Genomic DNA, 138,666 nt, shown 5'->3' with positions numbered 1-138,666 from the left:
AAGAATATTTCTTCTCTGTTCTGCAGCAATTCCTAGTTTGTTACCACCTCTAGCTGAGGGGCTGGAGGGGAAACAGAATAGCCAAATTCAAGAAAGATAAACCTCTTGTCTTAAGCAGCATTTAAAACAGAGTGCCTATCCCCTGTACTGCTGGCTGTGATGCCTTTGAATGGACCTAACTAATTGTACATCAGTGGTCTCCTTGACTCCAAGTCTGTCCTTGTTTATAGTTAACCGCAACCGAGAAGGACACAGAACCGGACTCTCAGCAGATGTCAGGTTAGTAGGAACCTGTAGGAACCTGATTTGAGTTTGTTTGAACTTTCTCATATCTGATTTTCACAGGAGCTATGATCTTTTTACTTTGTTTTGTTTCCTTTTCCATTTTGAAATTGCCAGGACCTGTCAGCTCTTTCATTCCTCCAGTAACACTGCCTAAGGTAGAAGTTTGTGTCTTACAGCTTTCAGCAGGGGGTCTAGGACCTTTATTTGCTTGGGTATATATTGATAATGTCTCATTGCCTAAAGGTAGTCCCTCCAGCCTAAGAAAGAAAGCCTGTTTTGTTGATTTTTTTTTTAATTTTATTTATTTGTTTTTCCCCCAAAGCCCCAGTAGATAGTTGTATGTCATAGCTGCACATCCTTCTAGTTGCTGTATGTGGGACGCCGCCTCAGCATGGCTGGAGAAGCGGTGTGTCAGTGCGCGCCTGAGATCCGAACCCGGGCCGCCAGCAGCGGAGCGCGCGGAGCCCGCAGAGCGTGCGCACTTAACCGCTAAGCCATGGGCCGGCCCTGTTTTGTTGATTCTTGAATGCTCCCCCTATATGCCTTTGGTTTTGCTATCAGCAAAACCAAATGCCACTATAAATGCAAAAGTACTTGGTAAACTGTAAAGTCACCGATGTATCTCAACCCTCCACAGATTTCTGAAGTCAAAATCTTGCTTGGATTAAAACAAGATGTTCAACTATTTTACGTTTGTTTGTTTGCTTTTTAATTTTTTGCTTATTGCCGTAACATTGGTTTATAACATTGTATAAATTTCAGGTGTACATCATTATACTTCTATTTCTGCATAGATTACATCATGTTCACCACCCAAATACTAATTACAAAACCCATCACCACACACATGTGCCAAATTATCCCTTTCGCCCTCCTCCCTCCCCCCTTCCCCTCTGGTAACCACCAATCCAATCTCTGTCTCTGTGTGTTTGTTTGTTGTTGTTATTATCTACTACTTAATGAGTGAGATCATACGGTATTTGACCTTCTCCCTCTGACTTATTTCACTTTGCATAATACCCTCAGCGTCCATCCATGTTGTCACAAATGGCTGGATTTCATCGTTTCTTATGGCTGAGTAGTATTCCATTGTGTATATATACCACATCTTCTTTATCCATTTGTCCCTTGAGGGGCACTTAGGTTGCTTCCACGTCTTGGCTATTGTGAATAACGCTGCAATGAACACAGGGTTGCATGTATCTTTACACATTGGTGTTTTCAAGTTCTTTGGATAAATACCCAGCAGTGGAATAGCTGGATCATATGGTAGTTCTATCCTTAATTTTTTGAGGAATCTCCATACTGTTTTCCATAGTGGCTGCACCAGTTTGCACTCCCACCAGCAGTGTATGAGAGTTCCCTTCTCTCCACATCCTCTCCAACACTAGTTGTTTCCTGTCTTGTTAATTATAGCCATTCTGACGGGCGTGAGGTGATATCTCATTGTAGTTTTGATTTGCATTTCCCTGATAGTTAATGATGTTGAACATCTTTTCATGTGCCTGTTGGCCATCTGTATATCTTCTTTAGAGAAATGTATGTTCAGGTCTTTTGCCCATTTTTTAATTGGGTTGTTAGTTTTGTTGTTGTTGGGATGCATGAGTTCTTTATTTTTTTGGAGATTAAGCCCTTATCAGATGTATGGTTTGCAAATATCTTCTCCCAATTGTTAGGTTGTCTTTTCGTTTTGTTGATGGTTTCCTTTGCTGTGCAGAAGCTTTTTAGTTTGATGTAGTCCCATTTGTTTATTTTGTCTATTATTTCTCTTGCCCGGTCAGACATGGTGCTTGAAAATATGTTGCTAAGACCGATGTCGAAGAGCGTACTGCCTATGTTTTCTTCTAGAAGTTTCATAGTTTCAGGTCTTACATTCAAGTCGTTAATCCATTTTGAGTTAATTTTTGTGTATGGTGTAAGGTAATGGTCTACTTTCATTTTTTTTGCATGTGGCTATCCAGTTTTCCCAACACCATTTGTTGAAGAGACTTTCTTTTCTCCATTGTATGTTCTCGGCTCCTTTGTTGAAGTTTAGCTGTCCATAGATGTGTGGGTTTATTTCTGGGCTTTCGATTCTATTCCATTGATCTGTGTGTCTGTTTTTGTACCAGTACCATGCTGTTTTGGTTACTATAGCTTTGTAGTATATTTTGAAATCAGGGAGGGTGATACCTCCAGCTTTGTTCTTTTTTCTCAGGATTCCTTTAACTATTCAGGGTCTTTTGTTGTTCCATATAAATTTTAGGATTCTTTGTTCTATTTCTGTAAAAAATGTTGTTGGAACTTTGCTAGGGATTGCAGTGAATCTATAGATGGCTTTAGGAAGTATGGACATCTTAACTATGTTAATTCTTCCCATCTAAGAGCGTGGAATATCTTTCCATTTCTTTGTGTCTTCTTCAATTTCTTTCAGCAATGTTTTATAGTTTTCGGTGTACAGATTTTCACCTCTTTGGTTAAGTTTATTCCTAGGTATTTTTTTGCAATTATCAATGGGATTGTATTCTTAATTTCTCTTTCTGCTACTTCGTTGTTAGTGTATAGAAATGCAACTGATTTTTGTATGTTGATTTTGTATCCTGCTACTTTACCATACTCGTTTATTACTTCTAAAAGTTTTTTGGTGGATTCTTTAGGGTTTTCTATATATAAAATCATGTCATCTGCAAATAGTGACAGTGACAGTTTCACTTCTTCCTTTCCAATTTGGATCCCTTTTATTTCTTTTTCTTGCCTGATTGCTCTGGCTAGGACTTCCAGTACTATGTTAAATAGGAGTTGTGACAGTGGGCATCCTTGTCTGGTTCCTGTTCTTAGAGGGATAGCTTTCAGTTTTTCACCATTGAGGGTCATATTAGCTGTGGGTTTGTCATATATGGCCTTTATTATGTTGAGGTACTTTCCTTCTATACCCATTTTATTCAGAGTTTTTATCATAAATGGATGCTGTATCTTGTCAAATGCTTTCTCTGCATCTATTGAGATGATCATGTGATTTTTATTCTTCATTTTATTAATGTGGTGTATTACGTTGACTGATTTGTGAATGTGGAACCATCCCTGCATAACTGGAATAAATCCCACTTGATCGTGGTGTATAATCTTTTTAATGTATTGTTGTATGCGATTTGCTAGTATTTTGTTGAGGATTTTTGCATCGATGTTCGTCAGTGATATTGGCCTGTAATTTTCTTTTTTTGTGTTGTCTTTGTCTGGTTTTGGTATCAGGGTAATGTTGGCTTCATAGAATGAGTTAGGGAGCTTCTCCCCCTCCTCAATTTTTTGGAAGAGTTTGAGAAGGATAGGTATTAAGTCTTCTTTGAACGTTTGGTAGAATTCACCAGGGAAGCCGTCTGGTCCTGGACTTTTATTTTTGGAGAGGTTTTTGATTACTATTTCGATCTCCTTACTGGTGATTGGTCTATTCAAATTTTCTATTTCCTCTTGATCCAGTTTTGGAAGGTTGTATGATTCTAAGAATTTATCCATTTCTCCCAGATTGTCCAATTTGGTGGTGTATAGCTTTTCATAGTATTCTCTTATAATCTTTTGTATTTCTGAGGTGTCTGTTGTAATTTCTCCTCTTTCATTTCTGATTTTACTTATTTGAGCCTTCTCTCTTTTTTTCTTGGTGAGTCTAGCTAAAGGTTTGTCAATTTTGTTTATCTTTTCAAAGAACCAGCTCTTGGTTTTATTAATTTTTTTCTATTATTTTTTTAGTCTCTATTTCATTTATTTCTGCTCTGATTTTTATTATTTCCCTTTTTCTATTGATTTGGGGCTTTGTTTGTTCTTCTTTTTCCAGTTCCTTTAGGTGCATTGTTAGATTGTTTATTTGAGATTTTTCTTGTTTGTTGAGATAGGCCTGTATCGCTGTAAACTTCCCTCTTAGAACCGCTTTTGCTGTATCCCATAAATTCTGGCATGTCGTATTTTCATTTTCATTTGTCTCCCGGTATTTTTTTATTTCTCCTTTGATTTCTTCATTGATCCAATTGTTGTTCAGTAGCATTTTGTTTAATCTCCATGTATTTGTGGCTTTTCTGATTTTCTTCCTATGGTTGATTTCTAGTTTCATATCGTTGTGGTCAGAAAAGATGCTTGGTATTATTTCAATCTTCTTAAATTTATGGAGACTTGTTTTGTGGCCTAATATGTGATCAATCCTGGAGAATGTTCCATGTGCATTTGAAGAGAACGTGTATTCTTCAGTTTTTGGATGGAATGCTCTGTATATATCTACTAGGTCCATCTGTTCTAGTGTGTCATTTTAAGGCCAATGTTTCCTTATTGATCTTCTGTTTGGATGATCTATCTGTTGGTGTAAGTGGAGTGTTAAAGTCCCCTACTATTATTGTGTTACTGTCTATTTCTCTTTTTATGTCTGTTAATAATTGCTTTATATGTTTAGGTGCTCCTACATTGGGTACGTAGATATTTACAAGTGTTATATCCTCTTGTTGGATTGTTCCCTTGATCATTACGTAATGCCCTTCTTTGTCTCTTTTTACAGTTTTTGTTTTAAAGTCTATTTTGTCTGATATGAGTATTGCTACCCCAGCATTCTTTTCATTGCCATTTGCGTGGAGTATCTTTTTCCATCCCTTCACTTTCATTTTGTGAGTGTCTTTAGGTCTGAAGTGTGTCTCTTGTATGCAGCATATATATGGGTCTTGTTGTTTTAGCCAGTCAGCCACCCTATCCCTTTTAATTTGAGCATTTAGTCCATTGACGTTTAAAGTAGCTATTGATAAGTACGTTTGTTTTGTAATTTGTTGTCAACCAAAATGGTTTTCTATGCTGAAGAACTAGAGACAAACTTGAAGCATGCATAAAGCCCAAGTAGTCCAACAGGCAAAGGCTTTGACCCCATAATGCAGAAAGCCTTGTGTCAGGAAAATTCTCAGACTGACATCATGGGCCAACCCAGAATATGTTCTATTTTATTTAATAATTCAAACAAATGCAGTAACAGTTTCCTCCAATAAATCCTCAACTCCCTGAGAGCAGTAAAGAACATATATATTTTTGTTCATCATTGTATTCCCATGCCTGGCTTAGGGTAGATGTTCAATAAATACTTGTTGAACTAATGAAGGAATCAATATCACATACTTCAGACATCAAATCTTGAGTCCAAGAGATTATCAACAACATGAACTTGTTGACAAGTTCCTCCTCCTTTTAAACAAAGCATTTTACTTCCCTATTCAAAGATAATTTGAGACCCTACTATGTGTCAGGCACTCTGCCAGGCTCTGAAGGCACAGAAATTAATTAGACATGGTCCATGCTCCCTAGAAACAGATTTTCAAATCATTACAATTCACATAAATAGGTACTAAAATTAAGGAAGTCTGTGAAGAAGGGTGATCAACTCTGCCTTGGAAAGTCAGAAAAGAATTCAGAGAGGCAGAAAGTCTTAGAGGACTAGTAGGAATTTTCCAGACAGACAAGAGTAGAACATTCCAGACAATACCCAGAGGAACAAGTCATGAAGGAATGTAATAGAATGGCATGTTCCAGGAAATACCAATGTCATTGTGGCGAGAGAGAGAGAGAGGGAAATGGTGAGAGATGAGGATGGAGAGATAAACCAGGGGCAAGATCATAGTCTTATATGCTATCTCAGACATTACTATTTTATCCTGTAGGAAATAGGGAGGCATTGAAGGTACTTAAGTAAAAAAGTAACTTGTATGCTATCTCAGACATTAGCATTTAATCCTGTAGGAAATGAGGAGGCATTGAATATACTTAAATCAAATTTGTGTTTTAGATAGATCACTCTGGTCACCATAGAAATAGATTGAGAAGTGTTTAAAAGGTAGACTCTCCAAGACTTAGGAAACAACTGCGTGGGAGAGAGGGATGGAAAGATTTGCAAGTTGATAAGGATGTAGAATCAGAAAGACTTGGTGCTAACAATGCTGGAGCTGCACATTCATTTTGCTTTATCTCTTTTATTGGATTCCAGCACACCTGCATCAATAGCCATGGACACCAAATACAATGCCTCCACAAGTATATGGATTCTGGATCAAATGTTTCCTCCAGATTTCCTTTCTTCCACTTGCTTCTACCTTTCCCATACATTGCTTCCCCTCATTCTCTAGTCTGTCTATCTTCATAACTTGGTCACCTCTGCTCATCTAGCCCTATTTGGATTTTGTAGCCTAACTTCAGCCTATTTAACTTTAACTTGGCCACTGCAGGATGCAATTTCCAGAAGTTCCTGGAATATGTGAACCCTCAAAGATGCCCCATCCCTAGGTCTGGCTCAACCCCTGAGAACCACAGGTTAGGAGATATATTGGAAAAAAATTCCATAAGGTTCTCAGTTTTCTTGGCCTTCCATTGCCCATATGAGTGAAGGGGTTTGGGTGGAAGGTACAGACAAGGTTTGAAAGTTCCAACTCTCACAGATGACACTCCCCATGCAGCTGGCAAGGATGGGAGTAGAGTACCAAGCCCCTGTTCATTACTATCCTACATACCCCAGCATATTGCTAGCATCATACCCAGAGAAATGCACTAGCAACTTCTGGAGGCTACTTTACTTCTAAGCTCCAGATCTGAGAGAAACTATATCACATACCTACTCTCATGGCTTGCATGGACTGCAGAGAGGTGAGCAGTGACCACTGACCCAGAACTGTGTAGGTCTTCTGATAGTGCTAGGCAATGTGCTTCATGGCCCTACCCATCAAGGGAACAATAATGCTCTTTGTTGATTCTGCTAGGGGAAGAGGTCAGTTGCATCTAGGCCACGGAATTTCAGTTCTTGCCCATGAACTCTAATGTAAGAAAAAAAAAAAAGAGTGCCACTCTATCAAAACTACTGGGGCCTCAATGCAGTCACCAAATGAGACCATGTCCCACTTCTGCTGACCAGATCTGTTGGTGGAAGTGTTACCGCACAAAGGGCACAACCTGCTTGCCACAAGACAAAAGCCAATCGTCAAGAGGCAAGATGGCAGAAAAGAAAGGGCAGTTTATTACAGCTTGCTAACAAGGGGGAAGATGGCTGACTAATGTCTCAAAGAACCATCGTAACGGGGCACAAAATCTTAAAGCAGTTATATAGGCCATCGGGTTACAGGAGAGTGGGTTAGAAATGTTGACCATCGGGTGTTACAGACTGGGAATCGCCACACCAGATCTTTCAGTTTTCATTGATGATGGCTATCAGCATAGACTCTCTGTTCAGGGGTCATCATATTCCTAAGGAACTCAAAAGAACAAAGTCATCATCTTATCACAGCTGAGAGGTACGTGCACAAGTAGGGGTCGTAAAATCTACAGAGCAGTTAGATTTCCTGGAGGGTGTATATCCAGCTGAGTTAGTTTGTCAGAGGTCATTCAAAGTTACAATAGGGTTTATTTTCTACAGTGGCTTCCCTCATGTCAACCTTGTCTTGAGCCAGTATCAGGTGAATCAATGATGCCACAATTTCCAGTGTCTAGAGCCTCATTCACATAAGGCAAATGACAAGTGGAAGAATGCCTTCCAGATGATGCACCTTGGCCAGCTAGTCTGAACACATTATCATGGCACTTGGCCACCCAAGCAGGTCCCTAAGACAGTCAAAAATGTCTGGAAATACCTGTGAGTTCACCAAGTAATTTGCAAGTTCATTCCATGTTTATCTATACTACCACCCAAATAACTGACAGCCTCAAGAAGAGAAGTAGGTTCTTCTGGAAGTTGAGGATTTTGGTCACCTCTACCCCAATGCTGGCTACCTGGCCTCAGATCCATGACAACAAAACTGATGCATCCAACATAGTGCCACCTCTCCATGGAGACTCTCCTCTTCTCTCTCTCCCACTCCCAGGAACTTGCAGCTAATTGGAGAAGAAGAATTGTACCTAACTTAAAGGAACAATTCATAGACTTGGCTGAGCCAAACTTTCTTTCTGGAACATTAGAACTAAGATAAAAAGACTCAATCAGATGGTAACTGGTCTGTGCAGTCATATAGACGTAGGGGGTTTTTGTTTTTGGAACATATCCAAGCACAGAAGGTGACCTACTGAAAGGAGACCAGAGCAGATGTGCAGAGAGTTGCCATGTGACCACTTAGACTCACTCCCTAGCCAGGACTGAGGGCAGGATGCAATTCCAAAGAAGTGAATGTGGGCTGGGCTGTGATTCCAAAACTTCACCGCCACAGAAATCCTCAAGTCTCATGCCAGAAAAGAGAGGAGTCACCTGAGTTTTTAAGGTGACAGAAATCACTTATTCCCACTAGGAAGGTTATGGGTCGGGGGGCAGTCTTGGGAAACATTGGGCAAGCTAGGGAAATACTGGCACCCTGACCAGGGAAGAGGAGGAAACTCTGCTCCTAACATATTGTTGTTTTTTTAACTATGAAAGAGTTTACTTGTTTACTCTACAAATATTGAGCACCTACTGTGTTCCAGGCACATTTTAGGTGCTAAGGATTCAGCAGTGAGCAAAACAGACAAAAAATCCTTGCCTACATGTAGCTTATATTCATATAGAGGAAAACATTATACGATAACATAACAAACACCCACGCATGCACTGCACACCTCAAAACCCAGCATAGCTATATACCAGAGGCTGTGAACACTTTACAAAAAGTCCTGATGAAACTGAGTCCTTCCTAACTAGCTTGGCTTCACATCATGCTTAGTCCTCCTTTTTATTTTGTCACATTTTAACTTGGTAGTATGGCTTCAGCTATCCTAATATTGACTTAGAAACCTGCATTGTAACCCAGGACACCCACATTTCTGACCAACTGGCTACAAACTTTTGGGGGTTCTCACTACTCCTTCAGATTCCATAATTCACTGGAAAAAAAACTCACAGAACTCAGGAAAGCACTGTACTTACGATTACAGTTTTACTGTAAAGGATACAAATCAGAACTGGCCAAATGAAGAGACACCTCGAATGAGATCTGGGGGGAAACCTGAGGCTTCCATGTCCTCAGGACACATCACCCTCCCAGCACACTGATGTCTGATTACTAACCCAGGAAGCTCACTCAAGATTCAAGTGTGCGGAGTTTTTTATTGTGGTTTCATTACATAGGTATGATTGATTGAATCATTGGCCCCATGATAGAACTCAATCTCCAGCCCCCCTTCCCTCTCCAGAGCTTGGAAAGTTAGGCTGATCATGTGGCTCAAATCTCCAAACCACAATCACATGGTTGGGTCTTTCCAGCACAGCCAGCCCTCACCCTGAAAATATTCAGGAACCCACCAAAAATAACAAAGACCCTCCTACCACTCAGGAAATTCAAGGACTTAGAGGCTTCCTCCAAAGAACCAGGGACAAAGATCAGCCAAATTCTTTATTATACAACAAAACCAGACAATAGGAAGCTTCCCTACAGAATGGTCCCTCAAGCTCCACAAACACAAGCAAAGGGCACTGTGCCTCCACGCCAGCCTGTAAACACTGCTTACAGACAGTTTGGTGGTCAATGTTCCTTACCACCACAAAAATCTCATGTCATAATTCACTGCATTGTTCCACCACCCAACATACACCATTCCATAGCTCTTTTAGCTTTCAGATCATTATTTACCCCAAATTCCCGAATTAGCTGATTATTAGTTAACACCCTAGTGGTTGACAAGTAGAAAAGCCACAGACCACCAATGGAGAGGTATGAAATACCTTCAGATGCACCAGTGACCATTGGGTTAAGGCAGCAGTGGGGGTGAAACATCTGTTCCACTCAACCCTGTACAAAACTGGAAGATATTTTCCTTAGCATAGTCAAAATCTTTGTCTACCCTATAGAAGCTCATATTTAATTATTCTCACGCCTGCATATTCATCCTGACTTCCATTGATCCTTGCTAAGCCTAGTCCATCTAGATCTTTACCCACCTCCAAATATTATCTCCCAGCCCCAAAAACCTGGGCTTGGAAGCCAGAGCAAAGTATTAGAGGCCTCCTGGTTGGTATCTTGGTTCCTTCTATACTTAATATAGATTACGGAGGCAGAATCTATACTTAATATAGATTAATGGTGGTGAGAATCAGCCTCCCACTGCAAGCATATCCTAGACCCTGTCTGGGGCCTTTAATGGAGCTCTCCCGATGGGGTTGAGTGGGGAGGTGAACCGTTGCATCAGCCATCCTGGACACGCTCTCATTTATTCCTGGCCTAGTCACTCTCAACTCTCCGTCTTCCTCTGAACTCCACCCTGCCTCTCTCTCACTCCAAACCTTTGGCTCTCTACACTTCAAACTTTGAGCTTACCTCTGGCCCTGTGGATTTGGTATTCAAACCAAGTGTTCCCATCAAAGGGCTCTTGTCTTTTCCTATTAGACTCTTTTTTATTTAGTTTTCCCTTTGATCTCTGACTCTGTTTGCTGTCTATGAAAGCCCGATAAGCCCATGTGTACCCTATAGGAAAGGAGATGGCAACTCACACATTTGGAGTCACCAAAGATTGGCTGGTTTGCAATATGTATAGTTGCTAAGAAGGCAAACATTTATAATAATAAAAGCTAATATTTTTATGCCACTTACTATGGAGCAGAAACTATTCTAATACATTTTGTGCCTTAATTCATTTAATCCTCACTCTAGCTCTTCCATGGAGGTTCTTTATTATTCCAATTTTACAGATTAGGAAACCAAGGCTCAAAGAGGTGAAGTAACTTTCTCAAAAATACATAGCTAGTAAGTGGCAGAGCCATCTGCAAGCCAGGAAGTGATGTTTTAACCAGAAACCAACCCTACCAGCACCTTGATCTTGGACTTCCAGCCTCCAGAACTGTGAGAAAATAAATGTCTGCTGTTTGAGCTGCCTAGTCGGTGGTATCTTTTTATGATAGCTATACCAGACTAATACAATCTCCTTCAAATTTTTATTCAAAAGTCACCCCTTTTGGCCACCCTATGTACAATTTTAACCACCCAATCACTGTTTCTGGCTTTAGCACTATATATCATATATTGTATTTTTGCTATTAATTTTGGTGTTTTTTCTGCCTCTTCCACTAGACTGTAAACTCCATAAGGGCAGAGATTTTTGTCAGTTTTGTTCACTATTATATCCCCAGCATCTAATGCAGTGTCTGGCACATAGCGGATGCTCAATAAATAAATGACAGAAGGGAAGAAAGTCCAGGAGCTGACTGGGTTCTCCTCATATCTCATCACACTCCATAGGACAGGAGGGAGTCAGGGCTGTGCCAATGAGTGAAACCTGGTCTGTACTTAGAATGGGGTCAGCATCATGACAAATATCAACTTCAACAAAAGATCAGAGTAGTCAAAGTCAGAAGGGCTCACTAGTTCCAAACCAAGGAGGCATCTGAAGTCACAAAAATTAAGGGCATGTAGGCAGCCAATGACTAACTCTGCCTGATTGTTGAGCCTTGTGGCTCTTACTTCTGCTTGCTTCACCTGCTCAGATGTCTGCCTCCAGAATGCTTTAAGTGCTTCTCACTCCTATTTTGACACTCATGTCCTTAGCCCAGGCAAGGCTGGTGGTGATCTGAGGAATGATATGCAAGTCTAATCAGTGCCCTCAAAAGTGTCCTTCCCTCCTACAGTGTGAGAATCCTAGAAAAGGAAATGCTTATAGCGCTCCCTCAGGTAGCAGCTGGAGTCTCTCCAGGCTCCACTGGAATTCCTTGCTTTGGCCCAGCTTCCCCCACTGCCTATTTCATTGCCTGCCACTTGGATTTCACTTCTCTCCCTGGTCCCTTTTGGTGGCATCTTAGTCATGGTTTCATTCCTGGATGCTGTCTTTGAATTACCTTAAGCCCTTTACTCAGAAGTCTCTGAGCAGCTGAACCCAGCACTTGTGGCTCCTGCAGGAGTGGATTTAGAGCAAAGGAATAGAGAGAGGCTCTGTAACACACCCCTTCTCCCGGGCACCTCCCCCACTCACAGCTTCTCCTAGACACTAAGAGGGTGCTACTCACACTGTCATTGTACCCTATTTTGTGCCACGCAAACCCCATTGTCATGCTCTTCACCCCTAAACCTCCATCAGCCACATCTCTTGATGAAATGTTTACCATTAAGGCCTAAATCTATGATTCCCCCTCGAGTAAGGATAAACCTCACACCAGTTCCTGAAGGAGACAAAGATTGACCATTAACTAGGGTTTTCACCTTAACCTCTAGAACCTACTGCAGTACTAAGAAGGGGGTCAGAGGGAAATTTTTCTTGTTAACTCCATAGAGTATCTGACAAAGTTTGTGTATTCACCTCAGGACCAGGCAAGTGGAGGGAACTCCTTGTTCTGATCCAAAATGAGGAGAGAGAAATTCTTCTCTGAAGGAAGGGGTTGTTTGTGGCTGTGGAGGGCAAAGGAAGAAGATCGATTATTGGGGACAGTGAATGAAAAGAAAGGAAGTATGTCAGGAGCTGCTCTGAAGCTGAGCGAGGACGAATTCTCAACTTCTCACAGCACATCATCCCCCAGTCCCTCAACTCTGAAAGCCTCCAGCTCCACATCTCATTATCCTCCTCCCCAAACATCTAGTAGGGAGATTTCCTGCCCTAGGCAACAGAGGCTTAGAAGTGGGAGCTAGAGGAGGAAGGAAGAGTCCCTCATTCCTAGCATCATTAGTTGGACCCCTGGACACATCTTCCTGTAAAAATACTGTTCACCCAGTGGCCAAGTCCTATAGTTCTGTTGGAACTCTACTTCAGAGCATTACGGGTTAAACATAGCTAACCACCATGCACAATATGGTTTCTATGGAGAATGCACTCTGAGTTCCACACAACTCACTTCCACAAATGAACCACTGGAATTCTGCCATTCCAACATGGGGACTGCCTGTGCAACTCTCAAATGAGAGAGGAAGATACAGTGATGTCTTCAGGGACTGTTAGGTTCATAGGACTATGCAAGATTGTGTGTCCTTTTTGCTTGAGACCTTTCTTACATTGCCTTTTGATCATTCTAGAGATCAAGAAATATGTTCCCTTCCTTCTGGCTTGGTCTTTAAGGATTCTGAGACCACTGACCAATAAATCTGTTGATTCCTGTAAAGTCAAAGCAAATGTGTTGTGTCTCACCTGCTTTGAAATGGAAGAGAACTAGTAAATGTCGGAACAAAGTTTAATTTTAGCTTTTTTGGGCATTTTGATCATGAAAACTACTAAAGCATGTCTAATAAAAGTGCACTTCTTTACCAAAGCTCAGAGAAATAAGTTTATCTAAATTCATATTATTAAACTAGATTTTATCAGCTTCAGTATAATTGTTGTGTGTGTGTGTGTGTGTGTGTGTGTGTGTGTGTGTGTGAGGGTGAGGTGGGGGGAGAAAATGATTCGTGCAATCTTCTCAGTGAAGCTGAAAGTCTAGTCAACTCTGAAAACATGCCATTACTAAGTAAGCTATAACTCATTGTTTATATGCAAGCTAGCAACCAAATCATGTTTATCCTTTTGGGGGTCCCTTAGCAAAACAATGCAATCAACTTCTAGTACACGGAAATATTTCTACACTGCAAGATTTTTCTGGGGAAAAAAAAAACATGATTTGAAAATAGCAAGAGATGAAACAGGCTTTTTCATATGATACTTTGGTAATTAACATTTTTACATATAAGAAATGTCCTGCGAATATTTAAAGAGCATTCATAAGCGTGAGGACAGTGAGAGAGCTCAGTAAACCTTGATATCATGCATTTGAGCACTTGCTATGTGCTGAGGACTTTACATCTATTATCTTTTTTAATCCTCACTAAAGCCCTTTAAGGAAGAAATTAACACTTCCATTTCACAAATGAGGAAATTAAGGCAGAGAGATTAAGGAATCTGCCCAAGTCTTCAAAGCTTGCAAACGGCAGAGTGGACATTTGAATCCAGGTGCATCTGACTCGGAGCCAGGCTCTCAGCTACTCTGCTGCCTCTCAAATGGCAGAAGTCCTGCTGCCACTATTAAACATTAGCCACTATTATCAAGGATTGCCCAGGGGCAGCTTTAGAGGGCAAGCATCATTTGCAAAACACTCTCAAAGGTTTTCTCTGAAGAAAATAGGGCACTTGCCAGAGGAAGGTCTTCTTGAATGTTATTGCCAGTAACAAATCCTTAAAATTAATCTATACTTTTTGTGCAATAGACAGTCTTTAAGCAAGTATTTTTTAGAAGTAGAATATACAAGTAGAATATGAATAATGCAATCTGTATAGAAACAGGCATAATGTCTTGTAAGGATATAGGTGCCCTGCTTGGGGAAGCTGGAAAACAGAGGGGGCAGGCATGCACCTGTGCACACATCTGCACACACACATGTTCGTGCCTTAGGGAGTGACCCTGCTACCACCCGAGAGAGGGGGAGGCATAGTGTGTGCGAGTCCCATCTCTAGCCTTGTACAGAGGCTTCTTAATATTGGGAAGCTCAAGTCTGGTGACCTGTGCTAGCTCATTTTGCACAATCATCTCTTGAACCTGTGGCTGAACTATAGTGGAAGTTTGCATCACTTCCCCTCATTTCCCCCAGGAGAGCCCATAAAGCTCTAGAGGTGTCAATCCTTCCTCCAGGCAGATGAGCAATGCCTACCAGTTTTAGCAAGTGGACCTTCATTGTTCCCCCTCTGGAATGGCTGTTGGGTTTCAGGAACTTTCACCTTCCACATCTCCTAAAATGTGGTATGTTAGAAATGCAATCAGTTTGCACCAACCAGCACACCCTCTCCTCCAATTCTCAACCAAAGCTCTGAATATTCATGAATAATTATGACTGCTTAATTTCAGAGAGTTCTGCTGAATTGCTTCTGAATTTCTCTGGATGGGTGAATAGGGATGAGCTTAGCTGCCCGCAGCAGCTACTAGCCCCAGTGTCTGCGAAAGCAGGGTCTGTATCTGCATCCCAACCTCCGCTGACTAGGTGGACCCAACAGGAACCTGTCCTTGGGGCTCTGAATTTTCCTTCTTTAGTGTCATATACCCCAGGCCCAGGGACTAAAGAAAAGCAAAGCCATTGCCTTGTTGCCAGGGAAACCAAGCAACAAGCAAACCAAGTGGTGCTCTGGATCTAGTAGTTCATTTAAAAATGCTCAATTTCTCCTTGCTGGGAGGCAGAGGTTGTTCTAGCTAAGGTAGAAGTTAGATTCTAAGTGGTCAGAACTGGAACAATGTTTGCCATGTGGCATCAGGAGGTCAGACAGGCCAGCTAAGTCAGAATCCATTAGGGAAAGCTTACGTTGGAAAGCTGGCAAGACAAAGAGCTAATACATAACCCCAAAACTGGATGTCGGGATTACAGAATCAGGATCTGAGAATCAGGCAAACTAGGGTTCAGTTTACAAGAATGTAGGGAGCAAAGTAAGGTGTCCAAGGGCACTGCTGTAAAGAATCTCAGAGTGTTCGTAAGCAAAACCAAGACACCATGAAACATAAAGGATACATGGGCAGACTTGTCAGCTTCATAGCAAGGGGTGCAGCCTTCTATCTCCTGCCCAGCTCTTGAGTGAGTTAGAACAAGTCCTGTTTCCAATTCCAGGCACAAGAATGTGCATCAGTGAATCATATTATAAAAAAGCTCACATCAGGACGTCAATCAAATTTGGATTCTGGTGCAGAGATTAGAATATTTAGAACTTGCAATCTTAAAAGAATTGTTCATGGATACTGGTTTGCTGACACAAACTAAATGATAAATGTAAGTAAAAATGATCAGATGCTATATGGCTATTCAGAAAGTCTATAGCTCTAAGAAATACTAATTTTATTAATGAATAGTAAGTTAATTTGTAGTCTAAGATAGCTGGCCAGTTATTACAGAGGTAAACAGAACTTATATTTCTGTTGTGCAAATACATTTAAATGCAATCTGTGGTTAACTTTTAAAAGCAATCTATTTGATTTTTGCTTTATCTTCTCCACTAATTTCCATAGAAATAATGGAGAGCAGTTGTCTTTCAAAACTTCCATCTGCTTACCTACATATCTGTTTCCTTTTCTAAGTTCAACCACCTGATGTTGGATAAGAAGAGTATAGAGGGCCATTTTCTTAGCTCAGATTTCTTAGAAAACAACATAAAACATAACTTTATGCTAATTCTTCTTCGGAGATTCAGTCCCAGGGAGGGAAGAGTGAGGCAAATAGGCAAGTGAGGCAAGGGAGAAAAAAAGGTAATACAATCTTTTGCATGTTTACTGAGCTGACCACACCTTTAAAAGAGACTTAACAAGTTGTTTGGTAATGTGGGATATCTCCAGAAAGGCATTTTGGAATTACTGCATCTTGGAATCTTTGAAGGAAAACAATGTTTTTCCATCTCCTCTTTCCTGTTGGTAAAAGTTTGCCCCCTAGGGCATTAACTCCGTGCTGTTCCTGCCATGTAAAGGCAAACAGATTTTGATACTACCCACAGGTGAGGATGGAAAGAAAAGCATTCATGGGGGAGTGACATCAGCATCATGGCGGAGTGAGCTTTCCCCATGGACTCTCCCCCACAAGATACAACAGAAGGACATTCATAAACCAACAGAGGACACTCACACAACACAAAAGACGTCTGAGAGACCCACACAGCCATATATCTGAAGGTGAAGGTGCTGGAGCCCCCAGAGGAAGTGGAAGGAGGTAAGGAGAACTCCTTTCCTTCCCAAACAACAGCGACCCTGGGACAGGGTCCACGAAGATCTCGGGGGGGGGGGGGGCAGCCCTCTGCAGGAAAACTGTCACTTCCCAAGTTCTCTCACAGCCTGTGGGAAATTGCCAAATGGAGGGGACTGAATTGTTGTGGGGGTGCCCTCATCCAGCTAGCACCCCCGGAGAGCAGATAGCAAGGAAAGCACAAGAAGCCCCTGGGATTGGGCAGGCAAAAGAAAGCGCACCTGGAGTCTGGTGTCCCAGCACAACCAGTCAGCCAGAGCGCCCGCAGAGCACAGCGGGCTCAGAATATACAGCTCTTGACCTCCACCTGGTGGTGGCAGGTGGAAACTGTGACCAGATATTTTCAGAATGAGGAAAAATAAGCCCATGCCCCTCAAGCAATATACAATAATATATTAAATCTCCAGACCAGAAGGAAAATGACAAGCACCCAGAAATCAATCCTGAAGGCACAGAAATATATAATCTAAATGACAGAGAATTCAAAACAACTATCATGAAAAGCTCAACAAATTACAAGAAAACACAGATAGACAATTCAATGAAATTAGGAACTTCTTCACAAAAGAGATTGAAACTACAAAGAAAACAAATCAGAAATGTTGGAGATGAAAAACACAATGGAGGAGATAAAGAAAAATCTGAAATATTTAAAGAACAGTGCTGACAGTATGGAGAAAAGAATTAGCATTATTGAGGATAAGAAAAGCATTCATCAAACCAATACCAGCATGGCAAACACCAGAGGATAAGTTGACATGTTTCTGTAAAGATAACCATATCCTACCCACCAGCCATAACTGGGACTGTCACTGGACTGGATATATGGTAGCCCACCATGATCCACCTTCATCCATCTGGTTTTGAGAGAAAAGAGAGGTGAGTTGAGAGGGAATATGGTAGGGACGACCACTCCTACATCCTTCAAGTTTGATAGTGACACTAATTGCTGCAGACCCTTCTTGGTGAGGCATTGTTTCTAATTTATATTCTTGACTTGGGGGGGGTCAGTTTTTCGCATTTCCACTGGCCTTTCTGAAAATAATGGCCCTTAATCCACATAGTGCAGGAAAACCATGTAAAAGTTCTGATATCTACTCTAGCTGATACTTATTCCACTTATATATTTAAGGACTAGGGAAATAACTACAGGGCACGTCTGCTGACTTGTTGGTCCTACTGTGAATTGGACTTGGGCTAATAACCAATTTATCATCTGGATACCATAACTCCCACTCTAAATGGAAGACCAGGATGGCATTTTGAGTCTCCTAATATCAGTGCCAGTGTTACCTCAGACTTCATATCTAACAGATTTGAAAAGTCTAGGTATTGCCCCTTCCCCTGACACAGTTACCCTGGTAAATGACCAAAGGTCTCCTTAGGGAAGGATCAGAAAAATATTTATCATATATATTATGGTGGCATTGCCAGGTTCTTCCTCAAGGGCACCTGGTCTCTCCTTCAGTCAATGGACTCTGTCTATATAACAGTTTAGTTCTAGAAACTGGCTTATTTTTTCATTGTAGCACTGATGTCAGCTTTCTAGCTCTCAATTTTCTCTTACACAAATCAAGCAATGCCCTGGTCAATTCTCCATCTGTCTTGCCCCTAAGATCACCATAGATCCATGTAGGCCAAGGCACTCTAATTGCTATTCTGATTTTGATGCCCATTGCAGTAATTATGTCCATCTTGCATCTGAAAATTAAGTTCTGCCACTGGTCTCTGTCATTCTGGAATCCCATCATCTTCATTGATGTTAGGCAGCCTAATTTCCATGCCACATCTGCAGGCATAGCCTGCAGAGAACAGGCTTCCTGAAGAAGCGGGTATACCCAGCACTAGTGTATTTCCTATTGCCTTAGAGGTGGGAGTGAGCTCTGTGTCCTTCCAGGGAACATAATCAGTGACAGGTTCTCAGGTTGTACATAGTAAATCCACTCTAACATTTCTGCTTCCCTGATCCATATGTCCTCTTTGCTCAGTATAATGCCAAGATTACTGGCAATTTCACCTTACATACTCTAGGCCATTGTCGTGACCAAGTTTCAAGGGACCAACCTGACAGTGTGTTTAGACCAGCTCTAGGTCCAGGAACATTGAATCCTGAGCCATTGGAGTATACCCCCATACCAGTGAATTCTCCCCTATCCAGCATTATATTCCCTCCATCTGATATCCTCAAAATCCCACTCCTACACATGTTCCCTTGTTTCCTGCTGGTATATAATGGCCAGATCCTGTCATTTGTTTGGTAGGTAGTCTATTTCTTCCCTAAGCAGGGACTGTATCTTCCCTCTCAGGTTGTGCTGAAATATGATCCTGGTTACTGTCTTGAAGGCAATGAGGTGTGGTGGAGGCAGGTTTTGAGGAGAATAAGTATCATCTTGTTAGGCACCTGCTTTAGGTGAGGCCATTGCACAGTCTCTAGGAAAGGGGAGGCTGTTTTCCTTTGGCAAAGGAAGCAGGTGGATTCCACTGGCCCGGGAACATTCCAGGGAATTTTTCAGTTCAGGGTTCTTAGATTTATCCACTCAAATATCCTCACTGCAGGTCTTCGTGCCCTCCTCCCCATCTGGGTCCTGGTTTTAATATAGTATATTCATGGAAGCAACAAATTTAATTTCCTCTATGTCTCTACTGTTCTTAGAGTCTGGATCTGATTTTCAACCTGTTCTGTCCTGAGGCCAGACTGCCATTGACACCTCTGGTTTTCAGAGGATTCCTTAAGTTAGCAATTAGTTGCCCAGAGTCTATCATTTTCTTTTTATAAGATTTCCACTGTCACCAAAAGCAGCCACCTCATGTAACAAGTCTTATAATTATCATTTTCCACATAATGATCTCACAATGTCTTGCCTTCTGTCTTGTATCTCCTCCCAACTAGCCACAGGCAAAACTTCATTAATTGTGATCCCACTGCCAGGGGTTATTACCGCCCCACTTACCACCAGCGATGGGGTTCCTATTGCCTTTAGTCAAGTAGGCAATCCAACTCCAGAATTCCAACCTGAGAGTTTGCTTTTTATGGCTAATCCTGGAATCCATTTTCTTAGCCTCAGTTCCCTAAAAAACAGAGCCTGAGGCAAAGCTTTGTGCTAATGTTTTATTGGGAAGTGCAATCCCAAGGAAGCAAGGGTGAGGAAAAAAGAGAAGTCAGTCAGGGAAGGAGAGAAGGCAAACACAGAATAGAGCATTACTAAGATGACCATAGCTTCCTAAGGCACGTGATGGATTGCTCAGTGTCACAGGACCTCTCTAGACAGGCCATATGGAGCCACTGTGTCTTGAAATCATCTGTTAGGGAGAAGACAGTGGGCAATTTATCTGCTGATTCCTTCCTGTTTCCTATCTCTCTTTAGTCAAACTTGCCCCATATAGCTGTTAATGCTCCTGCACTTCCATATTCCCTCTGGACATTCATTGCTTTCAGATAGATCAGACAAGTTCCTAGAGTTACTGTGATAAGCAGCCAAGAACCACGGAATCTGTGGGGTTGAATGGATTTGAGAAGGCACATAAGCTAGGTATGGTATAGCCATAGCACAAATGGGGGGAAATATCATCTCACAGCTAGAGCCATTCAAACTTATTATGAAAACTGTCAAAGAGAAAGCTGGACACTAGTTAAAGGTAGTAAAGACAGATTTACTCAGTAAATACTGCAGTAGGGAAGAGAGTCCAGCATAAACCGAGCTCAATTTTGATTCATATAGAGGTGACTGGATGTTTTAAAGGGAAAATGAGGGAGTAAGGAGGGAGAATAAGCAGGAGCTCAAAAGAGTCGGGGAAGTAGAAAATTACAAAAAGTGGGTGGGGAGGTTGGTCAATGTGATTAGGCCATCTCAGTGTGCTAGCTGCTACTTATCAAAGTTAGGCTCCTACCCTCCCGCAGAGACTGGGAGACAGGGATCCTATCTTCAGGTGTTGACTGAAACAAGCAGTAAATTCTTTTGCTAGACTTGAGCTTTCCCAGGCAGGAACTTAACAGGGGCTTGATCCCAGGTATATAGCCTTGAGCTGTTAGAAACCACACTAGAGTTTGTTCAAGTCTCTTAGTGTGGGGAGAGGTGAATGGAATTGTTTGTGCTGAAAGTCTGCAGTCTTTATAGACCAAGCTTGATGCCTAATTGAAAAGAGGGCTCAGAGGAGTCTGAGTTTGGTCAAGGAAAGGGTCTTTGTCAGTACATCCATGCACTGGATGGATAAGGACTATGGTGTCTGATACATATCATTATCTAACATCAGCCAATTCTCTAGCCTAGAACATCCCACACTACAGATGCAAAAGCAAGCCTTATAAAGTTGGTGCCTTTCACTGCAACCCTTTTGTCTTTTATCTCAACTATTTTTTAACTTCTTGAGGGATGATGATAATGTTAAATGAGAAGATGTATATAAGAAAGCATTCAATAAATGTTAGTTCCTTTATCTGTTAAACTTCACTAAGAGACCCTCTGATACCAACTCTTTGTTCCCAATGGTGATTTCCTCACCAAATGTCCTCTTCAGTGGAGCCCCGGACTTTCAGACTGATGCTCATGTGTATTTAGTCCCACACTTGTCTGAGAAGGCTAGGGCCTTTAACAGTTACTGCCTGACTCACAAATGAAAGCCTCGAGCACCTTAAAATAAGACCCCTGCCCCAGCCTCCTAAAGCCACAGATAGTCTCTTCTGATTTCACCTCTGCCCTGACCTCTGGGCATTCTCTTCCTAACATCCCTTGACTCTAGAAGACTAGCCCTGGCTCTTCAGGCAAACTCAGTGTCCTAGGGCCCTGGGTTGGCAAAGAAAGTTCAGAAACATTCACCCCAGTAAGAAAATCATCTTCCTTTGCAGGTGAATACCATCCCCTCAACCCTGACAAAACAGCAAGAAAACTCGATAAATATTCCCTCACCCCCCACTCTTCTCTGCAAGACACTGGGTAGCTACACTGCAATTTAGTCAAGATTAATTAAGCCCCTAAACCTCTAAGTGTTAGTAAATTTACTCTGGTTCTACATTGTCCGAAGAAAAATGCGTATGTTGTTGTTGTTGTTATTGTTTTAGGGGATAATGGGCATTACCCCCTACTCACTATAAACTCAGGTTTTAGTATCATTGACTTATTAAAGACATGGTTTTTAGAGAACAAATTCCTTCATTTACCTGGCTGTAATTTTATTTAAATTGGGTTTAATGGCAAAGTGACTTGCATAAAAACTAAGGAGTGGTTGCCCATCTAAAATTGTTTAATATACATTCAAGAATCTGAGTTACCTCCCCTCTTTGCTCTATGATCCAATCCTGACCTTAGTTAACAACTATTTTAAATATATGTATATATTTATAGCTGTTAGCTATATATATATGTATATATACAGCTAAACATCTACAACAGCTAAATATATATATTTGTATATATAACATATATAAATATACATACATATATAAATATATAACATATATAAACAGCTAAATATATATATAAATATGTATTTATAACACAAAGTGTCATACTTTCCAGTGAAGCTACTGAACACATCATTACAGAAAAGAACTCTCTCAACTAGGGAATCTCTTTGGCCAATACTCTCTATCCCCTTATCTCTCTTTCTTCCTTCTTTCTTTCCTTCCTTCCTTCCTTCCTCTTTCTTTCTTTCTTTCTTTCCTTCCTTCCTTCCTTCCTCTTTCTTTCTTTCTTTCCTTCCTTCCTCTTTCTTTCTTTCTTTCTTTCTCTCTCTCTCTCTCTTTCTTTAATGTTAAAAATCCTAGGTCTTGGCCAGTCCAAAATTGCAATAAGACAATTTGTCAAGGCTGAGAAGATATTGACAATCTGCCAGACACAGCCACCACGACTTCCGTCCTCATGCTTAACAACAAGGGCTCCTTCACAGTGTGCCAGGAGTTCATCATATGCCAGTTGAAATCTAGTAGATGAGATCACAGTAGACTGACTGTATTGTACATTTGAAAGTTGCTAAGAGAGTAGATCTTAAAAGTTCTCATCACAAGAAAAAAATTTTTCTAACTATGTGTGATGATGGATGTTAACTAAACTTATTGTGGTGATCATTTAACAATATAAACAAATATCAAATTATTATGTTGTACACCTAATATATAATGAATATGACTGAAACTAATATGATTTTTTATGTCAATTATATCGCAATAAAAAAAAAAACAACAACAGTAGACTGAATTCTTTGCTAAAGTAACCATCTGCCATACAGATGCCTTTGTGTTTAGTGGAGGTTAGGTGATGATGTTCATGATTCAGCACAACTCCATCACCAGTTCAGAGCCACTTCACTGATGCTAGGTAATTTAGGAATTTATCTTTGCAGTTTAAAGTTTGGAAATCCATGCATGTTTAACATTTAGCATTAGTCTCTTTTCTTTGTCCATATTAAGCTTCAATAGGTATTGACTCACTTTGGCCAAACTTGCTAATTTTCTAAAGAATTCTAAAGAATTAAGATACATCTTAATACATGGTTCTGAACATAGTTGAACCCAAACAGTATCCAAGGAAAATTTTCATGTGGGCGTATTTTTTGCTATAGTTGACCCTACAGACAAAAGACCCACACGGGACGAAAAGGACATATGCCTCACAACATTTATGTGGGTAAAAACTATTCCTTTAAGGACACTGATGTTCTGAAGTACATTACTTTCTCCATAGGTGAGTCACTTTAAGCCACTAGCTAAGAAATATTAAATAAAATAAGGCCCTTAAAGATAAGCATTTTGAAAAAAAGTTTTAAGTAGACATTGGACTTTCCATATGAAGTTGAGTATCAAACCATGCCCCAAACTTCCTCTAAGTGATGCTTCATAAGCCCTTTCATACAGACAATAGGCCTTCTAAGGCAGACTGTAGCAGATTGTATCTTCTACAGATGGCCACCACAATATTTCTTATCCCACAAGCTCTTCTTATAGTGTACCATTGACATTTCTCCCATGAAGTGGTAGGATCTTTCTCCTCCCCCCTTAAGCCCAGGCAGACCTCTGTGACTGCCTGGACAAAGAGAGTATAGTAGAAGGAACGCTATATGACTGCCAAGGCTAGATCATTAAAACATCATGCATTTCTGCCTCGCTCTCTTGGCATACTTGCACTTGGAGCCCAGCCACTATACTGTGAGGAAGCTAAGCAGCCACATGGAGAGGCCAAGTGTGGATGTTCCAGTCTACAGCTCCAGCTGAGGTCCTAGCCAGAAGCCAGCATCAACTGCCAGATGTGTTAGTGAGTGAGCCTTCAGAGGATGCCAGTTCTCAGACATCCAGTCACCACCAGCCTTCAAACCACCCCTATGTAGATTACAGAAATCCTCACAAATCCCAGCCCAAATCACAGATTTGTGAGAAAAGGAGATGATTCAAACCATTAGATTTGAATGGCTTGTTAGGCAGCAATAGATAACCCTAACATCCCTCTCTTTTACAGATTAAGAAAGAAAAACAAAAAACTGAGGCACAGAGATGTTGAGTGATTTGCCTAAGATCATACTGACAGTAAGGGGTTAAACCGGGATTTGAAGCCAGAGTGCGAGCTCTGAACCACTACCCAGTACTGCCTCTCATGCTGCCAGCACTGTCACTGGAAAAACAATCTAAAGCTTACGCTTGACTGTTTGAGGTTGGGAAGTAGATTTGGTTTGCTGATCAAATCTCCTCTCCTTAAACTGACTGTTTAGCATTAAGCCCTGTTCTCTTTTTTCTAATACCAATTTTCAAGGAAGTTCACTTTCTGCCCAAACTTACTCTACTAATAGTGGTACCCAGCTGGAAACAAACTAGTGGCCACTTAAGCTTTCAAATAGGCATTTATTATGTAATTTCCACATAATTAAATGAAATCTGGTGTAATTCACAAGAAAAACAGGAGGCTGAATAAGTCATTCTATTTGTGTATATTACAAATATTACATATTTGTTTTTTATATACTACAAAGCAATTTAACTACTTAAAAACTGCGCCCTTTAAAGAAAACAATTTGATTTTTTTAAATTCCCGTGCTCTCATTGATGTCTAAGGAGCATTGTTTACACTTTAGGGAGATACAGTCACAGAAGCACCTGTGAAGGAAGGAAAGCGGAGAGAGAGAAAGGGAGGGTGGAAGGAAGGGAAAATCCCCAATCGTTTCATTCTCACATCTGGCATTTCTGCAGCCCTTCTGTTCTCTCTTGAGGTGCAGTGTCCGTAAAAACACATGGTACGTGGCCTTTGTGGTTAATACATTGGTTTCCAGAATTCATCCAAAAGGCCTTCTTGACTGAAGCAGACTGAGGGATGGCCTCACCAGGAAAGAATCCACAGTCTGGGTGTTAATTGACAGCCCTGAGCCCATCATCCCAGAAGCAGACTCTGAACTTTTTCCCAGTGGAATCCCTTTAGTATCATACCTACAACCTCAACCCTAATCCAAGCCACCACCGCTCACACTCAAATTACTGCAGTAAGTTTCAATCTATCAACAAGCATGCAGTGAACATCAACTTGTGAAAGGCCCACTTCTAGTCCCTGAAAAGAATAGATGGGGAAGGAGGAGGATAGAAAAGTCACTCTCCTAGGGGCTCTAACAATAATGCCATGGATATGGAACAGCTAAATAAAACAACAAATGACATCAGGGGACAAGCCCTGCACTGCTAAGAAGATAGGCTCATAACAATAAGTGTTCTTGGGATGAGACCTAGAGATGGATCAAGTTATAACAGGACCTTGAGGGGTTAAAAAAAAAAAATCTGAATGGATGCAGAAGAGAGGAAAAAGGATTTCATGTGAGAGGTGAAAGGTAAAAGAGAGGCAGAAAAGCGAGAGGAATGTTTGGAGCAGAACTCATCCCATATGCATACTTTGAACACTATAACCACGTACCAGGTACCGGACAGAATGGTTGGACTGACAACCTGTAGGGCATTGTCAAGCTGGATAAATCTCTCTCTCCACCTTCCATCTCTGTTCCCATCACACAGAATAACCCTTTTAATCTACTGATTTCATCATGTCACTCCCATGAGTCTATTCTATTCACAGAGCTTGAGTAATCTGGAATGCTATGACCATGAGGCTTGTGAGAAGATATAGGGTCCTGAGTATAGGCTAGATTTAGAATGGCCAAAATCTATAAGACCAAGTTAGGGCTGATGACCAATTAGAATGGAGGAGGGCAACCAGAAGTCAGAGCCAAAGAAACAGCACTGTACATCATATTATTGATGAAAGGTTGTAGACAAGAAAACAAGTTTCAGGGACAGCAGCCAAAAAGTCTCAGTTTCAGTTTCAGTTTCACCTCAGTCACAGAGATGACTGGGGCAAATGATTTAGGATGGAGGGGATGGGCAATGGGGGTCATTTTTATATGGCACCAGCTTTATGGCACTAGGGCAGGAATGATAGGTCGAAAAGGTCACACGGACAGACCTGGATATCCTCTGTTCAAAATCTATGCTGCTTTGCTGTGAAAGCAGACACAGAGATGGATAGTCACTGCTGACAGTGCGATGGTGAGAGAAGAGAAGGGGCTGGGGCACACAGAGGAGCATCTATCCCTTCTGGGTGGACAGTGTTCTCATTGGAAAGGTGACGATTATAAAACCTGACTCAAAGGTCACTGTGAGGCCATACACAAAAACCAGAGGGCACAGTCCTAAAGTATATTATGCTGCAAAAACATTAGGCTGGTGGTAAGATATCTGGTGACTTTAATTTTCTTGTGTGTTTTCTAAATATTTGATAATGTCTGTAAATCTTTAGGAAATAAAATTTCGGTATTAAAAATGAGAAGAAAATACATTTTAAAAAATGACAGAATGACTGGAAGACAATTCGATAGCTCCTTTGAACTGGGGTCCTCACTGAGGGTCTAGTCTTGACTACCAGACCCTACACTGCCAACCCAACCAAACCACTGAACAAGCTCTCTACCCTGTTCTAGCTTCATTCATCTTCAGCTCATAAAATGATGCCATTCCTGAGTGGTTGGGGAGTTCTTTGTCTTGTTCTATCTTTAGTGAAAACAGTTCAGGTTTCTGGATTAATGCTTGTTTAATAAGCCGGAGACTCATGGCTTTAGTCTCACCCAGAAGAGTCCCAAACACTGCCCAGCCCATATACATTACTAGGAGAGACTGTCCATGGCTAAGGCTCACACAGGAACCCTGCTCTCTCCTTAGGTATGTTGGGTTCTTTGCCTCTTAGACCATATCAGTCACCAAGATCAGCATCCTGACCAGTGACACCCACTCCCCACGTAACTTCCAGCAGAGAAGCAAGACGATCAGGCTTTGCTGAGAGTAACTTTCAGTCCCTTCTCCTTGCTCCATAAAGAAACCACGACTTTAGAGGAATCCTCCAGATTCCTTTCCAATAAGTCTAAAAGGCAATTTTAAAAATCCTTTTCCTTCATTCTCATTCATAGAGTAAGGCCTAATTTTTCAAAAGGGAGCTTACAGTTATTTTCCAAGGCTCCATGACTATGAGGAGGATATTATATTTCCTAGAGAGAAATTCTTCAACAGATGCTTTATTTTCTCCAACTCAAGGGAAGAAATCCAAGACTGCTTTTTTTTTTTTTAATTTCCTTCCACTATTCTAAATTGTTTTTGTTGTCTTATTTTTACAATGTGAGAAAGCGGAGAAAAGAAGAGGAACTGGCAATAGCTGGTGAAAACAATTCATCATAATGTCTCTAAATCAGGCAAGTCTGAGATTTACAAGTTTGAAAACAACTTTTTAGATAATTAGATAATGAGCAGATTCCAAAATCTTATGAGAAAGCCCCTACTATGACAATTTAAATTTTCATTTTTGATTAGGAAAACTTTTAAGAAAAGAGAATGATTAAGATAAACAGTGTTATACTAGATATCCCCGAAAAAGGGAATGTCTGGTTACATAAAGGTCACTAGACTCTTGACTGACAGTTACTGGCTGAGTAAGGAACTAGTTTCCCAGAACAAGTCTATATCACATTAAAGTTTATCAGAAAATCAATTAAACATCCCACCTGTACTGTTCATTTCTTTCCAGAAGGAGGCTGTGAATTATATCACGCAAACAGTTCTGTCCCAGGTTTGGGATAATTTTAATTTTTTTTAATTAATAGATTTTATTTTCTATAACAGTTTTAGATTTACAAAAAAAAATTGAGAGGATAGTACAGAGAATTTATATCCCAGACCCAGTTTCTCCATCGTTAACATCTTACATTAGTTTGGTACAACTGTTATAATTAACGAATCAATATTGACCAATTATTAGTTACTATTAGTCATTATTTTAGTAAACTGAAGTCCATAGTTTATTTAGATTTCCTTAGTTTCTACCTAATGTCCTTTTTCTGTTCCAGGATCCCATGCAGGATACTACATTACATTTAGTTGTCACATCTCCTCAGGCTCCTCTTGGCTGTGATAGTTTCTCAGACTTTCCTTGTTTTTGGTGACCTTGACAGTTTTGAGGAGTACTAGTCACGTATATTGTAGGATGTCCCCCTACTGGAATTTGTCTGATGTTTTTCTCATGAGTAAGCGAGGGTTATGGATTTCTGAGAAAAAGATCACAGAGGTAAAGTATCATTTTCTTCACTTCATATCATACTATTGACATGATTTATGATCTTGATCACCTGGCTGAAATAGTACGTGTTAGGTTTCTCTGCTGTGAAGTTACTTTTTATTTTCCCCCCTTTGCATTCTGCACTCTTTGGAAGGAAGTCATTGTGTGCAAGCCACACTTAAGGAGTGGAGAGAGAGGCTCCACTTCCTTTAGGGTGGAATATGTACATAAGTATTTGGAATTCTTCTACATGAGAAAATTTGTCCATTCTCCCCTGTTTATTAATTTACTCATTTATTTATATCAGTATAGACTCATGGATATTTACTTACGCTTTGGGTTACAACCCAATACTACTTTATTTTGTTGCTCACATTGTTCCAGTTTTGGCCATTGGGAGCTCTTTCACTAGGCTCTTGTGTCCCTGTGACATACCCTCATCATTGTGGGTTTCTGGCATGGGGGAGTGTTTTTTCCTCTCATTTTCTTACATCCTGGTATGGCAAAATGTTCCAGGCTCATCATGTATGTTTCTGTCCCAGTCATAGAATCAGACATTTCTCCAAGCAGCCCTGTTTGCTTTTATTGGAGAGTGGTATTAGAAACCAAGATCTGGGTGTTCTTGTTGCTACTAGGATGTCATTTCTTTTCACCATGTTAATTTTTCAGATAGATCTGAATAGACATTTTTCCCAATAAGACATACAAATAGCCAGCAAGTACATAAAAAGGTGCTTGATATCATTTATTATCAGGGAAATGCAAATCAAAACCACAATGAGATATCATCTCACACCTATTAGAATGGTCGTTCTCAAAAAAAGAAGAGATAACAAATGTTGGAAAGGATGTAGAGAAAAGGGAACTCTGGTGTACTGTTGGTGAGAATGTAAACTCGTGCAGCCATTATAGAAAACAGTATGGAAGTTCCTCAAAAAATTAAAAATAGAACTAACATATGATCCAATAATCCTACTTCTGAGTATATATCCAAAGAAGATGAAATCACCATCTCGAAGAGCTATCTGCACTCCCATGTTCATTGCAGCACTATTCACAAGAGCCAAAACATGGAAACAACCTAAGTGTCAATCAATGGATAAATGGCTAAAGAAAACGTGGTATATATATATGCGTGCACACACACACACATATATATACGATAGAATATTATTTAGCCATAAAAAAGAAGGAAATTCTGCCATTTGTGACAACATGGATGGCCCTTAAGGGAATTATACTAAGTGAGATAAGTCATACAGAGAAAGACAAATACTCTATGATCTCGGTTATATGTGGAAGCTAAAAACATTGAACTCATAGAAACAGAGAGTGGAATGGTGGTTGCCAGGTACAGAGAGGTGGGGAAATGGGAAGATGTAGGTCAAAGCATTTAAACTTTCAGTTATAAGATGAATAAATTCCGGAGAGCTAATGTACACATGGTGACTGTAGTTAACAATACTGTGTTGTATACTTGAAAGTTGCTGTGAGAGTAGAGCTTTAAAGTTCTCCCCATAACAACAACAACAAAATGGAAATTATGTGAGGTGAAGGAGCTTAAGCATCCATGCAAATGGGAGGCACTCATTTTGAAAGAGGACATAGGAGGAAAAGTATCTGCAGAGAAAAATGGCTAGTTCAGTCTGGGAGTGTTGAGTTTTGGGTAACTTTGTAAAATCCAAGACAATGTATTACAATTGAATATACACAGGAGGAAAACCACAAACTATTAAGTTACGAAAATTTAGTAAAGAGAATGTTTCCAAGAGTAAGTTATCATCATCTATAGCTGCTGTGAGGCCAAGACAAAGAAAGAAAGGTGTCCCTTAGGTTGAGCTATAAGGAAGTCATTGGTGACCTTGGCAAGTGATGTTTCAGTGAAGAGAATATCATTCCATTTACTTGTGTCTTGTTCAATTTCTTTCATCACTGTTTTATAGTTTTCATTATAGATCTTTCACTTCCTTGGATAAATTTATTCCTAAGTATTTTATTGTTTTTGATGCTATTGTAAATGGGATTGTTTTCTTTATTTCTTTTTCAGATAGTTCATTATTACTATACAGAAATGCAACCCATTTTTGTACATTGATTTTGTATCCTGTAACTTCATTGAATTTGTTTACTAGTTCTAACAGTTTTTTGGTGGAGTTTTTAGGATTTTCTACATACAAGATTATGTTATCAGCAAACAGAGACAATTTTACTTCTTTCTTTCCAATTCAAATGACTTTTCTTTCTTTTTCTTGCCTATTTGCTCTGGTGAGGACTTCCAGTACAATGTTGAATAGGAGTGGTGATAGAGGGCACCCTAGTCTTGTTCCTGATCTTAGAGAAAAAACTTTCAACCTTTCACTATTGAGTATGACGTTAGCTGTGGGCTTGTCATATATGGTCTTCATTATGTTGAGGTTTGTTCCTTCTTTACCCAATTTGTCGAGAGTTTTTATCATGAAAGGATGTTGAATTTTGTCAAATGCATTTTCTGCATTTATTCAGATGATCGTATGATTTTTGTCTTTCATTCTATTAATGTGATGTATCACATTTATTGATTTGCATATGTTGAACCACCCTTACATTCCAGAAATAAATGCCACTTGATTATGATGTATGATCCTCTTAATGTGCTATTGAATTCAGTTTTCCAGTGTTTTGTTGAGAATTTTTACATCTATATTCATTAAGGATATTGGCCTGTAATTTTGTTTTCTTGCAGTGTCCTTATCTAGCTTTGGTATCAGAATAATGCTGGCATCGTAAAATGAGTTTAGGATTGTCCCTCCTCTTCAGTTTTCTGGAAGAGTTTGAGAAGAATTGGCACTAATACTTCTTTACATGTTTGGTTAATTCAACTGTGAAGTCATCTGGTCCTGGGCTTTTCTTTGTTGGAAGGTTGTTTTTTTTTGGGGGGGAGGAAGATCAGCCCTGAGCTAACATCCGTGCTAATCCTCCTCTTTTTGCTGAGGAAGACCGGCTCTGAGCTAACATCTATTGCCAATCCTCCTCCTTTTTTTTTTCCCCAAAGCCCCAGTAGATAGTTGTATGTCACAGTTGCACATCCTTCTAGTTGCTGTATGTGGGACGCGGCCTCAGCATGGCCGGAGAAGCGGTGCGTCAGTGCGTGCCCGGGATCCGAACCTGGGCCGCCAGTAGCGGAGCGCGCGCACTTAACTGCTAAGCCACGGGGCCGGCCCTGTTGGAAGGTTTTTGATTACTGATTCAATCTCCTTACTCATTACTGGTCTGCTCAGATTTTGTATTTCTTCATGACACAGATATAGTAGGTTGTATGTTTCCAGAAATTTACCCATTTCTTGTAGGTTGTTCAATTTGTTGACATATAATTGTTCCTAGTACTCTCTTATGATCCTTTGTATTTCTGTGGTATCAGTTGTGATGTTTCCTCTTTCATTTCTAATTTATTTACATGAGTCTTCTCTCTTTTTTCTAGAAAAAAGCTGGTTTTGTCAATTTTGTTTATCTTTTCAAGAAAACCAACTCTTAGTTTCATTGATGTTTTCTATTATTTTTCTATTCTCTATTTCATTTATTTCTGCTCTGATCTTTGTTATTTTCTCCCATCTGCTAACTTGGGTTTAGGTAGTCCTTATTTTTCTAGTTCCTTCAGGTGTAACGTTAAGTTGCTTATTTGAGATCTTTCTTTTTCTTAATGTAATCATTTGTCACTATAAACTTCCCTCTTAACACTGCTTTTGCTGCATCCCATAAGGTTTGGTATTTTTGTTTCCATTTTCATTTGTTTCAAGATTTTCTTTATTTTCCTTTGATTTCATCTTAGATCCATTGGTTGTTCAGGAGCGTGTTGTTTGATTTCCATGTATTTGTGAAATTTCCAGCTTTCCTCTTGTTATTGATATCTAGTTTCATACCATTGTTGTCAGAAAAGATACTTGTAATGATTTCAATGTTTATAAATTTGCTGAGATTTGTGAACTAAAATATGATCTCTTGTGGAGAATATTCCATGTGTGCTTGAGAAGAATGTGTGTTCTGTTGCTATTGGATGGAATGTTCTGTATGTCTGTTAAGTCCATTGGGTCTAAGGTATAGTTCAAGTCCAGTGTTTCCTTATTGATTTTCTGTCTGGATGATCTATCCATTATTGAAAGTGGAGTAATGAAGTCTCCTACTATTACTGCATTGTTGTCTACTACTCCCTTTGTATGTGTTAGTATTTGCTTAATATATTTAGGTGCTCCAATTATGTGTACATATATATTTCCAATTGTTATATCATCTTGATGAATTGACCCTTTTAAACTTATATAGTGATCTTCTTTATCTCTTGTAAGAGTTTTTGACTTAAAATCTATTTTGGCTGATATAAGTATGGCTACCTCTGCTCTCTTTTAGTTTGCACTTGTCATAGAATCTTTTCCCATGTCTTCACTTGAGCCCACGTGTATCCTTGAAGTTGCAGTGAGTCTCTGGTGGGCAGCATATAATTGGGTCTATTTTTTTTTTACCCTGTCAGCACTCTATGCATTTAGATTTGAGAAATTAATCCATTTACGTGTAAAGTAATTATTGATAGGTAAGGACTTACTCTTGCCATCTTGGTCATTGTTTTCTGGCTGTTTTGTAGTTCCTTTCTTCCCTTCTTCCTCTGTTGCTCTCTTTGTGAATTAATGATATTCTATTATGGTGTACTTGATTCCCTTCTCTGTATCTTGTGTTTGTCTACAAAATAGGTTATTGTTTTGTGGTTATTCTGTGGATTACTTGAAACATCTTACAGATATAACAGTCTGTTTTAAGTTGTTAACAACTTAACTTTAATTGTATACAAAAATTCTACTTTTTTACTCCCTTCCCCTCACATATTATGTTTTAATGTCATAATTTACATCTTTTTATATTGCATATCCATTAACAAATTGTTGTGGCTATAGCTATTTTCAATACTTTTGTTTTTTAACCTTTATACTAGTGTTAGCTGGTTAACACAACACCATATTACATTATTAGAGTATTCTGAATAAGACTATATATTTACATTCGCCAGTGAATTACATATTTTCATATGTTTTCATGTACTAGTTAAACTCCTTTTGTTTCAGTTTGAAGAACTCCTTTCAGCATTTCTTGTAAGGCAGATCTAGTGGTGGTGAATTCCCTCAGCTTTTGTTTATTAGGCAAAGTCTTTTTCTCTCCTTCACTTCTGAAGGACAGCTTTGCTGGGTAAAATATTCTTGGCTGGCATTTTTCTTTCTTTCAGCACTTGGAATATACCATTCCACTCTCTTCTGACCTGCAAGGTATCTGCTGAGAAATTTGCTGATAACCTAACAGAGGCTACATTGTATGATACAAATTTTTTTCTCTTGCTGCTTTTAGAATTCTCTCTTTGTCTGATTTAGACAGTTTTATTATAAAATGTCTTGGAGAAAATCATTTTGGATTGAAATTTTGAGGTTTCCTATTAGCTTCATGAACAGAGATGTCCAAACCTCTCCCTGAGGTTTGGGAAGTTCTCAGCCATTATTTCTTTCAAAAAGATTTCTACCCCTTCTCCCTCTCTTTTCTTTGGCTGTAAGATCTTGCTATGGCTGCATACAGGCAATGGATGTTGATGGTGGGCAAGTGCACAGATTGAGGGGCTAGCCCCAAATGCATGAGTGTTGGTGGGGGTCAGCCACAGGGGTCCAGACTAGCATTTTGCACTCATGCAGCTGTACAGGCCTGAACTGGCTACCAGCATGGGTCCCAGGCACCAGTGGGAATGGGAAGCAAGGGGGAGGGTCAGGCAGCTGGCATAAGCAAAAGTGAATATGTACCTGTGGGGTGAAAACCAGTCAAATCTGCAGGGAGTTTGCAGTGGCCACGCTGGCCATTGGTTTCTTCAGTGGTGAAAGCAGTCATCCCACTGCTTTCTACAGGCCATTTCCTCTGATGAGAAGCAAACATTATTTATATTGATGCTCTCCTGTACATATTAAGTTGTCTTTCTCTTCTTTTAAGATTTTCTTTTTGTGTGAGGCTTTTAACAGTTTGACTATGGTGTGCCTAGGTATAAATCTCTTTGTATTTATCCTACTTAGGATTCATTAAGCTTCTTGTATGTGTAAATTAATAATTTTTCATTAACTTTGGGAAGTTTGGGACCACTATTTCTTCAAAATATTATAACCATTGGATCCACAATATGAGAAGGTATGCTAGATGAAATTTGGGACATTTATTGGGAAAGTCTGGGAACTTGGAAATTGGAATGAGTGCATGTCTTTGGATTCTGATATAGCCTAAACTCATTGGGCATAACGAGTACCCTTTGATCTCATAAGCAGTTGTTTCTCCCTGTGTGAGGCTGTTCCTGCATTGCTGGTACTCAACGATAGGATGAATCTCAAAATCATTATCCAGAATGAAAAACAAAAAGCCACACAAAAGAGTATGCACTGTATTATTCCTTTTGCATGAAACTCTAGAAAAGATGAAACTAATCTATAGTGACAGAAATCGAGAGGGATAGTTCCCAGATGGAGGTGTCTGGACTGTTTAAAAGTGATCCAATATATTTGGGCTCTCAATAGAGGGAAAGTAACTCAAGTACTCATTAAGATAAGGTTTGAATACAAGAATATCTTCAAGAGGGACATTATGCTCCTGAATCTTTTATAAAATGATCACTACCCATATGAGGATGGATGCCAGGTAAGTACATCTTCTCCCCCAATCCCTACTAGGATGGACTCAGTGTGAGGTCAAGATCAGGGTGAAGAAATTGTATTCCTCCACTTAGGTGGATTTACCAAGCATCCAGGAAGCCAAAAGTTATTATCAGAGGAGAGGAATATGGTCAAATATCTACCACTTGTTCAGAACAGATATTCTCTGCTCTGTACACTTTGCTTGGCAAATTAGGCCTTTGAGACTTACCAGATAGTTCAAGTACCTTGTACCTGGAACACTCTCTGCAATTTTAAGGCCTTTAAAGTTTACTAAAAGTCACTGCTTGTGAGGAGCTGAGAAAAAGAAGTGAAGATTAACTGACTTCTGACAGTGGTTCTCTCACTTTTCTCTCTCTCCAAATCCTAAGGGGTGATCCTACTATAACTCACCCCTGAAAGGGGATGCACACTCTCCTCAGGGCCTGTCTGTACAACCTCCTTTACTGACTCCAGGCCCATAATGAGAATAAAAAAACCAGCTATGCTGGAGGAAAATTGCAAGGTCTAATCCAGAAAGAAAAAAAACAAAACACAGAGCATCATGGCGGAGTGAGCTTTCCCGTGAACTCTTCCCCCAACAAGATACAACAAAGGGAACAGTCACAGACCAACAACAGAATCCCAGACAGTGAAAAGCAAGATCAGAAAGATCCACACTGCTGCACATGTGAGAGTGGATCGTGCTGGGCCCCCGGAGGAAGTGGGGAGAGGTAAGAAGCACTCCTCTCCCTCCCCATCAGATCAGCGATCCCAGTCCCTGTGGCTCCCAGACAGGGGGGAGGGGCGGCCCTCTGCGGGGAAACTGTAGCTCTTCCCGCTCTCTCAGCCAGTGGGAAACTCCCACACAGAGGACTCAGAACTCCTACAGGGCACCATCAACATCTGAGCACCCCAGCGAGCGGATAACGAGGGGCGAACGAGAAGCCCCCCATGCCAGGGACCCAGAGGGCAAAAGAGAGAGCCCCCCCCTCCCCGCAAACCAGACCCTGCAGCTCAGCCCACCAGACCAGACCAAGCAATCCGACCTGTGGAGCACAGCGGAAAAACTGCGGCAGAGTGCGGGGGGCTCAGATTACACAGCCCTTTACCACCACACAGTGGCGGCGGGTGGAAATTGCAACCAGAGATTTCCAGGATGAGGAAAAACAAAGCCAACACAGAACCCACAATGCAAAGATACATGAAATCACCAGACCAGAAGGAAAATGACAAGCACCCAGAAACCAACCCTGAAGACACAGAAATCCATAACCTAAACGACAGAGATTTCAAAATAGCTATCATAAAAACACTCAATGAAATACGAGACAACACAGACAAACAATTCAGTGAGATTAGGAGCTTCTTCACAAAAGAGATTGAAATCATAAAGAAAAACCAATCAGTGCTGATGGAGATGAAGAGCACAATGGAGGAGATAAAGGAGAATCTGGAATCTTTAAAGAACAGAGCTGACAATATGGAGGAAAGAATTAGCATTTTAGAGGATAGGAATACAGATATGCTCCAGATGGAAGAGGAGAGAGAACTAAGACTAAAAAGAAATGAAGAAAGTCTCTGAGAAATATCTGACTCTATTAGGAAATGTAACATAAGAATTATAGGTATTCCTGAGGGAGAAGAGAGGGAAAGAGGATCAGAGAGCCTATTCAAGGAAATAATAGCTGAGAATTTCCCAAATCTGGGGAAGGAGCAAGAAATACCAGTAAGCAAAGCCAATATGTCACCTACTATGTCAACAGGCAAAGGCCCTCTCCACGACACCTAGTGGTAAGGCTAGCCAGAGTCAATGACTAAGAAACAATATTAAGGGCAGCTAGACAAAAACAAAAACTAACGTACAAAGGAACTCCCATCAGGCTTTCAGCAGATTTCTCAACAGAAACTTTACAGGCTAGGAGAGACTGGAATGATATATTCAAAATACTGAAAGACAAAAACTTTCAGCCAAGAATACTCTATCCAGCAAAAATATCCTTCAAATATGATGGATAAATAGTAACTCTCCCAGATAAACAAAAGCTAAGGGAGTTCATGGCCACGAGACCCCCACTACAAGAAATACTCAAGAAGGCCCTCAGGCCTGGAAAAAAAGAAGAGAAAGGGAATACAAAGCTTGGAGCAAGGAGAAAAATAGGTAGATAAACTCAGAAAAATAGTAGATCTTTACCGGAATAGGTTAGCAACCACTTAAATACTAAAATCAAAGATGAAAGGAAGGAATTCACCAAAAATAAATTTAACCTCATCACTGTAAACGCACAGCCACAATACAAGATAGAATAAGGTATAACAAGAACGACTTAGAAGGGGAAGAGGAAAGTGATTGAATTGACTTAGTATAAGGAAATAGGAGGCCATCAGATAATGGACTATCTCATACACAAGATTTTTTACACAAACCTCAAGGTAACCACTAAAAGCAAATAATCAAAACAAAATCACATATGATAAACAAAGAGAAAACTAGAAGAGTCATAAGACAGAACAACCAAACTGAATTGGCAGTCCAAAACAAATGGGACAAGAAACAAAGGAAACGCAAAAGAACCAGAAAATAAGTGACAAAACAGCAACATTAAGCCCTCATATATCAATAATTACCCTAAATGTAAATGGATTGAACTCTCCAATCAAAAGATACAGAGTGGCATGATGGATTAAAAAGCAAGACCCAACAATATGCTGCCTCCAGGAAACACGGAAACACATCTCAGCACTAACGACAAGCACAGGCTCAGAGTGAGAGGATGGAAGACAATACTCCAAGCTAATGGCAAACAAAAGAAAGCAGGTGTTGCCATACTCATATCAGACAAAGTAGACTTCAAGATAAAACAGGTTAAGAAGGACAAAGAAGGGAAATATATAATAATAAAAGGGACACTCCACCAAGAAGACATATCACTTATAAATATATATGCACCCAACATAGGAGCACCAATGTACATAAAGCAACTATTAACAAACCTAAAAGGAGACATTAACAACAACACAATAATAGTAGGGGATCTTAATACCCCACTTACATCAATGGATATATAATCCAGACAAAAAGTCAATAAAGAAATAGTAGACTTAAATGAAAAACTGGATGAGATGGACCTAGTAGACATATACAGAGCACTTCATCCAAAAACAGCTGACTACACATTCTTCTCAAGTGCTCATGGAACATTCTCAAGGATAGACCATATGTTGGGAAACAAAGCAAGCCTCAATAAATTTAAGAAGATTGAAATCATAACAAGCATCTTTTCAGACCCTAATGCTACGAAACTGGAAATGAACCATGAAAAAAAAAACCTGGGAAAGTGACAAAAATGTGGAGATTAAACAACATGCTACTGAACAACCAATGGATCATTGATGAAATTAAAGGAGAAATCAAAAACTATCTGGAAACAAACGAAAATGAAAATATGCCATACCAAACCATATGGGATGCAGCAAAAGCAGTCCTGAGAGGGAAACGCACAGCGATACAAGCCCACCTTAACAAACAAGAGAAAGCCCAAATAAGCAACCTTAAATTACACCTAACAGAACTAGAAAAAGAAGAACAAAGCCCAGAGTCAGCAGAAGGAGAGAAATAATAAAAATCAGAGCAGAAATAAATGAAATTGAGACCGAAAAAACAGTAGAAAGGATTAATGAAACAAAGAGTTGGTTCTTCGAGAAGATAAACAAAATCAACAAACCCTTAGCCAGGCTTACTAAGAAAAAAAGAGAAAAGGCTCAAGTAAATAAAATTAGAAATGAAAGAGGAGAAATTACAATGGATACCACGGAAATACAGAGGATTATAAGAGAATACTATGAGAAATTATATGCCAACAAATTGGACAATCTAGAAGAAATGGATAAATTCTTAGACTCATACAACCTCCCAAAACTGAACCAAGAAGAAATGTAGAATCTGAATAGACCAGTAAAGAGATTGAAATAGTAATCAAAAACCTCCCAAAAAATAAAAGTCCAGGACCAGATGGCTTCTCCGGTGAATTTTACCAAACATTCAAAGAAGATTTAATACCCATCCTTCTCAAACTATTCCAAAAAATAGAGGAAGATGGAACACTTCCTAAATCATTCTACGAGGCCAACATCACCCTGATACCAAAGCCAGACAAAAACAATACAAAGAAAGAAAATTACAGGCCGATATCGCTGAAGAACATAGATGCAAAAATCCTCAACAAAATATTGGCAAACCGAATACAACAATACATTAAAAAGATCATACACCATGATCAAGTGGGATTTATACCAGGGATGCAGGGATGGTTCAATATGCGCAAATCAATCAACGTGATACAGCACATCAACAAAACAAAGAATAAAAACCACATGATCATCTCAATAGACGCAGAGAAGGCATTTGACAAGATACAACATCCATTTATGATAAAAACTCTCAACAAAATGGGAATAGAAGGAAAGTACCTCAACATAATAAAAGCTATTTATGACAAACCCACAGCCAACATCATACTCAATGGGGAAAGACTGAAAGCCATTCCTCTGAGAACAGAAACGAGGCAGGGCTGCCCACTCTCACCACTCCTGTTCAACATAGTACTGGAGGTTTTGGCCAGAGCAATTAGGCAAGAAAAAGGACTAAAAGGAATCCAAATAGGTAACAAAGAAGTGAAATTCTCACTATTTGCAGATGACATGGTTTTATATATAGAAAACCCTAAAGAATCCGTTGGAAAACTATTAGAAATAATCAACAACTACAGCAAAGTTGCAGGGTACAAAATCAACTTACAAAAATCAGTTGCATTTCTATATTCTAATAATGAACTAACAGAAAAAGAACTCAAGAAGAAAATCCCATTTACAATTGCGATAAAAAGAATAAAATATCTAGGAATATATTTAACCAAGGAGGTGAAAGACCTATACAATGAAAATTGTTGAAAGAAAATGATGATGAGATAGAGAAATGGAGCGACATCCCATGTACACAGATCAGAAGAATAAACATAGTTAAAATGTCCATACTACCTAAAGCAATCTACAGATTCAATGCAATCCCAATCAGAATCCCAGTGACATTCTTCATGGAAATAGAATAAAGAATGCTAAAATTCATATGGGGCAACAAAAGACTCCAAATAGCTAAAACAATCCTGAGAAAAAAGAACAAAGCTGGAGGCATCACAATCCCTGACTTCAAAATATACTCTGAAGCTATAATAATTAAAACAGCATGGTACTGGTACAAAAACAGACACACAGACCAATGGAACATAATTCAAAGCCCAGAAATAAAACCACACATCTATGGACAGATAACCTTCGACAAAGGAGCTAAGAACATACAATGGAGAAAGGAAAGTCTCTCCAATAAATGGTGCTGGGAAAACTGGACAGCCACATGCAAAAGAATGAAAGTAGACCATCTTCTTTCACCATACAGAAAAATTAACTCAAAATGGATCAAAGATGTGAAGGTAAGACCTGAAACTACAAAACTCCTGGAAGAAAATATAGGCAGTACACTCTTTGACATTGGTCATAGAGGGATCTTTTTGAATTCCATGTCTATATGGACAAGGGAAACAAAAGAAAAAATAAATATCAGACTAAAGAGCTTCTGCAAGGCAAATGAAAACAGAATCAAAATGAAAAGACAACCCACCAGCTGGGAGAAAATATTTGTAAATAATAGATCTGACAAAGGGCTAATTTCTATAATATATAAAGAACTCACACAACTGAACAACAAAAAAACAAACCACCAGATCAAAAAATGGGCCGAGGATATGAACAGACATTTTTCCAAGGAAGATATACAGATGGCCCCATAGGCACTGAAAAGATGTTCAACATCACTAATCATCAGGGAAATGCAAATCAAAAGAACACTAAGATATCACCTTACACCCATTAGAATGGCTATAATCACTAAGATAACAAACGTTGAAGAGGTGGTAGAGAAACGGGAACCCTCATTCACTGCTGGTGGGAATGCAAACTGGTGCAGCCTCTATGGAAAACAGTATGGAGATTCCTCAAAAAATTAAAAATAGAAATACCTTATGATTCAGCTACCCCACTACTGGGTATCTACCCAAAGAACCTGAAATCAATAATCCAAAGAGGCTTATGCACCCCTATGTTCATCACAGCATTATTCACTCTAGCCAAGAAGTGGAAGCAACCTAAGTGTCCCTTGACTGATGATTGGATAAAGAAGATGTGGTATATATATATATATAAAATGGAATACTACTCATCCATAAAAAAAAATCATCCCATTTGTAACAACATGGATGGACCTGGAGGGTGTTACATTAAGTGAAATAAGCCAGACAGAGAAAGACAAACACCACATGATTTCACACATATGTGGAAGATAAACTAACACACAGACAGAGAGAACAGTTTGGTGGTTACCAGGGGGAAGGGGGTTGGGGGGTGGGCACAAGGGGTGAAGGGACACATTTATATGGTGACTGGCAAAAAATAATGTATAACTAAAAGTTTGCAATGTTATAAACTATTATGACATCAATAAAAAAATGAAGAAGAAAGGAAAACAAAATAAATCTTGAAAAAAATTGTTGAAACAATAAAAGAATTCAGCAAGGAACAATGTTAATGTATAAAAACCAATAGCTTTCCTATAAACATCTACACCTGGAGCACCTGTCTCCACCCCCAGTAGAACCTCCACACTGGGCCCTAGGGGTGTGTTGACACAAATAATCCATAACCAGTCTATAAATCAAAATTGGGGTGAGTTTATTATGAGCCAAATTTGAGGACCATATAGCCCAGGGCCTTCCTTCCCCAAGGAAGGAAGGTCATCAAAGAAGTGGCGTGTACAGAGTGGTTATATACCATCAAAGAGCATGTATCACATATGATTGGAATGTCCCTTTTACAATAGTCACGAGATTGCCTAGCCTGCTATTATTTTAAGTTATTATTTTTGTTAGCCAGTTTTGTAATAAAGATAACATCAGCTTATTTGACCAATAAATGTATAATAAAGGTGGCATGTCTGCATCATATCCAGTGCTGATAACTCTGAGGACATGCCTATTTTAGTCAAACCAACAAACTTAATTAAGCTTTTATTTACCAAAGATTATTTCATATCATGTTAACTTGAAAGACATTTGGATTAGTTGCATTTAGAAATCTTAGAAATTTTGTAAGCACTTACTTTAAGCCAATTAAACAGAGCTCTTAATTTTAGCCATACCATCTGGAGGAAAATATCACACACATAAAACATACACAGAGACACACACATAAACAACAGACAGATGCAATAAAGATTTTATAGCCTCTGTTTTAAAAATTTTAGCAGTTTGTGTCTGCAAAAGCTTCTTTTCCCATTTCTTTTCTTTCAGTCTTAGGAATCTGAGATGGGCTAGATATTTCCTTTTGTTAAGCACTTGCGCAAGTCTCCAGAGTTCAGAGGGGAAGCTGGCCATTTGGGAACTTATCCGGCTTGTAGAAGCTCAATTTCCCACTTTTCTTTTAGTTTCATTTTGTTATAAAGTCTGAACAATTTCTAGGGACAGTGCAGTGGGTCAGAAGTGTGCTGCTTATGAGTGTCACTCCCTAAAAAAAAGGTTGTAATCACTCTCTTATGTGCCATGGTTTTTCCCACCAGCCATCTGAGACCACCATGGGGCCTTGGAGCTTGTGGGTGACGAACCCTCGTAAGCACTTCCCCAGACAAGCCTTTAATTGATTAACGTGAACGTTAGTGGAGTTCCCTATGGGACCACTACACGTCATGAGGGTTGCCTCTGACACTCCCACCGAGATTCTCAGTCACCTGAGAAGGCCTTTTGGCCGGGAGGAACAATGTCCCTTTTCTTTGGAGCTGAACACATTCAGTCTCTCATTTCTCTATCAAGCAGTTTGTTCAGACTTTATAAACACAATTCTTTCCAATTTAAAGCCAAATTAAAAAGGTCAGCCTGCCCCATTCACTCTAAAAGGTCCCCCTAAGCTTCCCTGGCCTAGGAAATTCCCCCTAGGTTTCTCTTTCCTAGGAATTCCCCCCTAGGTTCCTCTTACCTAGGGTATGTACTGGTACCCCCTTAACACACCTAGTCTTAAGACTTGAAATAGCTCATATAAACTCTGGACCATCGACTTAAAATAAGGAGATCCAGGTTTCAGGAGAGCTCACCAGGGTTACCTAAAGAATACAGTGATCCGAGGGTGCTCAACAGGCCCCTATTGGCACTGAATGCGGTTCAGTATAGATTCCAGGTGGTCTCTGGTGGATTTCTCTGAAACCCTGCTGACTATGCCAAGAAATGTCAACACAAATAATCCATAGTCAACCTATAAATCAAAATTGGGGTGAGTTTATTATGAGCCAAATTTGAGGACCATATAGCCCAGGGCCTTCCTTCCCCAAGGAAGGAAGGTCATCAAAGAAGTGGCGTGTACAGAGTGGTTATATATCGTCAAAGAGCATGTATCTCATATGATTGGAATGTCCCTTGTATAACAGTCACAAGATTGCCTAGCCTGCCTAGCCAGCACAGCGATTCACACAGCAATTGATGAACACAGTAGAGAGCAGGTCTGTGGTCTCCAGCTAGGTGGTCACAGCAGGTCAGCAATCAATCCCTAGCCTAGAGAGAGAGATGCTTATCCTTAAGGAAATGCTGATGTGGGGGAAGTTACTTTATCTTAAGGACATTTGTTCTTGTCTTTTTGACATAGTAAATGCTTAAAGCAGATATGCTCAAAGGCCACAGGCCCTTTTGGAAAAAACAAGGTCAGGCCGAACTAGTTTTATACCAAATGGCTTCCTCATATACTCCAATATCTCCTATTGCTTGCCATTTATTTATCAGGTGCCAGGACAGGGCTCAAGGGTTGGTGGATCTGGAGGGTGTAAAAGGGTGGAGGTCCCAGGTTGAAAAATGATAAAATTATAATTTTACAACTATATAATGTCAATCCTTAAATACTTCAGTTGTCACGACTGTTTTTTTACAAAATCAATTTTCTTACTTAACTCCAAATTTTTTTAACACTTCACCTAAGCAACAGTCATCTTAATATTTTCAATATCCAATCCATATTCAAGTGTCTCCAATTGTCTCCAAATGACTTACAGAAAAAATGCTATTTCAATCAGGAGCCAATAGACGACCGACCATCCTTTTCATCTGGTGGTAGAGTTCAAGTTTAACCCTTAACCTCTTAGGGCTCAGAAAGAACCTGGGCAGATGACTTTTAAGAACATCATCCTCCAGCTTTCTAAAACACCAGAAGAATGACTTCCAAAGTGCACGCGGAGGTCTATGGGAAACGTGGTCTAAATCTGTGTTGTTCACCGCGCGGCACTCTGGGAAGGGGATCCTAGGCTCCTTCTGCGCATGTGCAACGGTAGCCGTGTCCTCGTTGTTCTCATGTGGACTCCTGGGAAGCGGATTGGGAACCTGTGGGTCTACTAGGAAAGTAAAGGGTGCGCACTTCAGGTGAGAGTGCGGGGGACCAGCTGGGAGGGGGGCGACTGTGCGTAGGGACCAGAGCAGGAAGTCTTTGGGACCCCCATCTCCCCACACTCCGCCCCTGGCGCTGCTGGTGTGTGCGCCCGGGCGAGCCCTGGGCAGGGGCAGGCCGGGGGGCGACCCCGGCCCTGGGGCTCCTGGGGCGCATGTGGGGCTGAGCTCAGTCAGGAGCAGGTGCCCGGGGCGGCCCTGGGTGTGTGGGGACTGTGTGCCGGGCCCCAGCTGCAGCCAGACCCCAGAAAAGCCCAAGTCGGTGGCGGGAGGTGGGGGTGAGGAGTGCGCTTATAACAATGACGGTGACCCCGGGTCTGCGGTGGAGCCCGAGCTCTGGAGCTTGAAAGGCCCCAGGTAAATTCCAGCTCTGTCACCTGCAGGCAGGGGCGACAGAAGGAACCTGGGTAAGAGTCAGGGTTCTCATCTGAAAATGATATTAATATTGACAGTTTTGCAGCGTTGTTTCGCAATTTAGATCTAAGTCATCCCTTGTAAAGTATTTAGACAAGTGTCAGGTACTAAGTGCTCAATGAGAGTTGCTCTTACAGTTAGAAGACACTGTTTTTCCCTTGGATGGCTTAAGGTAATATAAAACTGGCATTGCAGGCTTCAGAGCACTTAGGAAAGTGGCCTGTCCCCAAATCCCCAGGGATATAAGGGAAAGTGAATGTAGGTGGAACCCTACCATGTGTCACATGTATCCTGGGATTTCTAGTGTCTCTTCAGGTCCCTTGGATCAGGCAGAGATTGGTAGCCCTTTCTGCATTGACAGGCTATCTGTCTTTTGAGTCTGATATATTGAATTCCAAGAGTCAGGTTTTTGCCCCTAAAATGAATTTGTTTCTCAGACCCACATCTCAGTTGCCTTAAAACAAAGCAACCCTTATGAGGTAGGAAGTAGGGGCCCTCTGTGAACAGGAGTCTTACCTAGGAGAGAGCACCCCTTTGACCTTAGACCCTTGTCTAGAGCTTCGGAGCAGAGACAGAAGAGCCCAGAAAGGAGCAGATCCTAGATTTGCAAGGTCAGAAGCAATTCAGAATCTACCTTAGGGAGCCACCACACTGTGACAGTGGGGAGTTTGGGCCGTCCTTGAGAAGAGCAGGGAGAGCTGGGGTGGCCCAGGGGCAGGCTGCTCAGGGAAGGCTGCTTTGTTGAAGAGCTTGTGAGGGCAAGGTCCAGGGGTCAGGGATAACCAGGCAGAGGGAGGAAGTTCTGTCTCCAGTCCCCTTAAATGTCCCCCACTGTTTACAGATGCTGCGCTGCTGTCACAGGTGTCCATCACCACGTGTGACACTAGTGACGTTGTCCTGACCTCACAGGATCCCAGCCTGATGATACGTGAAGGGTTTTCCAAGGTCGTCTACTTCTTTTTTTGAAAACTTTAAAGACATTGGGCCTGAAAGTTTCAGTGACTTGTCCAGGGAAACCCAGTTTGTTTGTGACAGAGTCAGAAGGAACACAGTGCAGTTCACTTTCTCACAGGTAAGTCACCAAAAGCATCTTATCAAAAGGGCCTTTTGAGAAATACATCACAGCTGAAACAATTAAAAATTCCTGCCTTTAAGCATCCCTTCTCTTTTACTAGGCTTTCTGTGGATTGTCTATACCAGGGGGTAGATATTACTGAGAAAAACAGATAAATGATGCATACTGAGTATTTTTCTGCTAAGTTAATTTTAATGAAAGAATAGTAGCTTATCCCTTGATGTACTTTAGTTCAACTGATTTGTTGTTTTTTCTGTTTTTGTGTTAGTCAGAAGGACACATGCATTATTGTTAAATCAATCGAGAAAAATTTCTGTTCACTCAGTAAAAACCTGCCGATTTAAGCCCCGTGGTCATTTCAGAGTCATACAAAGATAGATGGTGCCACTTGTACATGACCTTCTCGCGCCTTTTCAAGGCCCAGAGGGCCCATGCCTATGGGGAGGATGATCCCCGACTGGGGTGCTGAGATTTGGGGAGTTAAATCTAGGAGCTGTAAGGCAGGCCAAATCTCAGGATCCCTGTCTTCTTTCTGTCCCCCAGCTGAACCACAGTTCTCTACACTCTTCCAGGAGCCATAGGAAATGAACATCCCTCAGGTGAGCTCTTTATTCATTCCCCACTTTATATTGTAATGGATTTACAAGGTTTAGAAGGATCCATGCATTAAATGGCGAAGGAGAAATAGAAATAGATCAAGTCAATCTTGAGGGAAAATAAACCCTGTTTTACTTTTAACTGTGATGTTTGCTGTCAGCTTTTGGTAGATAACCTTGTCAGGGTAAGTAGGTTCCCTCCAGGTACCAGTTTGCTAAGATTTCATGTTAGTCATGAATGTGCGTTGAATTATATTGATTACCTTTTGTGCGTCTATTAGAATAAAGCTATAGCTTATTTCCTTTAATCTATAAGTACTGTAAACAATATAATGGATTTTCTAATATGAACTTGAATTCCTGTATAGACCCTATTTGCTAAGTATAGTAAGTTGCTTCTTACATATTTTCCTAGGGCTTTTTGCTAATACTATATTTAAGATTTTTATTTCTGTATCCACAAGTTGGATTAGACTATACTTTCTGTTTCTCTGTCCAATTATGGTATCAAGGGCACAGTCTCATAAAAGGAAATGGGACACTTGCCTGCTCCTTTGCTTCTCTAATAATTTAGATGAGAAAATTGTGTTACATGTAGATTTTGTGAAACTCACCTATAAATTTGGGCCTTATAAAGACTTTTTGTGTGAAGATTTTGATTATTGAATTAATTTATTAGTCATAAGCCTATACTGGATGTGTATTTTCTTTAATATAACTTTTGTCGTTACATTTTCCTAGAAAATTAATCATTTTCATTTATGTTTTTCAATGTATTTTCATGAACTGATTGATACTATTTGGATTTCAGTCTTTTATCTGTTATATCAATAATTTCCTGTTTTGATCAGCTTTTAAATTTTATTTTAGTATAAAGCCTGCTAATCAGAAAAGGACAGAATATGTTCTGGTTGGCCCAATCTGAAACCAGCAGTTTAGGGTCAGAGGGTCTTCATATTTTGTGCTGGCAGCGGACTCTAGATATTGGGAGTAGAGGAACATGTCCTTGCCATGCTTGTGCTCTCCAGCTTTGCACAGCCACCTGTCAGCACCATTTGCTGACAGGACTGTCCTTTCTCCCTTGAATTATCTTGGCACCTCTGTGGGAAATCAACCAGCAGTGTATGTATGGGTCTGTTTTGGACTCTGTTTACTTCTGATGATCTGTGTTAGTCCTTTTGCTGATACCACGCTGTCCTGATGAGTGTCTCTTTACAGTAAGTTTTGAAATCAGGTAATGCAGGTTTTCCAACTTTGTTCTTTTGTAAAATTGTCTTGGATATTCTAAGTCTTTGTTTCTTTATAGAAAGTTTCAAAAGTCAGCTTGTGTATCTCAAAAAAGCCTGCTGAGATTTCGGTTTTGATTGCACAGAATCTATAGAATCTGTAGTATAGATCAATTTGGGGAGATCGTATGATTATAGGAGTCTTCCAATTCATGAACACAATATCTCTCTCCATTTAGTTAGGTGATATGGAGGGTTTTGAGGGTTTTGGTTTTTATCCTTCTGAGTCAAAAGGATAGTTTTGACTTACAGTTAATAAAATAACTCTTGTCTACTGTTTGAAGATAGACTCTGGGGGGCAGTGGTGGAAGCAGGAACAATATAAGAGTCCATTTCTGTAATCCTAGCAAGAAATGATCATCATAGAGTGTTAGTTACTTTGAAGCGGTCAGATTGTGGGTGTATTGAAGGTAGAGCCAACAGTCTGAGAGTGCGTTTCCTCCCCACAACCTTGCAGATAGAGCATGCGTCACACTTTGAACTTTTACCAATATGATTTTAAAATGATCTCTCAGTTTAGTTTTACAACCTTTTTTCTCTTCTCTTGAGTGAGGTGGAACATCGTTTTTTGTTTGTAATTCATCTATATTTCTTTTCTGTTAAACTCTTTATCCCTTACCCATTTTCCTGTTGCTGTGCTGATTTTAATGACTGTATCCAGTATACCTTTACAGCCGTTTTTCTGTGATGTAAATTGCAGAAAAATTGGTACAGGTTTTTGAATTTTTGCCTTGCTCATGATTTTTTTGTTGTTGTTAGAAAGGCATTTGATTTTTATGTTGTCAAATTTAGCAATTTTTTCTTTTCTGATTCCTGGATTTTCAGTCAGAGTTGGGTATTGCCCACTCTAACGTTGTAAAATCGTTGTTCTGTGTAGTCTTCTGGAATGTGATTTTATTTTTTACATAAATCTTGAAAGCATTTTAATTTTATCCTGCTCTGTGGTGTGAGAGAGAGAACTATCTTTTCCCAGGTGGCCTCTAGCGAGCTATCCCTGTGACATTAGTGTCCAGCTTTTCCTCAGTCATTTGAATGATGTCACCTGTATTCAAATAGGAAGTTGACTCTGTTCATCGTTCTTCCCACCACATACTTTGTTTCAGGTCTTGTTCAGTTGAAGCTTGGACGTCTTTCTGGGCTCTCATCAGCGCCCTGCTCCTTCCAGTCACTTCTCTGTTAGCATTAGATTGTGGGCTACAGTGTCCTGTCATTCTTATCTAATATTGTCTTACCTTCTGTCTCCCAAAATTTGTCCAAATTTTCGGGCCTTCTGCTGGGACTTTTCTCTGCAATCTTTTTTTGTCATACTTTTATAACAGGTTTTGTATTTCACCTGAGTGTGTTTTTGGAGGCAGGGACTCCTGCGTGTGCTCAGTGTGTTCTCTTGAACTAGAGGAGTCATTTATGCTTCTGATTCTCTCCTCTCTTAATTTCCAGTACTCGAATCTTTCTGCTGTCTCTTTCCACCATTTAGAAATTTTTCCTCAGACTTCATGGCCTCTTCTTTTTCTACCTACCTCTTCAATTTTGTTATTCCCTTCAATTCTGTGCTTGGTCCTTTTCTCTCCTCAGATTCTATGTCCTTTCTGAGCCAGCCCTTTTTCTCTGATGACTTCAGTTACCATCTTAATGACTAATGTCTCCTAAATCCTTAATTTTGTTTTAGACCTCCTTCTCTGTTCCAAAATCACGAAACCAATGGTGAAATAAATAATTCCATCTGTAGGTTCCACAGGCGTTTTGGATGCAAACGAAAAACATCTGCCTCACTGTGACCCAGCCTCTGACTCTCCTTTTTTTCTTCCAGTCTCTGTGTATGGCCTCGGCATCCACCCAGTTGCTTGTGCAGCATCTCTGTGTATAGCTGCACAAGAAAATAATGACCAGATTTTGTTTCCTATAAGGATTGGTTTCCCATTCTTTATCTTTGTTACTTTGCCTTAGTATAGGTCATCTCTTGAATTAGGTCTTCTGTTTTGCTGCTTAAGATATTGTCCACTATTCATATAGAGTAATGGTTCCTAACTAGGGTCGATTTTGCTCCCCAGGAGACATTTGGAGATATTTTTGATTGTCACAACTGGGGATACTACTGGCATCTAATCAATAGAGGACAAAGATACTGATAAACATCTTAAAATACATAGGACAGTCTTCCACAAAAATAGCATCATCTGGTCCACAGTGTCAGTAGTGCCATATTGAAGAAACCCTGTTCTAGAGCATTGCTCCTGAAATATAAATCTGGTGGTGTGTCATACCTCCCCAGGCTTACATGTATTTCTTATTGGTTCCCTGTTACCCCAGCAGAGATCTCCAGGCTGGGGTGTGTATACTCCACAGAGTGCTCAGCATAATCCATTGGTGTATGGGAAAGGTATACAGGAATCCCATTTATAATAACTTTACCTAAAGAAAATAAAGAATAAGGCATTGAGCTTTCTCATTATATTAAGTGACATTATATGTTTGTAAATTAAAAATAAATATATATAAATCAGAACTTGAGAATATATTTTTTTTTTTACTAATTATGTAAGAATCCCCAAAGCATAAGACAGAATTAGGGCCCTGTGATAGTCATCCTTTATAGCATTTTGTTTTGAATCCTGAACAGTAAACATAGTAAGACATAGTTTCCAAAGGTATTCTCCGTGTCACTGACTCTGGACCCTCAAGTTGATTAGAAATGTGCTGTTACGGGTGTCAGTGTCGTTCACGGACGTGACTGTGGAGTTCACCGGGAGGAGTGGTGGCAGGTGGACTCTGCACAGAGGACCCTGTACAGAGACGTGACGATGCTGGAGAGCTACAGCCACCTCGTCTCCGGGGTGAGCAGACCTTACCATGTGACTCCCTTTAGACTGCAAATTCTGTTTTTCTTTTTTAACTGTTAATCACTTTTGTTGAGGTGTATTTAACAGAAAATAAAACTCAGCACTTTTCAGTGTACATGTGAGTGAGTTTTGAAGAATTAACAGTAGATGACCATCATCAAAATCATGATTTGGAATATTTCCATCATCCCAGAAAGATCCTTCTATCCTTTGCAGTGAGTCTCCTCCCTCCATCCCTACCTCTCAGACCCCTCAGAGCAATCACTGGTCTGCTTTCCATTGCAGTAGTTTTCCCTTTTCTCAACTTTCATGTCAGTGGAATCATAATGTATATTCTCTCTCTTGTCTGGCTTCTTTCACTCAGCAGAATGCTTTTGAGACTCGTGCATGTGTGTATCACTAGCTTATTCTTTCTGTCCTGAGTCGTGTTCCTTTGCGTGCATAAACCACAGTTTGTTATCCTTTCGGTTAGTAGACACGTAGGTTTTTTTCGGTTTGGGGTGATTATGAATGAAGCTGCTGTGAACATTCACATACAAGTCTTTGTGTTGACACGTTTTCATTTCTCTTGTGTAAATACCTAGGAGTGGGCTTGCTGGGTCTTCGCGGAAGTGTATATATAACTGTAGAAGAAACTGCCAAATGTTTCCAAGTTGGCTCTACTATTTTTCCTGCCCATAAGCAATGTCTGAGAGTCCTCATTGCTCGTTGGTTACCAACATTTGGTTTGGTAAGTTTTATTATTTTTAACCATTCTAGTTGGTGTCTAGTTGTATTTTATTGAGTTTTAATTTGCTTTTCCCTGGTGACTAATGATGTTGAACCTCTTTTCATGTGCTTTTTAACCATTTGCATTCTCCTTTAATGAAGTGTCTGATCAAATCTTTAGCCCATTTAGTTCTTTGGGTTTTTGGTCTTACTGTAGAAGTTCAGACCTTTATTGACTATATGTTTTGCAAACTTTTTTTTCTCCATCTCTGGCTTGCCTTTTTAAAAAGAAAATGTTATGAGATTGTTTTTGGTTTTTACATGTACTTTTAAAAAAACTTTTTTTTATCACCACAAAGATTTCTCTCATGCTACCTTTTTATGATTATAACCATCCCCTCTCCCATACCATAGCTAATCTCTGCCAACTACTAATCTGCTCTTCATCTCTATAATTTTGCCATTTGAAGAACATTATATGAATGAAATCATACAGTATTTGATGTGTTGAGATTGAGGTCCATCCAAGATGTAGTGTGTATCAATTGTTTATTTCTTTTATTACTACATAGTGTTCCACTGTGTGAATGTATCGTAGTTTGTTTAGCCATTCATCTATTGAAGGACTTCTTGGTTGTTTCTGAGCTCGGACTATTATAAATAAAGCTGCTATGAATGTTCAGTTTCAGGTTTTTGTGTGAACATAAATTATTATTTCTCTGGGGTAAATGCCCAGGAGTGTGACTGGAGTTGTATGGTAAGTATATGTTTTGTTCTTTAAGAAACTGCCAAAATATTTTCCAGAGTGGCAGTACCATTTTGCATTTCCACCAGCAGTGTATGAGAAATCCACTTCTTCCTGTCCTTCCTAGTCCTTGGTATTGTCACTATTTTTTATATTAGTGATTGTAGTAGGTGTATGGTGATATCTCCTCATCTCCTCCATTTCCTTAATGGCTAGGGATATTATATATCTTTTCATGTGTTTGCCATCTAAATATCCTTAGACGGTAAAATGTCTGTTCGTGGCTTTTGTGCATTTTTTCCCATCTTTATTGATACATAATGACAAATAAAATTCTATCTTTTTAAGGTGTACAACTTGATGTTTTGATACACAGATACATTGTGAATTAATTGCCACAATCAAGCTAATTAACATATCCATCACCTGACATGGTTACCTTTGTGTTGTGTGTGGGTGGTGGGAACACTTAAGATATACTGTCTAGGCAGATTTCAAGAATATAATACAGTATTGTTAACTGTAGTCACGTTGCTGTACATTAGATCTCCGTAGCTTATTCATCTTGCATAACTGAACTTTGTACCCTTTGACTAACATCTCCCCGTTCCCCGTCTCCCCACCCCTGGAAACCGCCATTCTACTCTTTGTTTCTATGAGATTGACTATTTTAGATTCCACTGAGATCAAAGACAAGTATTTGTCTTTCTGTGTCTGGCTCATTTTACTTAGCAAAATGCCCTCAAGGTTTATCCACTTTTGGGGAAATGTCAGGATTTCCTTTTTCCGGCTGAATAATATTCCCTTGTATGTATATATACCACATCTTCTTTAATCATTCATCCATCAAGGGACATTTAGATTTTTTCTTTTCCTGGCTATTGTGAATAATACTGCAATGAACATGGGAGTGCACATATCTCTTTGAGACCCTGATTTCATTTCCTTTGGATATATACCCAGAAGTGGGATTGCTGGATCATGGAGTAGTTCTATTTTTAGTTTTCTGAGGAACCTCCGTACCATTTTCTGTAATGGCTTTACCAGTTTACATTCCCACCAGCAGTGTACAAGGTTACGTTTTCTCCACATGCTCACCAACACTTATCTTTTGTCTTTTGGATAATCATCATTCTCTAACAGGTGTGAGGTGTTACCTCATTGTGGTTTTGATTCGCATTTCCCTGAGGATTAGTGATGTTGAGCACATTTTCACACACTTGTTGGCCATTTGTATGGCTTCTCTTGAGACTCAGGTTCTTTGCCCATGTTTGTAATCTGGTTATTTGCTTTTTTGCTATTCAATGATATGACTTTTTTTTTTTTTATAATTTTATTTATTTATTTATTTTTTCCCCCAAAGCCCCAGTAGATAGTTGTATGTCATAGTTGCACATCCTTCTAGTTGCTGTATGTGGGACACGGCCTCAGCATGGCCGGAGAAGCGGTGCGTCGGTGCATGCCCGGGATCCGAACCCGGACCGCCAGCAGCGGAGCGTGCGCACTTAACCGCTAAGCCACGGGGCCGGCCCTCAATGATATGACTTTCTTATATATTTTGGATATTTACCCCTTATAATTGTTATTATAATTTGTAAATATTTTCTCCCATTCCATAAGTTGCCTTTTCACTCTGTTGATTGCTTCCTTTGCTGTCCAGAAGCGTTTTAGTTTGATGCAATCCCACTTGTCTATTTTTGCTATTGTTGCGTGTGCTTTTGGTGTCCTATCCAAAAAAACCATTGTGAAGACTGAGGTCAAGGAGCTTTTTCCCTGTTTTCTTCTAGGAGTTGCCAAGGCCACCAGTGACTTCCTTACGGCTAGGCCTAATGCGTACCTTTCCATCTTTGTCTCACTGGGCCCCACAGCGGCTGTGGATGATGATAACGTCCTCTTGGAAACGCTGTCTTTACTAAGTTTTCATAACTCAGTAGTTGCATGGTTTCCCTCCTGTGAATATTCAATTGTAATACATTGTCTTGGATTTTACAAAGGCACCCAAAACTCAGCATTCCCAGACAGAACTTGCAGTCTTTCTGTGCAGATACTTTTCCTCTTATGTCCTCCTTCAAAATTAGTGCCTCCCATTTGCGTGGATGCTAAAGCTTAAGACTCAAGCAACGTCTTTGAATCTTCCCTCTCCCTTGGTACCCAATCTCTCATCCCACCACCAACCAGTCAGTCAGTGCTGATTATTACAGTCCCTAAATAGCTCTCAAATACTTCTACTCTTCTGCATCCTTTCTGAAACCACCCTAGCCCAAGTAACCAACTAAATAACTGAGTTATCTTAATGACCTTATGCCTCTGAGCCTCAATTTCCTGGTTTGTAAAATGAGGCAGTGAGAATGAACACCAAGTTTCTTCCTTCTCTATATTCTGTGATTTTAATAATTTAAAACCGATGAGAGGCTGAGGGCACAATCAATTCCAGTGTTTTGGGAGACCATCTCACTTTCTCCATTTAAATTAACTATTGGGATGACCAAAGATTGTGCCTTATATCCTCCCATAGCACTGCTCTTAAGGACAATCTCAGGGTCTTCAAGACATCTTATACTAAGGCCCTTTCTCTTAAGAGGGGATCTGCTTTATGCTATGCTTTAAGCTGTAGAAAATATTTTAGAATGAGATTCTAATGTTGGTAACAAATTTATTTACCTTGTTTTGTTAATTCATCCAAAAGCTCCTATTTTTGAAAACGTCCCATGTAAAGATTTAGTCCATCTTTGTTGACTGCCTCTTGAGTGTATATTAAAAACCTGGATAACACGAAAATGTTAATGGAGATTGGGGGGAGGGGCAGTGATGAGGAGTTTGGTTAATTTTCAGCAGTGGAAGGTCAAAATAAAAGCATTATAAAAGGGGCCGGCCCGGTGGCGCAAGCGGTTAAGTGCGCGTGCTCCGCTGCGGCGGCCCGGGGTTCGCTGGTTCGGATCCCGGGCGCACACCGACGCACTGCTTGGCAAGCCATGCTGTGGCGGCGTCCCATGTAAAGTGGAGGAAGATGGGCACAGGTGTTAGCCCAGGGCCGTCTTCCTCAGCAAAAAAAAAAAAAAAAAGAGGAGGATTGGCGGATGTTAGCACAGGGCTGATCTCCTCATAAAAAAAAAAAAAAAGCATTATAAAAGAAGAGTAAAGGATTTAGGTCAGGGGTTTCTATGGAAAAAACTTAAAAACCATAAGCAGATGGAACAAGTGAAGTGACACAATATGGCAGAATCCGCTAATGAGTTTAATAGGCAACCATTTTAATGGGAGAGAGTATATTGCAAAGTGAGAAGAAGTTGGGAAACTTCAAGGGGCAAGAGCCAGAAAAGTAAGGGGTCCCTTCCTGCCCTGAGGATTCTTTTGGTTCTGAGGTATTTTAGCCTAGCTGAGTGAAGACCTGGGGAGGATGTCATAGATCCTCTAAAAGGGGCATCTGTCAGCTGGAGAAAGATGTGCCATCTCTCTCCAGGCTCATTAGCAGATTGAAAGGGGGACCCTCCATTACTCTGATGAGGATTAATTTTCTAATTCCAGGGATGGAACTCTGCTCTACATGAATCAGCCTTCGCACAAAAACACAAACTCACCTGGTGTGGATAAAACACAAATAACCTTTACTGCTGCCTCCCATCTTCCAAGGACCCAGTGGGAAGGAAAAGGTGGTTCTCTAGTAAAAAGGGGAGGTAAGGGTTGGAGTTTTCCAGCTCTCCAAGCCAGGTGCAGGTTCCACGAATGGGGGAGAAGTGCGATGCCATCTTTCTGGCAGACCGAGACCCTGGGAAAACGGGGTCCTTCTGATGTGGTTAGGGAAGACACGGTACTTCCAACAGCTGCTGTAGCAGGGCACCAGCAACATCACAGATGAGATGAGGAACCTGTTACCTTAGAGCCTCCCAGGGAGAGAGCATTTAGGCTCCTACCATTTATTGGGATAACTGGCTCCTGGCCCTTTGGAAAATGTCCAGTCATCCCAGGGCTAGGCTTCTCAGGAAAAGTAACTTGCCATTCCCTTTAAAATATGTAACTAGGAGGGGCAGCCTGGTGGCATAGTAGTTAAGTTTGTATGCTCTGCCTCGGCGGCCCGGGGTTTGCAGGTTCGGATCCTGGGTGCAGACCTACGCACTGCTTATCAAGCCATGCTGCGGCAGGCGTCCCACATATAAAGTAGAGGAAGATGGGCACGGATGTTAGCCCAGGGTCAATCTTCATCAGCAAAAAGAGGAGGATTGGCAACGGATGTTAGCTCAGGGCTAATCTTCCTCGCCAAAAAAAAAAAAAAAAAAAACACAATATATAACTAAAACCTATCTATACTTTTATATTTTAAATGTATTGTTGGGGCTTCATTTCAAATGCTATATTGTGTAACTGTTTCAGATAGCTTTAAGTCCAAGGCAGTTGCTTTCAAACTCTTTGACAGCAACTCACAAAAAATATGTATAAAAATAATTTTTTATCGTAAACAGGTGTACACACGTGCACAAAACTAGTACAAAAAGTTTTATGAAACTTTACTTACCTTTATTACATGTAATGCACTCTAATATTATCTCTTCCATTTCATTTCATTGGGGTTTTTTGCTGAGGAAGATTGGCCCTGAGCTAGCATCTGTGCCAGTCTTCCTCTATGTTGTCTGTGGGATGCTGCCGCAACATGGCTTGATGAGTCCAGTGTATGTCCATGCCCGGGATCTGAACCCGTGAACCCTGGGCTGCCGAAGCGGAGCGTGCAAACTTAACCACTATGCCACCTGGCTGGCCCGTCATTTCATTGTTTTTTAAGTGCTTGTCACAACACCCAGAATTATTTCATAATCCCACTGACGGGTGAGGACCTGCAGTTTGAAAGACACTCTTCTAAAATTTTGGGTTCCAGATACTCTAGCTGATGGTCTGGTGTCCAGATTTTTAAAAGCCTCATTAAAATGCATCATCAAAAAGCAGTATTTGCTAAAGGAACCTCAGTCTCCATGAAGAGCACTGTCTTGGGGATTCCAACCATAGGTTACCAAATGAATAACCAGCCTTCCCTTTGAAGAACTGAGATGTGAGCTCAACACCGAGTAAACGTAACATAAAATCAGAACAGAGTTGCAAAAGGAGGACCATCTCCAAATGCAGTGTGTGTCCCTCTAGAAAACATAACGCATTCTACAGTAAGGTGAGGGGAACAAAACAGAAAAACAATGTTAATGGAGAAAAGGTCAAGCTTGCAACATCTATCTCCAAGCTTCACAAGGTGCAGTTGTACTTTCCAACCCTGTGAGACAAGAGTGATGTTCAGGATGACTCCACTAATCATGTGGCCTTGAATATCTCAGCAGACATCAGTTATTTAAAAGGATAACTGCAGATTAAATTAGTTCACCCTAATTATGCAAAAATGGTAAATTCAAATAAGTAAGGTAATTCGCTTCTGAATTAAAAATTTTTTCAATCACTTGGCAGCTCAAATCAAAGCAAATGGATAATGTTATCTGTTGTATCAATTTAACTCTTAAGTTTAAATACATAAACATATTATAAACTGAATTAAAAATTCATATTTAATATGTATTTATTAACATATAACAATGTAGGGAACCACATTCAAGATGTGAAATAGAGTCATGTCCTTGAAAACCAAAGAAGGTTGTCACAAAAGTGCCTTTGTGAGAATCGAGCAACAGAATGAGTCCCCAAAATCTATTAAACAAGCTATCCCACAGGGAAAGTGAGGTAGATCACACTAGTAAAGCCAACACTATGGAAACTTAGGAAATATTTATCAAAGGAAATAAAAATATTCAGTTTTAGGAAGCAGTATGATAAGCTTCAACGTGCTTATACTTATGAACACAGGACTTTCATAGGACGGAAAGAAATGGAAATTGATTGAATATCTGCATTTTGCCAGGCCTCACTAATATTTTCAAATACATTATAGCATTGGAAACTAGGAATCAGAGATCTTGAATAATTTGCCCTAGGTCACACAGTGATAAATGACAGAACTAGGATTTAAACTCCATCTTCTGATTACACATCAATTGTTCCTTTCACATCAATATCACTTTATCCTGAACCAGTACTCAAAATATGATAGTGCTTAAAATATTCGCTTAAACATTTCCTAAGATTTCTGATCAACGTCTATTCAGATTCCAATTTCAAGGCTAATGAGTAATAAAGTGATCTTTAAAAGAAAAATATACATGCGTTCTGGATGGCATATGAATCTTTCAGACATTTGATTTAGTATTCTTTATGTCTCATGTAAGGGTGAAGGAAGTTACCTATTGTTATGTAACAAACCACACAAAAGTGTAGTACCGTCAGACAGTAATTTATTCTTGTCTCTTACTGTTCTGTGGATTGGCTGTGGTTGGCTGGGCAGTTCTTCCTTGGGGTCTCCTAGGAAGTGCAGTCAGATGTCAGCTGGGACTGCAGTCATCTATAGGCCCCATTGGGCTGGACGTCAAGATGGTTCACTCCTAGGAGGGCAGAGGATGCTGGTTATTATCTTACTTGGGGCTGCCAACTGGAGGGCCTACATGTGGCCCTTCCATGTGACTTGGGCTTCTCTCAAAGTGGTGGCTGGGTTCCAAAAGAAAGCATCCCAAGGGGTGGGCGAAAGGGGTAAAGGGACACATATGTATGGTAACAGATAAAAACTAGACTATTGGTGGTGAGCATGATGCAGTCTCTACAGAAACTGATATATAATAATGTATACCTGAAATTACACAATGTTATAAATGAATGTTTATAACAATAAAATAAAATAATTAAAAATAATAATTAAAAAAAAAAAAAAAAGAAAGCATCCCAAGAGTAAATGTTCCAGGAGACCCAGGCTTTTTACAACCTAGCCTCAGAAGTCCCAGAAAGTCACTTGCAGGGCATCCTATTGGTTGAGCCAGTCGCTGAGGCCTAGGTGCCTAGGGTGATGTAGCCTCCACCTTTTGATATGAGAAACAACATGACAATAAGGGAGAGAAGGAGACTGCCCATCTCACCTTAGTCTTTAGCCTCCCATCCTGGCATCTCTGCTTTACCCAACTGAGTTAGAAGGGGAAAAATACAATACAATTACAATAACACAAATTATTTTGTTGTATTTTCTCCATCTCTTTGGCTCTGTCACTTTCTCTGGAAACACAGCACTTGAATGAATGGATGATTGAAAGTCTCTGTCTCTCCCTTTCCCATTCTACTCTTTTTTTTTCCTCATCACATTTCTTGTCTATTCTTTCCTTCTTTCTAACTGAAGATAAAGAGTAAAAAAAAAAATTAAAGCAGCAACATGTTCTAATTAGTGAGTAAATCTTATGGTTGATTTCTACCCGGATCTCCCATTTGACATCTGCCCAACTGATTCAGTCATCATCCTGTATAGGAAGGTAATAGGGTAATTTTTTTAATTCCAGGCAAAAGAAAGAAGAGAGAAAAAAGTGAGAAAGAAAAAGTCGATTATCAAGGGAAGAAGGAAAATATAAATGGGAAGGGAAATGAATCAGGAAGACTAAACAGTATTAAGCTCAAGTGGCTGAGAAAACAAAGAGAAAGAAGCCAAATTCTCCCCTTATAATGCTGCATCCATCCTTCCTTTCCAATCCATTGCCACCATAACCAGCCTAACTTGATTTCTTAATGCCTGAATTATTGCTGTATCATCTTACCTAATCTCCCTGCTTAGGGTCTTTATCCTCTTAGAAATCATCAAAAACACTGTTTTCCTCATGGTGCTCCCAATTAAAAAAAAAAAAAAAGAAAACACTGAATGACTTCTGAAGGATAAAGTCCAATATAAGCATTTTAAGGATTTTCCTAATCTGACCTAACTTTCCTTGCCCATGTTGTTTCTCAAGTCTCCCCTGCGTGAAACTGTTGACTCAGCCAGGGCACTCTACTCACTGTATCCAAATACACAGAAAAATGAGACTAGATCTCACTATTTATTACATCATGAAAAATATAAAACCTGAATCAAGGAAAATAATTAATCAACAACAAAAATATTACATTTCACAAAGCAGTGTGGCAATGTCGTAAGCTTATAATTACAGCACTTATGGTCCAGATCACTTCTCACAAATACAGCCTTCTCCTTTTTGTCTTCTGTCCTTTGCTCTAACGGATCTTATCACCAGGAGCTTTCTCTGCTGCTCTCTGCCTTCCCAAATCCTATCTCACCAGGACCCACAAGAAGTTCTCTTCTTCATGGAAACTGACTGATTAGCTGATTAATTTGGAAGAAGTGTGATTAGCAGGATTATTCTGGACCCAAAGTGCCTTGTTAACACTACAGCATCTGATTGGCTTCTCTATGGAGACCAAATCACTCAAGTTCCATTTCAGTTTTTACTCTGTAGATTTGTTCAGTACAGTAGTTTAAAGGACCATTTCACCCCAGTTTGGTAGATGATTCAACCAGCATCCAATCATTTGTAAAACTTCGATTTGCAATAATTTACGAACGGTAATTACAGAAACAGGTAAAAAAAAAAAAACATTGCGAATATTATAACTCTTTGAGAGCCTGATATAAATGGCTCTTCAAATACGATATTTGAAGAAAATGAGGGGTGCAGTCCATGAACAGATTTTGTGGTGAGAGAAGTTTATTGTCAGATATAATTAAAGCTGTAGATACCATTTTGAAAGTACAGACTTTAGGGGGCAGGGGAAGAGACTTTTTGAAGCAAAGTACAAATTAGGAATAATTACAGTGATGATCATGGAATGCCAACATCTGTTTCATCATGATGAGCTCAGTCTCCTTCAAAACTCAGTTGAGTCCAGGAAAGCATTAGTATAAGACCAAAGGCAGCTTTGGGAAGAATGCCTTTGAAGTATTTAGGAGTACAGTGACTGGCAGCTAGCAAACACAAAAGTGAACTAGAGAGTGAATGTCTTTTTTTGTGTGTGTGTGAGGAAGATCAGCCCTGAGCTAACCGGTGCTAATGCTCCTCTTTTTGCTGAGGAAGACCAGCTCTGAGCTAACATCTATTGCCAATCCTCCTCCTTTTTTCCCCCCAAAGCCCCAGTAGATAGTTGTATGTTATAGTTGCACACCCTTCTAGTTGCTGTATGTGGGACGCGGCCTCAGCATGGCCAGAGAAGCGGTCTGTCGGTGCGCGCTGGGGATCGCATCCGAACCCGGGCTACCAGTAGCGGAGCGCACGCACTTAACCGCTAAGCCATGGGGCCGGCCCGAGAGTGAATGTCTTTATCACCAGTAGAAATTTTACACTTCAAAATATCTTATTTAAAAAAAACTAGGTTTCTTTTTCAAGTCCAGTGTTGAACGTGCATGCAATTGTTGTTTTTCTTTTTTAATCTATTTTGAGTTCAAAACTGGGTAAAACTAAACATTTTAGGGGAGTTTATAAAGGTGGTGAAATTATAAAGAAAAGTAAGTAAAAGATTATTATATCAGACAGGAGAGTGGAGGCTTCTGGGGTGATATCAACGTTGTATGACTTGACACGGGTGGTGGTTCTGTGGGTGCTCACTTTGTTCTCCTCGTTTATGTTTTATGCATTTTGCTGTTTGTGAAGCAGTTATGTAGAAAATCCACTGACAGTAACGTGCTGTTCGCCTTTGACAGCTCATTAGCCCGTGGGTGTCTTATGCCATAACCAGGGCTTTGCTCATGTTCCCTTTTGCCCACACGAAGCCGGTTGTGCATTAAGAGATGACTTCTTGTTTTCTAGAAGAAATAGTGAACCTGGTCTGGCCCTCGGTGATATTTCAAAACAGTCCTTTTGTGAATGGGCATGAGAAGATGTCCTTCTTCAGCCCAGGATGAAGTCTTACACTTTGTATTATTTACAGTACCTGATGCAGTGCTACACAACTAGTGTGCATTCATTCATTCATTTGACAGATATTTATTGAGTTACCTACCAGCTGACTCCCTGGGAAGCCAGAGCAGTTTGCCAACTAATATGGTTAAATGGTGTTTGATAAGTGCTGTAAAGACACTAGCGATTCAGCAGTTTCTCCTGGCTATCAGATTTATTTTGGCTAATGGATATCACTTACTCTCACTCCCGTTAAGGTCTTACAAGGGGATGCTAGAAGAGGATGGACCAGTTAGAAGGTGGAGACAATAAAAATGGAAAGAGTCAGAGACAGGAGGGAATAAAAACAGTACAGGAAGCAGGAGACAGAGACTGGACAGCCAGCAAGTCCTCAGTGCCCTAAACAGTTTAAGTTGAGCCAGAGATTCTTCCTGTTTCCATACTTGATCTTTGCTTGCTCCTTCCTCTTGCCCATGCTGCCGCCTGGGGGAGTCAAGCTCAGCGCAGATGCCAGTGAGTCAGGTCTTGGGATCAATACTTAGCTGAGTAGGGTGAAAACTTCTGAGCAGCCAGAAGTAGAAAGAGCCAGAAGACAAACCTAACCCGTTTTCAAAGGAGTGCCAAAGGTGAAAAGCAGGAAAGCCCGAATTACTCATCGAGTCTAAAGGAGGAGCACAGAGCCAGAAGCTGAGAGGAGAGGGGAGTCAAGAAAATCAATCCAGGTAAAAACAGAAATAGAGATTTGAGAAAAAACAAGGCAAAGTGAAATGAAGGGTCTAAGGCAATAATTGGGAACGTTCCTTGGGGTTTGATACTGGATTTTGTTGAGTATGCGTTAGCTTAATTTAAAAGCACAGGGTCTGAGCAGGTACCTTCCCTCCTTATAACTTTAGCTTCCACCTGATTGACAGTTCAGTCTTGCCAAGGCATTAAAAACACTTCCAAAAAAGATCTGGAAGCCCCTTAGGCAGTCCTGCCAGTAAACCAACCTACTCCAGACTGATTTGGCCGTGACAATGACCACATCTTCTGAGGACAGTTCTCTCTAGATTCCACCATTGACCGTTTTGGGAAACAAAACACTTGAACCAATGGTCTACTTAAATAAATGGTTCAGGTCTGAGCAGCCTGAGACACTGGCAGATGGAAATGCCTCACTTACCAGCAGGAAATTGGCTGAGCACTTACCATGTCCCGTGTAGCATGCTCGCCCAAAGGACTTTAATATAATATCCTGGTGAATTTAACAATTTATTACTCCATTTGGTTAAAGTCAGTTAGATTTTTTGGAGGATCTTGATCCTCCCCCACCCAATTTAAACCATAATTTCCTGAAGAGTAGGATTATCTTGCCATATTCTTTTTAACCCCTGTCATTTCTAGTCAAACCTCAAAACGTGAAGTCTGCACTGTGGGTTCTTAGCGCCTCAGAGATCATCTCGAATCTCCCCGTCCCACAGTGGGAAAGTCACCTGCTCAGCAACGTGGACCAAAGTGTTTACTATCAGCCTTAAAATAAGCGTTTTCTTTTTTATTGTCTTTTCTTCCTTTCTGCTTTTCAGGGAAAAAGCAACAATACTTTGAACTTTTCTGCTATGTGACCTGCACTCCACAGGCACTCTAGAATAGCTGAGCCAGGGCTTAACAGAGGAGTTGGGGGTGTGTGCGTGTGTGTGTGTGTGTGTGTGTGTGTGACACAATGTGATTGCCCATGTGGGGTGGGAGACAGGAAAGAACGTTTAGGCACGTGCATATTTATATCAAAGAGAAGGTAGGACCCACAAAAAAAGAATTCATTTTTTGTGGTGGTAAAGGTATATTTGGGGGGGTTTTGGGGGGATGGAAGAGGAGCTGCTAGGGGGTGGATTCGTATCTCTGTGGGGGAGGCTCAGCTATGAAGACAGCTGAAGTCTCTCCCGGCATTGGGATATTTTATTCTAGAAAGGAGAAAATGCAATGCCCATCCCCCCTCTCTTCCTCTCCACTTCCTTGGTGCCTTTCCAAGGTAGGGCCCCTTGCTGCTGGCTGCTCAGTGCCCCTCAGGGGAGGCTTGCCAAGGCCAAGAGGGCCAGAGGGGGCTGCTGGCAGAGATGCTGCTGATCCGGCTCCTTGTCACCCAACTTTCCATCTGCCCGGGCTTTTGGTGGTGGCAGCGCCGTCCTGACGAGGTTAGAGTACCACCTTGTGGCGGGTGACATGTGCACCAGCAAGCATCCAGTTGGTTCACCTGTTACCCTCTGCCTGTGCTGGGCTGTGATGTGCCGTTATCTTCCTGCTCCCATTTTACGCTTCATACACCAGCTTTCTCTCAAGACAGTTGATCACTAACCACTTTGGATATCAGGCCCAGCGGCTCATTTATTTTTTCTGTTTTAAAGGATGGTGCTGGTGTGCACAGGGAGCAGCCGTGTTGATTTCCACATTTGCTGAGGCATCTGAGTCTGAGCTGCTCATCACGGTGCTGACGTTAATAAAAGATTCCTGTTGTCATCATTATTTAGCATTTATATAACTCCTCACAACTGTTTGCCCATTATTCCTCAGAGCACCCCTGTTGAGGTGATCAGTATTAGCAAGCCCCATTGTAGAGGCAGTAATTCAGGGGTCCTGGAGAGGTTTTAGGAATATCCCCCAATGGACACAAAGTGAATAACCACAGAGCTGTGACTGGCCTGGACCCCCCTCCCTCTAGCATACTTGGCGAGTTCACTCATTCCATCATCAGATTAGCAGATGTACACAGGGTGGGCTCCTCTCACAGGTTGCAGCTCAGATACCCTGAGATGCCTTCCCTGGCCACCTTATCTACAATAACATCCCCTCCCTAAGGCTCTGACTATCACATTCCTGTGTTTGTGGACTTCACAGAGCTTAGTAAGATACCTGAAGTTATCTTGTCTGTGTGTTTATGTTCTCGTTTGTTGTCTGTCTGCACCATTCAGGAAGGTCATCTCCATGAAAATAGCAGTCATACCTGGGTGGTTCATTGCTGTGTCCATCCTCTTTGTTGAAGGCACCTTGCATACAGTAGGTGCTTAATAATGCTTGTTGAGAGAATGACAGTGGCAAGAGCCCTGTAAATACTGTTACTCATGCATCATTTCCTATGCCTTTTCATCTCTTTCTGGACTGTCTGGCCATAGTCACACATGTAGTCAATTATTCTCAATTACCCTGGAGTTAATGATCTAGTTTGTGGATGGCCCGGGTCCTTGGCTTCCTTCCCTCCTTGGCTTCCTCTCTGGAGATTACTCCAGATCTTTCAGTCATTTCTCACCTTTAGTGGAGAGGGATCAAGAAGACAGTAGGGTGATGAAAGTCCTATTAGACAATTTTACTAGTTCTAGTAGCTTTGGAAAGGTACAAAGTTGAAGTTATTGATTCCAAGATTTCTTTTTTGTGGATTTAAAAAAAAAAAATCCATCTGTTTTATATACACACTATAGTGAAAAGTGCTTTGAAGAAGTTAAAAGCACTGTATAAATGTAAGAGATATTTATGTATGCATGTAGTCCCACTAACCTTGGTGACTGAGAGTTGGTTGTACATTTAAGATTTAATAAGTTTTGATAGAACAGTAGCTCACAATTTTCTAATGGGTAGGGCCAGAGAAGGGCTTAGAAAATGTGCCTTGGGTTGATTTTTTTTCCCATAATCAAATCAAGGTAAAGCTTGAAATCCCTTTAAAGCCTGAAAGGTTGGTAGTAATGCTAATTTCTCATCAACAAGTAGAAATAGGCAAATGGTACTAAACGTTCGAATTGTCTTGCTTCTAATTTCAGACAATGAGAATACAGTTTCCTCCCAAAAAATTTTAGGCTGGTCTTGGAAGAAAGCCCCCTGGATAATCTAAAAATGAACTTTTCTATTTAAAGGTTGTTTTTAATGTTCTTGATAGCCCTATGTACAGTAGAAAATGGGTTGCCTTTTTGTGTTAAATATAAGGAATCAATGTAATTCTGTATATTTGATAATGTGCTGTTGCATTTGGTCCTCTACAACTCTGTCCATAGATATTATTGTTGCCACTTCATAGATGGAAAACTGGAAGCAAAGCCATTAAGTGCTTCAGCCAAGGTCTAAGAAGAAGTCACCAAGAAGACAGTCTGGCTCAAGTCTCCTGACTCCAGTTTAATATTCCCCACAACAATGTTGGAAAACCACATTGGAAAGGGAAGACTCCTTCCTAGTAATGCTGTCACACTACCAAGCTTCAAAGGTTGGGCAAATATTTTACTTTATGGTTAAATTTGCCACATTTACTCCGTGTGCACTATATCGTAAGCCCTATGCTTTGCCGTGGGAGGGTTCAGAGAAAGTAAAAGATGGATGAGACTTCCCTGGCTCTTACAAACTGGGGGGGATGGGAGACACACACATACAGACATGGCTGTAATACAAGGGCCGGGGGGACAGTGCACTAAGAGAGATACAAAGCTCTGTGGGGGCAGGTGAGGAACAGTATCTGAAAGCATTCCAGGAAAGGGGTTGCCTTTCATGCCAAGACGAACTTGGCATGAGTCGAGATTCAACTGAGGACAGACTGAGAAGAGGGAAGAGGGCAGAGGGGTGTTGACCAAATTTTATCCACCCACAATTTTATCTATTCAAATTTTATCTACCATGGCAAGAAGTTAGTAGGTAACATTTTTAAATTACTTTTAAATAGAAGTATTTGCATATTAGTTATATAAATAGAGGTAAACACAAGAAGAACTACCATAGAAATGGCTAAAGTGGTTATTATTAAGTGGGCTTTAAAAAATGAGTAAGGTTTCTACAAGGAGGGGAGAGGCTTTCCTAGCAGAAGACCCAACATTAACAGAGAGAGGAGGCAGGAGGGCAGAGGGAAGAGAGGGTAACTCATTAGGATGACAGTGTGGAACACACCTACGTGGATAGGGACACATGAGCTGGTGCTCGATTGCAGAAGGCCTTGGAGAGAAGGACATGCTCACGTGCTTGTTGGCAGGAAGACAGTAAAGGGCGTTGAGCAAAGGGGTGATGTGCTGAGAACTGAACTCTACATACGGCAGTGGTTCTCACCTTGGAGATCACCTGCTTGTTGAAACAAAATTGCCGAGCCCCACCTCACATCCAGTTTCTTCTTGAGTAGGTCCAGGGTGAGGCCCAAGGATTTCCGTTTCTAATAAGTTCCAGGCAATGCTAATGCTGCTGGTCTGGGAACCGTGATTTGAGAACTGGTAACAGAGTAATCTAGCAACAAGGAGAAGTTGAGACTGGAGTAGTGTGAGAATGGAGATCAAGGGACTGTTCCACCAGGACAGAGCAGAAGGAGTGGAGCCCTGAAGGGAAGCTGATGGTGGAAAAGTACAGAACAGAGATCAAGAAAACAGACCAAGGGGCTGGCCCAGTGGCATAGTGGTTAAGTTCGTGTGCTCCACTTCAGCGGCCGGGAGTTCACAGGTTCAGATCCCAGGCACGGACCTATGCACCACTCATCAAGCCACGCTGTGATGGCATCCCATATGGAAAATAGAGGAAGATGGGCACAGATGTTAGCTCAGAGCTAATCTTCCTCAGCAAAAAGAGGAGGATTGGCAATGGATCTTATCTCAGAGCCAGTCTTCCTCACACACACACAAAAAAAAAAACAGGCCAGCTGCTTCAAAGAACAGGGGACCACTGGACCATGTTGTGGGTCATGTCAAATCCCAAACCACCGTTAAATCTCCAGTGCCTGGGCCAGCTACAGGAGAAGCACCTGAAATCCATTTGTAAAATAGCAATCCTGTCTAGAATATAAGCTGTGAGTTTTATCTTACTTTCCCTTCCTCCCACGTCAATAACCTCATTCTACTGCAATTCAGGTTGCAAAAGCATCTTCCAGGGAGAGCATCCATATCTGCACTAGTCAACAAGTATATCTATCTGTATATGTAAAATCGTACTAAAACTGATTTCCTTATGGTTTCATTTTAGGACATCCTTGTAGCTAAATAGTGTTCAAAATAAATACGGAGTGCAGGAAGCATCCATCTCACCTAGTGGGGCAAAATGTGATTAACTCCCCATACCATAGAAATACTCTGTGAAAATGTAGAAGAATCCTGTATCCAACTAACAGTCACTGAGAATATACCACGTGACAAGCACCAGGGGTGTGCTTGGATACAAAGATGCATAAAACATGGGCTCCGCTCACAGCAGTTCAATTTCTAGCAGTCTTTGTCCTGTGCTCTTAAATCTGCCTGAAGATTGGGTTTTGTTTGTAATGGAAATTCTAAAGCAGGGACAGAAGAAGATAGTTAGCTGTTCTAAATTGATCACCTCTGTTGTCTGATTATTCCACTGAGGAGAACACTTGGTCCTGGGTTATTCACTGAGCTCTGATGTGTTTTGCTGACACATAGAGTCTGCGGAGTATCCAGCCCCCGTTTACTCCCTGGTCTTTGAGTCTAGTGAGCGTTTTATCACTTACACCTTTCGATGCCCAAAGAGAGTGCCACTGGGGGTTTTGAAAATATCGTTTCCTCTACTACCTCCAAATAACAGGGTCACTTCAGGACCAGTGAGTGATTGGGACTGGGACATGTTTCCCAGAAGTACTAATAGTTCTGGAGAGGAGCAAGTATTGTCACAGCTGCAGGTCTGGGTGCTGACTTTCTACTGTCGGTGAGAGTCGTGTCCCAGTGAAAATGTAGAAGTGGAACCGACCCTTGAAGGGATAAGGTGACAGGGGGTGTTGTTTACTCGAGTCAGAGAGCAAAGGAAAATGATTTTTGCAGCTGGAACAAAACAAACACAAGGGTTGAAGCTCAACTTCCTCTTTGATTCTGGCTAATCAGTAGCCCAAGCAGCCTTTCTCAAATGTGTTGGGTCTGCTGACTCTTCCAATTCTGTAAAAGACCCCACATGTTGTACCAATGTAGACCCCTGGGGCACTGGAGGGAAACAAAAGGAAAAATGTTCCATCTCATTAGAATTAGTGAAGTCAGCCGTGACACCCAGCTCTCCCTGCGCCATCCTCAACCTCATCCATCTCCAAATGTTAGGAACTTTGTTAATGCCACTCACATCCATCCACATCACTCCACCTTGGCCACCAGCAGCGTGGTCCACGTGACACCATCTCTCTTGTAGATTACTGCAGTAGCCTTCTCACTGGCCTCTCACATCCTCTTTAGCCCCCCTCCAAACCATTCTTCACATTAATTCACAGTAACTCATTAATTCACGGTATTAATTCATAGTAATTCATTCATAGTAATCTTTCGGAAACTCAAATAATACTACTAAAATCTGAATACCCTACAGACACACGTAAATCCAGCTTAAAATTTTGCCCTGGCTCCCCGTTGCTCCAGAGACTTAACTAGTTGATTTGTCCCAGAGAGCTCTGCATAGCCTGTGCCTCCCTCGCTGTTCCCTCTTCCTGTTGCATCACATTCCTCCCTCCTCACTCTCTGCTCCCATCACCCAGATTCCCCTGCCTGGAACACTCCTCCCTCCCTGCTTTGCCAAGTTGTCTCCTACTCACCTTTTACCTCTTAGCCCATATCAGCTCCTGAGGGACCCCTGTGAGGCCACATCCCCATGTTTTAAACACCCTTGGCACCATCAACCAGCTCATAAACCCTTCCTAGAATGTAACACAGGACATTTACATGATCTTGGGTGACTGTTTAATCTCTGCCTGGTTTCCCCACTAGACTGTAAGATTCAAGAAGGCAAGGACTCTACCTCTTTTTTTTTTTTTTTTTTGTGAGGAAGATCAGCCCTGAGCTAACATCCATGCTAATCCTCCTCTTTTTGCTGAGGAAGACCGGCTCTGAGCTAACATCTATTGCCAATCCTCCTCCTTTTTTTTTTCCCCCCCAAAGCCCCAGTAGATAGTTGTATGTCATAGCTGCACATCCTTCTAGTTGCTGTATGTGGGACGCGGCCTCAGCATGGCCGGAGAAGCGGTGCGTCGGTACGCGCCCGGGATCCAAACCCGGGCCGCCAGTAGCGGAGTGCACGCACTTAACCACTAAGCCACGGGGCCGGCCCCGGACTCTACCTCTTTTTGCTTTTCGTTGTATTCCAGAGCCTAGCACAGTGTCTGGCACATATGGGGTACTAAATAAATACACTCATTAGGAAGAAAGGGAAAAAAGGAAGGATGTATGCGTGGCAAATTGATACTTCTAAAATAATAAATAGGAGGTCTAGCATTTTAAGTGAGTGATAATAATAGGTAACACATGTTAAACTTCTAATGTTAGAAGTTTAACTGTTCTAACTGTTCAAAGCTCTTTACTCCTTCATTCCAGCTCTCAGGGCCAACTCTATTAGCACATATTAGTATCTCCATGCATAGTAGATGAAATCTGAGACTTAGGTTACTTGTGCAAGGCCAGGCAGCCAGTGCAAGGTGAAGCCTTAATAATCATCAATATTGTTACTCTATTTGTTGCTATGATCACCTCGGTGGAGTTCCCTCAAGTGCCCTCGGGAAAGGGGCAGTGTCTGGCAGGTGCAGCCCTGCCTCCAGACCTCTGAGCATCTTTTGAGGCTGGGCCTCAAGTTGGGGTTGGGGCTGAGAGGCCACGAGGCCTGGCTGGCCAGGATGGAAAGGCAGATGGAGAGAAGGACCCTACAGGCAGGGCAGGGGGAAGGTCACTTGGGCATCCAGAAACCTTCGTGAGAACTTGTCTTTGAGTTAAATCTCAACTCTTGTTTTCCAGAAGCAGTGGAAACAGGATCCAGAAGCCTGAAGTGAGACATCTGGCCAACTGGCCTGTGCTGACACCATTAAGCCAAACAGACCTCTCAGACAGCCTCTCAGGCCCCACCCCTGGGTGTGGCCCAGCCCCCAGGGCACACTGGGTGGGGCCTCCTCTTAGAAATCCCTCCCATTGCTTGTATGTTCCTCCAGAGGACTCTGAGCTCAGCTGGATGTGCCTGGCTGTGATGAGGCAACCATGGTTTCGGTCCTCTGGGAAGGTAGATAATAATCCAGATATTCCACACGTGAAAAGTGTTGAGCATTGGAAAGCAAGGACAGATCCCAGCTTGGGAGGATCAAGGAAAGCGTCGAGGGAAACCTTTCAGTATAATGGGAAGGGAAGGGGAAGGAAGGGATGAGAAATCACATTTTCGTTTTGTTGTTTTGAGGTTTTTGTGATGAACAGTTCCCATCTGATGGCTTCTGATTCCCCTGTGATGGTCCAGCACATGTGCTCAACGAGTGTGGAATGTGGAGAAGTTGTAGGAAAGTGGAATCGTTCTGAGAACTTGGGCAAGAGAGTTCACTGAGAAAACAATCACAAAAGCTCCGCTGAGCCAGGGGCTCTGTTTGCTGCCTTCACTGGGTGTCCTGAGTGCTTAGAAGAGCTCCTCGTTCATGGTAACACAGGAGGAATGACCAGATTCTCAGGCCACGTGGGAGTTGAGCAGTAGCTGTAGAAGAGAAATTTATGGAGACGCCAACATACTTAATTGTGTCATTTTATCCAAGAGGAATCAGCCCCTTATTCAAGGCAGGTCTGAAAAAGGCAGAGTTGGATTTTGCCAGGTGGGTCAGATGAAAGGAGAGTGAGGTAAACTGTTTACAGCAGAGCTATGTAGGTTTGGGGTTAATGATGGACCATGAAGTTTTCCTTGGAGAGGGAGGAAATGGAGACAGAAGGTTGTCAGATGGACAGGGAGAAGTATAAAGTGGCTTGTAGTTCCTGAATAGGTTGAGGAATTGGCATGCGGAGGGCAGAAGCTGAGAGGATAAAGGGTGGAATGTCAGTCTTTTTTCAGAATACACAAGCGTTCCTGGTGATATGTTCTAGGATATGGCCATAACTGACCTGGAATGGAGGTAAAGGGCTCTAAGATGAGGAGGGGTATTCAGTGAGAGGCCAGATTATTGGCTAGTCTGTCCACATGGGTGTATGGGACTCTGACTGGTTCCTCTGACTTCAAGGTCCTCTCCTGGGCCTCTTTCCTGTCCCAAGGTCTCCACAGAATTGGCATTTCCAGCAACTCTAAGCTTCAGTCTGTGGTATGACTCTGGACAAAAGGGCAGAAATGGGGCAGTGAGAGAGTGGGCTGTAGTAGACATCTGGTTTGTTTTTAGTTTTGATTTTGTTTTGGCACCTGGCATTCACTCACCTTCCGTACAATAGTCTTTCTATTGCCCTCTGGGGAACTAACCCCATTCTCAGTCCAAGTGCAAGTGGAGTTGTCTGTCCTGACACTCTTACTATCACGATGGGTATATAACTCAGGCTTGGCCAAAAAGATCGGTCCATGCTTTTTGGCTACAGTGATTGGTCAGGGATGGGCATGTGACCCAGCTGGAGACAGTAAGGCACAGTGGGACGTTTGAAGGGACTAGTGGGAGAGACAACCCATTTTAGCTGCACTTGAAGCTTGGAAGATGTAGCTACGAACTTGCCAGACAGGAAGTGTTACAATGAAGCCAGTCCAGAATATAGAGCCAAGAAATGGATAGAAATGGAGTCTTGATGGCATCAACCGAGCCCCAGCAGCGCCCTCCTCCCTGAGGGTAGCCTTACTACCAGACTTTTTCAGGTGCCTGAGTCAACAGATCCTCTTTGTATTTGCTGTCATTTACATCCAAAGAATCCCTCCCAGTATAAGGAGGCTCTCCACCCCGGTTCCCTGTTCTGAGCTAGCACACTGAATATGTATTACCTTCTCTGTCCTTCAGCTTGTGCCCTTCTGTAAAGGAGGATAAAGAAACCTACTCCAAAGGATTGTAAAGATTAAACAGGATAATGTGCATAAACGCATAAGTTTGTTCCAGAACACTGAAGTACAACAAGCAGTACTTAATTTTTCTAAATTAAATTAAATCTGGCTCAAAGCGCCCATTTTAAAGGGCGGGAAGATATCCAACATTAGTCATTACTGGGGGCCTTTTGGCTATTTAGTTTAGTGTTCACTGTCAAACAAATATGTAGGAAAGAGCCTGTGATCTTGAGTCCATCTTGGTTGCCACTGAGATGTTCATTGTCCAAGTCCATCTGGCCCATTAAAAGGCCAGTGGCAGCACAGCCTCTGTGCCAAGTGTGAGCCATGCAGTGTCTGCTGTGGCTCTCAAGATGAGGGGACTTGTTGATTAGTCATCTCAGCGACATCACTTCATCCCGTAAAACATTGTGCTGTCTCCTAGAGGACTTCCACACAGAACGTATCCACTTAAGGGACTCGTCTCTACATCCTTGTTCTCTAGGCATTGGAGCCACTGCTACCTTTAGACAACTCTCTCTCTTTCAACCCAGCACTTGTGTCAACCTCTGTCTCCTCTCTCCTGGGGACACCCAGCTAAATTCTCCTCCCACGTGAGGGTCTGGACAGGACTGTACAACAGGTGCCTCACAACTTCTGTTTGGGGCCAGGAAACATGAAAGCCATTAAGAACGCCTGAGACGAGAAGCCCAGAACTTTCTGTAAGACAAAAGGGGAAAGTTAACTTTTATTCCTTCTGGAGTCCCCTCTGGCAGGGAGTAGAAACAGCAATCAATAGCTTGGTAAATTATCCTGCCTCAAATGAAAGTTGCCTCAAGCTGGGCAAGAATCCCTGCAGAGAAGTACCCAGTCTTGTCCTTGTCAGCCCAACCCCCTCCCACAGTGAAGCATTGCTAAACATGTGTAATAATCCATTCCTTTCCTACCCGCTGGCCCCCTAGCAGGAAGGAACAGACCCTGCGTCTCCTGGGAGAGATGAGGAGGCAGCTTCCACAAGTCTGTGAGCTGCCACTGGCCTCCCTAATGAAGACCAAACGTGACCTTGTGACCCCAGGAAAGTAACAGCCTAATTTAGGCTCTGATCCAGGACCAATGGAAGTTCTAGAAGAAAGGCCTCAACAGAAGAGCCCCTTCTCATAGCCTGGGCCCCTTCATTGTGACTGCAGATTGGGGCACACTTCTCAGTGTTAATCCTCATGAAGGCTGCCTCAGGGAAGCTGATCCCCTTAGGCAGCACCTGGCAGCAGAGAAATTCACAATGCCTGAAGCTGGGATCTGGGGTTCCTGTGCCCAAACCACATCAAGGTGCCAGTCAATTCATACATTTTGTTTGCCTTGACATTAGGTTTGCGGTGTGGGCTGGAGGTTGTAAAAATTCCAGTAGCCCATTCCCATTACATTCTATGTCAGTGACAGTTCTTCAGGCACTAGGAAATATGTAAATGAGACCCCCCTGAAATTGCACAGCTCTGTGGTCCCTGGGCGTGGGCACATGAAAGCACATGAAATCTTTTTCTAGAGAAATTGATCCTCATCTCTGTAATCATTGTTCAGCTAATACACTTTCCTTCTTTCAATGACAGTCTTGCTTTCCCATAGGAACAGGAGTCTGGGAAAAAAGGAAAACCGTCCTAGAACTAGAAGAAGAGTGTGGGATCACTCCTGGATGGTGCTGCCACCTCATTTGGTCAGGCAACTTCCTAGGTGTGCTGAGTGTGCAAATTCTGTCTCATTGCCTCCTCCAGTGTTTCTCTGAATGGAAGCAAATATCTGGGCACCAGGTGTGACTTGTTACGTGACCCCAGCCAGTAACTCAGCCCCTTTAAGCCACCATCTCTCCTGGTTAGAAGTTCTCGGACCATGGGTACGTGGAAAACGTCCCAGAGTGAGAGTGACATACTCTGAGTTCCCTAGTACTGGCTTTGCCATCGATTGTGTGACTCATTCTCTCTGATGTTCAAGCTGTGAGAACCAAATTTGAAATGATGGATGTGCTCTATTACATATATTAATAAGAGCAGAAATTAAACTTTGCACCCTGTAGGGTTTGCTTCCTCTATAAGCCTGGCTATCTGTACAGAAGCTGAAGGTTGCTTCTTTGGGCTTATGGTCTAGGATCTAGAGCAGAGTGCAGAGACTGTGGTGGAGCCAGGGTGAGCCATATTCCACCTAATTGTTCCTCCCCTCTAAGTCTGAATACTGGCAGTGGTGAGTCAGGTGGTCCTACAGGCTCCTTTCACTCTCCCATTCATGAGAACCCCACACTACCTTTACCTCCATGCCACCTTTCCCTCCTTTGGACGCTCCACCCTCTTTGATGTTTTCTTACCAGCCCCCCCTCCACTTAGCTGTTAAACAGCTTTGACCTTGATGACATGGAGATGGATGAGGACAAGGATGAGGACAAGGCCACTTGGCACCTTTCGCCACTTTTGCTTCTGTGACCTGAGGTGTCCAAGAAGAAACCCTGGTGTTAGGAAGACTTCTAAGAAGGTTCCAGTGATCCCCACCTCCTGATATTCACACCCTTGTGTAAACCCCTCCCCTTGAGTGTAGGCTGGACTTAGTGATCTGCTTCTGACTCATAGAATAAGGGAAAGGTGATGTGATGGGATGTCATTTCCATTATTAGCTTACAAAAGATTGTAACTTCTGTCTTGCTAACAGACTCTCTCCTGGCTTTGATGAAGCAAGCTGCCATGGTGGAGAGGCCCACACGACAAGGAACTGAGGTGGCCTCCAGCCAACTCCAGCCCACAGCCAGCCAGGAATTGAGGATCTCAGTCCAACAGACCTTGAGGAACTGCATCCTCTCAACAACTATATAAGTGAGCACAGAAGTGGGTCCTGCCCAGTCGAGCCTTCAGATGAGACCCCAGCCCCAGCTGACACCTGAATTGCAGCCTTGTGAGAGACCCTGGAGCAGAGAACCCAGGTAGGCCTTGCCTGGATTCCTGACCCACAAAAACTGTGAGTTAATAAATATGTGTTTTTTTAAGCTATGAAATTTTGGGGTATCCATTACACAGCAGTAGATAACTAACACACCCCTAAATTACTGTAACCTTGGTGTGAGATGTGGCGTGGTTGGGAAGGCAGGCACCAAATAGGAGGACACCCTCCCTGACAACGTTCCTGGAGATACTGTCTTCATGCTCAAAGACTATCCCATGTCCTCTTATGCTGCAGTGGTATCATTCTGCTCTACCAAGCCCTGATCAGTCTCCAGGAGGTGAGGTCTAGGTAGTGTTGGGTGGAGTGGGTGGCCAGGGTAGAGTCACAAGGAGTGATGATGAGGTCATTCTTCCCCTCCTCACTTTTTTCTTCCTTTCCCACTCACTCCACCCTTACATTTTCTTTGCTGTCTGTCTCCTTTTCCCCCAAATTCTGGGTGGCTGCCCAATGCCCATTCCTACAAATGATGGCCAGGTGATCTGTTGGTCTTGCAATAGTGCTATCAAGCTAGGCATCCTGAGGTTTCCCTGAGGAGTGGCTCTTCCCATTCATCAGGGTGCCCTCACAAGCAGGGAGACCTCATTGTCAAGCTCAAAATATGCCTTCCAGACAGATTAACTCCCCACATATAACAATGATTCTTCAGCTGGACCCAGCCAGTTCCTAGACCCTGCCATGGCCACTCCAGTGTCCACAATCACAAAACCCATCCATACACACCCCCCATTGACCACCCACCTGTGAGATACTGTGGAATCAGCAACTTTTTCTAAATGAAAGTAAGCCACTGTTTTTAGGGAAGCTCTGGGCCTTTTCAGAGCTTCAAGTTCTGTCCTCCCTACTGCTCCAGGAATGGTAGAGGAAGGGGGAGGGTGAACTGCTACCCATTTTCATTAGGGTCAAGTGGAGGGCGGGGACATGGCTGATCACCCCAGACTTCATGAGGGAGAGAAGGGCTCTTAGGAGCAGGTGACATTTATTCCTCACCAAGAGATCCATGAGGAAGATTTCTCCCTACCCCCCACCTCAGGGCCTAAACACCCCCATGCTTCCAATTCTAAAACTTTCTGAGGCAACAAGGGGGAATTCTGGCTGTATTATTCCAAAGGATCTCATCCCACCCTGCAGCTGTGTATAGTTCAGGACAGTGAGGGAGCAGATGAAAAGATAGGTTGAGCCAAGTTCTGGACTTGAAGGGTTTTTCTCTCTTTGAAAAGGCCTGGAAGTTTTTAGTAAACTTTTTATGAAAAAATAAAGTGTTTTAAATAGAGGACATCTAAACAGGGTCAAATAAAGTACCCAGGATAAAACTGAGAAGGCCGCTGTCAGGCTCTCTACAAGGGGCTGGTCATCTTGTAGAAACCAAAAGAGAAAATCAGTCAGAGCTGATCTCCCTCCTTCCTTTCCCTGAGCACAAGCCCCGGGATACCCCAAACCCATGCCCCCAGCGCACCACCCAGAGAACACCACTCTCTGTTAGCAGAAACATTTACTGAGGAGGATCAGTATCCTCTGTTGTGCTAAAGAAAGGTCCTCCATCGGAAGATGTTTTATCATGAAAACTGCGAGCCTTTCTCAACAAGGACTAAATAATTTCTTTGGGGACATTTTTCTCTGGGATTCTTGGAGAAGCGTTTTCTCTTTGAATAGAAGAGTCAAATCTCTGAACACAGTGCCTTCATCACAGGTGTGGGTGGCCAGAGGGACCTGGCATACCTAATGCATGCAGGTGGGGCTTGGATGGGGCTCAGGCTCCCTGGAGGGCTGGGAAGCCGGTTGACTCTGGCATAAATGCTGGTCCTTGAAGGCCACAACTCTCTGGAGATGTCTGATCCTGTCTCAGTTCTAACACTTGTAAGACAACTCTGGTGAGCAGAGACAGCATCTTGGCTGCGGGACTTGGTACTTGCCCATTCCCCTTGCTGTGGGTCAGAGAGAGCCCCATAGTTGGAGGGATGCCCCTTGTCAGCCTCTACCTGGGCCTGCAGTTCCTGCTTCTGCTGACTTAACTCCAAGGCCTCAGGTTCATGCCTACATGCCAGTTTCTCCTCTAGGATCTTCCCAGTGGCTGTCGTGAGCTCATGAGCTTCAGGAGGCCCACAGCTCAGAAGGAGAGCTGCACTTGCAGCGGGGTCTTGGTGCTGCTCAAAGGTTGACATAAACTTGGGTTTTGCTGGGGACTTTACTGCCCTGTGATTTTTCTCTTGGAATTGATCCACTGAAAAAAATTGCCTCATCTTTTTTCTGAATTAACTTTCAGGAGGAAACTGTTCATTCTGTGACAGAGACAGGGAAGTGCCCTCTAATTCTCTGTCCTCAGTAGAGTGGCTCTTCTTTCTGGCTTTAGGTGTCCCAGCTCCTGAATCCTCACTTTCACATTCTCCTGTTTTGGAGCCCAGAGGCCTCACTCTCTTTGCAGCTGGTGGGAAATTCTTATCCTTGCATTTCCATGAGACTCGTTCAGAGACCCAGGGCTCCTGCTCCTGCTCCATGCTGATCCGGGTGTCCTCCAAGTGGACATGCAGCACCTGGGAAGCTCCTTGTCCCCACTGGAGATGCTCTGGGACTGAGGGAGGACTTGGAAGGCAAGCTCTCTGAAATAAGGGACATGTCTTGAGCCTGGCTATGCTCCCCACTCTCCAGTTGAAACTTTAACTCACTAAGGGGCTGTTTTTTAAGGTCTGATAGTTTAGAATCTCGGAGAACTGGTATTTTTGGTGAGGGACATTCAGTGGTCAGAGTAGTTTCTACTTCATTCATATTGACATTTACCATTTGGGAGCTTCCCAACTTGCTGGTTGTCAAGATGTCACAGGATTGTGATTTAAGAGCACACAGCTCCTCAGCCTTGTTAAATATCTCCCTGCACCCGTTGGACACGAAAAAACATTCTAACTTTTTCTCCACCATCCTTTGGCCCTGAATCATTTCTGCTCATCACTGGAACTCACATTCACATCCCTTGGCTCATGTCCAGCCCCAGCTTGCCTTGTGGGCACCTCTGGGATGCCTCTCTTGTCTAGTAGTCTCACTCTGACTCAGTTTGTCTATGATGCTGTGTGGGAGGGGCTCTAAAGTCTGTCTGCCACGCTCAGTTGTCTGGACGTCCTCGGCAAGCTCATAGTAGATATCAGAGTGGGATGGTTTCAGGGCCCTTGTCCTTCGTTGCCCACGGATAAGGTAGCAGAGAGAGGACGATCCAGGATGGGGACTGAATTTGTTGTTCTCACCTTGTTTCCCTGAAGACTTTTAGAGCTTCCCTCAAGGGGCTTGGAAAACTCAGCTTTGGAATCCACTCCAGAAATAATGAGTGGCTGAGGAGAGAAAGTCAAATTGGGGAAGAGACTATGTTTTGGCTTCTCTCAACATACGGAATTTTATGGATTCAAGAACCTTGAGGGGTAGGCCCCACCTCTGACTCGCATGAAACCTTGTAATATAGGCTTCTAGTCGGGTGTTGGGATCAAGAAAAGAAAGCTCTAGAGTGCTCATCTGGCAGTACACCCTTCCTACCATTGTGTTTTTCGAATTTGTGTTCTCCGTGTTGGTCTGGGAACTCCCAGAAGGAGGGGATGGGTTGTCCTTGGCCGGCCATGAACAACACACTCCTTGAGCGATCCTCCCCACGGTGATCTGCCAAAAATTCTTGCTCAACTGTAGTCTAAGAATGGTTCTCATTTCGTTTTCGTTTTCGTTCTGGTCTATGTCTTTTCCTGAGACATTTAAGAATTCATTCCCTGAGTGATTCCTTGAGTGACACACACAGATACTTTTTGTCTCCAAGGCAGCCCTCAGACCCTTCACTAGGTAGCATTCTGAGACCCTTTGAGGGCTATCTTCTGGGCTCTTCTCTAGGCTATACCCAAGATTCCTCCTCTTGTCCTTCCTTAGGTGAAACTTTGTTGGGATCCTCTCATGGAAGCTTCCTGGGAGACTCAATTCAGTCTCCGCTAGATCCTCACTACTCTGGCCCTGAAGCTCAGAGGCTTTGAGGCATGTCTGCCTTTCTGCTGAGATGTTTCTGTGAATTTACACTGAGGTTCCATCAGTGCTAGAGACTCTAGATTCCTACAGATGTGGAGGCAGCAGTGTGGGATTAGTGTGGGATTAGCCTCCTTCGAGCGTGGAGCTCCAGTTTCTCCTGGGGTTCACTGGCTATATGAAAATGTCCAGGAAGGATGGAGACCGGTACATAGGCGTGGGATGACTGGCTGACCCACAGAAGACTGGGAGCTTGAGGACAAATGGCTTCTTAAGATTTTTGGAACACAGGGACTAAACCCCACAAACTTTCCTGTTGCTTCTGCAACACGTGCCATTCCAGGTGTTGATTTTCAGTCAAGATATGAGAGTCTAACTCATTCTGGGATCTATGGAAAGACACTTCACAGTCCTTAATCTGGGATGGAGAAGAACATGGTAGGATCAGGAGTGGGGATTGAAGGTGGGCCTGGGGCTGGACCTGAGTGAAAGGTCAGGGCTGGGATTGGGGCTTGGTTTGAGGCAAGGGTTGAGGATGTACATTGGGGAGGGGAAGAGGGTGAGAGTGAGGAAGTTGTAGAGATTCTTGATCCCACATTTTGACTGCAGAAGCATTACAGGCTCCATTGAATAAGACAAAGCAAGACTCTAGTGGGGAACTACTGCTAGAGACCAGGAGAGTGGCCACTGGGGACTCACAGTGCAGAGAGGGAAGACTCCAGAAGAGCTTGACATACAGCAGCTGCTGATAAATGCGCAGCTGCCCTGGTTTGCCTTTGATGTTCCAGCCAGTTTTGGGGGCTGTGGTGTCCTGTATATCAAGTGGCTGCAATGAATTCCCTGAAGATGTATCTTGGCTTTCTGACCACATTTGTTTTGAAAATAGTCCCTCCTCCTTTTCTTTCTTCTCTAAAATCTGGAAAGCCACTCCCTTTTTTATTTGTCTCGCCAAGAGTACTTGGATGTTAAGGCCAAAGAAAGAATGGCTACTGGCCACACTGTGCATGGTAGCAGAGTCTCCCCAGAGACAGGTCTCTGGTAGATGGAGGGAAACGTGCTCTCACTGAATATCAGAGTGTGATAATGTGGGGAAGAACATGTTCTTGGCATGAGCCTGACAAGAGAATTCTGAAGTTGATAGGCTTGAATGGTCAGTGTCTCTGATTGTTGGGACACCAGTGGACAACCCACCAGGGCTATCTGGAGATGAGCTCTCCAGAACAGGCTTCAATAAGAAGGAAATCGATTTAGATTCAGTCACAGTTAACGGGCAGTGTGGCAGTGGTGAAACAGACAGGTTGATGGTGTGTGATGACAAGCCAGTGAATCAGTTGGACTCATTGTCTGGGACAAATCTGGTAAGTGGTTGATATCTTGGGAAAGGGTGGGGTGAAGAGAGAAGATGATATGCAGAGACAGAGTGGCCTCTGGTTGGAGAACAGGATCTGCTGAGTGTCATGTGGTGGGAAGGGAAAGAGGTAAGGGGTTGGGGTGGGGAATGGTCCCCTGGGAATTTGGAATACGAGTGAGGAAAAGGCTCTGGTGGCATAGAGTGACCCAGTTGTGAGGGTGAAAGAAAGTCAGCTAAGGGGGTCATTGGATTATGTGAGAGAATGAAGGGGGGTGTTGGTGAGGAAGGCTCAGGCAGAGGGGCTGGTATTAGGTCTCCTAGAGGGTCTGCTGAGAAGGCACAGGACAGAGTGAATGATGACTCAGTCACAGAAGCTGTGAAAGCCAAAGGGGCCACAGAGGGAGTAGCATCACCCAGGGCCTCTGGGAACGGCAGCTAATAGACCTCAGCAGTTGTGTTATTACACACCTCGCAGAAGGGGTCTGGACATAACAGTTAAGAAAGCAGATGATATCCTGATGCCGGCCCAGGAGCTATGAGAGACAGGAGGTACAAAGCTGCAGCCAGAACCAGAACAAACATATGGGACCCTGGCAGGTCTGGCAGAGGTAGGGGTGCCCAATGCATACTGTGCTTTCACATTCCCCCACTTCCTTGAGATCACAATATACCTTGTTTGCCTCTCTCCAAGGCTTCATATTTTGACTCTGAGAGTTTTCCCTCCCACGTCCATCTCAGGCTTCACTGAGGCCCTAGAAATTCATAGACTCTACTAAAAGAGGGATACAGGAAAGAAGGGTAATGTTTAGTCGCCTTTGCAGAAGAGAAAGCACCTTCCTTGCCTCCTCTGCTTCGCTCTGACAAGCTGCCCAACCTGGGAAACCAGGAGAGTGATGAAGATAGAAGCAAGAGATCTTTTGGGAGGCTGAGTAGAATGTCCTTTTTGGTATGCTCGGTAGATTGGACTTGGAGAGCCCCAAGAATTAGGATTCAAGATCACATGGTTAATGATAATAATAACAAAGCTCACATAATGTATGTTGTTTTATCGTTCACAATGGACTTTCCCGTGAGGAACATAGGTCAGTGGTTACCTCAAAGAGGAGTCTGATCATCCAGGAAGTCAAAGTACTTTCACAAGGTCAGGAGACAGAAGTTCTGACTCTTGACGTCTCACATGACCACCTGTTGGGTGACACCCATTGCCCAGGTCCATCACTGCTTCATGCCCAGGGGCTGGCAGAGCAGGAATCTGAGAAGTGTCTCGGGTTCTGACTGCCTTCTCATGAGCCTCTCCTCTGAGGGCTCTGTTTTCTGAGAGGGACAGTATCTAGCAACTGACAGTCTCAGAGATCATGGGCCCAGGACCTCAGGGAAAGGACAGGAAGGGTCACCCTTGGAGAGCTCAGGTGGAATAAGCAGAACCCTAACCTCTCTGTTCCACCTTTCCTTCTCCTCTTGACTCTGCCCTGACGCTGAGAACAAAAAGAAAAGAATGAGAGGCTGGGGCTCATTTCTCTCCCTCCTCTCTCTAGGAAACTCAGATATCCATTATCCAAGAATAATATGACTGTCTATTTTAATTAATAGAATTGTGTGTTCCTTCCTTTAATTAATTTTTAAAGGTGATAAAATATTTTCAATTTTTCCTTCTTAGAAAAACTCAAAGAAGGATTTTTGTCTATGAGGTTCACACTTGATATTCTCAGAAGTTCTCCACTCAAGGAGGACATAGAATCAGACCAACAGTCATGTCTGTGCTCCCTCAGATAGGACCCTGTATCCTGGGACAGAGCTCGGGCTCCGGCCTTTGCTCAGAGGCTCTCAGAGGCTCAGCCCTGCTCTCCTGATCTGCCCAACATGAAGGGAGGCTTGGTTGAGTGATGCCTGACATGGGAATGTGACTCACGGTCAAGTGCTGGGAACTCTGTTCTCCTGCACAGATCCCAAACTCTAAATAACCCAATCCAGGTCTGCAGCATCATTGTGTTATGGATTTTATCTGAGAACTCACCACCACAACCAGATAGTCTTTGACCTTCAGATGGAAACCGTAGTCCTCCCTGAACCCCTAGTTCTGCCTGGTCTCCTCCCCTAGAAGAGTGATGTTCTGTCCTCTCCTCAGACTTTCCTGTTTAGGTGCGTCTCTGACCCAACTAAACTCATTTGGAAATGTGGGACAAGGAATAGGAAAATAAGTAATCATTCTTTGATTCCTTCTCTGAATCATTCTTTGAGGGATGACTTCTGGTTCCAGTTCCGACAGTTAAAGAGCTTTGGAGTCATCACTCCAGTCTTTAGAAGAAGCAAAAAAGTGAACAAACTGAAAATCAGTGACTTTCCATGGAGCCATCAGAGAACTGAGGTCACAGGGCAAACCACTACCGTAAATCTTCAGAGAAGGTGAATGCAGAGACTCACTGTTGAGATCAGCTTACCTGGAGCAGAAGTGCTGGAATCATAAACTGGTAGAAACATGTAAAAGGACACTTTGACAAATCCTAGAGGATGCCTGTGGGGCTAGCAAGAGAATGAGAAACTTTTGGGGTCACTGTCTTAGGAGGGGGCCCCACCTCTTCGTGGGTTTTACCTTCAGGAACCCCACCAGGTTCTTACAGTGAAGAACCATGAAGAAACTCTGATGTTTCTGGTGGGGGAGAGTGGGGGTGGGGAGACTATAACTGTTTTGAAAACATATTGAAATATCCCCTGAGTATTCTCCATAACAGAAGCCCACTTAGCAGGGGAAAAGATTACCAAGCCTTATCCCACATGGGAGAAGGGAAATTACCCAACTACAGCCCCCTCCAGCCTTCCCATCTCATCTAAAGAGTGAAAAGAAAAAAAATAGAAACAGCTGTGAACATCACATCCCAGGGACACAGGCCTCCTAAAAGACTGAGATTTAATCATGTCCCCTCCCCCATCACCTTACCACCACATCCACAGGCGTCCAGTATAGTCATAGGATCATAGCTGAAGGAGCTGCGAGGCATAGGCTCTATTTAAGGAGGAGATTTAGGGAAACCTGAAGACACCAGGAAAGACAAAAACAAGGACACTCGAGGACATTGAAGCATCTGACGTGTACAGCTACAGTAAGTATTAAACACAGCCCAACACCTAGCCAGATTAACATAAAATTTCACACTAAAGGTCTGTTTACCTCAGTTTCTATTACCCAATACACCATGTTTGGCTTTCAATAAAAAATTACAAGGCATGCTAAAAGACAAGAAAAAGCAGTCTGCACAGACAAAGCAAACATCAGATCCACCTTCAGATGTGACACAGATTTTGTAATTATCATACATTGAATCCAAAATAACCATGATTAATATGTTAAGTGTTCTAATGGCAAAAGTAGACAACACACAAGAACAGAGGAGGAATGTAAGCAGAGAGAGGGAAACTCTAAGAAAGAATCAAAAGGAAATGTTAGAAACCAAAAACACTGTAAGAGAAATGAACAATGCTTTTGGTTACCGGCTTATCTGTAGATTGCATATGGCCAAGGAAAGAACATATGAGTTTGAATATATGTCACTAGAAACTTTGCAAACGGAAATGTAAAGAGGATAAGAATTTTTTTTTAAATTTTCAAATCCAGAATATCCAAAAACTGTGAGACAGTTTCAAAATGTGTAACATACATGTAATTGGAATACCAGAAGGAGAAAAAAGAGAGAACAGAGCAGAAGAAATAAAGTAATAATGGCCAAAGATTTTCCAAAATTAATGACAGATTAACTGTAGATTGTGGAAGCTCAGAAGAAAACAAGGTAAATACTAAAAAATTCTATCACCTGGACATGTCCTATTCAAACTGTAGGAAACCAAAAGATAAAATCTTGAAAGAATCCGGTGGAAAATAAACACTCTGCATGTAGAGGAACAAGGATAAGAATTATGTGCTTCTCATCATAAACCATGCAAGCAAGAAGAGAGTGGAATATTTAAAGTGTTCTAAGAGAAAACGTGAACCTAGATTTTTATATCTAGTGAATTATCCTTCAAAAATAAAGAAATAAAAACTTTCTCAGACAAATAAAAGCTTAGAGAATTCAGCAGCAGCAGACCTGCCATTCAATAAGTGTTAAAAAAAATTCAGAGAAAAAGAAAATGATGACTCAGATCTACATAAAGGAAAGGAAGAGAAGGAATAAATGAAAGTACAATAAAACTTTTATTTTTCTTATTCTTAACTGACCTAGTAATAATAATGATAAAGTATTAGATGATTATAGTATATGGATAAGTGAAACAAATGAAAACAATGTTACAAGGGACTTATATTGGTTGTAAATTGTAAATTACAAACTCTAGGGCAACCACTAAAATATCTTTTTAAAGATGAATAATCAATATGCTAAGAGAAGAGACAAAATGGAATCATATAAAATGCATGTTTAAAACCAGAAAAGGCAGAAAGGAGAAAGAAAAAATAGGTATAATGAACAGTAAACAGTTACAGACATTGTAGATATTAATCCAACTATATTTTAAAAAACCGCTAAATGTAAGTGGTCTAAATTCACCAATTAAAAGACAGAGACTGTCATAATGGATAAAAAAACAAGACCCAATTATATGTTGTCTACAAAACGCCCCCTTTAAATATACAGATACAGATAGATTAAAAGTAAAGGGACAGAGAAAAATGTACCATGCTAACAATAACCAAAAGAAAACAGGAGTAACTGTATTAATTTCAGACAAAGCAGACTTCAGAACAAGGAAAATTATCAGCGATAAAGAGGGGCATTACATAACAACAAAAGGGTCAGTGCTCCAAGAAGACATACAATTCTTAACATGTATACATCTAAGAACAGAGTTTCAAAATATGTGAGGCAAAAACGGGTAAAACTGCGAGGAGAAATAGATGAATCCACTGTTATTGTTGGAGACTTCAGCACCCCTCTGTCAGAAATGGACAGATTCAGCAGGCGGAAAATCAGTATGGATATAGTCGACCTGAACAACACCATCTATCAACTTGATCTAATTGACATTTGTAGAATACCTCATCCAAAAACGGAATACACATTCTTCTCAAGCTTACGTGGAACATGCACTAAGATAGACCACATTCTGGGCTCCAAAACACACTTTAACAAATGTAAAATAGAAATTCTACAAAGTATGTTTTCAGATCATAATGGAATTAAATTAGAAATCAATTACAGAAAGATAGCTGGAAATCCCAAAATGTTTGGAGATTAAACAACCCACTACTAACACATGGGTCAAGGAAGGAGCCTCCAGGGAAAAAAGATATTTTAAACTAAATGAAAATTAAAATACAACTTATCAAAATTTGTGAGATACAACAAAAGTAGTACTTAGAGGGAAATTGATAGCATTGAATGCATCTATTTGAAACAAAAAATTTAATATCTCTGAGGTTTACTTACCTGATTGATGTCTCTCTGTTTCCAAAATATTGGCAAACATGGATTCCTCTTTAGGTAGCATAGCAACAGGAGAAGGAGCACCATCCCACCCAGGAAGGCAAGGATGGGAATACCTAGGAAGGTGAGCTGGAGCTCAGCCATGGTGCAGTAAGGCTCCTCAGGCAAAGAGGATGGTCCACATCATCAGAAGTGCATTGCTGCCTCAGGCAGCTGGACATTAAGAGTACATTCTAGACTAGAGTTCCAGGCCCACATCACAGAGCTGTAGCACGGACACCAAAGGTTCTTGAGGATAGGGGAGGGGACGACACAGGAGAGATGAACCCACAAGCCTTCCCCCACCATCCAGCCCAGCAGATATGTCATCTCTCCAAGGACCCTTTAGATACTTCCAGCCCACCTTCCAACTCCACCCGTTCACCATACCATGTATTTACCTTGGTGAAATTTTCTATTTATTCTACCTGTTACCCAGATATTACCTGAGACCCTTTCACTGCTTGGCAATCTCCCTTTGGACCCCACATCATCTTTGAAAGTCTGCTATGCGCAGGGATTTACACCCCCAAGATCTACTCTGCCCTCAACTACAGCTTCCTCTCATACATAATGTGTTTTTACCTGTATGAAACCAGAAATATACTCAGCCGCAGCCCCACCCCCCCAAATCTCCTCGAAAGAATCAACATTCACCAAAAAGATGAGAGAGCAGAGTAGCCTGTACCAACAAACAGAAAGCATGAGAAAGAGGGAGACAAGGGCATGGCACACCCATGGACCCATGGCAAACAACTTAAAAATCTTTAGTGATTCTTGTTTTCCCAACATCCCTCTTAGGCTGTTCAGCCCCTAAGGTTCTCAAATCTAGTCCCCTCCACCCATACAGTGTCTCACCCTGCTGCTCCCTCTTTCTTCTCTCTGCCAAATCCCCTCTCTCCCTGCAACATTTTAAATTTCTCCTTAGTTTTACAGAGCAGTTGTGCTGGACCACAACCCATAGGACCAAACTCATCTTGATTTAGGGAGTGGACCTCTCTTTAGCATAATTTCTGATGAGCACAATTATAATTATGTTTATCAGTACCTTTTTGGTTTTTTGAATCACACCTATGGCTACTTTTTCAATGGAAAAGTTTATGATTTTTTCCCCTTCTACTTTCTGTCTTTTCACTAAAATTCCTATTAGCATTTCTGTACCTTTTTAAACAAGAATGTCATTTTTGTTGATGGTGTATATGTATTTATTTCATCTCCCATGCTGGCTGGTCATTTAATAGTTGTAACCCTGACAGCTTCAGTATTTAGTGGTTAACTGCTGAACTGAAGCCTGTGTCATTTCCTCCCTTTGCCTGTCTGCATTCCCTCGCTCAGTCTGATGAAGCAGTCTGGGCCGCAGACACCCGGTCCTTTCCCTCCCACTTGAGAGGGTTTACCGGTAATGACAGCTCCTTTCTTTCCCTGTCTTCTCCTGCATCCACAGCTTCACCATCGTCTCCACCCAAAAGGAAGGGACGCTTCAAGCCCACCCCTCTCACATGCCCTCCCTGGACTGCAGGAGGTGTCTCTGTTCAGAAAAAATCCCTCTACATATCTTTGAATCTCTGGCATTGTTTTTTTAATACTTAGTCTGGTCCTGACTGCCCCTAAGGTGCCTATGACACACAATTGTGAAAACGTCCTTTAAAGTCTGAGCAAGATAAACTCCACCAAAAAAATTTCCAGGTGAGTGGGGTTTATAAGAATGGTACATTGAACATATTCTTTAAAAGTGGCCTTGTCACAAAAAAGAAAGGCTGAGAAACTGATCCAGATTAAAGGAGACTGAAGACACATGACAACTAAATGCAGTGTGTGATTCTAGACTAAATCCTGTAAAGGAGGCTTTAAAAAAGCCACAAAGGACATTACTCAATAAATTGAAAAACATCGAATATGAATGAGAGATTAGTTAAAAGTTTTATGCCAATGTTAAATTGACTGAAGCGGATAACTGTACTGTATGTTAGAGAATATTCTTTTTTCAAGAAACACCCAAATATTCAAGGAGAAAGTGCATGATGCATGAAATGTATTCTCAAGTATTCAGGAATGTATGCATATTTTTCATTTATGTGTGTGTTCATAGAGAGAGAGAAAGGGGAGGGAAGGAAGGAAAGAGAAACAGAGAGACAGGAAAGAGATCACAAATGGCTCAAAATATTAACAGGTATCTCTGGATAAGGAGTGTATGGTTGTTTACCATCCATGCAACTTTTCCAAAGGTTTATTTCCGAATAAATACATTTTAGAAATGGACCATTGACTGTTGTCCTGAATTTTACCTAACCTTTGAGATTTCTGGCTTTGATTCCCACAGCTGCCACCACCACCACGCCCAGACCCCAGAAGTGTGCAATGCCAACTTTAAAACAGTTCTCAGGTTCTGTCCCAGGCAGGAAACCCAGGATTCTCTTGGCACGTTTGAAGCATGCTAACATTTCAACAAGGCTTTACAAAATACTGTGTAACGATCACCACAGTCAATTTTAAGACATTTTCATGATTTCGAAAAGAAACCTCGTAACCTTGAGCTATCATCCCCCTCTTCCCTCATCTCCCCACCCGCAAGCAACCACTAATCTGCTTTCTGTCTCTCTAGATTTCCCTGTTCTAGACATTTCATATGAATGGAATCATATGTGGTTATTTATGACTGGTCTTTTTCAGTTAGCGTGGTTCATCCATGTTGTAGCATGTATCAGTGCTTTTACTGCCAAAAAATATTACATTGTGTAGATATACCTCATTTTATTTACCTATTCATCAGTTGATGGACATTTAGGTTGTTTCCACCATTTGACTATTATGAATAATACTGCTGTGAACATTGTGTATAAGTTTACACAAAAACATATCTCTTTGTGTGGACATATGTTTTCATTTCTCTTGAGTATATACCTAGAAGTGGAGTTTCTAGGTCATATGGTAACTGTTTAACTTTTGAGGAACTGCCAGACTGTTTTCCAAAGTAGCTACACCATTTTTCACTCCCACCAGCAGTGTATGAAGGTTCCAGTTTCTCCACATTCTCACCAACACTCGATACTATCTGACTTTTTGATTCTAGCCCTCCCAGAGTGTGTGCAGTGCTATCTCCTAGTGGTTTTGATGTGCATTTCCCTGGTGACTAATGATGTTGGGCATCTTTTCATCTGATCTTTTACTTTTAGTGGCATTTTGGGAAGGAGAGGAGATAAACAAGTGTGTTTGATCTACTGTATTTAACTCGCAACACAATAGCTCACTGTAAATGTATGACAAGAAAAAATTTTCTTCTAAATATTTGAAAACTCTTACATAGTGATGTCAAGTCCTTATCAACATGTACGGTTTTCTGCTTCTATACTCTTTGCTTGCTGTGGTTACTGTGTGATTAAGGGACTGCAACACTGCACTGCATTTGCTCAGTAAGGTTACTTTATGTGTGGGGTTGAGGGAGGAATCCACTCAGATGACTCCTCAGGCTTGAGTACAGGGCAGAGCAGAACTGATGGCCAAAGCCTCTAAAGCTCAGTGCTTTTTGTCACCGATGCTGTGTCCATCTGCTGTGGATCAGTGTGCTCCACAGGTGGTAAATATCAAAGAAGTGTGAGAGCTGTGACAGGGGCACATAGCATATGTCTGGGAGACGGATGGCAGGATGTCCCAATGAGCTTTTGCCCTTTAACCACAGTGTGGGAGATGGGCCGTATCACCCATGCCAGATGATCACTGTGAAAGCTGAGTGAGGGGTATGTGGGAAGTCACACTGCTCTTGCGCGTGTTTAAACATTTCTGTGATAGCTTAAAAAAATAAAAGAAGTCGGGTGCCTCATAAGGAGAGGGAGGGGGTGAGAGGATGCCTGGCAAGAGGGGCTCAGTCCATCAAGGTGAGGGTTTAGGTTTCTCAAAAAGGACTTTTCAGGAAGTGTAATTCCTTTGAGGTTAGGAAGGAAACCTGTTTTCATATAACAAGAGAGAAGAAGGAAAAGAGGAACGGGAAAGTGTTTTTGTGAAGGTTTTTTGATGGAAAGTTCCTATCTCATGGCTTCTAGCTCCCTGTGAACAGTGGTCAAGCAGATCTGCTGAGCAAGTGGAAACGGCCTAAGTTTGAGGAAAGTGAAGGAGATTTGAAATAACTTTGGGTAGCATCAGAGAGAATAGACTAAGGAAACAGTGACCTAAGCTCCGTTTGCTTTGTTCACGTGTTAGTAAGCATGGGATAATTATTTGTGGAATGAATGAATGATTTCCAGGTAGTGCTGGGGCTAAAGTTATCATGGCACCAGTGGACTTGATTGTGAGATTTACTTCAATAGTGATCAGTTACTTATAGGAAGGCATTCCTGGAAAAGGCAGAGAGATGGGATTTTGCCAGACAGGAAGGATTAAAGGGGATTGGATGGGGCCCGTTTGTAGTGGAGCTTTTTAAATGTTGGTTACCTGATCGACCATCAAGTCTACCTTGGAGAGGGGGGAAATGAAGACTAGAGCTTGGTGGATAGACGAGGAGTAATTGGAAAAATGAATGGCCTGGAGTTGAAAAATTAACAAGGGGCATATAAACCAGAAGAATCAGGGATGAGGCCAGAGGGTGGAATGTCAGCCTGTATTAGAAGAAGCGATCCTGTTGATAAGTTCTGGAGTGTGGCAGTGACTGCACTGGAGTGGAAGTAAAGGACCCTAAGACGAGATGATGTAGGGACTGAGAGGCTGGGCTATTGGCTGGTCATCCACATGGATGTTAGAGCCTCCACGGCCTCCTCACCTCCTCGGATTCCCTGCCCTGGGCCCCATCCCACCTTTTGTCCCTCCCAGGGCCTCCACAGCATCTGCATTCTTTCTTTGACCTTAATCTTCAGACATTGGAGGGTCAGTGGCACAACTCTGGACAAGAAGATACAAGTGTGGAGTAAGAGAGGGCTGTGGTGGACATTGGTTTTGTTTTTGTCTTTTCTGTTAACAGCCAGCATTCACAAGTCTTTCTGGAAGAACTACTTCAAGTGCCCTCCAGGACACTCACCCCATGTTTGAGTTGCAGTCTGTACAAGTGGAGTTGCCTTCCCTCCAGACACCTGTTGTAAGGATGGGTATGTGTGCAGTCCATGGTGAGTCCCCCAGATATCTGTAACCTGGTGCATATCTAGGACTCACCTCTGGTTCATGAGCTGCAGGTGTTCTGGGGGAGACCTACCATGGCTCCACCAAGGCCATGGATATCAAAGGTTGCACCTCCATCCTGATAGGTGCCCTTGCTAAGGGCAAGATCTTGTATATTCCCATCAAGCATGGATAGAAGGAGGGCACCAAGGTCACTCTTCCCTAAGATGGGGATGCTGTGCCCGACAACATCCCTGCAGATATCGTTTAGTACTCAAAGAACAGCCCGGTGCCTTTTTGGTATAAGGCATCAGCATGCTGTACAGTGCTCCGATCAGCCTCAAGGAGGTGGAGCCTGGATCAGGTTAACCTGAGGAAGAGGGGGAGCAGGACAGGGTCACAATATGGGGATGAGGCATAAAGCTTTGTTCCACCAGCAAGGCCATTCTTTCCCCTCTTCATTTTTTTCTTCCCGCCCAGCTCCCTCTAAGGCATCTTTTCCTTACTCTCAGTTTCATTTTCCCCTAGGAGGCAGGTGGCTGCCTGGTCAACATTGCTACCACTGGCAGCTGAGTGATGCTTTTGCTCTGCAACAAAGTGTCATCAATCAGCAGGCTGAAGAAATACCCAGGGAGGGGAACCACTTCCCCCAGCTGCCTTTCCAGTAGGGAAACCTCAGTGCCAAGTCTGAGATATGCTTTCCCAACACGTTACCATGACCCACATGACGGATTCTTTTGCTGAGGAAGACCGGCCCTGAGCTAACATCTATTGCCAATCCTCCTCCTTTTTTTTCCGGTTTTCTCCCCAAAGCCGCAGTAGATAGTTGTATGTCATAGTTGCACATCCTTCTAGTTGCTATGTGTGGGACGCCACCTCAGTATGGCCAGACAAGCGGTGCCTTGGTGCGCACCCGGGATTCGAAGCTGGGCTGCCAGTAGCAGAGTGCATGCACTTAACCGCTAAGCCACGGGGCCGGCCCCAGACAGATTCTTAAGCAGCATCTCTGCTGTTCCTAGCCCAGCCCCCACCAGCCCAGGATCCACTGCAGCAATATCCCCCAAACACTCCCATTCAGGGTCCACCCACCTGTGGGGTCCTCTGGTCAGTGACTTCTAAATCATGATGAAGCCACTGTTTCTTTCTCACTGTTATTTTCTGAGAAATCTACCTGTCCTTGACCCTCTTCAGATATAGAAGACCTGTGTTCCCTACTGCTCTGAAGGGAGGGGAAGCATTCAGTGAGGGGAAGCTGTGGGCTGCTCTACATTTTCGTTAAGGCTAAGCTAAGAGGCAGGAGACAGAGTCCATCTCAAACTCATCAGGGAGGAAATGGGCTTTAGGGGGCACATGATACCTGTTTCTCGTCAAGAGCTCCAGGGAACTGGTGACCTTTTAGAAGCCAAAGGAAGCAATTAGTAAGAGCTGAACCAGCTCCTTCCTTTCCCGAAGCACAAGCTCTGAGTTACCCGAAACCCATGCCCCCAACACAGCACACAGAAAACACACAACTATTGTTTAGGATCATTTATTGGGGAGAATCAATATTCCCCACAAGAAAGGAATTATTTTGGGGTGGGAAATTTTCCTCTCTGGAAATTCTGGAGAAGCATTTTCTGTTGGAATAGCAGAGACGGATCTCTGAGCACAGTGCCTTCAGTAGTGGTGAGAGTGGCCAGAGGCCCCTGGCTGGCTTGACGCCTGCAGGTGGGGCCTGGATGGGGCACAGGCTCCCTGCGGGGCACGGATGAGGGATGCTTCTGACACAATAGCTGCTCCTTAAAGGCTGCAACTTTCTGGGGGTGTTTATCCTCGTCTCTGCTCCATCTAGCACTTGGATAACTCTTGCCGGCAGAGAGAGCTTCCTGGCAGCAGGACTTGGTGTTTGTCACTTTACAGGAGGGAGCCCTGTAGCTGGAAGGATGGCCCTGGATGGGCTCTGCCCGGGCCTGCACTTCTGCCTTCTGCTGAGTTTTCCCAAACTTCCTCTGGGCGGGTAGGGGCTCTCGAGGACAGGTGGTATCTATCACATGCCAACGCCCCAGTTTCTCTTCTGGGAACTTCCCAGCGTCTGTCATGGTCTTCTGAGCTGTGATCATCCCCATAAAGGCAGCTCTCTTTTTAACTAGGCCTCTGCTCTGCGCAGATGATGTGGAGCTGCCCTTTTTCTGGGAATTCTCTTGCCTTTTGCATTTTATCCCAGAATTAAACCTTTGCAAACAGGCATTCATTTTCTTCCTGAAGAGGCTCTCAGGAGGAGGCTGTCCCTTCTGTGATGGGGTCTGGGAAGACTTGCTCCCAAGCATCTCCTCTAATGCCATGTCCTGAGTAGGGAAACTCTTCCTTCTAGGTTGGGATGTCCCCAACTCTGCGTCCCCTCCACCATGCTCTTCTGCTTTGGGGCCCGGAGGGCTCACTCTCTCTGCAGCTGGTGGGAAATTCTTATCCTGGCACCTCCTTAAGACATGCTTAGGGAGCCAGGGCTCCTGCCGCTGCTCCACACCGATTCCTCTGTCCTCCAAATGGATATGCAGCACCTGGGAAGCTCCTGCGTCCCCGCTAGAGACACCCTGGGCATGAGTCAGTGAGGCCTTGTAAGTCAAGCTCTCTGAGGGAAGGGGCCTGTCAGTGGGTTGGCCTTGGGCCTGGCTCTGCTTCCTCTTCTCCAGTTTAGACTTTAATTCGCTCAACAGCTGTTCTTTAAGATCTGATGATTTAGGATCTCGGGGAACTGGTCTTCTTGGTGGGGGGCTTTCAGTGGTCACAGTAGTTTCTACTTTACTCTCATTCACATTTATCAGATGGGAGCTTCCTGGCTTGCTGGTTGTCAAGATGTCACCAGTTTTTGATTGAAGAGCATCGAGCTCCTTGGCCCTGAATATCTCCCTAGACACGTTGAGCACGGAGAGAGGTTCTGACTTCTTCTCCATCTTTTTGGCCTGTCGTGTTTCTACTCCATCCCTGAAACTCACCCTGTTCTCCTCTGGCTCCTGTCTGGCCCCAGCTTGCCTTGCAGGCAGCCTTGGGGGGTATCTGTTGCATAGTCGAGTCTGTCTCTGACTTGCTTTGCCTGTGATGCTGTGTGTGACAGGCAGAAGGGTCTGTCTGGCACCCTTACTTCTCTGAACATCCTCTGCAAGCTCTCGGGTGATACCAGAGGGTGATTGTGTCAGGACCCCCTGTCCTTTCTTGCCCACAGGTGAAGTGGCAGAGAAAGGACGATTCAGGACAGGGGCTGAATTTGTGGTTCCCACTTTGTCTCCATGAAAAGATTTAGAGCTTCCTCTAAGGGGCTTGAAGCCCCCAGATTTGGAATCCACCTCAGAAATCAGGTTGGTTGAGGAGGGAAGGTGGGAATGGGACAAGGACTGGGATGCGGCATCTTTCAATTTAGAGATCTCTATGGATTCAAGGACTCTGCGGGGAAGGCCCCACAGCAGCCTCATACGAAACCTTTTGATATGGGCTTCCAGCATCTGTTGTGCACTGGAATCAATGAAGGAAAGCTCCTGGAAGGTATTCAGGGAGTGGTCCCCACCCACTGATGGTGGCAAACTTCTCTGTTTTATTTGGGTGTGGGATTTGTCAGAAAGCAGCAGTGTCTGCTTGATAGCATGCCATGAACTATGCACAGTCCCAGGGAGCCGACCCTCGTTGATTTCCTCAAACTTCTTGCTCAAATGTACTTTCAGGACATTTTCAAGTTGTTTGTGACCTAGACTCCCCACTGAGGCCCTTGAATTTTTCCCTGACAGACTCGCCATGTGACTATTTAGGTCTTTCTCAGAGTCATACCCCAGATCCTTATCTGAAGAGCTCTCTGGGTCACTCAACAGGTGAGCTTTTGGGCCATTCTCTGGAGTATGTCCCTGATCCTTCCCCACGTCCTTCTCTAGATGAAGCATTTCTGAGCCCCTCTCATGGAAGCTTCCAGGATGGCTCAATCCAACATTTAGAGTTTTGTTCACAGAGACCCATGAGGGTCCATGATCACTCTCTGACTCAGGTATCTCTGAAAAATTGCTCGGAGGCATTGGTGACAGAGACTCATGGATCCTGCGGGGCAAGCCCCACCGGTGTTGGATGAGCCTCTTTTCAAGGTGATGCTCTAGTTTCTCCCGAAGCTCATCGCTGAGAGGAAACTCTCCAGGAAGGATGGAGACTGAACCATGGGCCTGGGAGGCCCGGCGGCAAGGAGAGTTGGGAACTGAAGGGCAAAAGTCTTCCTGAGGGCTTTGGACCACAGAGGGTAAACCCCGCAAACTTTCCTGTTGCTTCTGCAACACGTTCCATTCCAGGTGTTGAATGTCAGATGCGATGAGAGACTCCAATTCATTCTGCGGTCTGTGGAAACTCACTCCACAGATCTCGGTCTTGGGTAGAGGACCAGATGGTGGGATTGGGAGTAGGGATTGAAGGTGGGCCTGGGGCTGGACCGGAGTGAGAGGTAGGGGCTGGGATTGGGGCAGGGTTTGAGGCAAGGATTGAGACTGGATCTGAGGCAAGGACAAAGGTGGAGGACGGGGAAGTACTGGTGGTTCTTGGTCCATGGAGGCATTCAAGATTCTATTGAAAATAAAGACTGAGGAACAGTCACCCGAGACATGGTCAGCAGAGGGCAAGGACTCGCTGTGCAGAGATGGGAGACCCCAGAAGAGCTGGACACGTTTTTGCTGTAAATGGCCCTCTGAGGTCTTAGGATACGGGGGCTGCTGGTGCACGTGCAGCTCCTTTGGTTTGGCTTTGCTGCTCCAAAAAGGAAGGGAGGCTGCTGAGTCATGCTTATGAGCAATTGACCCCAATGTTTTCCCTGAAGAGTTTAATTGGTAGTCTGGCCTAAGTTCTTTTGGAACAGAACCCCTCGTCTCTTCTTTTTCGTTCCCCATGAGGAAATCACTCCTCTTTTGGACTTGTCTTTCCAGGAGTGCCAGGGCATCAGGGCTGAGAAATGAGAGGTTACCAGGCTCTACAAGATTGGTTGCAGAGTCTCCCCAAAAAGAGGCCCCTGAAGAACGGAGGGCAAGAAACTCTTGATTGACATCACATTGTGCCGAGGTGGAAGGAAACAAGTCTTTGGCATGAGCTTGCCATGAGGGGTATTCTGAAGCTGACAGGCTTGAATGGTCAGCACCTTTGATTGTTGGGACGCAGGTGGACAGCCCACCAGGGCTATCTGGAGATGAGTTCTCCAGAATAGGCTTCAGTAAGATGGAATTCGAATTAGGTTGAGTCACAGTTACAGCACAGTCTGGTGGTGGTGAAACAGACACGGTTGGTGGTGTATGATGATGAGCCAATGAATCAGTGGGATTCATTGTCTGGGACAGATCTGGTAAGGGATTGGTATCTTGGGAAAAGGTGGGGTCAAGAGAGAAGATGGTATGCAGAGACAAAATGGCCTCTGGTTGGAGAACAGGATCTGCTGTCTCAGTGTCATGTGGTGGGAGAGGGGGAGAGGCAAGGGGTTGGGGTGGGGAATGGTCCACGGGGAACTCAGAGTCCAAGAGAAGAAAAGGCTCTCGTGGCAGAGAGTGACCTGGTGGTGAGGGTGAAAGAAAGTCAGCTAAGGGTGTCATTGGGTTAGGTGAGAGAATGGAGGCGGGTGGTGGGGAAGGCTCAGACAGAGGGGCTGGTATTAGGTCTCCTGGAGGGACTTCTGAGAAGGCAGAGGACACAGTGAACGATAACTCAGTCACAGAAGCTGTGGAAGCCAAAGAAGACACAGAGAGAGTATCATCTTCTAGGTCCTCTGGGAACATCAGCCGATTGACCTCTGCACTTGTGCTGTTACACACCTCACAGAAGGAGTCTGGACATAACAGTTGATGACTGTAGGTGGTATTATGATGCTGGCCCAGGGGGCTGTGAGAGACAGGAGGTACAAAGCTGCAGCCAGGACCACAACAAGGAATGGAGGACCTGCTGGTCTGGCAGGGAAGGGGCCACCTGAAGCCTACTGCCCCTTCACATTGTCCCACATCCATGACTTCACAATATACTCAACAACTCTCACCCCAAGGCCTTCATTCACATACCCGTTCCTATGGTTATCCCCTCCCATGACTAGGGCAGGCTGCACCGAATCCCTGGAATTACATAGGACATGCTAAAGAGGGATCAGGAAAGAAGGAGAAAGACTATTCACCTTTTCAGAATAGAAATCAGCTTCCTTTCCTCCTCTGTTTCCCTCTCGTAATATCTCCAACCTGGGAAACCAGAAGAGTGGGTTTTGGAGGGAGTAGGTAGAAGCATGGGTGTTAGGAGTCCCTTTATAGGAGACCCTTGGGATGTTAGACTCTGAAAGCCCCAAGAATCAGTAGATGAGGTCAAATGGTCAGTGATGATATTAACAAGGTTCACCTGTGTATGTTGCTTCATTCGTAAAGTACTTTCACATACATTATCTCGTGTAATGCTCAAAACCACCATGTGAGGAACTCAGGTCAGTGGTTACCTCAAAGAGGAATGTGATCATCCAGGAAGTCAAAGTACTTTCACAAGGTCAGGAGACAGAAGTTCTGACGTGGCCACCTATTGGGCAACACCCATTGCCCAGGTCCATCACTGCTTCATGCCCAGAGGCGGGCAGAACAGGAATCTGAGAAGTGTCTCGGGTTCTGACTGCCTTCCCATGAGCCTCTCCTCTGAGGGCCCTGTTTTCTGAGAGGGACAGTATCTAGCAACTGACATCCTCAGAGATCATGGACATGGGACCTCATTGAGGGACAGGAAGGGTCACCCTTGGAGAGCTCAGGTGGAACAGGCAGAACCTTACCTCTCGATGTTCCACCTTTCCTTCTCCTCTTGGCTCTGCCCTGACGCTGAGGACAAAAAGAAAAGAGTGAGGGGCTGGAGCTCATTTCTCTCCCTTCTCTAGGAAACTCAGATATCCATATCCAAGAATAATATGACTCTCTATTTTAATTAATAGAACTGTGTGTTCCTTCCATTAATTAATTTTTTAAAATGATAAATATTTTCAATTTTTCTTTCTTTGGAAAACTCAAAGAAGGATTTTTATCTACAAGGTCCACACTTGATTTTCTCAGTCAGAAGTCCTCTGCTCAACAGGGCAAAGAATCGGAGGCCAACAGTCACGTCTTTGCCCCCTCAGATAGGACCCTGTATCTTGGGACAGAGCATGGGCTCCATCCTCTCCTCAGAGGCTCTCAGAGGCTAAGCCCTGCTCTCCTGATCTGCCCAACATGAAGGGAGGCTTGGTCAAGTGACACCTGTTGTGGGAATGTGACTCATGATCAAGCACTGGGAACTCTGTTCTTCAGAGATCCCAAACTCTAAATAACCCAATCCAGGACTGCAGAATCACTGAGTTTGGGCTTTTATCCCAGAATCCTCTACCACACCCAGGTGGTCTGTGAGCTTTGAAGGGAAACAGTCCCAGCTGAACCCCTAGCCCTGCCTGGCCTATTCCCCTGGATGCATGATGTTCTCTCCTCTACTCAGACTTCCCATCTTGTCTCTCTCAGCCAACCAAACTCATTTTAAAATGTGGGAATAGAAACGGAAAAAACAATAAGGAGTCCCTGTTGTGGGCTCGCTCAGAGTTCCTTACCTTTTGGATATCTTTGGTTTTCCAGAAGGTTGATAAAGATGGAATCCCCAACAGGTAGCACAGGAACAGAAGGAGCAACCCCAACCCACACGGGAAGGTGAGGTTGGGGTCAGTATCCAAGAATGTTGAGCCAAAGCTCAAACAGGACTCAATAGGGCTATTCAGAAATGAGAGAACGTTCCATTGACTGAACTCCATTGTCTGAATCGCAAGGCTGCCTGAGGCAACTGAGCTCTGAGATTGCAGGCACAAGACGATAGTCCCAGGCCTGCATCACAGAGCGCTGAAGAGTCACAAAGGGTTTCAGAGGGTGCGGGAGGGGATAGCCTGAAGAAGTGTGCCCACAGCCCCTGCCCTACCCACCAGCCTGGCAGATCTCTCCACCACCACCACCACCCGCCCCCTGGGCCCTCTAGGTCCCTCTGCCCTGTCTGTCATCCTATTTTCCAACTCCCCCCTTTCATCATATCATATATTTACTTTAATGAAATTTTCTGCTTGTTCCACCTGTACCCCAGATATTACCTGGGTCCCCTTTACTATTTGGGAAATCTGACTTGGGTCTCACCAGTTCTGCTGCCTTGAAAGTCTGAAATGCTGCCTGGAATTTTTGCTTGTACCCAGACATTTACACTCAGGACATATATGTCCTAGATCTATCTTTCCTATAGAATGTTTTTCTTACATGAACCCAGATATAGAACTTAAAGTTCTTCTACACTTATTTAAGTTTCGTGAATGTTGAGTAGCAAATTTTAGTTTTTTGTTTGTCAGCTTTTACCGTCTTCAGAGGGGCTGACTCAGATAATTAAAATGAACAATTCATTATTCCACATTCACAAAACTAAAGTCAGTACTATACTTGTAATTAAGATGTTTTCAGTAAACTTGCAGTTATACCCAATCTGTAATGCATGTAGTGGAGTCTTTAAGTAACCTGTGTTGATGCAAATAATCCATAATCAATCTATAAGTCAAAATTGGGGTGAGTTTATTAAGAGCCAATTTGAGGACTGGCCTGGGAGAACTTTTCCACCAAGGCAGGAAGCTCTCTAAAGAAGTGGGATGTACAGGGTGGTTATATACCATCTTGGAACAAAGAGCATACATCAAATATGACAGGAATATCTATTTTACTACTGTCATGAGATGCTTAGCTAGCACAGCAGGTCAGTAATTAATCCTTAGTTTCTGAGAAGAAATGCTTATCCTTAAAGAAATGCCGATATGGGGGAGGCAACATCCCTATCTTTAAGACATTGTAAATGGTTAAAGCAGATATACAATGCATGCTCAACAGGCCACATCAGGCCTTTCTGGAAAAACAAGGTCAGGCCAAATTAGTTTTAAACCAGTGGCTTCCTCATAGACTCCAATATATCCTATTGCTTTTCATTTATTCATCACTTGTAATAAAGATGTTTCTAAGAAGCTACTTAAGACCTATGTTCAGCAGAGTGTTCTTTCAGTGAATAAAAGTAATACCTTTTCTATAATGCATGTAGTGAAGTGTTTGAGAGACTTACAATATAGACATTTCTAATAATCTACTTGAAAGCTGTGTTCAGCACAATGTTTTTTCAATGAATAGAAGTTATACACAATAGTTTGTGTAGTTTTTATGTAGTATGTATGTAGTGCTTACCTACTTGTAATAAAGATGTTTCCAATAGGCTACCTGCAAGCTGCATTCAGCACAGTGTCCTGTCAGTGAATACCAGTGATAATCTGTAATGCATGTAGTGGTTAAGTAACTTGTATTCAAGATGTTTCTAAGAAGCTGCTTGAAAGCTGCGTTCAGCAGTGTTCTTTCAGTGAATGAAAGTGATACGTATTCTGTAATGCAGACAGTGAAATATTTACAATTTGTAATAAAGATGTTTCCAGTAAGCTATTTGCAAGCCGCATTCAGGAGAGTGTTCTTTCGGTGAATGGAAGTTATACTGTTCTGTAATGCATGTTGAGAAGTGTTTTCAATGCTTGTAATACAGATGTTTTAACTACTTAAAAGCTACTTAAAAGCTGTGTTCAGCACAGTGTTCTTTCAGTGAATGAAAGAGACGCCCATTCTGTAATGCACATAGTAAAGTTTTTAAGAGACTTTTAATAAACATTTTCTAACAAGCTAGTTGCAAGCCATGTTCAGCATGGTGTTCTTTCAGTGAATGGATTTGATACCCTTTCTGTAATGCATTAGTGAAGTGTTTACAATACAGGCATGCGTGGCTTAACAACAGGGATAAGTTCTGAGAAATGCATTATTAGGTGATTTCATTATTGTGTGAACATCGTAGAGTGTACTTAACGCAAACCTGGATGGTGTAGCCTACTACATACCTAGGCTGTATGCTACTAATCTTATGGGGCCACTGTCATATATGTGGTCCATCATTGACCAAAAAGTTGTTATGCAGTGCATGACTGTACAGCAGATTTGAGGTCTTTGGACATATCTTGGGAGGGAAATCTGGGCAGAAGAACCAGACTTTCTGCTTATCATTCTGACTTGAACATTGAGAGAAATGTGAACTAATTTTTTTGCCTGAGCTGGTAAAGCAGAGCATAAGTGACAGCATTTGCTTACAAATCTATCCCCGTACTTGCCTTGGAGCAGCTGGAGGGTAATATTCATCTCTGGAGACCTGTGGATGGATGGTAGATGTTCAAGAAATGTTCATTGGCCATAACTGAACTGTAAGACCTTAGACAAGTCACCTCATCTCTCCGGGTCTCAATTTCTTCATCTGTACAACCCCTATCCAGGAACACTGAAGTGTCACCCACTCAGGCTAAGTAAGAAAAACAAAGTCAGTGCAGGGTGCTTTTATGTCAGCTTTATTGTTTTCGAGGACACAGAGTAATATGAACTTGGGTAACAAAGGAGGTTGGGCAGGATGTCTTGGAAGTGCTTTTAATCAAATATTTTAAATGACACATAATTAACACATTGTTTTAAAGCAAATGGGCACTTTAAAGTAGTGCTCCATCCCCTCAAGTAATTTACCTGAGAACAAGAGCCAGTATAGTCCAATCTAATTTGATACCAAAAGATGTTCACCTCATATTATTGTGGCAAAATGTCAGGTTACAAAACACTGTGTACAGCATGATCCCAATTTCATAAAATATTCACACCCATCTATCTGTCAACCTACGAAAACATAAACCGGTTTAAGAGGCAAGGTGTTTATTTGGGATCAAAGAATTGCAATTCAGGGAGCACAGATCCAGGTAGAAACCCAAGTAGTGTCAAATTACAGGAGAGTGGCTCAGGGTTTTTATGGGAAGAAGGGAGGAAGATGAGGTAAGTTGTATTGAAGAAGAGTTCATTGGTGCTAGATGAGGTAAGGCTGGGTTTGTACTTTATAGATTGGCTTGAGATTCAGTCATAAGGCAAAAGGCCAGACTTGTACTTCATTGGTTGGTTAGGGATTCAGTCATTAGCAAAGTCCAATTTCATCAGTCCTTGCAAACAGGACATTCTTGTCCTTACTGACTTCTTTGAATATTGGCGGTTTGGTCCAGTTTGGAAGATAAAGAAAATAAGATGTGCAAGGCAAGTTCTCTGAAATGGCTGCTCTGGCTCTATTTTAATATGGCTCCACTCGTATCACCTTTCACATTTTCCTTTTTTGATCAAGGTCTGTCTTCAAAAGCATCATTGATCAAACACTGGAAAGCATGGTGATCCCTCATTGCCAGGAAGGCTTGTTCCCAATGTGTCATGTCCCTCATAGGAGGGAAAGTGGTTTCCTTAGGAGCCTTTAGGCCACCTTTGAGCAAACACCAGAGCAGAGAAGACTCTACCATCAAGTTCTTTTAAGGATAAACATCTTCTGCAGTTCCTTAACGTTTCTCATGTGAAGTTTCACAAGCCATGGTAATCATTTCAAAGCACTGAGTGACCATTATCCGAGTGGTGTTTTTATAACATCAGGCTATGCAGGAAACAAAGTTTTACAGCAATGAGAATTCCTATAATAACAAACAAAATACTGAATCCAAATTGGAGAATAGACCTGAACCAGGAGGCAATGCCTGAGGGAAGCCAGCTAAAGAGATCCAAGAACCATAGGATGTCAGTGGGTATTACATTTAACTATTCAGTTTGTGCCCGAATTCTGTCTAGTTATGTCTCTACCTTGCCAGAGGTGTTTACCCAAGTAAAACAAGGGGTATTTACAACAGTTACAAATGATATCTCTTAAATCTTAGAGGTTCGATTGGTTAGGCAAGAAGTTCTAGACACTTAGCACAGTGAATTAGGGGAGGAATGGCAGAGAGATAGGTAATTAAATGTACCAAAGGATTCTCTAGATTCATGTACAGAATGGAGCTTCTGATGACAAACCCAATAGTCAGAAAGATGACGTGAGTGGAGCCATATTAAAATAGAGCCAGAGCAACCATTTCAGAGGAATTGCCTTGCACATCTTATTTTCTTTATCTTCCAAACTGGACTAAACTGCCAACATTCCAAGAAGTCAGTAAGGACAAGAATGTCCTGTTTGCAAGGACTGATGAAATTGGACTTTGCTGATGGCCAAATCCCAAACCAATCAATGAAGTACAAGTCTGGCCTTTTGCCTTATGACTGAATCTCAAGCCAATCTGTGAAGTACAAACCTAGCCTTACCTCATCTAGCACCAGTGAACTCTTCTTTAATACAACTCACCTCATCTTCCTCCCTTTTTCCCATAAAAATCCTGAGCCCCCTCTCCTGTAATTGGGACACTATTTGGTTTCTACCTGAATCAGTGCTCCCTAAATTGCAATTCTTTGATCCCGAATAAACACTTTGCCTCTTAAACTGGTTTCTGTTTTTGTAGGTTGACATGTGGTGTCAGAAAGTGGGACCTGAAGCAATCTCACTTTCGTGGACCAGCATCCCTGGAAACAGGTTGGGTGCCAACATGAGCCCCCTTGTGTGCTCAGCTGCTTCCAGGAACAGCTGACTCTTCTGATAGTAGGACCTCTCAAGCTCGGACCTCCCTCCCTTTGGTTGAGGTCAGTGAGTTTCTTTGGGATCATTGTGGTGGCTTTCATCATCAAAGGAGAGGTTTCTCTCAAGCAAGCAGGGGGCTACCTGGTTATGGCACCAATGTGGTTTTTGATGCAGGAGGGGATTCCCTCCATAGATTTGTGAGTACTCTGGATTTTGGAGGGGATTCCCTCCATAAAAATTTCTGCTTAGACAAACTTTGTTCAAGGTTAATATGCATATGAGGAAAAAGCTATTGCTAAGAGACACCTTGGAAGCCAAGGCTGCAAAATTGCTGGGCATGAGTTGAGCATTTGAGAGTCATTAGGTCACCCACCAACCTCAAGAAAACTTTTGTGCAATGAGGTACTCTGTAAAATATCACACAACCCCATCCCCATGGCACATCTCCCTTAGGTATAAGTTTGGCTCCAAGAGACCTAAGGCTAAGCTAACCCTGTTGATGTGCATATAAAAAACCCTATTGTTATTCTAAATTTCACACTTTTTTTTACCATCGGACTTTCATTTTCTAAAGTTTTCCAAGAGGTTCCTCCCTCAGGAACTCCAGCTGGTTTTATATTTAAAAACTGTAGTCTTTCCAGTTGTAAACTGTTGTCCCAGTGGACTGATAATACTAAGGATGATTTAAAATTACAGTAGCCACTTTGGGGCTCCTTTGAGCTTCCAAAACTTGTCTTTTTGCACACTAGATTTGAGAACCATGGACCAGACAAATTAAATGCAATCTTTAATTTCTAAAGAGTCAAATGTGCCACCATCCAGCACACCTGCTTAAAGCCTATGGTCTAGGAAGCTGTAAATATTTACCAAGAACAGCAAAATCTTACTAAGTTTGTTTCATGTCCTGAGAACTTGGCTTGGTAACTGCCAGGTTGGGGCCCCCAAAATACGATCAGACAGAAATGTGGGTTACACCCCATTTGCAGTCAGATATGGCTGGACAGATATGTGAGTTGAACTCCATTTGGGGCTAGCAGTCTGCTACCAGCCTCAGGGGAATCACACTGGCCATTAGAAGGAATGTTCCAATTAGATACGATCATTTAAGAAGTGCACTTCAAAGTCTTCAAAAATTCTAAAATAGTCTCACTGAAAGTTTCATTGCAAAAAGCTAAAGAAAAAATGGTAAGAGGTACCTAAAAGAAAAGACTATAAAAGTTAATGGCTTTACAGACACCCCCATATCTACCTTCAAAGGAGGGCCCTGAATGGGCCCCTCCTAGAGTTAACAAGACTCTGAGAGATTTTCTGGTAAACTGCTACGTTATTCCCTTAAACAGCCAAGGGGAAACTAAAATTAAAAATTAATGGAGTTGTTTAATACTGAAATATTTACTGTGCGTCCAGGCTGAAACCCGGCAGGATATTTGAAAGGATTTAGTAACTTCTGATCAGTAATTTGGCCAAATTGGAAGCTGATATTTGGAGCCTGAGAGGAATTTTTTTATAGGCCTTCTTCCCTAAGTTAAAATAAAACTATGTGCCCAGAGGGAAAGAAGCAAATTAGAGATCAATCTATGATGCCATTTAAGTTACAACCCAATTTCTGAGGAATTGAGAGCAATGGTCCTTAACTTAGAAATCTTTGCAAAACTGGAAATGCAGCTTTAGGGGCAGTTCAGATTGCACCCATTCCCTTTCACCAATCCTCAAACCGCCCCTATTCATCTCAAAAAGTTTGTAACCTCTCCAGAAACTGTTATCTAGACCATTACCAATTCCTAAGACTGAAGGAAAAAAGAGGCAAACAGCTATAGAAGCACCCTTGTCCAAAATCTAGCATCTTAAGTGTCTTCTCCACAAATATTAATAGAAAAAAAGATTTAGCCATCAAAGCAGGTAACCTTAATTTATTCCATCTGCCAGAAACAAAATTTGTATCAAACTATTCTTTCGTAACTAGTAAGCTTTGTATTACTGTACCTGATTCGTGGCAGTAATCTTAAAACAATAGCTATGGGGTCTCTATGTATGTGTGTCTATATATATGTATGTTATATTTATATGTGATATTTTTCTACCTCTGGATGGTATAATTTCTAAAAGAGCTCCATTTAATTGGCTTAAAGTAAACACTTATATAAATTATTTCTAAATATAATAGAAATTAACCCAGAGGAGTTTCAGGATCACATGACCTAGGAAAAGATTCAGTATTAAAGCTAATTTAAGTTTGTTGTCTTTAGAGTTATCAACATTAAATATACAACTTTTGTTCTAGCTAGGCTTACCAAAGGCCAAACAAATTCATGTTTTCTTTGTTACAAAATTTGGCAGCAATAAATTGATGGCTGATTTTGTCTCATGTCTCATGTAGTTTTTTTAGGGAATCTAAATATAATTATTGGGAACAAGTAAGCTAAAGAGATGTAAGTAAGAGTAAAAGGTTTTTAGGTGAACTTTTTAACAGTAATTATGTGTTATGGTATATGTACTTAAAAATAACTTCAAAACCTTTTGGTAACTTGAGACCTTAGAGTTTTCTAAGTTAAATGATAGAAATTTATTGAGTATCTAGATCATTTCCAGATAAGATAAAATATTAGATTTTAATTACTAAACATATGTTTATCTACTTTTGGCTTCTTATTAGAGAAAAAACTAAAAGATGTTTGGGTCTATTAATAAACATGGTCTTGTGCCACATTAAAATTTTTATGCTATGAGGAAAATGTATGTTTTCAGTAAAAAAAAAAGAAGGTATATGGAATGGAGATATTTTTAGGAAAGTAAATTTGTTCTAAAGTAACACTGGTTATGAGAAAGGACAAATTCTGAATGTAAAAAGGAAATTTACAGAAGGTTTGTGGAGGAGGAACCCTGAGAAAAGAGTTTTGTGCTTGGTCAAGCTGGCTAAGATTGGAATGAATTTAATTAAGTAAGTGGGTTTTAATATGAAAAGTAAGCTAGTAAAAAATTAGAATTTGGTTTCCTCTTTATTATAAGGACAAGATTTTCTTGGGCTTTTAGTCTACTCTTTTTTTTTTTTTTTTTTTGTGAGGAAGATCAGCCCTGAGCTAACATCCATGCTAATCCTCCTCTTTTTGCTGAGGAAGACCAGCTCTGAGCTAACATCTATTGCCAATCCTCCTCCTTTCCCCACCCCCCCAAAGCCCCAGTAGATAGTTGTATGTCATAGTTGCACATCCTTCTAGTTGCTGTATGTGGGACGCAGCCTCAGCATGGCCGGAGAAGCGGTGCATCGGTGCGCACCCGGGATCCGAACCCGGGCCCCCAGTAGCGGAGCGCTCGCTTAACCGCTAAGCCATGGGGCCAGCCCTAGTCTACTCTTGATAAAGAGATTATGAAAGATTTTTTTCTTTATCTTTCAGTAGTCTACCACAAAGGCAGGGATTTTATGTTTTATCAAAATAATTTCCTTTATTGTTTTTATCAGGTCTTTAATCACAAGAGCTAAGGTTTTTCTTACAACTATTTAAAGTTCTGTATTTGCTGAAAATCTTTCATTGTCACCATGGTTAAACGGATAACTAAGCATTGTTTCACAGTGACCTATGATCCTATTTGACCAAATGTTTTAAAACATTTTGATATTTTTTACAAACTTCCAAAAATCGAATTCTAAATGAAGTCTTTTTGACCTAGAAATAACTTTTGAGGTTTTTCAGAGGGTCCCTGGAACACCTCACCTGGAAAGATTTGTTCCCTCTTCCTATAAAAACAAAGATATTAAACTAATTGGGTGGGGCCAGCCTGGTGGTGTAGTGGTTAAGTTCCCACGCTCAGCTTCAGTGGCCCGGGGTTCTGGGGCTCAGATCCGGGCGCGGACTTACACACTGCTCGTCAAGCCATGCTGTGGCAGGTGTCCCACACACAAAATAGAGGAGGATTGGCACAGATGTTAGCTCTGGGACAATCTTCCTCAAGCAAAAAGAGGAGGATTGGTTGGGCCGGCCCTGTGGCTTAGCGGTTAAGTGCGTGCACTCCGCTGCTGGCAGCCCCGGTTCGGATCCCGGGTGCGCACCGATGCACCGCTTCTCCGGCCATGCTGAGGCCGCGTCCCACATACAGCAACTAGAAGGATGTGCAGCTATGACATACAACTATCTACTGGGGCTTTGAGGGGAAAATAAATAAATAAATAAAATCTTAAAAAAAAAAAAAAAGAGGAGGATTGGCAACACATGTTAGCTCAGGGCCAGTCTTCCTCACCAAATAAATAAATACATAAACACAGAGATTATATATAAAAAAAAAAACTAATTAGGCTTGTTTGGTATGTTTAATCTCATGGGAAGCATTGTCAAATAAATGATACACCTTCTTAGGTTATATTGTATGGGTGAATATTATTAATATAAATGTTTTAGAAGTTATATGAAACTTTAAAAACTTTAATATGTCCTGGTTTAATGTTATCACTTGTAATTCTAGTTATCTTAAAATGTTGTATGTCATAAAAATACCCAGGTTTGTCAAATGTATTATAACATTGTCTTTTGTTATCTATAGATAGTTATGTTTTTACTCTGAGATGCTTTTGCAAATATGTCTCATCTTCAGAGAGATTCATAGAAAGGACTCTGACACTCTAGAATACAGGATTCTGATAAACTTTCACATAAAACTGAACTTGGTAAGAAATTACTGGGCTGGCCCCGTGGCTTAGCGGTTAAGTGGGTGTGCTCCGCTGCTGGCCACCCGGGTTTGGATCCCGGGTGTGCACCGACGCACCGCTTCTCCACCCATGCTGAGGCCGTGTCCCACATACAGCAACTAGAAGGGTGTGCAGCTATGACATACAACTATCTACTGGGGCTTTGGGGGGAAAAAAATAAATAAAATTTAAAAAAAAAAATTACAGAACTCTTAACAGAGAAACTAATGGCATCATAAAACTGCTAACAGAAGATCAAGAACAAATATTATGTGGGACACTATTTGGGTTTCTAGCTGAACCTGTGCTTGAATTGCAAGTCTTTGATCCCAAATAAACGCTTTGCTTCTTAAACTGGTTTCTGTTTTCCTAGGTTGACACATATGAATAAGGGAGGAAGGGGGGAATCATTGGAGGAATAGACGCTTACTGCCCCATGCTGTGGGAAAGTGTGAATTTATTTTCTGCGCATTGTTTTTACGATATCATTAAACAAATAAAAGCTATTTCCTTTACTGGAGGAGGAGCAGGAGGGTCGGGCCTGCGAGGGCCAGGCACTCCTGCAGTTAAGGGGCCGGGGTGGAGACGGCAGGTGCAGCGGCTCGGGAGCTCCCTCCTGCCAGCGGGGAGGCTCCTCTTCCCGCCCCACTTGGGGCGGCCCCCGGACGACCCCTTCGGGCGGCCGGCGGGGGCGCGGCGTCGGCCCAGGCGGCCCGGGGCGGGGCGGCTCCGCCCTCCGAGGCGGCGGGGCGGCGGCCCGGAAGGCGGCAGGCAGAGCCGGCCTGGAGGCCATGGCGGCGCCCGGCGCGGTGCTGGTGATGGGCGTGAGCGGCTCGGGGAAGTAGGTCCGGGAGGCCGGGGGCGGGGCGCCGGGAGGAGGCGGCGGAGGCCAGACCCTTGTCGTCCGGGCCCGTGGGGACGGGAGGGCCCTGGGGAGCCCCCTCCCCACCCCCGCGACTTTGCACAGTAGGAAACTGAGGCCGGGCACTGCTCCCTCTCCCCACCCTCCAACCTGCGCGCCCGGCCTGGACCTGAGACCCGGGTCCTCCATGTCCAGACGGAGAGGCGCGAGCGAAAGCCGGTTGTCAAGAGGCGCCTGCCGGGGCGCACAGCGAGTGAGAGGTGCCGCTCGCCTCCGGGAGTGGCTCGGCCGTCACACGCGCCCGTGTTGGGGGCCTCCTGGCAGAACCAGACGGAGGAGTGCAAGGCCCAGAGCGCGGGGGCCAGCCTCTTCCCGGGCTCCTGCGGACCCTCGCCAGGCTGGGCGCAGGGGCAGCCCCTCCTGCGAGGCCCGGCCTTGCTGATCAGTGTTTATCAGCTTAAACGGGAAGGAGTCAGTGTTAATACGGAGGGTGGCCTCGAGGGTTTGTGAGGAAGGCGGAACACTGCACACCACGAAGCCTCTGCCCGGCCCAGTCTGGCCAACTTGAGGGCACGGGGGTCTATCTAGCCTTTGGCTTCGTGATTAGACCAAAATGTGTTTCGTTTATCGGAAAAGTCAGCTACTGCAGTATTCCACCAGAGGCAGCAAAAGACAACACCTAATCAACTGAAATATCATAACATTCAAAGGCCTGTAGTACCCTTCTAGAATTTTCTGAATCAGGAACTGCCCATGTGGTCAGGTATATATAAAAGACTCTTCCTTGCTCCAGGTAGGTAGGTTTACCTTTCCAAAATTATTGTGGCCTTTTCAGCCTCAAATCTCGAGAAATTAAAATAGTTTTGGGAATCTTGAACTGAAATTAAAATTAAACATGGAGTCTGAAAATCCCTAGCTGTTGTATGATTTGAAGCAGTTGGAGAATGCAGAACTGCTGCTTTGGGGTGATGTCTGGGAGTCAGGAGCCCTGGGGCTTGCTTACCCTGCTTCCTGGCTGTGTGAGCTCATTTGAGCTATTCGTGTTCCCCCTCTGCCTTGGATCACATGGGGGAGTCTGACCGTGATTTATATGGTTATGATATTCATGCATTCAGTGAGTGTTTATCAAGCTCAGTCTTTACTCTGTGTCAGTGATATATAGTGAACAGGACAGATAAAAATCCCTGCCCTCAAAGAGTTTACCTTCTAGTATGGGAGACAGTAAGTGAATAAATACATGTACAGTGTGCCAGGTGGTGGTAGGTGCTGTGGGGAAATAAAGGAGGGTAAGTAGAACAAAGAGCACCAGGCAGGATGGTCAGGGCAGGCTCCTCTGAGGAAGGAGGAGCGTGATGCACAAGTGAGAGAGTAAGCCCTGTCGATGGCAGGGGGAAAGGGCATTGTAGGCAGAGGCAATGGCAAGTGCAGAGGCCCTGAGGCTTGGTTTCTTTGTGGACTAGCATGGAAGCCATTGTGGTTGAGTGATGAGAGATGAGGTCAAAGAAACAATGCAGGTGAAGAGAAATGGTCATATGCTGGAGATATTTTGAAGGTAGAGCCAAAAGATGCATTGATGGACTGGATGCAGGGTATGAGAGAGGGAGAGCAGAGTCGAGGATGGTTTCAAGATGTTTAGCCAGAGTAACTGGAAGAAAGGAATTACTATTATTTGATGGGGAAGCAGTAGGCAGAGCAGGTTTAGAAGAAAATACCGGGAGCTCCATGTGGGATGTGGTGAGTTGGACGTGCCTATCAGTCATCCAAGTGGATTTGCCGTGGGTGACTGGATGTGCAAGTCCAGAGTTGAGGCAAGGGCCTTTAGCTGTAGAGGGAGGAGTCATCAATGTGTGGATGTGTTTAAAGACATGAGTTGTTGAACCACCAAGGGAGTGAATGTAGATACAGAAACTGGCCCACTGCTGGTTCAAGGTCCATGTCAGCCGTTGCTGATGGACTCAGTAACAAAAGGACTGAGAACTGAATAAACTCATCAATGGGTGTAGCAACATTGAGTTCTTTGGTGACATTTGTGAGCCCCTGTTGGGGCTCTGCAGGATTTTTAAGTATACTCCATGACATTTGGAGGAAAAAAAGTAGCTTAAGAGAACAGTAGTCCCAAACCAGAAAGATCCTATTTAAAAACACTATTAGGGCCGGCCCCATGGCTTGGCGGTTAAGTGCGTGCGCTCTGCTGCTGGCGGCCTGGGTTCGGATCCCAGGTGTGCACCAACGCACCGCTTGTCTGGCCATGCTGAGGCCGCGTCCCACGTACAGCAACTAGAAGGATGTGCAGCTATGACATACAACTATCTACTGGGGCTTTGGGGAAATAAATAAATAAATAAATAAAATTTAAAAAAAAATTAAAAAAAAAAAAACACTATTAAAACGAAGTAATGTTGAGCCAGCCCTCATGGCCTAGTGGTTAAAGTTCGGCACGATCTGCTTCGGCAGCCCGGGTTCAGTTCCCGGGTAGAACCACACCACTTGTCTGACAGCAGCCATGCTGTGGCAGCGGCTCACATAGAAGAACAAGAAGGGCTTAGAACTAGAATATACAACTTGGTACTGGGGCTTTGGGGAGGGAAAAAAAAAGTGATGTCAACTAATACGTTTACTTATTTACTGTGTTTATTGTCTCCCCCTCCCCTACCTGAATGTAAGGGATCTTCTCCCATTTTTGTTTACTGATGTGTGTCTAAAAAATGCCTGGCACCAGGTGCTCAGTAAATATTGTTGATTTGATAAAGGAATGAATGGAGCTATTTGAGTGGGTGGGAGTGTCGCTTTCTTTACATTTTAACAGTCTTAGTGAAGCCACCCTCAGCTTCTTCCCAGGTTTCCTTCCTCCTACTGCCAGAATGAGCTCAGGCCTTTTGCATATCTTTCTCATTTATTCTGTGCCCCAGCCTACCACCCTTGTCCTACTGTCTTTTTAAGTCTCCTTGATCTTGATTTAGACCAATTTAGGCCCCAAACTGGTTTGTAATGCTTGGCTCTGACCAGTCTCTTATGAGCCGAGCATTGTGCCCTTTTTCTGCTGGCGGTCCCTGGTCCATAGTCAAGAGTCCAGCTGTTCTCTGGTTTAAGAAGTTTGGAAAGAGCAGCAGACAGTGACTTTTCCTTTTCCTTCTATTTTCTTCCTGGCATTCTACCCCCAAATCTAGTTAGCTCTTCTTTTAAATTGTGAACAGTGGCTGACATGGTCATTCCTGGCTAATCTAACTTACTCTTAGGTGTCATTTCTGTTACGCACGGCTCTGGCGTCACCAGCCCGGGGGTTTGACGGGGGAGGCCCAGCCACTAGGCTGCATGTTGTCACCCTGTGCAGCCTTCCACGGAGGGAACATAGTGGGACAGGTTTCAGTTCTCTTTCAGTCCGTGGTTACCTCAGGGAGCAGGTCTCAGTTTGGTACGAGGGTGTCTTTAACACCTTCCCAATACCTTCTTAGCAAAAGAGACAGGACCCTTGGTAGGCAACAGTATCCAGCTAGAATTTAATCACAATGTTTTGTTTTCATTGTATACATCTTTTTGGTTACCTTCTATTTAAGGCAAGTGATGATGGCTTCCTTATAAGGAAAGGAGTTTCCCTTTTTAACACATGTACTTAATTTTACAAAGTGAAGCAGTTAAGTAAAAATATCAAGTCAATAATTGTAGAGGTGGTATGCAAAACTCAGGAGAGAGGGCATGGTGCAATGGTAGGAGGATGCAGCAAAAATTCTGAAGGTAATCCTTAAATGATTGGCATTTGGGCGAAACTTTAGGAATTGAGAGCAAGAAGGGGTTTCATTGATCATTAAGTGTCTGCCAGCCTCACCCTCCCCCAGCACTAGACTGTAAGCCTCAGGATGGCTGAGACCATGTCTCAGTGGGCTGGCCATTATATCCTAGGAGCTACTAGGTGCTCAGTAAATACTGGCTGAGTGAAATGAGTAGGTGAATGGGTAAGTCATGTGGCTCAGTGCCCTTGTTTTGCAGGTGAGAAAACTGAGGGTTAAAGGAAGGGTTAAAGGTTCCAAGACCCAGACCCTTTTCGCGGAGCATCCTGCCTGTTAGGGTATGACCAGATGCATGGCACAGAGAGCATTTAACTCCCAGACTCAATGAGTGCTGGTCATTCTCCAGATCCTTTCTTTTAAGAGTGTGTCTCCTTTAAACCCCAAACAATGTTTTAATGCTTTAATGAGCTCCTTGAACCTAGGGTGGGTGCCGGAAGGTTAAATCCCCCGTCAGACCCCTCCCTCCAATATCCTCTGCAGAATTGTATCACTTTATTAATTCAGTATCTTTCCCAAAAAATAAACATCTAGAGAACAGGGGCCAAAAAACTTCAGAAAAAACTTCAAGAGTTTAATGAGCTCTTATAGATTTCTTTGTGGAAAAGAAAAATTAGTGGTAACTAGATAATTATTTTATTTAAATTCTTGGAGAACACGAAAGTCAGGCTCTAGACTCCAGGGTCAAGAGCATCACTCTCAGCGTCAGTATCATAAAGTTCTACTGTTTTCATTTCGCAAGGCAGCCATCTGTTCTCCAGGGCGTCCTTGGATGGAAGGAGGCGGCCGGGGCGGGGGGGGGAGTTGGGAAGGGCAGTCGTTTGAACATCTCTGTCCTCTCCACAGATCGACCGTGGGCAGCCAGCAGGCCGAGGTAACCAGTCCCTATGCCTCCCAATCATGAGTCCATTGTGTGGTCTCCTGCTTCTCTCCCTCCCCCTCCTTCTGGCCTCTAGTGGTTTGTAAAAGTCACCACAGACACTGCCACACGGCCTGTGAAACGCATTGGAACAATTCTGGTTTCCTCCTTGGTGATGACAAATAGTGATGAAAAGAAAAGGAGCTGTGGCAGCCAGTGAGCAGGGAGGATGAAGTGATGTACAAACCCCCTTCCTTCTGCGGGGGGGGGGGGGTTGTGGTTGTCTTTGGGCTGCTGGTGGGGAAGAGGGCGGCAGGGTTGTTAGTAACCCCATGGTGGCTGTCACATGGGCCGCACTACCTGCCACATACACCCTTTCACTTTGTTCTTAAAGCTAGGATGGAAATTCTGTGATGCGGACGACTATCACCCGGAGGAAAATCGAATGAAGATGGGAAAAGGGATACCGCTGAATGACCAGGTAACGTTCGCTGTCTGTTTCCAACTCAGATGTTCCACATGGGCAATGTGGGTTGAGAACTCTGCAGCACATGGTGTAGTAGATTCCTGAGTCATGAGATAACCAGTGTCCAGTGCTCCAAAGCCAGGTGCCTAGTGGGTCCTCCACATGTATTAGCTTTGGCCATGAACTTCTCTCTGAACTCAGCATGGGGAGCCACACCACCCTCTGCGCCAGCTTGAGCAGGGTCTGCCAGAACACTTTGTTGCAGGATTTTAATCTGCAGATGTAATCCCTGAGCGGGCAGAGGCTCCCTGGGCCTCACACCTGGGGAAGTTCATCTCTTCCCAGGTCCTATCAGCCTGCCACCATTGTCAGACTCTGGCGTCTACCCCAGAGCCAGAGTGATCTTTGCAAATTCAAATCTGGCCCTTTGGAAGTTTCCTGCTGATCTCAGGGTCAAGACCAAACATCTAAACCAAACCCCTAAACATGCGTGGTCAGGCCAGACTGACCATGCCCACTCCAGTCTCTCTGGGTGCCATGTACCCCCTGCCAAGCTCCCCTGGAGCCACTGTGGCCCCTTTCACTCCCTCCTGCTGCCATGTTCCTCCCCACAGGGCCTTTGCATCTACTGTTCCCACTGCCTGGAATGTGCTTCCTTCCCCTCTTCACCGAGTTATCCCTGCTCATCCTTCACATCTCATCTCAGCTTCCATGCCACTTCTTCAGGGAAGCCCTCCCTCACCACTTAAGTAAAACCTCCTATAATAAACTCTCATAGCACCACATTCCTTATTGCCCTTGTCCCACTTGCAAGCTGGCATTTGATGGTGTGAGAATTTGATTAATATTTATCTCTACAACTAGTTTTACCTCCAAAAGGGCAAGGACTGTGGCCATTTCTGTTAACTGTTGTATATCCCCAGGGCCTGATGCACAGTAAATGTCAGAAAATATTTGTGGCATATTTGTGAGTGAATGAATGAATGAGAGAAGGAATGAACAAATAGCACTTCATTCCTGTGTGCACCATCAGAGGCCATTTCCTACAGAGTCTCTCTCCAACCAGAGCTGCACACTGGATAAACGCTCTGGTGTAACTAGTTGTAGCCCAAGAGAGACTGTGAGGGCAGGTCGAGGGCCAGGTGCACCGCGCAGCTGGGAGCAGGGGCCCAGCCGAGCCCGTGTGCCCAGGGTGACCAAAGGGCGGGGACAGAATGGACTGGCCAGAGACCAACACTGTTGTTTTCCCTGTCAGTGACCAGGGTTCACCCCAGCTGTGCACCCACCCTCTCACTCACTTGCCTTTATCCGGCCTTGAAGGATTTGCGTCACTAACCCGTCACTAGGTCTAATTCTAGACTGCTCCAGGTGCACGTCGCTTAGTTCAGGGGGTGCACCTTGAGTTTGCAATGGTTCAACCCTTGAACCATCAAAATTAAGTTAGCAGCATTTGACTTCAGAAGATAGGAGGAGGGAACAGAATAATAATGTAAACATAATCATGATATACTAGAGATGACTGACATAACGTGGATAACCTGGCTCCACCACTAAGCATGTGTGACCTTTGGCAGATGGCTTCGTCTCTCTGCGCCTCATTTCCTCCTGTGAAGCAGGGATGGTAACGGGACCTAGCAGAACGTAAAAATGTGCACAAAGCATTCAATCAGTATCACTTCTTATGTATTCTTGTTGCTAATATCAAGTCTATGTGCACATGTATATGTAACACAAGCCATTTCTACAGTGTCAAGTGTGACTGTGCCAGTGTCATTTTTCTCCTTGGAGTACAAATAAAAGTTAAGTTAAAGGACAAGTAAAGCAACCCAAATGGATGGATTTTAAAATGGCATTTCAATATCCTTCCTCTTGTTCACAAGTGAGCTTGTTAAGTGGGCAGTGTGGATGGGAGGAGGGGAGGGATTCAGAAGAGGAGTTTATTATACAGAAGAAAAGGTTATCGATTACCGGAAGAAACATAACGAGTTACTAAATATATTCAGGAGAAACTCTACGTGTTAGCCAGACTTTAGAGAGAAGCAGAACAGTGAGAGAAGGAGGTAGAACAGCAAATGATTTACGTTCTTGACAAGAGCCCAGGGAGTCTGGTCACGGGTGGGCTGGCACCAATGCTCTCCTGGTTGCCCTGGCAACCAGCCCCTACTCCCATACTGGGATGAGGATCAAGTGGAGAGTCTGAGGCAGAGGTCTGGGTTCTGCTTGGGGAAGAGTCCCGGGAGGGCTCAGGAGGGTTTTATGCTCAGAGGGCTGAAGTTTGAAGAGAAAGAACCTGAGCTGAACATGCCAACGTCTCCTTAAGGCTATTTAAATGTAAATTAATTAAAATTAAATAAAATATAAACTCCAGTTCCCGGATTGCACTGCCACATTTCAAATGTTCAGTAGCCACATGTGGCTGGTGGCTACCAATCCAGACAGCGCAGAGAACGTTTCCATCATGGCAGAAAGCTCTCTTGGACAGCGCTGGCCTAGAAAGATATGCCACCCAGGCTGCAATACGTCATTAGCATGATGATGATGATAATAATAAAGAACTTCCAAGCTGCAGTCAGTGAGGGTCACACTGTCCTGGCAGCCCACAGTGACACTTGAGCAGACTTCAACTTCCAGGTCTGTTTAAAAGAGGGGTTTTTTGATCATTTTTTTCCTGATTATAAATGTAATACTTATCCTGTATAGAAAATTTGGAAAGTGCAGAAAAATTCTTTCACAGAATACATCACCCTTAGTTTCACCTTCCAAAAATACCTGCTAATTGAATTTTGGAGTTTTTTCCCTTATCTTTTTTTGGTATATATTCTTTTTAGATGATTCTTTCCTCTATGGGCTTAAGTTCACTTTTGCACCAGGTAAAACCAGTCCCTCATCCCTTCCACTCCCCTCGCACTCTTTCCTTCCCCTCTATCCGCCTCCCTGAGCGGTGCTAGCCACACTCCACCCTATCTGTTCCTCTGAGCGCCCTCTAACCATCAGCCCCTTCCAGAAGACACTGTTTCTCTAGATGTTTCCATAGATCACTGAAACCATCAGCCCAGGAAGCGTCCTCTGTCCTCATATGTTCTGATTTAACTCTAAGTGCTTGAGCACTGGGTGGCGGGGGAAGGCGTACACTGTTCCCTGTCATCCTTGCATGTGGGACTCTCAGGAAAGACATGACCTTGGACATCAGACCTGGCAGGCAGAGATGGCTCATTTGGGTTGTGTTGTTTCCTCCTCTCTTTCCCCTAAGACTCTTTTTGTGTGTTTGACTTTCATAATTTATCATATCATCCATAGTAACTGTTCACAGAGTTCAGTGAATTGGCTCTAATATCTCCTCCGTCTTGCCCCAGTTTCTGCATCTGTAAAGAGGAGATCTGAATCACAAATATTAGAACACAGAATTGGGAGCTCCTGTGTCCAGGTCCTCCTGAATACCCTGCAATAAAGTCCAAACTCTGTAGCAGGTCACTCCAGGTCTTGACCATCTGGTTTCTCCAACCTTCCTTACATATCAGCTCCCACGCCTCCTGCTCACTGGTGCTAAGCATCTGCGTCATCCATTTCCTCTAGAGTCTTGGTAAACCACCTTTAATACTTCTAGTCTTGGATTATGCCCTTCCCTCTGCGTGGCAGGCTCCGCTTCAGTTGAAATCTCTCCAAGATTTAGTCTTCCCAGGGCCTGATCAAAACTGACCTCCCCCTACTGTGTTATCATCGCCCTCATCACTGGCCTGGGGGTAATTAGCTGCTCATCTACCCCTCTGTCTCTTCCATCAGGCTGGGACCCCTTTGAGGATAGGGACTGCACCATTCATATTCATATCCCCAGCGCTCCATATGGCACTTTGCACATAGTAAGTACTCATTGTTTGTGGAAACAAAGCCCAGTGCATACCAAATTCACGAATTAAAGCTCTTAAAAGTTGGAAATAAATACTGTTTATCTCAACTATTAAATCAGCCAAAAAGTAATGTTTAAGTGGAGTCTACTCCTTTTATTATTTAAATCCCAAAGCAACTCGATGAATTACATATGATTCCCCATTTTACAGATGAACAAAGGGAGGCACAGAGAAGTTAAGTAACTTGAGCAAAGCCACACAGTGAGGGGAGTCTCTAACTGCAAAGACCCTACTTTTCTTACTATGTTAAAGGCCCTGATAATCCACAAAACAAATACTACAGCGGAAGTGACTCAGGGTTGGTTAAATGGAGAGAGAAAGGGTGAAGGTGAGGGTGAGGGTGCGAGCAGGAGAGAGGTGCGACCCGTGATAAGCACATCCCTCGTAGGGGATTCAAGGCAGGTGACACTGAGGCCTGGCTTTACGCAGACCAGGTATGGGAATTCTGCTGTCCACACGGGAGTCTAGGAGCCTCCGAAGCTGCCTTGGAAAAATCCTTCTCCTTGTGGCCCATGTGATCCCCCAAGGAAGGATCTTGATTATTTAATTATGGCTCACTACTTGGAAACTTCAGGAGCAAAGTTCAACATGCTTCTCTTTTATCTCCAACCTTCTCTCATTGTTTTTGTGACCGGTGGACCTAGACCTCACTGATGCCGCGATTAGACGGGTCCAAGGTACGTTCTGATTGGACAGCTGTCTGAAAGCACCTATTTCTGTTTAAATAGTTTTATATTTCCATTTATTAAGTATAGTGTTCATAATTGAGCTTCTGAGGAATTTTACTGTGAATAAATGAAGCAATGTGCTTTATTCTGACTAAAGCATGTATCGAGGCACTGTAAAACAATAAAAAAGCATGGATTCAAAGTAAACGTCCATTTCCTTGTACACAGGATAGAAAGCTCATTACCCAAACATGTTTTCTGTTTAATTTGTTTGTTTCATTCTTATTATGAAATATTTCAGGCATGAAGAAAGTGTAATGAATAATATAGTCAACACCCAGCTTAATGAAATAACCTATTTGTTTCCTAAGCCATAAAATAATACAGGGATTGATCTCCACTTCTAAAGCACAAATAGAGACGTTTGTGCAGATGGGATGGAGGAAATGTGCAACCTGAGTTGAATAATACACCAGTCTGCCCCTCTGCTAATGGGAAGAAAGACGTGATATCTAAAGCATACTTGGAATTAAACAAATTATCCTCTCTCCTTCATTCATCCTAAACCCACTATGAACATTTACTCATGCAGAAGCACAATTTTTTGTTGTGTCTTCTCTGAATCAGGCCTAATTCATCGTTACAACTGCTCCTTGAACTGTAAGTGGGTATTGAATACATGTTGAATTCATGTTCAGCCGTGTGAACCTTCTGACCACCTCCTCTTCTAAACCAAGAATTCTTGTTGAGTGGGGATTGGCATCCACAGCACTAGTCTCAGGATTTTTAGTTTCATTGAGGGACTTGCACAATGACAAGGGATGCATTGTGAAGAAGGCTGGCTGACTACCAGATAGGTCCCCAGGGCCGGCTCTCCCATCTTACATGCTCAACTCCTTGATATTGTCAACACATTGAACATGGGTTCCTCTCTCACGTGAGACCCCCACTAATCAGGTTCACAAAATTCCTGCATAAAATCAAAATTCCAGCTGATTAATTTACAAGGAGAAACATAAAGTCACATGGCCCATAACACATCAATCTGATACATAGATTTTCAGAAGCTAACATACAATCAGAAGGTTACTTAGTGAACATGCAATCAAAAAAGTGGGAGAGGTAGGACCAAAGTTTCTAATGGTGTGAGACCATCATCCCCTTAGTAGGAAGAGGTTTACTGATGAGAACATTATGTTCAAAGTCCAGTGGCCAGGACTCCGTGTCCTCTGGACGGTGCTTCACTATTTAAATCCACGGTGCCCCTGCTCGGGGCTTCCATGTCCGCCAAGCCTCCCCAGGACAGACGTGCTTCCTTTATATGTGTAAAAATAGTTAGTTGGATCACAGCAATGTCTTGCTAGCCTGAGGGTCATTCTTGCTCCTTCCGATGACTTTGTACATCTCTGCCCCTTTCCATTAAGTGTTGGTCTTTAAATTGAACCCTTAGAGAACAGTCTTATTTCCTTCTCTAAGTCCATAGGAAAGTATCTCACTGTGGCCCCGTTTGCTGTAAGAAGATACATCCCTTGACTTGTTAACTTTATAGAAGCTGACATCATTTCTGGGACTTGAAGTCAGCTGCCCCTGTTTAGAGGTAAAAACCCACTCTGAAGTTAGTCCCCTATGTGCTCAGTAACCACTTTACCAGGTAAGGGGCCTGTGCTGCCCATCCTGCTGGCCTGAAGGTGCCACGTCTTTATAGGACTGCATCCTTGGGGAGGAAATAGAGCCCATCCTACTTACGTGTGAGGCTTCAAGGCTCAGTCACCCTACTCTGTCACAACCTTCTGTTAGAGGAGCTGTTTTAGAAAATATAGCAGGGAGGTTAAAAAAAACAGTGATCTTAAAAATAATAGTGTTATCCTTTTCATCTCCATTAGTCCATGAACATGGTAGAAAAGCTTGGCTAATCACAAGGAATATAAGAAAGAAAGGAATTTAGGAAGATGAGTTCAGATGGAACTGTGGAAGTTAAACCAGAGTGATGATGTCTAGAGTATTGGACAAAAAGCACCCAGAACAGTGTCTGGGTCTCCCTGAGCAAACGACAAACACTTGTGGATGGATGAAGGGAAGTGGAAATCCAAATCATGGGCAATTTTCCATCAGAAAATACTGCGTGACTCAGTAAATCCAGCTAATTATCCCTGTTACCTATCCGCGACATGCTTCTTCCCCGTCCCCACTATGTGCCCAGGAAATACTATATTGCAGTGGTAGTTTCAAGTTGCATAAATATAGCCCCTCCAGCGTTTTTTCTCCTCACAGACTTCTCTAGAACATTTAGTTTTTGAGTATGATGATGTACCAGGAAACCTTGCCAATAATAAACATTAAACACATATACTCTTTTCCAAGGGCACATAAAGTCTCCCCATAAAGCACAGAGTTCTTTGTGATCTGCAAATCTGGAGCTGGTAAACTTCATCATCTTGTTACTTCGTTTACAAATAACCAGGCTTGTTCCACTGAATATAGGGGAATTATAAGCACCCAGACAAGTGCTAATAATAAACAAATGTTTCCTTCATTAAATACTTTTGTGCATGTGTGTACACTGTAGTTGCTGTTGTAATTTGAGTAATGATCTCTGTAAATTATGTAGCTGTTGTCATTTAGGATATCATTTGTGTAAATTGTGTGTGGTCATCATTTGATCTTTATCTTGTGGATTTTGTGGATTTTGTAGCTATTGCATTTGAACTCCTAAGTGGTCTCTGGTTGAAGAGTGTGTCCATGGAGATGATGTCTTTAAAAATTCTCAGATTAGTAAAACTCAGGACCCTCAACCCAATAATAGCACACAATGCTTTTTTAAAAATTCATATATTTGATATGAAAAAAAATTATAATCCACCTCTGCCTTCTGAGAAGGGTAGAGTCCTAGTAACTGGAGGGTCTTTAGTTTGCTGAGCACAAAATAATTGCCTTGGTAGAATGACTCTTATTTATTGAAGACTGAATTACTCTGAATAAGAAATGGGAAAAGCCTGAGCCCAGGGGAGATATAGGAGCTAAAGGTGGTGACTCGGAGCTGGAAAGCTTGAAAGGATCCTGGTGGAAAAGATCAAGAGGAGAACAAAATAGCCAAGGGCTTAACCAAGGTCAAAAGCAAATGAGAAATTCTCAGGTGCCAGAATCAAAGTGGCAAGATTGAATTAAACCTAAATAACCCCCTCTCCCAGGTTTTGGAACTGCATAAAAGCCAGGAGGGTGGGGGCTGAGGTTTTGATGCTCTTGTAGAGATGGGAGATGAGGCTGTAAGCCTGTATAAAGCATGAAGCTGGACCTGAGTGTCTTGCATAACATCTTTAAATGAAGGCTGTCTTTGGGAGGATTACAAATATTTCCACTCACTGGACTCAAGAAACAGCAAAGAATCTGGCTATCTCCCCTGGGCCACAGGTGGAAAAAAATCATCCTTGAGAACAGAGCCCCTACTATACTCAAATTCACATTATATGGCAGAGACCAAGCTGAAAAGTTAATATAAAACTGGTCTGGAATTGGTGAAACTACTTATGGAAATATTTCCAAAACTCGGGACTCCCACAAGGGGAAAAAATCTGCTGAAGATGAGCCTACAATCAGAAATTACAAACCATGAAAGGAAATGAACCACTATGAGAAGAATCAGCAAAAGCACAAATGGAAGAAGTTGTGCTCCTAGAAATAGAATCAAATGGAAGACAAGAAAAGGAAAATATGAAAAAGAATGGAATAAAAATATTAGAAATGAAACATAATGGATGGAATAAACAATAAACTAGACACAGCTGAAGAGAGAACTTGTGACTTAGAAGGCAGACTGGAGGATATTACCCAGAATGCAGAAGAGAGCTAGAAAATTAGAAAATATTTAAGAAAAATTAAGAGATTAGTATGATAAAATGAAAAGCTTCACATACAGCTAAAAGTAATGCAAGGAGAACAGAATGAGTGGGAGAAAGGCAATATTCAAAGAGATGATGATAATTTTCCAGGGCATAAGTCCTCAGACTGAATATACAAAATGAGTCTTGAACAGAATAAATAGTAAAATTGCAAAACATCAAAGATGAAAACGGTTTTTTTCCTACCTAAAGCTACCAAAGAGAAAATATATATTCTAAAGTATTGCCCAATATATCGAGAGACTTCTCAACATTAGGGACCCAGATACAGTGAAATAAATATTCAAACTGTTGAGGGAAAACAGCTGTCAACCAGGCATTGTCTACCAACTGAAATCTTATTAGAGTAAGAGCAATAAAGACGTTTTCTGACATACACAAAGACAGAAGGGAGAACTGTCAACTTCTCAATCTAATGGAAGAATTTAAAACACCTCTCTTGAAAATGGATATATCAAACAGACAAAAGAAATTATTAAGGATATAGAAGACTTGAACAACAAATATATCAAGCTTGACATAACAATTAATAAAAAATAAAATTCTTTTCAAATACATGGAATATTTATAAAAATTTATCATGTACTAGACCACATGGCACTAGTGCCATATGGCACAATTTGCCAGAAATTCAAAAGAATCAATATAATGCTGATGACTTTTTTTTACCATAATGCAAAAGAATTAGAAATCAGTAATAAAAATCCTCACAAATCGCTAAAACGGTTGGAAACTGTAAAAATAACTAAGTAAAACTGAAAAATAAACATTAACATATAAATAATTTATAAGCTAAAAATCGTAATGGAAATTATAAAATATTTAGAAATGCACAACAAAAGTGCTATCAACCAAAACTTATGGGATGCAGTTGAAACATTACTTAGAAGGAAACGTATAGCCTCAGAATGCATTTTTGGAAAAATAACAAGAATGGGAAGTAATGAGCTAAGTGTTCAAGTAGGAAAAAAATAATAAAAAGGAAGAATATAGGAAAAACTAGAAATGAAAGCTGAAATTAATAGAATATAAAACAAAGAAACTATGTAGGTGATGAGCAAAACTAACTGTTTGAAAAAATAAAAATAGACAAATCTCGGGCAAGCCTGATCTAAGAGGAAAAAAAAAGCACAATTAAGATTAGGAATGAAAAGAGGGCTGTGAAAAATCTGATGTCAGTAAATTTGAAGACAGATAAAATTGGACAATTTTATAGAAAAATATAAATTACTGTGGGAAAATGGGCTTGGATGGCATTGATCTGGTGGCAGAGACACTGCTCAGGGACACAGTCTGCTTTTTCCCCCCGAAAGGAAAATGTGACCTTCCTGATGCTGCATTTGGCTTGAGAATCAGAAGGGACCAGAGATCTCTGTGTATGTGTAGTCTCTTTCTGCTGTCTCAGATGCTGCAGTCACCAAAATTGAATCAAGGGCTAGAAAACCCGAATATAACACAATGTTCATTAAAGAAACTGAATCTGTAATCAGAGATCTCCCCTCAGAAAAGGGCTCAGGCCCAGGGGGTTTTTCAGATAAGTTTGTCAGCCCAGGTTGCTGTAACAAAATGTCACACACTGCGAGGCTTAAACAACAGACATTTATTCCTCACAGTTCTAAGTCCAAGTCAGGATGCCGGCACGGTCGGGTTCTTGGTGAGGGCCCTCTTCCTGGTTTGCAGATGGCTGTCTTCTTACGTATCCTCACTGGGGGTGGGGGTGGGGGGATTGGGAAGCAGAGGCAGGAGAGAGAGAGAGTGCGCACTAGCTCCCTGGTCTCTTCTTATAAGGGCACTAATCCCATCATGGGGACCCCACCCTCACGACCTCATCTAAACCTAATTACCTCCAAATACCATCACATTGGAGGGTTAGGGCTTCAACATACGAATTTTGGGGAGATAAAAACATTCAGTCCATAACAACAATATATTGTATACAAGCTGTTTCAAAGATTAGAAAAACAGAAGAAAGCTACTCTACTTATTTTATGAGGCTGCTATAACCTTGATAACCAAAATTTAATATGTCCTATACAAGAAAAAAAAAACACCGGTCATTCACAAGTATATGAATGTAAAAACTCTAAATAAAATGGTAGTAATCAAATACTTAAAAGCAAGGACTTTTAAAAATGCCTTATGTTTCTGGAATATGCATTAAAATAAAGGATGGGGGCACAGGTGAGGAAATGGTTAGGACATGACATAAAACAAGATTAATTGTGAGTTGAAAATTGTTGAAGCTGGGTTATGAGTACGTAGGTGTTTGTTTTGTACTATTTTGCCTGCTTTTGTATATGTTTAAAAATGTCCATAATAAAAAGTTTGTTTAAAAAGATGCATTATGGCCAATCAGTATTTACCCCAGGAAGGAGAGAACATGTCTCAGGAGGATTTCTCTGTGAAACACTGTAAGGTGTAAGGTATGCTACGTAAACTTCCTCTGTCTTCTCTTTGGAAAAATATAAATTTCTCACAATGCTTTTATCTGAGGGGAGTTTTGTTTTTGGAGGGTTTGAAGAATAGGGCCAGGGAGTAGCTGACATAGGGCTCATGTGAATGCGTCCCTGCATTTGGGACCACAGGCACCTAAAGAATCATGCAGTACAATGAAAGGAGATTTGTAAACATATCAGAACCAGGGAAAATGATGGAGGGAGACACACACGGGTTTTTTAGGGCAATTTTTATTCTTGTGAAAAGAACCCCTGACCCCTGAACCAAGGAAATGTTTCTGTGCTTAACTGCCCAGTGACCTGGCCCCTCAGCCTTGTGTGTGGCCTACTTCTCAAACCACCATGATCTCTCTGGATCTTAACACTGATGAACATGATTAACTATGTTTCTGTACAAACAAGCACTACCTGGAAAAGTCACTGTGTATCTGCTTCAATTTCAGGACAGGATTCCATGGCTCTGCAACTTGCATGACATTTTACTAAGGTAAGAGCATCAGGTCTTGGAGAAGCCAGTGAGTAAATAAAACCCATCAGAAAGTACAGGAAAAAAATACAGTCTTGAAATCACACCTGACTGATGATAAAGGATCCCAGAAATGCAATGCACTTCTATCAAGTAACCAACAATGATTTTAACTCAGCCTTTTGGCTGACACATAGTTTAGTCGGGTTCTGGAGGCAACCTTCCAGACAGCTCCACAACTACCGGCTGGGAATCTTGGTCATCCCTTTGGCTTCCATAAGCCTATTTCTTCATCTGAAAATGGGGATAAATATAGTTCCTACTCACAGATTATTGTGAAGAATTAGTGAGATGAAGCATGAGTAGCACTTAGAACAGTAACTAATACATAATAAGTGCTCAAAAAATTATAACTGACGCCACCACTGTTATAGCCATACCTTAATCACCACTTTTTCTTCCCCCTACTTCAAGCTGTGGCAACCAGGAACATCTGGGGTCATTTGTAAGTCAAGAGGTAATTGGCCACCAGGATTGAAGTCCCAAATTGTCCAGCTCTGTAGCGTGCCTCTGAGCAAATGAGGTCCCTCCACCCATCTGTGGGCCTGACCCCTGGGAATCCTGGTTTCGACAGGGAGAAGGATAAAGAAATGGCAGGGAATGGGTTATAAATCTTGCTTTCTAAGATGAAGTCATGTTTTATACATCTAAAACCCTCTGAGCCACATGAAATTACGATTAAAACTCAAGTATACTTTTTTACACCACATTGACATGGCTGGCAACCCTGTCTTTGCTTGAGATTAGGGTTTTGATTTAGGATTTAGGGTTTCAGGGTTTGAGAACTCCTGCCCTAACACAAATAGACTTGCCAGAGTTCAAATATACTGACCTGTGATGGAAGCAGGAGTGTAGATCTTCAGGAGAGCAGAGATCAGACCTCCAGACCCAGAATAAACAAGCTCTCATTCATGGCCCGTGGGAAGAGCTGGAAGGCTCAGGTACCTAAGTTCGTTGCTGATGATACACTCCATCCACTGGGTCTCCAGTCTACGTTGGCCATAAGTTCAAAGGCAGGCCCCTTCAGAATTCTGTTCTGAAGTGAACTTTCTACTAGGTACTCAAGCCAAGGTCTACCTTTTACCTCTGTACTCAAGTCCCTTCCCCAAGGACAAGGGCACACATTGGCTGGGTGGAAGCCAGGTCTCACTCTCTTGTACTGTCTTGGACCACTCTGGTTTTCCCTTAGTGGTGCATTGTCACTCTGCCTCTATTTTTAGCTCAGGTTTTTTATTTGCACCTCCCTGGAAACTTCTCATGTCCTGCTCACTGATCACATGGGGACTGATGGTCCCTCTTCTCCTGATTTCTCCAGCTCTGCCCTGGTAACTTCCAGCATACTGTACAGTAGGAATGGGGAGAGGCCAATCATGAAATTGAAATCACTGAACACCTGTAGAGAACCTGAGCTGAGCTGTGTGGCGCAGGCGCCCGCCAGCAGCCACCCGTGTCCACACCCTGTGGCTGAGCCACATCCTACATTCACAGGAGCAGAAGCAACACTTTCCGAGCACTTCCTGTGTACCAAGCATCTTGATAAACGTGTCCTCACCACAGTCCTGTGGGCAGGTACTCTGAGCAGCCCCATTTAACAGAGGATGAACTGATGTTCAGGGAGGTAAATACCCTGCCGAAGATGGCTGAGTTCACTAGTGGAAGATCTTTACCTCAAAGCCAGGACTGCCTGATGCTTGACCACCATGTTGTAATGCCTCCCACTGGCAGAGAAGTAGGACCGGAGTCCTCCACCTGGAATTGACACCAGTTATTTTAAATGTCGTCATTCTTTAGCACCACCCCCCTCCCTTTTCTTTTCTAACAGAGATGTAGCCTCAGGACAGCATGTGGTTCTAGCTTGGTCTGCTCTGAAGAAAATGTACAGAGACATCTTAATACGAGGAAAAGATGGTGCACCTCTGAAGTGTGATGAGTCGGGGAAGGAAGAAAAGCTGGCTGAGGTGAAGCTCCTTGTGGTCCACCTGAGCGGGTCATTTGAGGTCATCTCTGGACGCTTACTCAAAAGAAAAGGCCATTTTATGCCCCCCGAGTTACTGCAGTCCCAGTTTGATACTCTGGAGCCCCCATCAGCTCCAGAAAATTTCATCCAGATCAGTGTGGACAAAAATCTTTCAGAGATAATTGCTACAATTATGGAAACTGTAAAATGAAATGAGAATCCTTTCATATCAGTGGTCCAGGACAAAGTTAAGCATAAATCTCTATCCCATCCCAAACCGTGTTCCTGTATCCTTGTCGATACTGCATTCTAAATTCTTCTTAAGGTGAACAAACCACAGTGTGTTCAGATATGCTTGTTTGGGTGTATTTTTAGGAATTTGTGACACTCTCGTCGTCATACTCTGGCACAGAGAAGAGAGGGAACTTTGAAAGTAAAGCTTCAATTGCAGTTTAAATTCATGTGACCCAATCAGATGATCAGAGGAAATTCCATAACTGATGCTGTAAATCATCACCTCATTTAGAACATTCTTGATCATGCCTATATTTGGACAAATAAATGAAACTTGGCTATCCTTGACATCCCCTAGAAATTGGTCTCAGGAGCAGAAACGTGCAAAATCGACCACTCACCAGCAAGTCATGTCACACCACATGCTTCCCAATCCTCTCTCTCCTTGGGTCATTTCAAGATAAATAAAAAGCACACATAGTTCATGGATATAAAAAATTGAAGGGGCCAGCCCCATGGCATAGTGGTTAAGTTCAGTGTGCTCTGCTTCAGTGGCCCAGGGTTTTCAGGTTCAAATCCCGGATGTGGACCTACACCACTCGTCAGACTTGCTGCTGTGGCAACCCACATACAAAATAGAGGAAGACTGGCACAGATGTTAGCTCAAGGCGATTCTTCCTCAGGAAAAAAAAAAAAAGAGGAAGATTGTCAACAGATGTTAGCTCAGGGTGAATCTTCCTCATGAAAAACAAAAAAATTGCAAAGGTGGAACTTGAGTGAATGAAGCACAGGACTCTGATCCAGTCTGCCCTGCCTCATCTTACAGAGAGACCTCTGTGAGACTAGGCTGGTGTCAGCCCACCCCCCTCTCCTGCTGTAAAAGCCATCAGTGATGGATACTAGGCAGGCAAGGAAGGAACACTAGAGCTGCTATGGCCAAGACACAAAATGAAACCTTCCAGTGAGCAGCGATGTGCCAGCAGCAGCTGGCCTGGGCAAGGCTGCACGGGAGGTTGGAGGCACTGGTGCATTCCTGGCACGCAGCTTACCGGGCACCCACCAGGGAAGCTGCCTTTTGGCCAGCCATGGGCTGAGTTTGAGCCCTTCCCCCACAGGGCTCCAGGAAGAAGCTTCTTTACCCCTCTATGCTGATCAGCCACTCCTGCAGGGCCACTGGTTGGCTCTGGCCAGAAAGTGAGTTTTGGAACCAGTTACCTGTTTTCTTTCACAAGGGCATGCAGCCTTTGTCTACAACTAGAATATGTGTGTGAGGTGCCAGTGGAATGAAAGGGCCCTTCTAGGGGAACGGATCTTGCCTAGAAAAATGCGGAGCCCCGGATTTTCCTCTCTGCCAGACTATTTGGGGCACCTCCAGCCTGGTTTCAGTTTACCTCAACCCTCATATTCAGGGTCCAGGCCCTTAAGCTGTCCAGTCAACATATTCCGCCTGGGTGGATGAGATTCACCCTCAGACAGAGGACTCCCTCAGTCCACTGTACTCAGTGAGTCCATACTGGGTACTGTGATGGGCACTCTGGAGGGTTTGAAGACCCATAACACAAAGCCTTGCTCTCAGGTAGCTTAAGTCAGGGTGGAAAGACAGGGCATCTCATATCCTCTGGCACAGGCTCGAGTTCTCAGTGAAGGCAGTTCACAAAGAAGAACTGATTTTCAAATATCCCGCTGGACATTCACGTGGGACTAAATGAAAAAGCCTGTTTATAATTATAGGAGCACAGACTCTAACTCTATTTTGTACATAAATAAAAATTTTTTTTTCAGTTTTAATATAACTGAAATTTCCAAGAATGCAATAAAGGCACAATTGTATCCCATTTTATTTTTAACATTACCAAGAGTTGTTTACCTGTGAAAAGTCAGTGTATTTCTGTCACGAATACAACACACCTACATCCACCTGCATTTGTAATTCTTCGTGAAGCACCAATGGGCGCAAACACCCAGCTGCTCCACTGTGTTCATCTAGTGTAGCCATGCCCAAGCATTACCTGTTACAACTCATTCGTTTATTACAAGTTACTTTTTTTTCTCCTTTAGTTAAGGCATCATATTTATTATTTGCTTAGGTAAGTTTTATTAGCAATTAATTTCGCTTCAAGATGGTAAAGGGGGGGCATTAGAAAACAGTTGTTAAAAAACGGGGGTGTTGAGTCTCACGTTGTTGAGAGCGTGGCCACAGGGAGGCCCAGGTGGGCCAGTGCTGCCCTCTGGTGTCCCAGGGGCACAGCAAGCACAAACTGCTCTCCGAGCCCTGAGAACCCCCCAGCAGCCAAAGGTTCTGTCCCTGGGTTAGGAGCAGTGAATGCTGCTCCCCTCCCAGCCCTGACCACACCCCCTGCCCGGCCTCTATGACCCGGGAACAAGGGGCAGGGGCTCAAAATAAATGCTAACGAAAGATTTCCTCAGCCCTGCAAATACCACTTACCACCCCTCTGGCAGGACTCTCCACCTTGCCCCCTTTCCACTCCCCACCACCAGAGGAAGCTGAGATTAAACATTTTCTTCTCCTATAAAATGGGGACACCACCTGCCTCATAAGGTTGTGAGAACTTGCAATGCTGAGACCAAAACCTGACACTAACTGCTCAAGTGTTAGCTCTTGGTATACTTGTCATCTCCTTGAGTTTGAGGGAGTGTGGCCACAGGACAAAAACTCCTAATCCTGTTTTTCACTGTGGGAAGCTTATACAACCCTTCTAAGTATGTGAATCTTAAGTCTTTGGGCTCTGGTGGGTCTTCCTTCTTAATCCCTGCCAGGGTCTCCTTGCACCCCTCCCTTGGCCAGGTCGAATCAGGCAGGGTCGGGGATGATGCCCTTGAAGCCTGAGACGTCTAGCCAGCTCTGGAATCAGGACCCAGAAAAGGCTGGGCTCTGGGCACAGCACTGCCACAAACTCACTGGGTAGCCATGACCCCTATAGGTGTCACCAGGTGCCCTCAGAGGTCTGGGACTCACACCCCGAGCCTCTCTAGAGACTTCTCTGATGAGCAAACTATTTTTCAGTGGATGGGAGTGCAAGAAAGGACAAATTAAAACATGCTGACTTTAATCAGATACAATCCATCAGGGATTTTAATTTTCTGAAACTGTAATATGCAAGTTTATTCTCCCTTCACTGAATAGCAAATCTGTATATTCAAAATGATTGTTTTATAGTATTAACTATATTATGGGCATTATGAATACCCAGCAATTACCAAGGAAGTGGAATTTGATTAGAGATCCAGCCTACAAGCTGTGTTGGGCATCAATGTAGGGAGTCGTTTCAACTCCTGCAGACTCGCACGTGTGAAATGCAGCTTGGTGCTGACTCCGGGATAATCTTCAATCCCTCCAGTGAACGTTCTCGCCAGCAACCTATCTTAGATGCTGTGGAAATTGAATTTCACTTTGTGGGTGAAGGTTGGAAAGTCATCAGCCATCACTCAGGAGAACCCCAGATCTAATGCTGAGTATCTAACACACACCTGAATTAAGGATTAAGGATCCAATCAGATGGTGCTGGGGGAAATGACTCCAAACCATGACAGTTGTTCATGGCAGGACTTGGGACACCTGCATGCCCAGAGAGCCTAGCAAAAACCATGGTGGGATATGGCAGACTACAGGGAGTATTGAGAACTGTGGCAAAATGGAAAATGCATGCTTTATCTAAAAAGGGCAGCCAGCACTCAGCTTGATGAAGCAGGACCACACCTGCATTCAACAAGCTGGGTTTAGTGCTTGTTGCATAAGGGAGAACCCACACCTTCAGAACTGTGAGGGGAGTCTCAGTGGGATGTTAGAAAGACTTATGATTTGAACACATTAGGTGATATGGGGGAGGATTCAAGGAAGCAGGGCTCTCTCTAAATGGATGTTGTGAGGAAGTGGGGGATGACTGGGTATCTTAATAAGGTAAGAGGAATGAAGTGAGGCGAAAGCCATGATTCATAGAGAAGTACATTAGCCAAGACAGGGAGTTGTTTGGTCATTTTTGTGGTTTGGACAAGTTCATGTTTTTCTGTGTGCAGGCAGAGTTACAGAATGGTCTTTTGTGTTGACCATGGTCACAGAGCAGTACTGTAGTTCCATAGGTGTTCTGTGGAAGTGTCTATGTTCAGCAGGACAAAGCCTTGCTTTAGTACTAGGCCAGCTCCTGGATGACAGGGACTGCTTTTCTATCATTGTCCAAGATTGTTGTCACTAAGATCTTTTAGTCTTAGATTTGAAATGGTTGAGGACACATCATTTATCTTGACAACAAGCACAGAGCTCAGAGGGTTTAACTTGAAGGGAGGGTTTAACTTGAACTTGCCTTCTCAAGAAATGAGAATTTGGTAGGTTTTCCACCTTAAGGGCGTGCCAGGTTGCGGTAGCTGGTTAGACCCTGAGATCAGAGGGTTGAGTGACAGGAAGCTAGTGGATTAATCTCTCAGGACATATACCACTTCCCCTTCTGTAGCTAGGGCTCTTGTGGTTAGGGTCTATGAATCTGGGAGACCTTGACAAGGTCTCTCATCCCACCCAGCAAACACACTTGTCCAAGGAGCACCCAGGCCCTAGATAAAAATGTTATCCCTGTTTCACCATGTATCAGTACTTCATTCCTTTCTATTGCTGAATAGCATTCTCATTGTATGGATATACCACATTTGGTTTATTCATTCATCAGTTCATAGATATTTGGGCTGTTTCCAATTTGGGGCTATTACAAATAATGCTGCTATGAACATTCAAGTACAGTTTTTGTGGGGACATAACATTTTCATTTCTCTTGGGTACATTCATACCAAGCAGTAGAAGTGCTGGGTCAAATGCTAACTCCATGGTTAACCTTTGAAGAATCTGCTGAACTGTTTTCCAAGTAGCTGCTCCATTTTCCATTTCCACCAGCAATCCGAGCCAACACTTACTTTCTGTCCTGTGATTAGAGCCATCCTAGAGGATGTGAAGTGGCATCTCACTAAGGTTTTGATCTGCATTTCTCTAATAATGCTTGAGTATCTTTTCATGTGCTTACTGGCCATTTGCTTATCTTCTTTGGAGAAACGTCTATTCAAGTCCTTTGTCCATTTTTTAATTGGGTTGTCTTTTATTGTGGAGGTCTAAGATTTCTCATATATCCTGGATACTAGATTCTTATCAGACATATGATTTCCAACTATCTTCACCAATTCTGTAGGTTGTCTTTTCACTTGATCAACTCTAAAGCCCAAAAGTTTTTAAGTTTGCTGAAGTCCAACTTATTTTTCATTGGTTGCTTGTGCTTTTGGTATCATATCGAAGAAACCACTGCCTCATCCAAGGTCACGAAGACTTACACCTATGTTTTCTTCTAGGAGTTTTACACCTTTAGCTCTTACATTTATGTCTTGGATCCATTCTGAGTTAGTTTTTGAATTAGAATATGCATTTTAAAAAGAACCCAGGTGATCTGCATGCACAATGAAGTTGAGAAGCACTGCCTTAAATTACTAATAAATTCCCATTTCCTTTAAATCAGTGGTTCTAACCTGGCAGTATATTACAATCACTTCAGGAGCTTTAAAAAATTATGCCTGCGACTTACCCAGATATAACAATGCCCTGGGGTGGGCTTATTTTTTAATCTCTTTAGTTGATTCTGATGTGAAACCAAGAGTTGAGAACTACCACCTCTTCACAGATTAACATTTTCTATAGCCCTAACCTAACTCCTCAATTTCTTGAGGATGTCCACAAAGTTATCTCCATCCACTTGCCCCACCATTTAATCACTGTTTCATGTCTTTGTCATTTGAAAAGAAATCAACATCATTCATGCATCCTTTCTATATGGATTTCACCCACATGCCTTTGCTAGGCTGGTTTGCACCCACTGCTTGCTTAATATGTGATGCTGGGACTTCCAACAGTGCCACATTAAGACTGGGATCAGTGTTCACAGTGCAAACAGTACATGAGATTGTCAGCTTAGTGTCTGGATATGACACAAATCACACTTTGATCAAGAGACCAGAGGATAGAGGTCACATTGGGTGGTAGTGTATAGAGGATGGGAGGGGAATATGGGTGGTAGTGTATAGAGGATGGGAGGGGAACAGGTATGAGAAGAAATAAAGAACTTTGAGATTGTTCTGGGAAAACCAAAGATCTCAGTTTGGCCAACAGCACGGTCTACAACCAGCTACATTTTAACATCTAGTTATCATGTTCTTTTTGAGGCGTTACCTGTCCTTGTTCTTTTTCTTTTTCTCTTGAAACAATGGGGTGGGAATAGGTAAAACACTCCTGTCTTCCCTTTGCAAATCCAGACCCACAGAACCCATTCAAATGGATCAATGATCTATATCTAAGACCTAAATCCATAGAACTCCTGGAAGAAAACACAGGGGAAAATCTTCAGGACCTTGGATTTGGCAATGGAATCTTAAATATGGCACCAAGAGCATGAGCAACAAAAGAAAAATAGATAAACTAGACCACATCAAAATTAAAAACCTGTGCAAAGGACATTTTCAAGAAAGTGAAAAGACAACCTACAAAAAAGGGAGAAAATATTTGCAAATCATATATCTGAAAAGGTTTAATATCCAGAATATATAAAGAACTCCTACAATTCAACAACAAAAAAAAAACACAATCAAAAATAGGCAAAGGTTGGGGCCGGCCCCATGGCTTAGCAGTTGGGTGCATGTGCTCCGCTACTGGCAGCCCAGGTTCAGATTCGGGCGCGCACCGACATGCCGCTTCTCCCGCCATGCTGGGGCCGCGTCCCACATGCAGCAACTGGAAGGGTGTGCAACTGTGACATGCAGCTATCTACTGGGGCTTTGGGGGAAAAAAGAACTGGGGGGAGGATTGGTGGTGGATGTTAGCTCAGAGCCTGTCTTCCTCAGCCAAAAAAAGAGGCAGATTAGCATGGATGTTAGCTCAGGGCTGATATTCCTCACAAAAAAAAAAATAGGCAAAGGACTTGAAAAGACATTTCTCCAGAAGAGACATACAAATGGCAAATGAAGCACAAGAAAAGATGCTCACCATCATTAAGTCATTAGGGAAATGCCAATCAAAACCACAATGAGATATGATTTCACATCTACTAGGATGGCTGTAATTTAGAAACAAACAAAAGCAGAAAATAACAAGTGTTGACAAGGTTGTAGAGAAAACTGGAACCCATACATTGCTGGTGGGAATGTAAAACAGTGCAGCTGCTGTGGAAAACAGGCAGTTGCTCAAAAATTAAAAATGCAATTACCATATGACCCAGCAATTCCACTCTAGGTATATATCCAGAAGTGAAAACAGAGACTCAGATACTTACACACCAATGTTATAGCAGCATTATTCACAATACACAAATGGTGGAAGTGTCCATCAACAGTTGAATGAATAAAACGGGGTATACCCACACAATGAAATATTATTCAGCCATGAAAGGGAATGAAGTACAGATACACACTACAACATGGATTGACCTTGAAAACATGCCCAGTGAAAGAAGCCAGACACAAAAGGCCACCTATTATGTAATTCCATTTATATGTAATATCTAGAATAGGTAAATCCATAGAGACAGAAAGCAGACTAGTGATTGCCAGGGGCTGGGCTAAGTGGGGAATGGTGAATGACTTTTTAATGGTTATGGGGTTTCCCTTTGGGGTATTAAAAACGTTCTGCATGATTGTGATGGTTGTACAACACTGTGAACATACTTAATATCACTGAATTATACACTTTAAAACAGTTACAACAGCAAATTTTGTTACGTCTATATTACCACAATTTTTAGCAAAAAAGAAAACCACAGGCCTTCCCTACAAGGGCCGAGCCTATCTCACTAACCTTATTACCATATGCTAGGACAGCAGACTAGAAGGCATCCTTCCTTTAGACAGGCTGCTTCCCAAAGATGAGGGTCTCACCAAGTGTACCTCGTCCCTTCTACAATATTCAACAGCAGTTAAGTCACTACCTCTCCCCTGGAAAAGAGTGAACACTGGAGAAGAAAAATGTGCTCCTCCAGCACTTTTTCCCTTCTTGGATCATGGTGTGTGATAGATTAAGATGGTTACAAATTCTATGACATTCTACCCATCAAGCAGCAGGGCCTATGACCCTTAAATCTGGGCAAGCTAAGACTACTTGAACATTAGAATATGAGGGAAATGACACTGGGCCAGCTTTGGGCCCAGACCTTAAAAAACGGACAGCTTTCATTTTTCTTTAAATACTTGCTCTTGAAACCTATCTACCACATTGTAAAGAAGCACAAGTAGCCCTGAGGAAAGGCCCGTATGGAGAGGAACTGAGACTGCAACTGTACTCCCAGATGAAAGCATGTAGCAACTGAACAGCCAAGTGAATAAGCCCTCTTTAAAGTAAATTCTCCAGACCCCGTCAAGTCACTCCAGTGCTCTTCACCAAGCCTTACCAAACTGCTCACTCATAAATAAAAAATAAACGATTGATTTTGTTCTAAGCCACCGACCTGTGCAGTAGTTTGTTATGAAGTATTAGATAACCACAACAGAGTGGAAACTCTCTTCCCTCTCTGGGAAGTATAAGGAGTGAAGAATGTGTCTGAATAAGCTTTAAAAAAAAAAAAATCTAGCTTGAATACACAGTGACTACTATCTATCCCACTAAAGAACGAGACGCCACATTCAGCTTTGGTCTTTTGAGGGAAACTATACTGGGAGCTTCTATATGTGCCTAGCTCTGTTCTAAGCACAGAGTGGTAAGCAAGACAGACTGGGCTGTGGATCAGGGCAGGTTACACTATAATTAGGGAGTCTGAAATACAAATGTTAACATGTATAAATTGGAATTACAATCTGAGGATGTGCTTCGTTGTTGTCCCAGCTCTGGAAGAAATCACATTCTACTCAATCTCACCAAAGCAAAGACATTGGGAGGGGGATGCTTTTCTTTTCCTCCACTTTGCAAAGGGTTGAGCACAAAAAATAGTTCCGATGGGCTGACCACTCCTACTGACAAAGAAAAGCAGCTCTAGCTGAGGAAAATGATGGCTGGAAAGACAAAGAAACCCTCTCCCTCACGCTTCAGCTCATGTAACAAAGGTGCATGCATGCCTGCTTATTTATAAAACTTCTCAGGCTCAAAAGCTAGTAATAACTCCTTTCTCTTTGTATTTTTTGGTAGAAAACAATTACCCCATACTCTCCTCCTAAATCAAGCCCCCTCTCCTCCACCGCCATACACAGGATCATTCCCATTAGAATACAAACATGCTATAGTACTTCCCATCTTAAAAGAATACAAAAGACAAACTTCCTCTCCACCACCACCATGCCCCTCACCACAGTTACTGCCCCCAATTTTTCTGATTCTCTTTACTTCAAACTCTGTGTCTCCTGATATCTCCTCCATCCACACTAACCAGAATTTTACCCTCAACACTCTGTAACATCCCTATCATAGTCACAAAGGTTCTTCCTTTACGAAACCCATAGAGTAACATTCAATCCACGATGAGTACTTGAAGCAACAGCATTTAACACAGTTCATTTACCACCTTTCTCCTTGTGAAAAAGTTTCTTCACCTGCTTTCAGGACCTCTCTTGATTCTCACCTTACTACTACTGCCCATTCATCACCTTTCCTGGTTTCCTCTCATCTCCCTGAACTGAAAAAGTGAGAGTAAACCAGGGCTCAATCTTCTCAAAGTGCATTTATCAACACTCACTTTAAAATTCATCTAGTCAGGATTTTCAACCTTGGCACTATTAAAATTTGGGCCAAATAAATCTCTGTTGTGGGAGGCTGTCCTGGGCATTGTAGAACGTTTAGCAGCATCCTTGGCCTCTACTCACTAGATGCCAATAGCAGCCCCAATCATAATGTCAAAAATATGTCTCCAGACATTGCCAAAAGCCCCCTGGGGGGCAAAATCACTTTTAGCTGAGAACCACTGATCTAGTTCCTAGGCTTTAAATACCATCTCTATATACTGGCAGCTGGATAACCTGTCTATAGCCTTAATCTCTCCTCCAATTGCCTTCCCATTATCTCCACTTATATGTCCAACCAAGTGCCTCCCACCTAACATGTCAAAACTAAACTTCTGATTTCCACTCCTCCCCATATGTACCTCTACCTTGTTTGCCTTGCTTCACACCTCTCTTGCTCTTAACTTCACACTTTTATCCATCAGTAAATCCTGGCTCTGCCTTCAAAACATACCCCAAATCCAAATCTACTTCTTACCACCTCCACTGCTTCCAGCTCAGCCCAAGCCCAC

General features: G+C 42.6%; 2 protein-coding genes, 1 long non-coding RNA gene and 1 pseudogene across 20 annotated transcripts; 2 read left to right on the top strand and 2 right to left on the bottom strand.

The window, feature by feature from the left end:
- Positions 1-44,547: 44,547 nt before the first annotated feature.
- LOC147914345 (uncharacterized) lies at positions 44,548-95,337 on the top strand. 7 transcript variants are annotated; one of them, XR_015555351.1, is made up of 10 exons: positions 44,548-44,612; positions 45,892-46,122; positions 46,669-46,724; positions 51,429-51,574; positions 66,113-66,295; positions 70,767-71,025; positions 71,197-74,490; positions 75,454-75,721; positions 91,475-91,616; positions 94,808-95,337. It is a non-coding gene; the product is annotated as an uncharacterized LOC147914345 (long non-coding RNA). The 7 variants fall into 7 exon arrangements; XR_015555350.1 differs by having other exon boundaries at positions 70,770-71,025; positions 91,475-95,337; XR_015555348.1 differs by having other exon boundaries at positions 74,386-74,490; positions 91,475-95,337.
- On the bottom strand, positions 77,317-86,631 carry LOC147914346 (spermatogenesis-associated protein 31D1-like; annotated as a pseudogene).
- LOC147914344 (spermatogenesis-associated protein 31D4-like) lies at positions 93,131-99,547 on the bottom strand. Its single transcript, XM_087444409.1, has 4 exons — positions 99,182-99,547; positions 98,384-98,429; positions 97,754-97,814; positions 93,131-97,470 (listed from the first exon to the last, which is right to left on the bottom strand). Exons 1-4 carry the CDS (start codon positions 99,377-99,379, stop codon positions 93,174-93,176), a joined length of 4,602 nt encoding a protein of 1,533 aa, XP_087300535.1. The 5' UTR covers positions 99,380-99,547; the 3' UTR covers positions 93,131-93,173.
- Positions 99,548-109,534: 9,987 nt separating this feature from the next.
- IDNK (IDNK gluconokinase) lies at positions 109,535-130,524 on the top strand. 12 transcript variants are annotated; one of them, XM_087444399.1, is made up of 6 exons: positions 109,535-109,646; positions 114,296-114,323; positions 114,703-114,789; positions 119,324-119,356; positions 126,143-126,186; positions 127,541-128,041. In XM_087444399.1, the coding sequence occupies exons 1-6, from the start codon at positions 109,597-109,599 to the stop codon at positions 127,815-127,817; spliced, it is 519 nt and encodes a 172-aa protein (XP_087300525.1). In that variant the 5' UTR covers positions 109,535-109,596; the 3' UTR covers positions 127,818-128,041. The 12 variants fall into 12 exon arrangements, with proteins under 12 accessions (XP_087300525.1, XP_087300526.1, XP_087300534.1 ...); XM_087444408.1 differs by lacking the exons at positions 119,324-119,356; positions 127,541-128,041 and adding exons at positions 115,130-115,226; positions 128,048-130,523 and having other exon boundaries at positions 109,542-109,646; positions 114,703-114,794; XM_087444397.1 differs by lacking the exon at positions 127,541-128,041 and adding an exon at positions 128,048-130,521 and having other exon boundaries at positions 109,544-109,646.
- The last annotated feature ends 8,142 nt before the right edge of the window (positions 130,525-138,666 follow it).

This window comes from Ceratotherium simum, chromosome 20 (assembly GCF_057802395.1).
Source record: "Ceratotherium simum simum isolate JZ-2026a chromosome 20, ASM5780239v1, whole genome shotgun sequence".
Classification (NCBI taxonomy): Eukaryota; Metazoa; Chordata; class Mammalia; order Perissodactyla; family Rhinocerotidae; genus Ceratotherium; species Ceratotherium simum.
This window is presented reverse-complemented; position numbering and strand designations above follow the sequence as displayed.

What these genes read in the sequence shown, in the direction of transcription:
- LOC147914344 (XM_087444409.1), bottom strand. Translation starts at nt 99,379, where the DNA reads ATGGAGTTCAGTCAATGGAACGTTCTCTCATTTCTGAATAGCCCTATT. An exon ending in GAAAGGTGGAACATCGAGAG is followed by an intron (nt 97,815 to 98,383) that starts GTAAGGTTCTGC and finishes CTGGTTTCCCAG; the next exon opens with GTTGGAGATATTACGAGAGG. An exon ending in CTGATTTCTATTCTGAAAAG is followed by an intron (nt 97,471 to 97,753) that starts GTGAATAGTCTT and finishes TGTCTCTCACAG; the next exon opens with CCCCCTGGGCCAGCATCATA.
- IDNK (XM_087444408.1), top strand. Translation starts at nt 109,597, where the DNA reads ATGGCGGCGCCCGGCGCGGTGCTGGTGATGGGCGTGAGCGGCTCGGGG. An exon ending in GGCGTGAGCGGCTCGGGGAA is followed by an intron (nt 109,647 to 114,295) that starts GTAGGTCCGGGA and finishes TCCTCTCCACAG; the next exon opens with ATCGACCGTGGGCAGCCAGC. An exon ending in TGGGCAGCCAGCAGGCCGAG is followed by an intron (nt 114,324 to 114,702) that starts GTAACCAGTCCC and finishes TTGTTCTTAAAG; the next exon opens with CTAGGATGGAAATTCTGTGA.